General features: G+C 40.0%; 1 protein-coding gene across 3 annotated transcripts; it reads right to left on the bottom strand.

Moving 5' to 3' along the window:
- Nucleotides 1–50,633: 50,633 nt before the first annotated feature.
- LOC126356194 (pentatricopeptide repeat-containing protein 1, mitochondrial-like) lies at nucleotides 50,634–123,266 on the bottom strand. Of its 3 annotated transcripts, none has more exons than XM_050006977.1 (11): nucleotides 122,312–123,266; nucleotides 122,083–122,223; nucleotides 121,504–121,675; nucleotides 120,939–121,087; nucleotides 100,613–100,774; nucleotides 64,569–64,867; nucleotides 64,364–64,487; nucleotides 58,292–58,396; nucleotides 51,714–51,844; nucleotides 51,406–51,580; nucleotides 50,634–50,987 (listed from the first exon to the last, which is right to left on the bottom strand). In XM_050006977.1, exons 1-11 carry the CDS (start codon nucleotides 122,681–122,683, stop codon nucleotides 50,844–50,846), a joined length of 1,974 nt encoding a protein of 657 aa, XP_049862934.1. In that variant the 5' UTR covers nucleotides 122,684–123,266; the 3' UTR covers nucleotides 50,634–50,843. The 3 variants fall into 3 exon arrangements, with proteins under 3 accessions (XP_049862934.1, XP_049862937.1, XP_049862935.1); XM_050006980.1 differs by having other exon boundaries at nucleotides 122,604–122,667; XM_050006978.1 differs by lacking the exon at nucleotides 50,634–50,987 and having other exon boundaries at nucleotides 51,558–51,644; nucleotides 122,312–123,235.
- Nucleotides 123,267–144,179: the final 20,913 nt, after the last annotated feature.

Here is a 144,179-nt window from a genome sequence, read left to right as displayed (position 1 = left end):
AAGAAGTATTGCATAGAACTATCTGCATGGTATTCATCCTAATAATGCAACAGATGCAGACATGTTAAGCTTCTAAAATCTGGTCTTTTTAATAAATAAATGCTCTCCATTGTGTTTGGACCTTACAGAATAACAGTGGTGACATTCTCGACACAGTGTTTACTGTAATGAAAAACAGTGTAACAACAAATTGGTATACCTAAGTGAGAACATGCAAATTAATTTTACGATCCCAGGTATGGGGCTGACTTGATCATCTGCTCTGTCTCATTTAATGTAGACGACAAACCAGCATTAAAATGGAGTATGCAATAAACAAGGTGTATAAATAAGTTTCAGTTACTGGCACACTATAGGTACAGTCCGAAATCAAACACTTTGATTCTGTGGTATCAGCATTCGATACCACACTTGTCAGGGGTTGTAGATATCGACCACAGTCGTTAATAGATATCGCTGGACCCGCAAGTCACGACTAGCGATGCTCTGCGGCTTGTGACAAGTATCTAGCGAGCTCTTGTCCACTCTTGCTCGGGACGTCAACTAGGAATGTAGCATAGCCTTCAGCTGATAGGAAGCAACCTCTAACAAGGCGCTTAGTCAAGTATGGCATAAGTAATGCCTCTCTAGATATCTGTTTGTAATTATATGTATGCAGCAAGTGAAGAAGCATGTAACACAAGTTAAGTACAATATCTATTATTTTTTACCAACGGCTACTAATTATATCAGTCATTGCAGATACAGACTATGCACCAGCTCCTTACCGACTTCACTGCCAAACCTGCAATATATGTTTCTATTTAGCATTGGCCACCTGTCATCATAACAACTGATGACGAGAATCATAACAGATTCGCTGAAAACTTTATCATAATTGTACATTTTTGTCCCATGATAAGACCTCCTCCTGCTGCAGATGAATTTGCATTGGGCATATCAATAGCTCAAATTAAAAAGGAAACAAATAGACAAAGAATGACCAAATAGTGAATACGAAAAATGTATCTGACCCCATGGTCGAGGTTACCCTCCAACTAACGACTTACACCTGCTGCAGGACACGTGGACACTAAGGAGTGCAAGTTGAGAGGGGCAGCACTAATCCACTTGACAAGCAGGTAAGGACACACCCAAAATTGTCCTAGTTTGACCTGATGGAACCCGGTTGCCTGCATCCCTATAGTCATCCATGCGCTGACGGAGATGTTCATTATTGTTCACAAACAAAGTGCATAGTTCCACAGCTTCATGTGCTACTCTGCCTTTTATACTCTCACTCTATCCTCCTCTCGACTCAGTACTGAAACTGATACTATACTTACCAATGTACTATTTTTTATGTCCTACACTCTCTGAGGCCTCCCTCCATCATCATGAGTAGGGACCCTCTCAGATTAGAATTGGGTAGATCTGCTTCTCCTGAATGAGATTTTCACCCTGCAGCGGACTGTGCGCTGGAACGAAACTTCCAGGAAGATTAAAACTGTGTGGTGGACCGAGACTCGAACTTGGGACCTTTGCCTTTCGTGAGCAAGAGCTCTACTCTCCTGAGTTCGAGTCTCAATCTGGCACACAGTTTTAATCTGCCAGGAAGTTTCATTTACCTCTCCTTTCTAACCATCTATGTCTTCTTTCTGTCCAGAAGAAGGATCTAACAGTTGCAAAATCTGGGATATTTTTTTCTACTCTTGGCAGTACTTAAAATTTTGTGTGAGGCAGATGAGTAGTGGCCAGCCATTCTGTTTCCTTGAAATAGTGTGATGATCAATTTGTTAGGAATCTTCGGGGGTGATGAATTCTGATTTCTCACAAGAAACTTGGACTGTGTGCTGATATGAAACTTCCTGGCAGATTAAAACTGTGTGCTGGACTGAGACTCAAACTCGGGAGCTTTGCCTTTTGTGGGTGTCAGTGAAGTGAAATGGAAAAAAGATAAGGATTTCTGGTCAGACGAACATTGTGTAATATCAATAGCTGCAAAAAATGGTATAATGGGGATAGCATTTGGTATAAATAAGAAGTTATGGCAGAGAGAGAGCTACTGTGAATAGTTCAGTTATAGGGTTGTTGTAATTATATTTGACAGCAAACTACTGCTGACAACGATAGTTCGAGTATATAGCCAACATCGCCAGCAGCAGATGATGAGATAGAGAAAGTATGTGAGGATATCAAATGGGTAATTCAATGTGTAAAGCGAGATGAAAATCTAATAGTCATGAGGGATTGGAATACATTTGTACGGAAAGGATTACAGAAGAATATGGGCTTTGCAGTAGGAATGAGAGAGGGGAAAGACTAATTGAGTTCTGCAGTAAATGTCAGATGGTAATAACAAATACTCTAGAGTATTCAAGAATCACAAGAGAAGGCTGAAGTTCTAGCTGGATTACATCAAGGACAGACAGAGATTCCGAAACACACCCAGGTGTGGATATACACTCAGATTACAACTTAGTATTGCTGAAGAGAAGGCTGAAGCTTAAGAGAGTCATCCAAAAGAATCAATATGGAAGGAAGTCAGGTACTGAAGTACTGAGGAATGATCAGATATGTTTGAAGTTCACTAAGGATTTGAATAATCCAATAAGGAACACCAGAGCAGGAAGCTCAGTTAAACAGTGGATGTCTGTAAAAATGGCAGTCACAGGTGTTGAACAGAAAAACATAGGGACAAAAAAGGTAATTGCGAAGAAATCTTGGGTAACAAATGAAATATTTTGATTGATCGATGAAAGAAGGTAGTTTAAAAATGTTCAAGCAAAGATAGAAATACAGTAATATAAGTGCCATAGGTATGAAATAAATGTCAAATGCAGCCAAGGCGAAATGGCTCCACAAAATATGTGAAGAAATTGAAAAAGAAATGGTCATCAGGAGGACTGACTCAGCATGTAGAAAAGTGAAAACAACCTTCAGGAAAATTTAAAGCATAGGTGGTATCTCAGTTAGTGCAATGGAATTCCACTGTTAAATGTAGAAGAGTGAGCAGATACGTGGAATGAGTGCATTGAAGGTCTCTGTAAGGAGATGACTTGTCTGACAATATGTAAGAAGAAAAATTAGAGTCGATAGAGATGAGCTATGGGATCCATTAGAGCTCTGGGAGAATAAGGCAGAAGGGATAGATAACATTCCATTGGAATTTCAAAAACCATTGTTGGAAGTGGTAACCAAATGACTATTCATGTTGGTGCGTAGAATCTATGAGACCTGGCAATGTGCCATCACACTTTTGGAAAAATATCCACATAATTCCAAAGATAGCATGAGCAGATAAGTGTGAAAGCTATCACATAATCAGTTTAACAGCTCATGCATTCAATCTACTGACAAGAATGATACGCAGAAGAAAGGAAAAGAAAACTGAGGCTCTGTTAGGTGATGATCAGTTTGGCTCTGGAAACAGGAAGGGCACCAGAGAAACAGTTCTTACATTGTGCTTAATAATGGAAGCAAGGTTTAAGAGAAATAAAGACATGCTCATACCATTGGTTGACCTAGTAAAAGTAATTACAAGACGTGAAATTCTGAGAAAAATAGGCTTAAGCTTTGGAGAAAGACAAGTAATATCCAATACATATAAGAAACAAGAGGGAACAATAATACTGGAAGACAAAGTATGAAGTACTCAGATTAAAAAGGGTGTAAGACAGGAATTCAGTCTTTCACCCCAACTGTTCAATCTGTACATCAAAGAAGCAATGACAGAAATAAATGAGAGATTCAAGAGTATGATTAAAATTTAGGGTGATATGATGAACATGAAGATTAATTACAGGATTTGTTAGATGGAATGAGCATTATAATGAGTACAGACTATGTACTGAGAGTAAAATGGAAAAAGACGAAGGTAATGAGATGTGGCAGAAATGAGAATAATGAAAAAATTGGCATCAAAATTGCGGATAATCAAGTAGACGAAGCTAAAAATCTGCTGCCTTTGAAGGAAAATTACCCATGATGGACAAAGCAAGAATGACATGAAAAGCAGACAAGCACAAGCAAAGAGGGCATTCCTGGCCAAGAAAGGCTTCTTGTATCAAACATTGGCGTTAATTTGAGGAAGAAATGTACGTTTGGAGCACGGCATTCTTTGGTAGTGAATCATGGGCAGTGGGAAGAAGAGAACTGAAGTGTCTGAGATGTGATGCTACAGAATAATGTTGAAAATCTGAGGGACTGATAATGAATCAGGAGGTTCTCCACAATATTGGTGAGGGAAGGAAAACATATGACAATGTTGACGAGAAGTTGATAGGACAATTGTTAAGGCATCAGGAATTGATCGCCATGGTACTAGAGGGAAATGTAGAGAATAAAAACCACAGGGGAAAACAGATTTGAAAACATCCAACAAAAATTGAGGAAGTAGGGTGCAAGTGCCACTTAGAGATGAAGAAGTTAGCACAGGAGAGGATTTGTGGTAGGCAGTGTCAAACCAGTCAGAAGACTGACTCAAAAACAAGGATAGCACTATTGTCAGACACTCCTCTCCTTGGGAACAGACACTCAATTACATCTGCAGGTTACAACTTTTGAGAAGTTCATGGCGATTCTATTTGTTGTATTTTTTATACGTGGAAAGTAGTGATACTTGTCATAAAAGGGTATTTAATTATCCCTAGACAAGGTAAATAAAACAGAAAGAAACTTCCACATGGGAAAAATATATTAAAAACAAAGATTCCAAGACTTACCAAGCGGGAAAGCGCCGGCAGACAGGCACATGAACAAAACACACAAACACACACACAGAATTACGAGCTTTCGCAACTGGCAGTTGCTTCGTCAGGAAAGAGGGAAGGAGAGGGAAAAATGAAAGGATGTGGGTTTTAAGGGAGAGGGTAAGGAGTCATTCCAATCCCGGGAGCGGAAAGACTTCCCTTAGGGGAAAAAAAGGACAGGTGTACACTCGCACACACACACACATATCCATCCGCACATACACAGACACAAGCAGACATGTCTGCTTGTGTCTGTGTATGTGCGGATGGATATGTGTGTGTGTGTGCGAGTGTACACCTGTCCTTTTTTTCCCCTAAGGGAAGTCTTTCCGCTCCCGGGATTGGAATGACTCCTTACCCTCTCCCTTAAAACCCACATCCTTTCATTTTTCCCTCTCCTTCCCTCTTTCCTGACGAAGCAACTGCCAGTTGCGAAAGCTCGTAATTCTGTGTGTGTGTTTGTGTGTTTTGTTCATGTGCCTGTCTGCCGGCGCTTTCCCGCTTGGTAAGTCTTGGAATCTTTGTTTTTAATATATCCCTAGACAAGTGTATATAGGAATTTGCTGGTTGTGATGCAACTCACATGAAAAAAAAAAAAAAAATGAAATTTAAATCGCTTTTTGATGTAAAGTTACTCATTCAAGTTAGGGAGCATCTAATGCCTATCTTGTGGAGGTGACTTGAAAGTTGGCATGATGGAAACATAACCTTACAATGGACATTAAGTGCCACCTGTCATGTGCTCAACACAGTCCATAAACTATTTTGTTCTAGGTAAGAGAATAGGTTGAGGATATATTACTGGTGTCTTCTGCACAAAACATTAGTAAGTTCAGTCAGTATGTAAATTAGCTGCTACAGCTGGACAGGGTCCAGGTTCAATGACAAGTATACGCAAAGATTTCCCTTGCTCTACATACACTGATGAGCTAACATATGAGGATAATTTCAAAAGTTCTGCCACATTGTAAGACATGATGGAATAAAATAATTTATTTTACAAAATACCTTTTCAGGGATTCAGAATAATTTCCACAACAGCTCCCCCCCCCTACCCCCCCCCCCCCCCCACACACACACACACATACACACTCCCAAAAAATAGAGAGATTTTGTTCCCAATTAACAAAGCACCCCCCCTCCCCCTCCCCAAAAAGAAAGAAAGAAACAGAGAGAGAGAATGAGAAAATAATGAGTTGGCTCGCACATATGTGTGTGTGTGTTTAATTCCAATGAGGCCCTTTTTAGCCAGAAGCTTACTTGTTTGACAATCTGCAACTCAGTGTCTCCTCTATGAAGTAGCAGTTTATCCCTTTTATAATATTCTGACAATTACAAGGACTTAATACTTACATTCACAAAGCACACATACTTCATGACAAAAAAGAGAGATTTGATTTTAGATGATGTTTATTATTATCTGTTAAGGATTCCTACAAAATTACTTTGTCTTTTAGCCCTGTTTTGTCGTAAATGGTTACCATTCTGAATTTTACTCCCAATTAGGTATTTTCTGCAAAGGGACTGTGTTTTGTTTCTGTAGGCAGACCTAATAACTAATTTTTCGAAACTTCCTCTGTGACAAAATGTTCTGAGCATATCCCTGCATTGAACACTGACTTGAATCACTTTTTTGCACTGACATACTTACACATGCTGAAGAAAACATTTTTTGGGGAACAAAGATGCATAACAGTGCTAGTTTTACAGCCAATGCTGCTGCAATGAGCAATAGCACAATTATGCCTCATCATATTGTTTAATTGCCAGTTCGTTATTATCTCTCTCTCTCTCTCTTTCTTTTTTTGGGGGGGGGGGAGGTGGAGAGGGGAAGGGGAAGCTGTTATAAGCAAGAACAGAAATTATACTGAAGCCCTGAAAAGGTAACTCACACACACACACACACACACACACACACACACACACACACACACACACACACACACGCGATCACAATCTCAGGCTGCCAAGGCCAGACTGTGAGCAGCAGTGCATGATGGGAGAAGCAATCTGATACAGGGAGGGGGAGAGAGAGAATGGTAGGGTTGGGGACAGTAAAGTGCTGCTTGTGGCAGGATACAGGGACAAGATGGAAAGAGGGTAAGACAGCTAAGTGAGGGGCATGTTTAGTCAAGGAGGGTTCTGGGAATGTAGGATATACTTCAGGGAGAGTTCCCACTTGTGCAATTCAGAAAAGCTGGCTTTGCTAGAAAGGATTCAGATGGCACAGGCGGTCATGAATGTTGTGTTGGGTGACATGCTCACCAGCTGGGTACTCCAGTTGTTTCCTGGCCACAGTTTGTTGGAGGCCATTCTTTCCCATAGACAACTTGTTGGTTGTCATGGCCACATGTAGAATGCAGCACAGTGGTTGCAGCACAGCTTATGAATCACATGAATGGTTTCACTTGTAGCCCTGCCTCTGATGGGATAGAAGATGCTTGTGACCAGACAGGAGTAGGTAGTGGTGGTGGGAGGATGTAAGATGTAAGATACAACACAGGAACAGTATGTGGGACCATATTCTGGGTAGGGATAAGGAAACTTTTCTGTACTAACACAGATTCAGGGAGCGGAGACCCAGGGTTGGGGATAAAAATGCCTAGAACTACATAAGTAACTTCGAAATATATGTGAAAAATTCGTAAAAGTACACAAAAATACACGGAAAAAATCATAAAATGGTGAAATGAATCAAGTATGGGGAAACAAGATGAAACCTGAGGGAGTAGGTCAATAGTGAAAGGCAAAAACCAACTGAAATCGATGTGGAAACACAATGAGATCAAAGAAAAAATAAATAAAAATATTGTAATGTGTCTGCCTTACCATCAAATTACCTATCTCCAGCTGCAACCGTTCCTTCCACAGTGTGCCCCATTTGTTCAGATTCTGCCAGTCCTTAATTCTCGCCAACATAGTCCTGCCCAAACCTCCTTGGAATACCTACTCTTCATCCATAAAATTATTCTGCTATGCAATTCCAAATTCCTGGATGCTGTATCATGCACTGAAACTCTTGCCCTCCAATAACTAGAGCCGAATGCACTACACCACCCCGAAAAACTCTCCAACCTGTTTATGCCCTACTCCCACTTCCAACTTGTTCAGTTCCTACTCGCACAATGGTCTATTGCTATCCACCACCTCCACAACAACTTGCAAACATCCCCCACATCCCTCATAGCTGACAAACCCTGCCTTGCAGACCTACTACATTTACCCCACATTCAAAAACTCCCTCCCACCACCATGCAGAATTCAAAACCTAAACAGACCTGGGACACAGTCATAAAATGCCTTAGCCCCACAGAAGTTATCAGCCCTTTCCAAAGGTCTCACCTTTTGCCCCTCTCTGAAATCAATATTGCAGGACTTAAAGACATCCTCTCCTTCTCCCAGTCCCTACAGTGGAAACCCTTTTTTGTCACCAATCCTAGCAATCAGACTCAACAGGGACCAACGTTTGAACCCTTCCTGAGTCAGTTTACTCCCCCATCCAACTGTGATCTACCCCCACTGCACCGAAAGCACCCCCTTGTTAACTTTCCAGAATTTATTAACCTTGAACCTTGCCTCATTATCATTCCCCAAATCCCTCAACATACAAGGTAACCTCACATCTGCAGAAAAAACTGCAATCCACCACCTAAAAACTGATCCTGACGTGCTGACAAAGGCTCAACACTGTTGTTTTGAACAGCAAAGATTACCTGGCAAAATAACTCCACCAGCTGTCACATTCATCCACTTACAAATCCTGCCAGTCTCTCTTCTAGTCCCTAGGTCCATCCTAAAGTCCATAAATCCAACCACCCAGGACACCCCATTGCAGCCAGTTACTGAGCACCCACTAGGAGAATCCCTGCTCTCATAGACCACACCTACATCGAGAGACTGTGTGTGTGTGTGTGTGTGTGTGTGTGTGTGTGTGTGTGTGTGTGTGTGTTTGAGTAATTCCAATGAATGCCGCTTTGACTGAAATTTTACTGGTCTGACAGTCTATTTGTTGTGCCTATTTCCTACTCAGCGTCTCTGTTATATGGTGAGTAGCAATCTATCCTTTTCATAATATTGTAATTATTCCATCCTGAATTGTCCCTTTAATTGTAGTGTTTATGATTTACCTTCACCTGTAGGGCATCACAGAAATAGATTATTTCTTAGATAGGATATATGTCCAAAAATGCCTCAATGGCTTTACAGTCATTATCTAGAAAGAAGAAAAGCTTTTTCACAATTTAGTACTGAATTTATTCAGGTTTCGGCCATATTAGTAAGAGAAATAAGAGGATGTCCCCGGGAAACAATTGGTAACAGTAAAATTAAAACTATTGATATTGTCACATCTAACAAAAGTCTACAAAATAAAACCTAAAACCACTTGTAAAGACATACAGGCTATTTTTTTAGTGTGTTTACATAAGGGTAAATTCGATGTTTTTTATGAAAGGGAAATCCCATTACGTGGAACATAGTCTTTTGCCATAGTTAAAACTCAAAGCAAGTAAAGACAGTTCACTGACTTGTGTTCTCAGCAATTAAATTGCCATCAGACAAGTGCTTTGTGGAATTTACCAAGACCATTAACTCTGGAAAAATAAATCTTTATTCAGTCTTAGTTCACCGTAGCAATATTTAAGATGCTCCCACATTCCTTATATCACTAAAGCAACCAATGACTTGTACTTGGCATCATGGCATGCAAAGTTATCAGAGGCAGCAAAGAATGTTCTGTATGAACCACAGTGTCAAGGAATACCAAAGACCAGAAGATTATAGCAATAATGTAAATTCTGATGGAGTGATATGCTTGTGTTTTTTTGGAATCTTCGATTTCTTCAAAACAAGTTGTGTGTAGATGATTAATGCCTTATCACATTTTGTAATTAAAGGCACAATAAAAGCCTTCCTATAAATTAGTGTTGATGTGTCCTTGGTTTGGTAGGAATTGAGCTGTTCTACAGACAGAAGAAAAAATATCGATGAGTCAGGTTTCACAGACTTCTAGGAGCCGAAGACTAGTTATGAGATAAGTCACAAATTAACTGAGCCCTCACATTTGGTGACCCTGCCAACATATAGCGTTGAATGCATGAACTGTGAATAGAACAACAGAGCCAGAGAGGGATAGGCCCCCTTCAACAGAGGAACTGCTAGCAAAGGTTGAAGGTGTGACGTATATGAGCACAACAAACCTGACACAAGTTTACTGCCAGATTGCCTTACATGAAGATTTGTGGAAGTAAGAGCTTTGTATAAAGCAATAGACAACACATTATGATGTAAAGTGTTGTTATATGTCAATGACTTTGTAGTAAATAAAACAGAAATAAACTTTCACATGGGAAAAATATACCAAAAACAAAGATTCCAAGACTTACCAAGCGGAAAAGCGCCTGCAGACAGGCACAATAAATAAAACACACAAACACACACACAGAACTTCCAGCCCTCGCAACCGACGGCCGCCTCCCCAGGAAACAGGGAAGGAGAGGGAAAGACAAAAGGATGTGGGCCCTAAGGGAGAGGGCAAGGAGTCACTCCAATCCCGGGAGCGGAAAGACCCCCCTTAGGGGGAAAAAAGGACAGGTGCACACTCGCGTGCGCACACACACACACACACACACACACACACACACACACACACACACACACACACACACACACAGACACAAGCAGACAAATGTCTGTATATGTATGGATGGATATGTGTGTGTGTGTGTGCGAGTATATACCTATCCTTTTTTCCCCCTAAGGTAAGTCTTTCCGCACCCACAATTGGAATGACTCCTTACCCTCTCCCTTAAAACCCACATCCTTTCATCTTTTCTTTTCCTTCCCTCTTTCCTGACGAAGCAACCGCCAGTTGCGAAAGCTCGAAATTTTGTGTGTGTGTTTGTGTGTTGTTTTATTGTGCCTGTCTACCGGCGCTTTCCCGCTTGGTAAGTCTTGGAATCTTTGTTTTTAATATATTTTTCCCGTGTGGAAGTGTCTTTCTATTTTATTTACTTCATTGACTTTGTAGTAATATGCACAATATGGGAAAAAACCTGCAAACATTAGATAAATTCCTTACAAGATTAGGCTCCCAAGGAGTCATGATTAAATTATCAAAATCACAATTTGGGAGAAATGATATTAAGTTCTTGAGACATATTGTCAATACTTGGGGTATTCAGCCTGTTCCACACAGATGGTATGCAATCACAATGTGCCTATAACCTACTAATACAAAAAAGCCCTCAACTCATCTTTCGAGATGGTGGGATTCTACAGAAAACTCCTTTCCAATTCAGTGCTTAATGCACCAAGTTTGATAAGCTTATTAAATTGGAATGAAGAACTTTTCAAAAAGAAAAGAAATATTGGCAGCATGCCAACTGCTGTTTCACCTGAATTTTCCTATTCCTTTTCATATAGCAGTGGAGGCATCGGATTATGGGTTAGACTGTCACACATTCCAGGAGTGTATAATTGATCACACATTAGAGAGAGAAAACCAATAGCTTTCGCTAGTAGAATGCTCTTGCAACTCGAATAAAATTATAGCATTACAGAAAAGGAAACATTATCAGTAGTGTTGGTGTTCAGTAAATTTATATACCTACTAGCAGGACATAAGAAGGGAATACATACTGGCCATAGTGCATATAACATTTCAGTTAAAGAGCAAGCTTTAACACAGTAGGCTAATGTGAAGGGATCTCTTTCTACAAGAATTCTGTTTTAATATTAAGTATATATGAAGGGGGCAAGATAACATAATACCCCATGCACTGCCTCAAGTACCTGTAAGTGCAAAGGAAAGAGGCAAATTTGCTGTTTATCTTCTGAAGACATGAGATGAGAAAGACATAAAGACTTTTGTAGAAACTTACAAAGTGAACAGAACAAAGACAGCCACCTTTACAAGTTGATGCCTTGCACCAAAGTTGTATTGATCCTACCAACAATTGGAAATTATACAAATGAATGTGTTTCATACAAAACATAAGTCACAGATATGGTTACTATGCAGTCCACAAATTTGCGTCAATTTAATAACTTGGTATGTACTATCAGGACCTGATGTGTTTTGCCTGATTTCAGTGCAGCCCACATAACATAGCTGTCTTGCACATCCTCAAATCTCTTTGAGGTACAGTTGTTCAACTATACAGAATGGATACCACAAGAGATTACTAGAGAACATTGTTATTTAAGTTAATCAGTTCAGATACAAATCAACATCACAATATTACAAATACTAGGAAACACTTCATTAGAAATGAGGCAGTCGTTAACTCTTGTCAACTCAATTTTATTACAGTAAGTGACATTTCAAAACCATTATCACACTCATTAAAACTGGAGTTAACGAACTCTGTCAAATTAGTCATTCAGCAATCTCAGACAAAATTAAATATTTTTATGAACAAGAGATTCTGAGACAATATCTGGACTCCTACAGTTCTACAACAATTCAATACATTTTTGCTCTTAAAAATGTTTACCCTCATCTGTAAAATGTCATTCCTAAGATGAGTGGTTGGTCATAAACTGAATGTTGAACTAACCAGTTAAAGGCGACATATTTAACAGCAGCAAACACTCAATGGAAACCTTAAATTAACATCATACCACCAGCAGTTTCTCTCTTCTCACAAATGAACAATTATTTGTGCACAATTCTGTATTTTAGAGGAGATGATACATATTTTTTTAAATTTTTGTTCTGGATCTCAATTGAAACCAAATACCAATATCAATTGCAACTAACCAAAGCTTTCTTGTCTAACTGAGACTAGATCACAGCAATGTTCATAATTGGTGACCAGGCTCAAATAATTGTAAAATATTATAGTTTTCACCAGTATCGATTAGCAGATTTGAACTTGATAATTTTTGTACTCTGCCTGGTATCATGTCAACACCCTTACTACCCTGTTACCTTATCTTAAAAAATTCTTAGTACAATTTCAAATAACGAAGTATGTATGTCTTTCAAACGAAGTGCCATGATGTAAAGTTTAGTGACACGACATCAAATCAACCATGTAATCAGATTGTAAACTAAGTAAAATTGGATGTTAGATAACAAATTTGGTCACCAGCAGCGAGATGTAAAATCTAAAGAGTATCAATTTTTTTGCATGACTAAGAATCAAACCCGGCAACTATTGCCTTTGGTTTCCATCTACAAATTGTTTGCTCACCGGTAGTGAAACTTGTGCATGTTTGATCAGAAATAACGGCACTTCTCATTATTGTTGACAACACATGAGGAGACATTATTGCCAGGGCTTGAAATGAAACCATGAAAATTGTTTGCTAGACCACGATTCGAATCCACATATGCGCCTTTCATGGAGATGGAGAGGAGTTTGCAGTCTTGGGGAAAACAATGAATTAATCGAACTACATCATTCTCTGAGTGTCAGATACCAAAAAAGAGATGATTCAAATTCGAAACCTAGCCCAGCACCAAATTTTTCTATGTCTCAAGTTCAAATAAATTAAAGGAGCCCTTCGACTTAAAATGATGACTGGCTCTTAAAAGAAAATAAAGCTTCAAGTGGAAGGACATTCACAGTCGACAGAATTCCTGTTTGCTGTGACTTCTGCCTCTGCTATGACCCAATCTAAGCTGGCTCTGCCCCAGTTGGTGGCGAAGGGGTATATAATGTGGATTCTAAGCTATGGCACAACCTGACATTCTTCACTTTGCATTGCTAGAGGTGAAGGAGATCAGTTTGTTTGTGTTTAAAATACATGCTGAAAGTAGGAATCGAACCCATACTGTACAGCTAATAAATTAGCATAAAAAAGTGGGCCTCCCTTCTCCCCTTACAACCCAACCATTCTCTCACCTGTGTTGCTTTCATCAACCAGCTTCTAAGCTGTATTTGCAAGTAAGTCATTACTTTCTATTTGGAAGAAAAAGGATGGAAGTTCATGAGGAAGGAAAAACAAACATTTTCTTCATATTTGTGTTGCGAGTAGATTAACAAAAATCTGTATTATTCGCAGTTTTCCATTGTGAAGTATACGGAAGGAAATTTCTCCTTGATATTTCTTCTGTTCAAAGTAGTAAACAGCAAAACATGGGGTACACAAATAACTGTCACTTCACTGTTGAAGGAAAGTGGCTCTCCTGTTCTGTGGGAGAAAGATAATGTAAGAACACAAAATGGGAAATAAAACTTAGATGTTGGGCCTGCACTCCATCCTAGCAAAAGAAATCACACGCAAATCCTCCCAATTTAGCCTCAGAACGGAATGGCTCAAAACGAAGATGACAACAGGCATGAAAAGGGACAATGAGAATTGCAACATGGAATATACAAGGAATTTCTACAGAGAAATGTGAAGCCTTTAAAGAAATAAAGCACCTTTAAGTGATGTAGGGGCCCTAACAGAAACCAAAGTGAAAGAGCATGGTACAGAAGAGACAAATGATTACATATACATTTATAGTGGCGGAACAAAGGAACAACAAGCCCAAAGTGGAGTTGCCATTGCCATACAGAAACAACTCAAGAAACACATAACCAGCTGGGTACGTGTCAGTGACAGAATTCTGCAAGTACAGACAAAAATAAAGGGACATTCTGTGGTGATTATTGTGGTCAATTTACCAAATGACAATGCTGATGTAGTGAAGAAAGACTTATCCTACACTCAATTGACCAGATCTCTTGAAAATGTAGGGAATCACAAAGAGTCATTTTACTAGGAGACCTAAATGCCATAACAGGATGGAAAGGACAACATAGTGGAACAATATGGTGAAGAAACCATAATAGTAATGGTGAAAGATTGATAGAATTTTGCATGCAAAATGATATAAGAATTCTGAATGGATGGTTCAAGCATAAGGACATCCACAAACACACATGGAAGAAACCAAGCTTTAACCTCAAGTCCATTATAGACTGTGTAATAATAAAGCAAACAACAAAGTTAGAAGAACAAGACACGAGGGCTATGAGAGGTGCAGAGTGTGGATAAGACAATTTTCTGATAATGTCTAAGATATTATTCAAGTTTATCAAAGACATAGATATTCAAGTGGAAACTGAGCCAGAGATATCCAATAATATTCAATACAAAGCCTTGACCATAGTTCTCCCTGTTTCTTGTACCAGCAAAGGCTAGCAGAAAAACTTGCTACTGTTGCAGGAACCTCTGCAGATAAGATGTATGAGATGGTTAAAGAAGCCAGCCATAATGCAGCTCATGACGCACAGGGGTAAAAAAATAAATCCAAAAGAGTAATAGAATATGTGATGAGTGGTGGAACCACTGAGTACAAGAGAAGGTAGAAAATAAGAAGAAGAAAGCTTATAATAATTGGGTGAACTCAAGATCAGACAATGATTGGTGGGAATACAGAGAGCAGAGAAAAGATACACAGAAAACAATAATTAAGGCAAAAAAAGAAGACTGGCAGAAAACCAGTGAAGAGATAGAAAAAAGCATCAGGAATACATAAGCAAAGAAAGCCTGGAAGGTATTAAAAACAATGAGAACACAGAATAAAGATAAATCACATATAAACCTCATTAGCATGCAGGAATGGGTACAACACTACCAAGGATTACTAACTGAGAACAGAGCAGCATTCACTGAGAACCCAACAGACACTGAAATCAGTAATGATAATATACCACTGATAACTCCGAAGGAAGTCCAAAATGCAATTAATGCCATGAAAAACAGAAAGTCAAGCATTAGTTTATATAGAACTGGTTAAAGCAGCACTGTCAAAACTCTTAGAGACATTGGCAGTGGTTATTGACAAATGCCGTAGAGGTGACAAAGCCCCAAAGGAGTGGAAAAAGGCAACAATTACATCAATATTTAAGAAGGGCGTCAGGACAAATTGTGCAAACTATCATATTAGTGTGATGCCATCCATGGCGAGATTCTATGGCCATATCCTAAAAAAGAGGATAGAAGAAGAAATAACTCAATCTGAAGAACAAAATAGATTCAGATCTGGTCGCTCCTGTACTGATGGAGTATTTACACTCAAGAACCTAGTGGAGAAAAGGACAGCAAGGGGCCTTACGACTCACCTTGTCTTTGTAGACCTCCAGAAACAGACTAAAGGAGAAGAATCTAAATGAGTAACTTGTATATGTTAATGTTGTATTTTAAACAACAGACTAAAGGATTAGAATTTAAATATCTTAACTTTATATAAAACAAAACTTGCTTATCTTGTATTGTTGTATTTTAAGCAATAAAAATTCTTAGAAAGCTATTTTTCATTTGAAGTGCTTGCCCAAAGTAATCGATACACGATCGATAGATCGACTGCTTTTACGACAGTTTACGATAATATCGGACATATCAACTATCGATGTTTAAGTAACACTAAAGCCCGCGTCACCTACGACGGTGGTTCCGCGCATAGAAGCGTAGCGGAAAGGTAGCGGGGGGGGGGGGGGGGGGGGTGGATCAGAACTGCGCATGCGCGGCAGCAGAGTGCGGGCAACGTTGCCGAACTGCATTGATGCGGTTAAACAGGTAGGCTCATTTGCATTCGGTAGATTGTATCATACGTTGAAATCTATGAGGGCAATAATAAATATTAGAACCAATTTCGATCAGTCATCATGAGAGAAATATTAATTCACGTCCACTGTTCCATAGATCACTCTGCGTGACATCGGGAAGCGAATACAGCTGACACAGCTCTGTGAAGACATGAAGTACATCTTTCTCGAAACGACATAGAAACTGCTTACAGTAATAATCACTGCGTGTAAAAAAAGATTAATGTAAAAGACTATCGTAAAAATGGTCAGTAAGTTATATTTTTCGTTGTTAACGGTTATTATGAGTGTAAAACAACACGTTCGAAATTACAGTGAGACCACTTTTATACTCCACTGAACAAGCAAACAGTTAACCGCCATCTGCGAATAACTCCAGGGAATCTGATCGATAACATCGAAAACCACCGATATCTCGAGAAGTTACAGTTAGTGTCATTTTAGGGCTTTATCCAGTTCGTGCCTTGAAAATTACAGAGGTTTATGACATGGTGGGAGAAACTTAACTTCTCCGTAGGCAATATGTTGAACATAGTTGTTGTTGTGGTCTTCAGTCCTGAGACTGATTTGATGCAGCTCTCCATGCTACTCTATCCTGTGCTAGCTTCTTCATCTCCCAGTACTTACTACAACCTACATCCTGCTGAATCTGCTTAGTGTATTCATCTCTTGGTCTCCCTCTACGATTTTTACCCTCCACGCTAACCTCCAATACTAAATTGGTGATCCCTCGATGTGTCAGAACATGTCCTACCAACCGATCCCTTCTTCTAGTCAAGTTCTGCCACAAGCTCCTCTTCTCAACAATTTTATTCAATACCTCCTCATTAGTTATGTGATCTACCCATCTAATCTTCAGCATTCTTCTGTAGCACCACATTTTGAAAGATTATATTCTCTGCTTGTCCAAACTAGTTATCGTCCATGTTTCACTTCCAAACATGGCTACACACCATATATATACTTTCAGATATCACTTTCTGGCACTTAAATCTATACTCGATGTTAACAAATTTTTCTTCCTCAGAAACGCTTTCCTTGCCATTGCCAGTCTACATTTTATATCCTCTCTACTTCGACCATCATCAGTTATTTTGCTCCCCAAATAGCAAAACTCCTTTACTACTTGAAGTGTCTCACTTCCTAATCTAATTCCCTCAGCATCACCCGACTTAATTCGACTACATTCCATTATCCTCGTTTTGCTTTTGTTGATGTTCATCTTATACCCTCCTTTCAAGACTCTGTCCATTCCGTTCAACTGCTCTTCCAAGTCCTTTGCTGTCTCTGACAGAATTTCAATGACATCGGCGAACCTCAAAGTTTTTATTTCTTCTCCATGGATTTTAATACCTACACCGAACTTTTCTTTTGATTCCTTTATTGCTTGGTCAATATACAGAATGAATAACATCGGGGAGAGGCTACAACCCTGTCTCACTCCCTTCCCAACCACTGCTTCCCTTTCATGTCCCTCGACTCTTATAACTGAAATCAGGTTTCTGTATAAATTGTAAATAGCCTTTCGCTTCCTGTATTTTACTCCTGCCACCTCCAGAATATGAAAGAGAGTATTCCAATCAACATTGTCAAAAATTTTCTCTAAGTCTACAAATGCTAGAAACGTAGGTTTGACTTTTCTTAATCTTTCTTCTAAGATAAGTCGTACGGTTAGTATTGCCTCACGTGTTCCAACATTTCTGCGGAATCCAAACTGATGTTCCACAAGGTCCACTTCTACCAGTTTTTCCATTCGTCTGTAAAGAATTCGTGTTAGTATTTTGCAGCTGTGACTTATTAAACTGATAGTTCGGTAATTTTCACATCTGTCAACACCTGCTTTCTGTGGGATTGGAATTATTATATTCTTCTTGAAGTCTGAGGGTATTTCGCCTGTCTCATAAATCTTGCTCATCAGATGGTAGAGTTTTGTCATGACTGGCTCTCCCAAGGCCGTCAGTAGTTCTAATGGAATGTTGTCTACTCCCGGGGTATTGTTTCGACTCAGGTCTTTCAGTGCTCTGTCAAACTCTTCCCGCAGTATTGTATCTCCCATTTCATCTTCATCTACATCCTCTTCCATTTCCAGTACATTGCCCTTGTATAAACCTTCTATATACTCCTTCCACCTTTCCGCCTTCCCTTCTTTGCTTAGAACTGGGTTTCCATCTGAGCTCTTTATATTAATACAAGTGGTCCTCTTTTCTCCAAAGGTCTCTTTCTCTTTAATTTTCCTGTAGGCAGTATCTATCTTACCCCTGGTGAGATAGGCCTCTACATCCTTACATTTGTCCTCTAGCCATCCCTGCTGAGCCATTTTGCACTTCCTGTCGATCTCATTTTTTAGCCGTTTGTATTCCTTTTTACTTGCTTCATTTACTGCATTTTTATATTTTTCGTTTCATCAATTAAATTCAATATTTCTTCTGTTACCCAAGGATTTCTATTAGCCCTCGTCTTTTTACCTACTATATCTTCTGCTGCCTTCACTACTTCACCCCTCAGAGCTACCCACTCTTCTTCTACTGTATTTCTTTCCTCCATTCCTGTCAATTGTTCCCTTATGCTCTCCCTGAAACTCTCAACAACCTCTGGTTCGTTCAGTTTATCCAGGTCCCATCTCCTTACATTCCCACCTTTTTGCAGTTTCTTCAGTTTTAATCTACAGTTCATAACCAATAGATTGTGGTCAGAGTCCTCATCTGCCCCTGGAAATGTCTTACAATTTAAAACCTGATTCCTAAATCTCTGTCTTACCATTATATAATCTATCTGATACCTTTTAGTATCTCCAGGATTCTTCCATGTATACAACCTTCTTTTATGATTCTTAAACTAAGTATTAGCTATGATTAAGTTATGCTCTGTGCAAAATTCTACCAGACGGCTTCCTCTTTCATTTCCTCCCCCCAATCCATATTCACCTACTATGTTTCCTTCTCTCCCTTTTCCTACTGACGAATTCCAGTAACCCATGACTATTAAATTTTCGTCTCCCTCCACTACCTGAATAATTTCTTTTATCTCATCATAGATTTCCTCAATTTCTTCATCATCTGCAGAGCTAGTTGGCATATAAACTTGTACTACTGTAGTAGGTGTGGGTTTCGTGTCTACCTTGGCCACAATAATGCGTTCACTATGGTGTTTGTAGTAGCTTACCCGCACTCCTATTTTTTATTCATTATTAAACCTACTTCTGCATTACCCCTAATTGATTTTGTATTTATAACCCTGTATTCACCTGACCAAAAGTCTTGTTCTGCCTGCCACCGAACTTCACTAATTCCCACTATATCTAACTTTAACCTATCCATTTCCCTTTTTAAATTTTCTAACCTACCTGCCCGATTAAGGGATCTGACATTCCACACTCCGATCCGTAGAACGCCAGTTTTCTTTCTCCTGATAACGGCGTCCTCTTGGGTAGTCCCCACCCGGAGATCCGAATGGGGGACTATTTTACCTCCGGAATATTTTACCCAAGAAGACGACATCATCATTTAATCATACAGTAAAGCTGCATGCCCTCGGGAAAGATTACGGCTGTAGTTTCCCCTTGCTTTCAGCCGTTCGCAGTACCAGCACAGCAAGGCCGTTTTGGTTAATGTTACAAGGCCAGATCAGTCAATCATCCAGACTGTTGCCCCTGCAGCTACTGAAAAGGCTGCTGCCCCTCTTCAGGAACCACACGTTTGTCTGGCCTCTCAACAGATACCCCTCCGTTGTGGTTGCACCTACGGTACGGCCATCTGTATCGCTGAGGCACGCAAGCCTTCCCACCAACGGCAAGGTCCATGGTTCATGGGGGGAAGATGTTGAACATTATAGTCTGCAAAATTAAAAGGATACAAAGTCCTAATCAAAAAGGCTAGGAAATTCTCATTATTATGTTTGCAACTGATATGTCGACAGGCACATTTTTTAAGCCACGAGTGTTTAAAACAGAAATATTATTACTTTGTTCCAAAGTCCACATCGTAATACCATCGTAACTACTATTTGAGTCTGTTTCTGAAAAATCTGATTTTAAATTTACGATGATACGTTCAAGTCTTATATCCATCATCACTTCCCTCTCAAATTCTTCTTTCTGAATCTTTTCAGTATGCCACACAGTCTGTTCGAATGGCTCTGAGCACTATGGGGCTTAACATCTGAGGTCATCAGTCCCCTAGAACTTAGAACTATTTAAACAAAACTAAGGATACCACACACATCCATGCCCGAGGCAGAATTCAAACCTGCGACCGTAACAGCATTGCGGTTCCGGACTGAAGCGCCTAGAACCGCTCGGTCGCCGCGGCCGGCCACACAGTCTGTGCCGAAGCTACAGGTGGGGTGTTGTCTGTTGGCTCATTGTCTATTGCCTCATGCACAAGCAATTCACTGTATGTTATCTTGAATGTTTTTTCCCCCTACCATACAACCTTAAACCCTTTGCCCAAATTAATTCCATGGGGCTACAATCACAGTGACACATGGATAAACGCAAAACTGTGTGATCCCATTCACGTGGTCAAGTTTGTACGTGCTGTCACGTGACTTGTTCAGTATAAATTAACGAGCTGCGCGAGATCGGCACGAGTCTGGTTTATACGGTGCTTAATATTTTTATTTTTAAGCCGGGGAAAAATGCCCGCTTTTCTGGTGTTTAAACATGATTTTTTCTCTATAAGAGTTGAATTATAACTGGCAATGACCGACTTCGGAGCAAGGTATGGCATTTTGTTCTCAGAAAGAAAACCAGAAGAAGAGTCGGATGCAGAATAATTATCCGAGAAGCTATCACTGTGAGCACTTTAAAACCGCCAGTACCATCACTCATTTTCCAGCAGATCTACTAGGAATGATTCTAATTGACCCGTGTTTCGTCAAGGTAATACACTGTTGAACTACCTCCTTCTCCTGTATCGTGAATCTTTATGTGGGATATAGCTCATACTGCACCTATGTCACTTCTTTAAACTAAGACTCTCTTCTTAACACATCTGGAGCCAACGTCTTTCAAAAGTCTTTACCTTGGCGAAGTTCTTACCATTGAAGCCTGCATAACTGTAACACGTTCTTGTTATGTCGGCCATTCATCATTCACACGGAGCACTTTAAAACGTCGTCGTTAAAACTATCCATTTGTGTTACACGTTCCTTGTGATTTCGATGTTTTCCAGGCGACACGAAACCTACTGTTTCTACAGTTCCTACGACTCTGACACTTTCCTTTACAATTCTCTTTAAAAATGGGTCTGAGCACTATGGGACTTAACATCTATGGTCATCAGTCCCCGAGAACTTAGAACTACTTAAACCTAACTAACCTAAGGACATCACACAACACCCAGTCATCACGAGACAATTCTCTTTAGAGTTCTCTTGGCCGACACCACATGGTTCTGGAGTCCGTTCTTGTGTTTTCCAATGTCAACAGTAGGAGATGGTTCAAATGACTCTGAGCGCTTAACATCTGAGGTCATCAGTCCCCTAGAACTTAGAACTACTTAAACCTAACTAACCTAAGGACATCGCACACATCCATGCCCGAGGTAGGATTCGAACCTGCGACCGCAGCGGTCGCGCGGTTACAGACTGAAGCGCCTAAAACCGCTCCTCCACAGCGGCCGGCTCAACAGTAGGAGACCTGCCTTTAAATTCACGTTTGAAAAAGTTATAAATGCGGTAAATAGTCCGCCTCGCCTGCTTGTGAATTCTTTACGTTTATTGCCTTCACATGACTTTTTTTTTAATCGCACTTAAATATTTACAACTCCGCCTGGGGGCAGTTGTCTTGCAAACAGCCACTGCCAGTCCCAAACCCGGATAAAGGAGGAGAGTTTGGCATTGGGCTAACAACCCAATCCTGTAAAAAAAAAAAAAGCTCATGTTACAAAACACAAATTTGCCTCGGACGCGGATGGATACAATGGAATACGAAAACTGCAAAGGAAAAACGGTATACGATTTAGAAATTTTAATTTTAGGTCTTGGAATGTTCAGAGCCTGTAAAGACCAGGAACAATTCAGACTATGGTCTCAGAAATTAACTGATACAAACTGGAGCTGTTGGCCGTACAAGAGACAAGATGGCTAGGAGAAGGAACTCGCAAAGAAAATGGATACACACTATTCTACGGCGGATATGTAGATAAACACGAATTCGGCACTGGCTTTGTAATACACAACAAAGCAGTATTCGGCGAAGGTATTCAGAGCTGTTAACAAGAGAATATCCTACATAGCACTTCGAAACCAAGTGTCAGACATCAAATTCATCAATGTTCAAGCCCCAACTGAGGATAAAACAGATGAGGAAAAGGAAGAGTTCTACGACCAACTAGAACAAACAATTGAGAGCACACCTACTAGAAATATCAGGATAGTGCTGGGAGATTTTAATGGAAAAGCGGGAAAAGAAGAATTCTACATACCAACTATAGGAAGGCACAGTTTGCATGATGAGACCAATGAGAATGGCCAGAGGATGATCAACTTAGCTACCTCAAAGAACCCGAGAGTAAGTTCGACTAACTTCGAACACAAGACAATACATAAGGGAACATGGTGCTCGCCAGATGGAAGAACCACCAACCACATAGATCACATCTTGATGGACCAGCGCTATAACCATAAAGTCGTGACGTCAGGTCGTATAGAGAAGCCGACTGTGCATCACACCACTTCCTCATTGTGTGCAGGCTTAAACTGGAGTTCACCTACACGCATAAGAAGAAGGGGACACTAGAACCTGCTTTAAATGTTGAGAAACTACGAGCAAGTGCCATTAAAGAACAATATGCTATAGAAATGAAAAACCGTTTTGGGGTACTAGAGACCCTGGAAGCAAGAGAGAACGTGGAGGAAAGGTGGAAAGAAATAAAGTCCACGGTACTAAGTGTAGCGGAGGATATATTGGGAAGAAAGAAGATAATGAAGAAGAGGAAATGATTCGACGAGATATGCCAGAAGGCTGCAGAGAAGAGAAGGAAGATGAGGGAGAAGTGGCTGGCTGACAGGGAGAATGAGCAGAGAAGGGAACATTTTATCAACATCAGAAGGGAGACAAAGCGAATCCTAAAAGCAAAGAAGAGAATATATCTAACCAGTTTGCTAGAACAGGTTGAGGCAGAGAGCCAAAACAAGAACTCAACGCAATTCTTCCAATACATAAAAAATCGGAAACGTGGATTTCAGAGCCCAACTTCTTTCATTACAAATCTCTAATGAAAAAAGATGGGCTCTGAAATCCACGGCATCTTGATAAATGACAAGGGAAGAATTGTAGAAAGATGGAAAGAATACTTCTCCGAACTGTTGAATTGGCCAAACCCAGATGAAATATTACCTGCAAATACTACGGAGGACAGGAAAGAAGGAGAATGGGAAGTTAATGAAGAAGACCTGAAGACCGCAATCAAAGGACTCAGAAACAACAATGCCCCAGGGGAGGAGAGAATAACATCAGAATTAATCAAGGAGGGAGGCGAGAGCTTACACTTGGAGATAAATAAATTGATCCAGTTGGTATTGGAGAAGGAGACACTGACATAAGAATGGAAACTGGCTACAATATGCCCAATATACAAAAGGGAAGCAAAATGGAATGTGGTAACTACAGAGGAATCAGCTTGTTGACCGTAACATATAAGGTGTTGTCCATCATTATCCTCAGAAAATTGCAACCATTCGTAGAGAACAACATACAGCAGTACCAAGCTGATCGACAATAGATCACCTTTTCATACTAAGACAATTGTTTGAAAAAGACTTGGAATATGATAAAGATATAAACAGCCTGTTCGCCGATTTTCAACGTACATATGACAGCATCCACAGTAATAGCCTATACAAATGAAATGCGTGACTTCAGAATTCCTGTGAAACTAGTGAGAATGGTACAAGCTGGTATGAAAGGGTCAAAGGCAGCATTACGTTTTCGAGGAGCCACATCAGAAACATTCGAGATTGAGGCAGGCCTCAGACAAGGGGAGGCTGTCTCATGCGTCCCGTTCAATGTCATCTTAGATAAACTAATAAAATAGTGTAGGCAACAGGCGTGGGCTGGACTAGAGACGGACAGTAACTTCAGTTGTCTCACATATGCAGATGACATCGTACTACTAAGTGAATCAAAGCACGAGTTGAAAGGAATATACCAGAAAATGGACAATTATGCACAGAAGGTAGGGCTCAAAGTAAATCAAGACCAAACAGAGTTCATGCAATTATGAAGAAGATAAGAGCAGGAAGAGTTTCTTGTGATAGATGGCAAAAGACTCAAGAGAGCACACCAGTTCAAATACTTGGGATCTTGGTTTACCACGGACAACAACATAAAATTGGACATCAAGGAAAGAATAGCAGTGGGAATGAAATGCATGCATTCCCTCACAGAGACACTCGGCTCACAATCGATCACAGTGAATACTAATATGAAAATCTACAACACAGTGATACGCCCAGCAGTTATGTACGGTTCAGAAACATGGAACAACCACTAAGCCAGAAAAGGAAAAACTATTAATATTTGAAAGCAGAGTAATGAAGAAGATATGGGGACCAGTTTTAGATAACGGAGAAAGGAGGAGGAAGAAAAATGATGAAATCTACCTTCTGATACGACAACCATATCCTACAGAAGATAAAGAGCAAAAGAATACAATGGGTGGGCCATGTAGCGCGTATGCCAGATGGAATACAAGCGAAGATGGCAGTAAAGGGGAACCAAACACCAAACGCCCCATTGGACCACCAAGGAAGCGCTGGATGGACGACCTGGCGAAGGACCTAGACGCCCTGGGAATTGAAGACACCTGGAAGAACCGGACACAAAATAGGAAGGAATGCAGGCACTTTGTGGTAGTAGCACGTGGTCTGCAGGGCCTGTGATCGCTTGACATCTATCTAAACATTTACAAGAGACACATTCACAGCAATACTGCTGCAAGGGAAAAAAAAGGAAACAAAAAATTTGATAATTGCATGAATAATTAGGTTGTCGCGAAGTGCGGCAACAGTGAAGCATATAGGAGCGAGATTCTCGCTCTCTAGCTGTAAGTCTCTGTTAGCCGCTCGGAAAGAGAATGAATATCATTGGCCTCCGGTAGCTAATGAAAGGGGGATGCGCAGAATGGCTGAAAATTGGGTCACCTTCTTACATGACGTGAACAAAAAGACCCGGTAAACGTTGTACAGCGCTAAGAGTGCATTTATCAACGGTCATTTTCGTATTTGAATTTCTCGTATTTATCTCGCAGTTACGATTCGGATTTCGCATACCTGAGACATATGAACTTGTTAAAGTGAATTAAATACAGTCGCTACTGGAAAAAAGGTCTAACATTTGCGACATATTATTCGCTTTGGGTTTAGTACAGGGGTGAAAGCAACAAAGGCAGCTCTCAACCTTTGTGTTTTACGTGGAACGAGTGCTTTTGGGCAAAACATGTCACAAAAAGTTTTTTTGCGTCAAGAAATATTGTTCTGGCATGGATGATTCTGCGCATTCATGAAGCCTCGGTAACAGACATATGGGATGTAGTGCGACCATTTAAGCATTATGCAACATTTGCATTCAATAGCCAAGTTTCAGAAGTTGAGAGCAGTAGCACTGCATACTCTAATTTAAAACAAGAAATTCGAAGTATTCCTGTTTGGTTGTCATCAGTTGGTTCATGGAGAATTCCAATGCAATATTCCAACTGGTGACAAGTTGTGATGATGTCTTTATGCAGAATTAAGTTCTTAAGGAGAAACAATGGATGAACCTTAACAAAAGACATGTACTCGAGCAAAGGGCAGTGTGAACTGCTGGCTGAAAAATGGAGTTATGTATTGTGAAAACCTCTCCAGGCGAGAGAATACCGCAGCTGCTATTTTTTTTTCCGTCAACTAAGACACATATCAGCCGCAGTGTTAGAAAGACGACCTGTAGAACTACATCACACATTGATACAACATGATAACACACTCAGCTGTTTTCACTAACAAAACTACCAAGAATTTGAGAAGTCACCCCTCACACATTTATTCTGCTGATCTTATACGCCCTCAAATGTTTACCTTTATCGAAAAACAGTCGAGAAAATTCCTCTCTGGACGAAAATGCACTTCAAACATCACTTGAAGACATTTTTTAAACTGAGATCCAGTAGTTTTCTACAAGTGTGGTATCAGTAAACTACCCAAACGTTGTCAGAATGTTTTAGATGAGCGAAAAAATATATAGTTGATGATTAATTTCTCTTTGACGCTTACTTTTGTGTTCAAAAAGACACAAATAATTGTGACAGATAATAATTTGTGTTGTTTAGTCTGCAATCAGCGCTTCTGAGTATTATTAGTGTCGATGCTCTTGTCCCTGTACCCAGTTACAGTAACGAAAATAAGACTCACTGATATACACACTGAAGGGTCAACGAAACTGGTGCACCTGCCTAATATCGTGCAGGATGTCCCCAAGAATGCAGAAATGCTGCAATACGACGTGGCATGGACTCGAATAACGTCTGAAATAGTGCCGGAGGGAATTGACACCATAAATCCTGCAGCCCTATCCATAAATCTGTAAGAGTACGATGGGATGGATATCTCTACCAACAGTATGTTAGAAGGCATCCCAGAAATGCTCAATAATGTTCATGTCTGGGGAGTTTGGTGGCCAGCCGAGGCGTGTAAACTCAGAAGAGTGTTGCAAGAGCCATTATATAGCAATTCTGGGAGTGTTGGATGTCGCATTGTCCTGTTGGAATTGCCCAAGTCCGTCGGAATGCACAATGGAGATGACTGGATGCAGCTGGTCAGACAGGATGCTTACATACGTATCACCTATCAGTCTCGTATCTAGAATTATCAGAGATCCCATATCACTCCAACTGCACACGCCCCACACCATTACAGAGCCTCCACCAGCTTGAATAGTCCCTGCCGACATGAAGGGTCCATGGATTCACGAGATTGTCTTCATACCCGTACACGTTCATCTGCTCGATACAATTTGAAACGAGACTCGTCTGAGCAGACAACATGTTGCTAGTTATCAACAGTCCAATGTCGAGGTTGACGGGCCCAGGCGAGGTGTAAAGCTTTATGTCGTGCAGTCATCAAGGGTACAGGAGTGGGCCTTCGGCTCCGAAAGCCCATATCGATGATGTTTTGACGAATGGATCGCTCGCTGAGATTTGTTGTTGGCCCAGCACCGAAATCTGTAACAATTTGCAGAATGGTTGCACTTCTGTCACGTTGAGCGATTCTCTTCAGCCGTCGTTGGTCCCGATCTTGCAGGATCTTTTTACGGCTGCAGCGATATCGAAGATTTGATGTTTTCCGTATTCCTGATATTTACGGGACACTCGTGAAATGGTCGCACAGGAAAATCCCCACTTCATCGCTACATCTGAGATGCTGTGTCCCATCACTCGTGCGCCGTCTACAACACCACGTTTAAACTCACTTAAACCTTGATAACCTGTCATTGTTACAACAGTACCCGATGGAACAAATGCGCCAACACTTGTTGTCTTTATAGGCATTGCCGACCGCAGCGCCGTATTCTGCCTGTTTAGGTATCTCTGTATTTGAATACGCGTGATCGTAACAGTTCCTTTGACACTTCAGTCTACTGTGGGTATTTCAGCGCTCGACCGCCACGTCTTTGAGACACTAGCTGTAGTCACTTCCTAAACAACTCGAGGCTGGATTCTTTCTGCTAGAAATGTAAATGAATCTTGTCAACAATGTAAGACACACTTGGCAAACCTGTGACCGACGAGTTACTTCCTGAATGACACAGAATCAGCCTGCAAAATTCACTTGATACATTCGTATCATTTCCATAATATAATAGTTGGATTTTCACATACAGTGTAAAATAACCGCTTTGTGGTTTTAGGATCAAGAACGTCATTCGACATTAAAATTGCACTTAATCTCATCCTTTACTTTGCGAGCTCTGGAGCAAAAAGTGAGACCACAACCCTGCAATATTGTCAAAGATGTGAGGAAACCTGTTCACCACTAAAGCGGGAACTGCTTTAGTTCCCAAACCCAGTCTCGCTAAAAGAAGCATTTTTAGGAGCACTCAGATCGAAAATCAAGAACGAAACTTTATTTTATTTATTTATGAAATGCTACATTTACTTACTATTTCATTATGACACAGGACAGCAAGTAAACACAGACCGACTCGAAATACAGAATGAGTAACGTCTTACTAATTCGTTGTGATATAGGCTTGCTCCTAATACAAAGACTTTTTGCGTTATTAGAATTGATTTTCGTCGTAAAAATATCGTGGCAATTTGAATTTAATTCGAATTAGTACAGTGCATATTTTAACAGCATTGTCCATTGTTGTTGTTGTTGTTGCCTTCAGTCCTGAGACTGGTTTGATGCGGTTCTCCATGCTACTCTATCCTGTGCTAGCTTTTTCATCTCCCAGTACTTACTACAAGCTACATCCTGCTGAATCTGCTTAGTGTATTCATCTCTTGGTCTCCCTCTACGATTTTTACCCTCCACGCTGACCTCCAATACTAAATTGGTGATCCCTCGATGTCTCAGAATATGTCCTACCAACCGATCCCTTCTTCTAGTCAAGTTCTGCCACAAGCTCCTCTTCTCAACAATTTTATTCAATACCTCCTCATTAGTTATGTGATCTACCCACCTAATCTTCAGCATTCTTCTGTAGCACCACATTTTGAAAGATTCTATTCTCTTCTTGTCCAAACTAGTTATCGTCCATGTTTCACTTCCAAACATGGCTACACACCATATATATACTTTCAGAAATCACTTTCTGGCACTTAAATCTATACTCGATGTTAACAAATTTTTCTTCCTCAGAAACGCTTTCCTTGCCATTGCCAGTCTACATTTTATATCCTCTCTACTTCGACCATCATCAGTTATTTTGCTCCCCAAATAGCAAAACTCCTTTACTACTTGAAGTGTCTCACTTCCTAATCTAATTCCCTCAGTATCACCCGACTTAATTCGACTACATTCCATTATCCTCGTTTTGCTTTTGTTGATGTTCATCTTATACCCTCCTTTCAAGACACGGTCCATTCCGTTCAACTGCTCTTCCAAGTCCTTTGCTGTCTCTGACAGAATTTCAATGACATCGGCGAACCTCAAAGTTTTTATTTCTTCTCCATGGATTTTAATACCTACACCGAACTTTTCTTTTGTTTCCTTTATTGCTTGGTCAATATACAGAATGAATAACATCGGGGAGAGGCTACAACCCTGTCTCACTCCCTTCCCAACCACTGCTTCCCTTTCATGTCCCTCGACTCTTATAACTGCCATCAGGTTTCTGTATAAATTGTAAATAGCCTTTCGCTTCCTGTATTTTACTCCTGCCACCTCCAGAATATGAAAGAGAATATTCCAATCAACATTGTCAAAAGCTTTCTCTAAGTCTACAAATGCTAGAAACGTAGGTTTGCCTTTCCTTAATCTTTCTTCTAAGATAAGTCGTAAGGTCAGTATTGCTTCACGTGCTCCAACATTTCTACGGAATCCAAACTGATCTTCCCCGAGGTCGGCTTCTACTAGTTTTTCCATTCGTCTGTAAAGAATTCGCGTTGGTAATTTGCAGCTGTGACTTATTAAACTGATAGTTTGGTAATTTTCACATCTGCCAACACCTTCTTTCTTTGGGATTGGAATTATTATATTCTTCTTGAAGTCTGAGGGTATTTCGCTTATCTCATTCATCTTGCTCACCAGATGGTAGAATTTTGTCAGGACTGGCTCTCCCAAGGCTGTCAGTACTTCTAAGGGAATGTTGTCTACTACAGGGGCCTTGTTTCTACTCAGGTATTTCAGTGCTCTGTCAAACTCTTCCCGCAGTATCATATCTCCCATTTTATCTTCATCTCCATTCTCTTCCATTTCCATAATATTGTCCTCAAGTACATCGCCTTTGCATATACCCTCTACATACTCCTTCCACCTTTCTGCTTTCCCTTCTTTGCTTAGAACTGGGTTTCCATCAAAGCTCTTGGTATTCATGCAAGTGGTTCTCCTTTCTCCAAAGGTCTCTTTAATTTTCCTGTTGGCAGTATCTATCTCACCCCTAGTGAGATAAGCCTCTACATCCTTACATTTGTCCTCTAGCCATCCCTGCTTAGCCATTTTGCACTGCCTGTCGACATCATTTTTGAGACGTTTGTATTCCTTTTTGCCTGTTTCATTTACTGCATTCTTATATTTTCTCCTTTCATCAATTAAATTCAATATTTCTTCTGTTACCGAAGGATTTCTACTAGCCCTCGTCTTTTTACCTATTTGATCCCCTGCTGCCTTCACTATTTCATCCCTCAAAGCTACCCATTCTTCTTCTGCTATATTTCTTTCCCCCATTCCTGGCAATTGTTCCCTCGCGCTCTCCCTGAAACTCTGTACAACCTCTGGTTTAGTCAGTTTATCCAGGTCCCATCTCCTTACATTCCCACCTTTTTGCAGTTTCTTCAGTTTTAATCTACAGCTCATAACCAATAGATTGTGGTCAGAGTCCTCATCTGCCCCTGGAAATGTCTTACAATTTAAAACCTTGTTCCTAAATCTCTGTCTTACCATTATATAATCTATGTGATACCTTTTATTATCTCCAGGGTTCTTCCATGAGTACAACCTTTTTTCATGATACTTAAACCAAGCTTACCGGTACTCCTATTTTTTTCATCCAGTATTAATCCTATTTCTGCATTACCCCTATTTGATTTTGTATTTATAACGTTGTATTCACCTGACCAAAAGTCTTGTTCCTTCTGCCACTGAACTTCACTAATTCCCACTATATCTAACTTTAACCTATCCATTTCCCTTTTTAAATTTTCTAACCTACCTGCCCGATTAAGGGATCTGACAGTCCACGCTCCGATCCGTAGAACGCCAGTTTTCTTTCTCCTGATAACAACGTCCTCTTGAGTAGTCCCCGCCCGGAGATCCGAATGAGGGACTATTTTACCTCCGGAATATTTTACCCAAGAGGACGCCATCATCATTTAATCATACAGTAACGCTGCATGCACTGGGGAAAAATTACGGCTGTAGTCTCCCTTTGCTTTCAGCCGCTCGCAGTACGAGAAGAGCAAGGACATTTTGGTTAGTGTTAGAAGGCCAGATCAGTCAACCATCCAGACTGTTACCCCTACTACTGAAAAGGCTGCTGCCCCTCTTCAGGAACCACACGTTTGTCTGGCCTCTCAACAGATACCAGATACCCCTCCGTTGTGGTTGCACCTACGGTACGGCTATCTGTATCGTTGAGGCATGCAAGCCTCCCCACCAACGGCAAGGTCCATGGTTAATTATTTTTTTGAATACCACAGTAAACATCAGAGAGAAATTAATCATCAACAATATATTTTTCACTTATCCAAAACATTCTGACAACGCATGTGTGGTTTACTGATACCACACTTGTAGAAAACTACTGGATCTCAGTTTAAAAAATGTCTTCAAAGGACATTTGACTTGCAATTTCGTCCAGAGAGGAGTTTTCTTGGCTGTTTTGTGATAAAGAGCTTGACAGGTAAACATTTGAGGGCGTAAGATCAGCAGAATAAGTGTGTGTGGGGTGACTTTTGAAATTCCTGGCTAGGCTTGTTAGTGAAATCGGCTGAGTGTCTTATCGTGTTCTATCAATGTGTGATGAAGTTTTATAGGTCGTCTTTCTTACACTGCGGCTGATACGTGTCTTAGTTGATGGCAAAAAATAGCAGCTGCGATATTCTCTCGTCTGGCAATGCACAACACCCTTTTTGAGCCACCAGTTCTCACTGCCCTTTGTTCGAGTACATGTCTTTAGTCAGAGCTCATCTATTGTTTCTCCTTAAGTAGTTAATATTGCATAAGGACATCACAACTTGTCACCAGTTAGAATATTGCCTTGGAGCCAGCTGATGACAACCAAACAGAAATGCATTAATAGACGCCTCTTCGATTTTTCTTGTTTTAAATTAGAGTACACAGTACTACTGCTCTCAACTTCTGAACCTTGGCTATTTAATGCAAATGTTGCATAATGCTTAAATGGTTGCACTACATCCCATTGTCTAATATCAAGGCTTCATGAATGCGCAGAATCATTAATGCCAGAACAACCTTCATTGACGCAAATAAACTTTTTCTGACTGGGTTGCCCAAAAGAACTCGTTCCACATAAAATACAAAGGTTCATAGCTGCCTCTGTTGCCTTCACTCCTCTACTAAACCCAAAGCGAACAATATGTCGCAAATGTTAGACCTTTTTCCAGTAGCGACTATATTTTATCACACTTGAACAAGTTCATATGTCTCAGGTATGCGAAATCCAAATCTTAACTTCGAGATAAATACGAGAAATTCAAATACGAAAATGACCGTTGATAAATGCACTCATAGCACCGTACCACATTCACCGGGTCGGAGGCATCTGATGCCGCGGGTAGCGTATGGCTGGAAGCCAATAGCTACTGTGGGGCGAGCAAATCTCGAGCGTAAACTGGTCTTATCTTGACACAGCCACGAGCTCTTTGGTGGAAATATTTCTGTAACTTTTTGCTACAATAGGTCGACTGGGAAATGAAACGAATTGTGTATGAGGTTGCATCAGACTGGAAATTTCAGCTGATATCCGATTTAAAGAAAGTAGGGAATGGAGTAGACTCGCACGCATGACTGTTTTTAGTGAGCAGGAAGCTAACCACTTTATATATATATATATATATATATTGCTGTCAGATCACCTACCTTTCCTTCAACCCGACCTCATACTTGCCAATATTCTGCCTTCTCAGACTGGCTTCATTGTCTTTAACATAAAATAATACGTTAATTTTTTCAATATTGTAATTGAATACAAATACATAAATAAATAAATCAATCTTCTTTTCTTAATAAAGAATCAAATAGCCATACGGCAAAACAAATCAAACCCTTCTGGGTAAGGTTTTTTTTTATTGCTTTTATTCTTCCGCGTGGCGCTTCTGCCGAAATCAGTTCTCCCCATGACTTGTCAACGCCACGTATTTTTGTGCCAAATTTCGTAAAATGATGCACGCTTGTAGCAACCATCTTAACTAAAGTGCCCCAACCAGAAATTATCTCTCTTTTACAAAAGTGCTAAAAAAGAAATTCTGAACCAAAGCTTTGTATTTCAGACTCTTTTTCTTTATTTTTTTAAGGTATGGTGCTCTTTCATTATATAGAGTATATACATATGTATACTCGCATTTTCGGTCGTAATAGTAAATTTGCAAACTGGCTTTCTGGACGAGCAATTGCCACAGGAATAAGTTCTCGAAATTTTATGACACTTGTATTCACATTTATTAAGTCGCAGACTCTCCCACACAGTATCTACAAAACAAACAGATCTGATAAAACCTAGCATAGTACCTACTGTGTAACTTTCAATGAGCTTCTGTTCTTCATAACTCGATTCATGCAATTCAAAGGCTGGTGGACTACCTGGATTTCCATCGAAGATCCAATGCGCCACTTTTCCTCAGTATATAATTTCTTTTCGTCGAAAACACATCATATCACGCTATTTGCGAAATGTAACGCACACGATTCTTAGAATGGCATATTGGTTAAAGCGACCAATTTCTATTCTGCAGGTAGGAGGGTTCGAATCCTGTCGCTACTACGAATATTAAATCGGGCAAGAGTTATTAGTTTAGGAGGACACAAGAATTATGAAGTATTCATAATTTTAAAGTACAGAGAAGCATATAACTGAGGACGTAATGGACTCAAGCGCTCTTCTTTATGTCTACGCCGCCAGTCTTGCACCAATTTTCTCCGTATGTATTGTGATTTCTGCTTGGCATTAAAAGAAAATGGTATCTCCTTTGTGCTCTCGTCGGTATTGGCATCCTGTTTGCATGTAGATAAAGAGAGCGCAAATTAAATTTGAAATAAAAAGCCTAGTTTTTAAGTATAAACAAAAGAAAGAATCAGGGAGAGGGAGAGAGAGAGAGAGAGAGAGAGAGAGAGAGAGAGAGAGAGAGAGAGAGAGAGAGAGCGGGGGGGGGGGGGGGGATGAGACAAATGAATTCTACTCTTCTTCATGGGAATACAAAACACTAATTTGTCGTAAACAAAATTTTCTTCCTAACAACACATTAATTCAATCCTGTGTCCAGTTCACGTCCTCCTCTACGACCGCATTCAGCTACCAGGCAACAGGGCGACACGTTTCCGAATGAATCTGTTACTCTGTGACAACACTTGTATTGCGTCATGAACAGCTTTAGACAGCGCCGTGCCCTCTCTGGTACCGACGTCATGCACTACGAGACAAAAAGTTAGTTTCACGCTTGTCTTATTATTTTTGTTTTCGATTAGTGGTCGTAAAATAATTTAAAATCAATACTACTGACCGACTGAAAAAGGGAAATAGACAGCCTAGTTTTTGTATAATCTGCTCGTCTTTTTTTTCTATGAAAAGATATAGGACAAATGAATTTTGCTCTCGTTGGAGGGAAAACAAGTGTTCTCCCTAACAACAGAATAATTCATTACCGTGTCCAGATTCTGTCCTCCACAATGGTCATTTAGCCGACGGGGAATAGAGGCAACTCTTCCCCCATGCGTCATGAACTGCTTTGACTATGCGTGCTCTATGGGACTGAGGTTAGCGTCTTTTTAAAAAATGGTTCAAATGGCTCGGAGCACTATGGGACTTAACTTCTGAGGTCATCAGTCCCCTAGAGCTTAGAACTACTTAAATCTAACTAACCTATGGACATCACACACATCCATGCCAGAGGCAGGATTCGAACCTGCGAGCGTAGCGGTCGTGCGGTTCCAGACTGTAGCGTCTAGAACCACTCGGCCACCCGACCGGCCGTCTTTTTTAAAACCAGTCCAACAGCTCAGGGTCTCTGTTCATTTGAAACCAGTATTTTAACCTGTTCACTGTGTGGACAGGAGAACGATCATGTTGGAAGATTATTCTGCCTCCCAATAGTTTCTGACAGGCAGAAGGAAGCATAACGTTCTCCAGTATTTCACAGAAGTAATGACTAGAAACGGATAGTCCAGTTGCTATAGAACGCCGCAACCACTTACTGATGTCCATCCCCAAACTGTGACATCAGTTCGTCCACACTTTCGTCTTTGATAGGTATGTGTGCTATCGAATCTCCCTCCACTTGATCGATATACATGGGCTGAAGAATTTGGTGCAGCAGAAAACACCTCATTCGTACATATATCTTGCTCCCAGTATGAAAGCGGTTTCCTTTGTACGCCAGTGCGAATATTAATCTGGCAGTCTTACTACTTCAACATTTCCTTAACTGTCGATTTTCATCCATTCGTTACTTTCTCGTTGAGATGATGACGAATGGTCGACCAGCTCACGCATGGCTGGAGAATGTTCCTAATTTCTTTGACAGTTCCGAAAGCTTTTCTTATTTGGTAAATATGCGAACGTTGCTGCTTAAGATCTTTTAACACTACACTAAATTCCTTCGCCCACAGCAACATTAAGAGAAATCTTCTTAACAACACTAAATGGTGGTTTGTGAGGCGAGTACTGGTCGTATTTTGTCGCATTTCGCTGGTTAGAAGGGAAAAGTTTACTGATCAGAAGAGTGATCTCCCAGAACGGAAGGAGGAACGAAGAACCTCTCATGTAGGGAGTTCAAGCGACTTTTATTTCAGTGATTGCAAAATCAAGTGAAAAGAACAACGAACAATAGGAGTACACTGTTAGTGTCAATAGGACATAGCAGAACCTGGGGCCTTAAATGACGCAGAGAGAGTTTAGGAAAGGAATACAAGAGATGCCACGGCCCTATTAAATTCTGGAATTCGTAGGCATTGCTTGGTCATTACTGTTGCACTATAGTTATAGAGCCCAATACTGGTAAGTCATTGCATATCGGTATTTTCCTGTGGGAAAGAGCAGTAGTAAACAGTATTCGCTACATTAGTTTACTGAAACTGGTATTCAACAGAGTTGCCATTTCTGGTTGTTGACGAAGTGTAAGACTTCGGAGTGGGATGTGAGTTTTGCAACGTTGACATAATTTCTACATTGTTGTCGTGGATACAACACTTAGAGTAATTACGGGAAAATGGTAACTTGGACCACATAGAATGAGTTTATTGCAAAAAAAAAAAACAGTTGATCTTCTGCAATATCTTCTTCCTTCTTGTACTTGAAACGGTGTAATGTCTTCTTCTGTTACTATAGTTTTACTGTTCTACGAATAATTGCAATGTCCGATATTTACTTGAAAAATATTTCCTACACATGGAATGAACTCGTTAGGGTCGAGTTGGCACAGAAATATTTAGCGGTTTTGGGCAATTGTTTTTAAGAATGATCTACAAGCATTAAATGCTTCCTCAAGCATGCCTGAAGGAGCAGCAGAATGAAGAAGCTAATAGCGAGAATGGCAGTTCTAACAGAAGTATATGGTAGCTTCATACTCTGCAGTGGTATTTCTTCATCTAAGAAGTTTCTTGAAGTAGTGAATATTTCAAAATGGCTTCGAATGGAGGCTATGATCGCTAAAAAAAACCTCTTTACATCCTACTGACATGAGGGTAGAATCATTTCCGTGTCAGAAGCCTGCTGATAATTACCCAGTTAATAAAGAATTGAACTATTTTCATCATGTCAAATTCGTAAGCTAAGCACATCATACATTACGACACAGTTCTGAATGTAGCGAAGTGAGCTTCGCTGGTCCGGTCGATTTTAAATACTCACGAACTGATCTCCTTCACCTCTAGTAAAACCCACGTGAAGAACATCAGGTTGCAGTGTACACTCCTGGAAATGGAAAAAAGAACACATTGACACCGGTGTGTCAAACCCACCATACTTGCTCCGGACACTGCGAGAGGGCTGTACAAGCAATGGTCACACGCACGGCACCGCGGACACACCAGGAACCGCGGTGTTGGCCGCCGAATGGCGCTAGCTGCGCAGCATTTGTGCACCGCCGCTGTCAGTGTCGGCCAGTTTGCCGTGGCATACGGAGCTCCATCGCAGTGTTTAACACTGGTAGCATGCCGCGACAGCGTGGACGTGAACCGTATGTGCAGTTGACGGACTTTGAGCGAGGGCGTATAGTGGGCATGCGGGAGGCCGGGTGGACGTACCGCCGAATTGCTCAACACGTGGGGCGTGAGGTCTCCACAGTACATCGATGTTGTCGCCAGTGGTCGGCAGAAGGTGCACGTGCCCGTCGACCTGGGACCGGACCGCAGCGACGCACGGATGCACGCCAAGACCGTAGGATCCTACGCAGTGCCGTAGGGGACCGCACCGCCACTTCCCAGCAAATTAGGGACACTGTTGCTCCTGGGGTATCGGCGAGGACCATTCGCAACCGTCTCCATGAAGCTGGGCTACGGTCCCGCACACCGTTAGGCCGTCTTCCGCTCACGCCCCAACATCGTGCAGCCCGCCTCCAGTGGTGTCGCGACAGGCGTGAATGGAGGGACGAATGGAGACGTGTCGTCTTCAGCGATAAGAGTCGCTTCTGCCTTGGTGCCAATGATGGTCGTATGCGTGTTTGGCGCCGTGCAGGTGAGCGCCACAATCAGGACTGCATACCTCCGAGGCACACAGGACCAACACCCGGCATCGTGGTGTGGGGAGCGATCTCCTACACTGGCCGTACACCTCTGGTGATCGTCGAGGGGACACTGAATAGTGCACGGTACATCCAAACCGTCATCGAACCCATCGTTCTACCATTCCTAGACTGGCAAGGGAACTTGTTGTTCCAACAGGACAATGCACGTTCGCATGTATCCCGTGCCACCCAACGTGCTCTAGAAGGTGTAAGTCAACTACCCTGGCCAGCAAGATCTCCGGATCTGTCCCCCATTGAGCATGTTTGGGACTGGATGAAGCGTCGTCTCACGCGGTCTGCACGTCCAGCACGAACGCGGGTCCAACTGAGGCGCCAGGTGGAAATGGCATGGCAAGCCGTTCCACAGGACTACATCCAGCATCTCTACGATCGTCTCCATGGGAGAATAGCAGCCTGCATTGCTGCGAAAGGTGGATATACACTGTACTAGTGCCGAAATTGTGCATGCTCTGTTGCCTGTGTCTATGTGCCTGTGGTTCTGTCAGTGTGATCATGTGATGTATCTGACCCCAGGAATGTGTCAATAAAGTTTCCCCTTCCTGGGACAATGACTTCACGGTGTTCTTATTTCAATTTCCAGGAGTGTAGTTCATAATCCGCCTTATAAGCATCACATCCCTTTGCCACCAACTGGGACTAACCCTGTTGATGTTTGGCCACAGCAAAGAAGAAGTCGGCGCAAGCAAACTCTGTCGCCAGTGAGCTTCATTCCACTAGAAACTTTATTTCATTTACTGAGCCAATCATTTAAAGTCACAGGGCTCTTATTTTATTTGAACTTCAGAGGTTGAAAAATTTGATGCTGGGCTAGGTTTCGTATCGTATGTCGTCTTTCGTGGTACTTGACAACGATACAGTTAGATCATTTCGTTGTTTTCCCTGAAAATGAAAGCTCCTCTAGATCTCTATGAAAGGGATTCGAAGCCTGATCTAGCACAAAAGTATTCATGGGTTTATTTCAAATCCTGGCATATGCACGCTGAAGAATATCGATCGTCATATATGCACACATCTCCCTACTGGTGAACAAACAATCCGTGGATAGAAACCAACTGCAGCAGGTGCAGGGATGATTCCTGATCAGACAAAAAAAAAAAAAAAAAAAAAAAAAAAAAAAAAAAACTCATTTTAACTTCAAACATCTCGCTGCTGGTGAAATAATTCGCTATCTAACATCTGATTTTCGTTAGTTAACAATGTGACTACATGCTGGGTTCGAGTCTGCATCACAAAACTTGATATCATGGCACTTCGTTTTGTAGACATGCAAACATTATTATTTGAAATTATACTAAATATTTTTCGTGATTAGTTAACAGGGAGATAAGGATGTTGATAGGATCCCATGCAGAGAAAAAAATTCAAATTCAGGTTTGCTAACAGATACTTGTGAAAAATTCGACATTTCACGACTCTTTAATGTCACCAATGACTAATGTTGCTGTGATCGAGTCTCCGTCAGGAAAGAAACCTTCGGTAAGTTAAAATGGCTACAGGTGCTTGGTTTCAATCCAGATCTAGAACAAAAAAGTTCATCCTGTCGTTTAAAGTTCAAAAATGGGCACAGATAATTGCTCAGTCATGAGTACCGAGAAATTACTGGTGGTATGACGTTAATTTTGAAGTTTCCATTGAGTACTTGCCACTGTTAATCGCACTGCTTTTAAGTGGTTAGTTCAACATACAGTTTATGACCAACTGTCCATATCAGAAACGTTTCAAAGATGTGGGAAAGCCTTTTAAAGTACAAAAACACTTCGAATTGCCATTGAAGTCCAGGATTCCACATATTGTATCAAAATCTCCTGTTCATAAAAATACACACTTTATCTAAAGATTTATGGAATGACTTAAGAGATGGAGTTTTAGTTAACTCAAGTATTACTGAGTAGGGTAGTGACTTCGAAATATCACTTACTGTAACAAAATTGAGTTGATAATGGTTAAGAATTGTCTAATCTCTAATGATGCTTTCCTAGCATTTGCAATATTGAGGTGTTGATTTAAATCAGGACTGATTAACTTCAAGAACAGAGGTCTCTGGTGATCTCCTGTGGTGTCTATTTTGTATCGTCAAACAACTGTACTGCAAAGAAATTAGATGACCTGCAAGACAGCTATATTATGTGGGCTGCATGCAAATCAGGCGAAACACAATTCAGGTCATTCAGATGCTTTTGGGTATGATGGTACGTATAAAATATGCTCAATTTTGCTCAAAAAAGTATGTCATGCACATGAACAATATTTTACTTCTTTAAGAATATGAATTGTCCTCCTCCTCCTCATCATCATCATTTAAGACTGATTATGCCTTTCAGCGTTCAGTCTGGAGCACAGCCCCCTTATAAAATTCCTCCATGATCCCCCCTATTCAGTGCTAACATTGGTGCCTCTTCTGATGTTAAACCTATTACTTTAAAATCATTCTTAACCAAATCCAGGTACCGTCTCCTTGGTCTGCCCCGACTCCTCCTACCCTCTACTGCTGAACCCATGAGTCTCTTGGTTAACCTTGTTTCTCCCATGTGTGTAACATGACCCCACCATCTAAGCCTGTTCACCCTGACTGCTACATCTATAGAGCAATCCCAGTTTTTCTTTGATTTACTCATTGTGCACACCCTCCTGCCATTGTTACCATCTGCTAGTACCTGCAATCATCTTAGCTACTTTCATATCCGTAACCTCAACCTTGTTGATAAGGTAACCTGAATCCACCCAGCTTTCGTTCCCATACAACAAAGTTGGTCGAAAGATTGAACGGTGCACAGATAACTTAGTCTTGGTACTGACTTCCTTCTTGCAGAAGAGAGTAGATCGTAGCTGAGTGCTCACTACATTAGCTTTGCTACACCTCGCTTCCAGTTCTTTCACTATGTTGCCATCCTGTGAGAATATGCATCCTAAGTACTTGAAACTGTCCACCCGAAATATTACTTTGCAAACTTTCAATCGAAGCTGCCATCACAACTAAGTCATCCGCATATGCAAGACTGCTTATTTTGTGTTCACATATCTTAATCTCACCCAGCCAGTCTATTGTTTTAAACATATGATCCATAAATAATATGAACAACAGTGGAGACAGGTTGCAGCCTTGTCTTACTCCTGAAACTGCTCTGAACCATGAACTCAATTTACTGTCAACTCTAACTGCTGCCTGACTATCTATGTAAAGACCTTTAATTGCTTGCAAAAGTTTGCCTCCTATTCCATAATCTCGTACAACAGACAATAACTTCCTCCTAGGAACCCGGTCATATGCCTTTTCTAGATCTATAAAGCATAGATACAATTCCCTGTTCCACTCATAACACTTCTCCATTTGCTGTAAGCTAAAGATATGGTCCTGACAACATCTAAGAGGCCTAAACCCACACTGATTTTCATCCAATTGGTCCTCAACTAATACTCACACTTTCCTTTCAACAATACCTGAGAAGAGTTTACCCACAACACTGATTAAAGAGATACCTCTGTAGTTTTTACAATCTTTCCTGTTTCCATGTTTAAAGACTGGTGTGATTACTGCTTTTGTCCAGTCTGATGGAACCTGTCCCGACTCCCAGGCCATTTCAATTATCCTGTGTAGCCATTTAAGACCTGACATTCCACTGTATTTGATGAGTTCCGACTTAATTTCACCCACCCCAGCTGCTTTATTGCACTGCAATCTATTGACCATTTTCTCCACTTCCTCAAATGTGATCCTACTTCCATCATCATTCCTATCCCATTCTATCTAGAAATCTGAAACATTACTGATCATATTTTCTCCTACATTGAGCAACTCTTCAAAATATTCCCTCCATCTGCCCAAGGCATCCACAGGATTCACCAGCAGTTTTCCTGACCTGTCCAAAATACTTCTCATTTCCTTCTTACCTCCCTTTCGAAGACTGCTAATTACACTCCAGAATGGTTTTCCAGCAGCTTGACCCATAGTCTCCAACCTGTTTCCAAAGTCTTCCCAAGATTTCTTCTTGGATGCTGCAATTATCTGTTTGGCTTTGTTTATTTCTTCAACATAACTTCTCTGTCTACCTGAGTTCTAGTATGTAGCCATTTTTGATACGCCTTCTTTTTCCTTTTACAGGCTGCCTTGACTGTGTCATTCCACCAAGCTGTTTGCTTCATCCTACTTTTACACACTACTGTTCCACGACACTCTTTAGCCACCTCTAGTACTGTGTCTCTGTACCTTGTCCATTCCTTTTCCAATGACTGTAATTGACTACATTCAACTGGTACCTTTCTGAGATCGCTGTTATGTACTTGTGCCTGATTTCCTTATCCTGAAGTTTCTCCACTCTTATCCTCCTACATATGGACCTGACCTCCTGCACTTTCGGGGCCTCACAATCCCAATTTCACTGCAGATCTGCAGATTAAATAATGATCAGTGTCATCAAAGAATCCCATGAACACACGTGTGTCCCTCACAGCCTTCCTGAATTCCTGATCTGTTATTATATAGTCAATGACAGATCTGGTTCCCCTGCCTTCCCAAGTATACCAGTAAATGTTCTTATGTTTAAAAAAGGAGTTTGTGATTACTAAGCCCATACTGGCACAGAAATCCAAGAGTTGTTTCCCATTCCCTTTGGCCTCCATATCCTCTCCAAATTTACCCATAACCTTTTCATACCCTTCTGTTCGATTTCCAATCCTGGCATTAAAATCACCCATGAGCAGAACACTGTCCTTGTCCTTTACTCTAACAACTACATCACTGAGTGCCTCATAAAAACTATCCATCTTATCTTGATCTGTCCCTTCACAATGCGTATATACTGACACAATCCTAATTTTCTTGTTAGACACTGTCAAAGCTATCCACATCAGTAGTTTGTTTACATACCTTATTGCAACTAGGCTGGGGTCCATTTCTTTCCTGGTGTAGAGCCCTACACCCCATTGTGCTATTCCTGCTTTGACTCCTGACAGGTAGACCTTGTATTCTCCCACTTCCTCTTACCCGAATGTCACTAACAGCTAAAACGTCCATTTGTTTGCCAAGTCGTATCTTAGGAGTCTCTGGTTTGTCAGTTAGAGGTGGGACTCCGTCACCTCCAAAGGTCCGAGGCATTTTGCTCTGATTGTTGCCAGCATCATATTTAAAGTACCAGTAAAGCAGGTTGCCAGCCTTACTTGCCCCGAGTCCCATTGGGTTTTACCCCTAACAGTTGAGGGACTAACCGGTGGATTTGGTAGTCTTTGCCGTATGAGCACAAAGGTGACCACGACTCAGAATATGTCCGAGATGCCCAGCCTTATTCCAAAGTAACTGGTATCCCGACTGTCGGGACCACTTACTAGGCCACTCATACTGTAACATCATAACTCTGGTGCTTTACTGATTTAGTTTGCTTTTGTTTCATTTAAAGTTACATCATTGAGCTTCTGTAAGTGGGTTTGATAGAATAGATAACACAAAATTGTATACTCCTTTCTTTGTAAGAACTTTGATGTCTTGATTTGATTCTATGCAATGTAGTATATCTGGCATTTAAATTCTTTGTCCCATTTGGAGGGAACAAAACTTACTATATATAAAAGTAATTTCTGAATGAATAATTTTTTGTAGAAATGTGAATATGTGCAAATGTTCTGTTTTATTTAATGTATTTGGTTACTGTTATGTAAACTGCTGATCCTCACTTAGGGTTCTTAGTTATTCTGTATGTAAAAGTTGTTGTGGTTCTCCTCGGGAACGGAACTGTGTAGCGCTCGCAAATTGTGGTTGGCCTAGGTAGAAAAGGTGGAACAAGAGTCAGTCGGGGACGAGCTACGAGTCGGGGATTAGCTACGAGTCGGGGACGAGCTACGAGACGCTGCATTGCCATGTAAAAGATGCATATTGTGCTGGTTCCGAGAGAGGTTTTTTCTGCTATTGTCCAATGCCTCGGATGGATGGATAAACAGCTGGAACTATTCTGGAATTTGTATCTATCATCGCCACCAAGAAATGACAGAGTCCAGCAATTCTACCTGCAATTCCACCTACCAACATGCAATCGCCACCACATTGCGCGATCACTGTAATGGAGCACTATAGTAATGTACAGTGAAGGATCAGTTTAATGGATGTGTTAGTGTGCTCAAATATAAGGTAATTTATAACTGAATTTATGTACCTACCTTGATTTTCCTCCTTATCATAACACCTCTCATGTTCCTCTCCGTTTGAACTAAAGTGATTACCGAGTGTCCCTACTGAAAGAACATTAAAGACCAGTGTTTTGCTAATTAATGCCTCTTGAACATAGTAAAAAGTGAGTTAAAGTTAATGATGCTTGCTGAAAATAATTTTCCTAGTAAAACTGCTTATTAATGTGTTGTTGCCAACTTCAAATTAAGAGTTCTTAAGACTGAGGCTTATAAAGTTTTGCTTGGTAAATGATCACATTACTGCCTGTTGTAAATCACAGAAGGTGAGTCAGTATCTTACATATATGTTAATTTTGTCTCCCAATGTAGTAAAAATGGAAAAATGCAGTGTGTAATGTTATGTACTCATGTTTGCTAAGTGTTTGTCTCTCTTGTGTATTGGAAGTGCATATTAATAATATAACAGGATCCACAGTTTGCCGATTGTGTTAATGCTAGGTAACAAGTAATGGGAAGACCACTAATTATGAAAAACATTATTTCTTTATTCAAATGATAGCGAGAAGCAACAACCTGTTAGTGGATTCCAATTAACTTTCATTTTAAATAGTAAAGTGTTTAACTGAGAGAGACTTAACCTATATCCAATTAATGATTCTGCAGTGAATAGTAATAATAACGTTATAAAGACCATTCAGTTTGTGTAAGCCCTGAAAGTAATAGTGTGTTTCGATATCTGTTATAATTTTGCCAATAGGTTGTGCTGCTCTAACTGTTAGTTTCAATCATATCAGCATATGTACGTGTCAAGAGTTCACTGCACTCGCGTGTGACAAAGTATAGGTTTTGTTTATTCATTAAAGTTATTAATAACTATTTTCTTGAACGAGAATGTTGATCATTCTCTTGCCTTGTTAGGCTGGCGACCGTTTTCTTTATTCGTTGAACAGTGCAGATAGGCAACATTTTGTTTGTTACTGTTCAAATATTTACGTAATTCTGACTTTCATTTCCGATAAGCCACCTCCGCTAGGTACAACACGGTCAACATAACAAAATTCCTCTCAGAGGGTAACACTGCTCTGTTGCTTTATACCATAATTGCTTTGCTTTTATTTCACGACCTGCTTCCAACTTTAATGTTATGGTATAGCAGTAGCAGACGGTAGTGTTATAATACGTTGCCCGTCGTTCATGAACTAGGACATGACTACAGGAACCCACACCATGAACCAGATACAAAAATCTTGTGATCTTGTGAGATATGTCAGAAAGTTAAGGTACAAACTATTGGTGAATGTGTACCACATTGTACCCCATAATTCCACTTAATTTATGGGATGTGGACTTCTGTGGTCCTCCACCTAGAGCCCGGGGTGGAATAATGTGTATATATGTGGCATTGGGATACTAGGCTAAACTGGTAAAATTTTACCTGTTAAGAATGGCAGCATCTCATAAACTTCTAATGAAATTAAAAAAAACCATTTTAACCAAAAAACTGCTGTCAGACAATGGAATAGTTTCTAGCCAAACGGTTTAGAGCATGTTTGGCATGAGAAGGTGTGACCCATATCTTAATTTTGCACTCAACAGTAATGCAGCAGTATAGGTCATGGGTGAATTGGGCGGGCTTTGTCAGACTTATGTTGTGGACAGACATTCGAAATGGACAGACATGGTGATAGAATTTGAAAAGGTGTTAAAATGACTTCCAAATTCAGTTACAAAGGTTTCCGCAACAGAAATGGTAAGAGAACGAATAAAAGGAAAATCACTCCTGAAGTGGGTTGAATAGCAACAGGGAGATGTTGCTGCACTTAAGTTACTGAGCAATGATGTGAATAATTTGCTTATGAGAGAAGAAAAAGAGATGGCAGAAAGGTAAACTCATACAGTGCAAGGTAGGGGATTCAGTTTTAGTTAAGAGTCATAAAAAGAGTGAAAAAAGAAAGAAAAATATAAATAAATTTCACCCTTTAAGTTTGGTTTAAAAGGGTTGGTGTACCTGAAAAGTAATGATTGGGTAAATTGAAGTGTACACAGAGGCACCAACACTTGGAAAAGAGGCTGTCAGTGGTGCTGAAAATATCTGAATCTGTCATCTTTGTGTAAAGAATACTAAAGGTGTGGGTATGGTGTGGAATGTTGAGAGTAAAGGTCAGAGCAGTCATAAGAATCGTGAGCAGTGCAAATGGATTAAACTTAACCTTTCCATGGTCTCTCATCTATGGAGGTCCTACCCTAAATGGGCAGATGATCTAGAATATTAAGCATGACCCACTAATGGATAATCAGAAAAAATAATTTATATGTAAGTTTTAAGTTTCTAATTATACTATAAGTTTGTAATTATAATTTTTAAGGTGTTGTTTGACTCTCTCTCAAATGCTGGGGAAGGGTTTGTATCTTTCCTATTGGGAGGTAATTTTAATCTGAATATGCTTTGCAGGGGAATAGTATAAGTGAAACTTTCAACATAAAGTGTGGGAATGTGTTTCTGATTCAGTATGAAACTACTATAGTACATCGGACAAGAAGCACTACATGTTTCTAACTGCTGCACTGATGATTTACCTGGTTCATTTGGTGATGCTATACAATAATAAAACCACTTATGGTTATACATAATTTTGTGTACAGGATGGGCATATGGGCAGGCAGTGGGCGTTATGGAATGAATAGGGTAATTTTTAGATAAAAGCCATTTATTGGCGAAAGCATTTCAAAAGGGGTTACATAGGCCAAGGGAGGTGAGGGTGAGCCAGGGCGTAGAGTTTAGCGAGACATAGTTCGCGAAGCTAAAGAAAGTGGTTGTCTGCCAAAACTATGTCCACAGTGCTGCAGCACCGGGAGAAGTGGGAGATGTCCAATGCTACAGGGTGCGCATCTGACTCGCGAGTGAGCAAGAATACAAGAGAGCGGGCCCGGCGACAGGCAGCTGGGTATATTCAACGCACCACGCGACTTCCTCCACCCTGATTGGTCAGAACCGAGAAAACCGTGCGGGCGACATGGAACTTTCCAGAGCATTGCCTGCTAAGCAACGCCTGGGGCAGTACTAATTGTGTTGGCGGCGGATGTCGCTGACTCGACCAGTTTGCAATGGCAGCAGGCCCCTGGCACGAAGGTGACGGGTGGCATGGCGATGGATGACAGTGACCTGGCCAGTCACGCAGCGCAGGCCCCCTCAAACTCAGGTAACGGGCAGCATGGCGGCGTCTGGCACACGTGGCTGACTAGCGGGGGCTGCAGTGCGCACTCTGTGCGTGTTTACTGGAGCAGCCACGGCCCACGTGGAGCAAACATAGGGCGGCATCTTGCCGGTAAGAGTTTAGTGTAGAGACAAAGTCTTGCTACGGGAACGGATCCACACTTCTGACACCAAATGTACAAGATGGGTGTATGGGCAGCCAGTGGGCGTTATGGTGTGAACAGGGTAATTTTTAGATAAAGGCCATTTATTGGCGAAAGTATGTTAAAAAGGGGTTATAGCCTAGGGAAGTGAGGGTGAGCCAGAGCGTACAGTTTGGCGAGACATAGTTCGCAAAGCTACTGAAAATTGTTGTCTGCCGAAACTAAGTCCGCAGTGCTGCAGTACCTGGAGAAGCGGGAAGGTCTACACTGCTACAGGACGCGCATCTGACTCGCGGGTGAACAAGAATACAAGAGAGTGGGCCCGGCAACGGGCGGCTGGGTATATTCGACGCACCATGCGGCTTCCTCCGCCCTGATTGGTCAGGACCGAGAAAAACATGTGGGCGGCATGGAATTTTCCAGAGCGTTGCCTGCTAAGCAATGCCTGGGGCGGCATTACCTCGTAAGCACATGAGGGAGGCGCGTGGCCAAGGTGCCCTTCCTCAGTGCTGACTTCCTGTTGCTAAACTGTGGGACAAAAGAATTTACAGGCAGCTAACACAGCCGGCTGTGGCTTGGCCGCAATGGAAAAATGAAGTTACCGTTTGGAAGCCCATATAATAAAGTAAAATCCCATATTGTCTGGATCATCCTTTACATTTGTATATGTTGAATACAGACTTTTGATTAAACTAAAAAGGAAAAAGACAGAGATATTGGCTGGAACACAATTTATAGAGTATACTATAACTAATTAAAGTTATTTTCACATTGAATTATTGTAAGTGGAAACTGTTCATTAGTTAAACGCTTGTTCCTTTACAACAGATGTAGGGTACGAGGTTTTCCACAAATTTTCTACCCAGTGATTTTGTAAATAAATCATTTCATTGATACAAATTTTGAATATAAATGAGCAACCTTTATTAGCAGAAGATGTGTTCGTTTGTATATTCAGAAAAGTTGACCAGAACTTTAACGTTTAATTACTATGGATGAGGATCTATTAGGAAGCAAGTCTTGTTTGATATGTTCTATTATTTGTCTGAGATATTCTGTGTGGGCTTTGTGCCATGCCGTGCGCTTGTGGTGATATCCATTAATAACATATTCCCAGGCTTCACCCACATTAAGTGGTTAATTGCCCACGAGCTTTTGGCAGAGATATCCTCTGCCGCTGTCAAGCGATTGACTGTTGTATGGATACCACTGCTGTGCTTGTATAGCCTTGCCCATCGCCAGTGACGTCACTGATGCTCACTCCTACATCAAATATGGCAATATTTTGGTGGTGCAACAGCCGTGCCTGCTTCAACTCCCCAATCACAGGATCTCAGAACATACTCAACTGCAATCCATCACCTTTACTGAGGATGTTGTGTGATATTTTGATCTCTATTGCTTCATTTATTATACTATCTCAAAAGCTGTTGGTCCATTTAGTAACAGTGGTCCATTTAGTAACAGAAGTCTCATCAAATGCAATTTGGTATCCGTTTTCCAGTGCGTGTTCTGCTACAGCTGATTTTTCAGCATAGTGCATAATTAATTGCCGAATCTTTGCTGGGGGCCTGAAGACTGTGGTGATTTTTTTCTTTCTTCAGGAGCGAGCTAATCTTCCATGTTATTGAGCCACAAAACGGTAGAAACACATTACCATAGTGGTGTGGGACTGAGCACTAGTGACGTCACTGGTGAGAGCACAGCGATACAAGCGTGGCAGCGGCATCCACACGACAGTCAACCATTTGACAATGACAGAGAAGATCTCTGCTGAAAGGCCATGAACCTTGGTCTAAAACCCAAGGATATTTTATTAATAAGAAGAATTATCGAAGAGTCACAGTTTGAAGACTTCTTGAAGCTGAGTACCAGTAACAGGGTAATTCTTAATTAACTGAGCCCTCGCAACATCAGGTAATATTCAGTGAAATATTCTGTGAAATCTGAAATTCAACTGAAAGATTGCTCTTCTGTTGATACTGTACATCTTCTATTAACTTCTTGTTACAATTAAGTCATCTAGCGCAGTGAGTCCATATAATAAGTGGTTATTGTAGCAATTTTAACAGTGGGTACACTAAGGGAAATCCACACTGTGTTGTTATGATCAGCAGGGTTTGCGCAATACATTTCATTTGTGGATAGCTTAAGCTGCTTCCATACTTAACAAATTTTTGGCCCCCACATTGCAACCAACAGCTACATTGCATAGTCCAGCTCCTTCTGGTTCTTTTTTTTATTTTTTCTAAGAGTTTAGAAGTCACTGGCTGCTTCAATGTTGCAGATAAGCCGCATGCCATCATCACCTGAAGCATCACATCAACAGATGAAATTTATCAGTATCCACTTTATCAAAGGTAGAAGCAGATGCTTCTTTTGAGTATCTAAACAGTTATTCTCCAACCCTAATTAATTTTGTTAGGTCTTGGCCGCAACGTTCACCCGACATAACTCCTCTCGATTTTTTCTTGTGGGGTTATGTGGAAGACCGGGTATACGCTACACCAATAAAGGACGTGCAAGACTTGAAACAGCGCATGAGAATTGTCATCAACTCTGTCACAGAACAGATGCTCTGCTACACATGGCACGAAATCGATTATAGACTTGATGTTCTTCGCGCTACCCGTGGCGCCCATGTTCAAGTGTACTGTTCTGTCCACCTGTGTACGAAAACTTGATGAGCTGCTGCATGATTTCCCTGTATTTGTTCGTCAATAAATTGTGTTTCCTCTCAGATTTCACGAGTTCAAATGTTGGAGTCTCATTGTGGACACCCTGTATTTCAAGGAGCAACATCATGGACATTGATTAGCACAATAGAAAACTTTAGCCTGTAGCACTCCTGTCTCCCCCGCAACACTGGCCAATAGCAGTAGTGGCCTACTTTTAAGTTTCTACCTATTAAACACTCTTTGCTGAAGGGAAATTCAGCAAGGTTTTTGAATAATTTACACATATCTTCCCTTTTGATACAATAATGTGAACTTACACACATTTCAAATGAAGCTTTGTTGTCACATTGAAATGCCATAACCAGTAACTCTGATACACCTCATTGCTCTTCCTTTATCCCGTCTCCTGATCTACTTGGGGGCAAGGGGGACATTCATTTCTGAGTACTGGTATTTGTTTTTAAGAGTTCTTTTTATTGCTGAATCCCAGAAAAAGCCATGGATTGTCACCAAAGACTGTTACAAATGTCTAACTAGATGTCATCACATGAAGTTATCAAGGATTAGAGTATTGTTGATAAAAGCTCATGGTTGTGCCTTTGTGTCCTATAAAATTTCTGCTCTTTTGTATTTGATACTCTGATGGTTTTAAAAATAGTGGTTAACATTAGAGTACATATTCAGATGGTTACTTATTTCAACAGGACAGCAATACTTCTATGATTAAACTGAACTTATTTTATATGAAAATACAATTAACACTGATGATAGGTAATAGAATTATCATGTGGATGTTCTGTGTTACACAGTGTTATTCCTGTACTGCCTCCAAGGATGCTGTTCTGCTTCAGGTACTATATTTTTCTTCCAAGTATTGTAATACTTCATGAAATTTTTTAAGTTGTTTTCGAACTCAGCTCTATTTTCAACAAGTGCCAATTTTGTCTGCAAAAGACCACCATACACCAATATTTGTGATTTCCTACAACACAAAGTTTATTATTTATTGGTCCTATACTGTAAACATTTTTGTTACTGTTAGTTAACAAAAGAAGGCAGTATTTTACTGAAATGAGTCACTATTTTATTTGAAAAAAAAAAAAAACCACATGGGAATACAATCAGATCAGGATATGAAGCAAGTAGTTCTGGAATGTAAAAAATTTAGACGATGGACTGATGTTGCATCAGGTCCAAGCAACCGAAACAACATCCTATAAATGTAATCAATATAATGAAATTTACTCCCCACCTAACCAGAAGTAACAACTGGGCAAATGATTTTCATTTTATTAAATTACTGGCGAACACTGGCAAAGCACTTCAGATAAAGCAATAATTAAAAATGTAACTTTTCACATACCTTGTTTTTCAATAATTTTACACATCTGATGTTAAACAGCTCCAGTTTTTCAAGGAATTTGAGGTTTGGACTGATGTCTTTCTTTTTCATAATCTCCAACACAGTATTTATGTAACTGAAGTTGAGTCTAATACATGCATTGTGTAACATGGCACCCATTATCTCAGCATTCATCCTTAAAAAGTTTCCAAAGTACTTACACTGAAGTTGTCCATAAAACTGCAGAAGTATTAAGTACTCTAAAACAGGAATAATACACATTCTATTTGTAGAACTATTGTGAACACTAAGTTAAATGAAATGGCTACCTGTATCCTGCTGACTCCATGTCCTCCATAAGTACCTTGGCATCCACTTCATTTTCACATCCAATTGCTAAAACCCCAAAGGTCATAACATTTGGAATTAATTTTTCCTGTTGGATAATTGTAAGGACTTCCTGAAACATCAAACAGTTACATATGAACTAGTAGGAAAGGATGGTCTATGCTATTTTTTTTTTATGATTGCACTTCTGTGGTAGATCTTATAAGGTTACTGTTCTCACAGCTCATCAAAATATTGGTATGTGCAAACCAGCTTAACAGGCAATAGCATCGGTGAGTTGTGAGAATAAGTAGAATTACATCTCTGGGCACAGCAATGAATGTATTTTGTCCCATTTTTAGTGCCACAGGTAGTATGGGTTGGTTGGCAGTTGTTGGCAAGTGATTGTAGTGAGTGACTGTATGGGTTGGTCATGACAATTTTACTTCAAGATGATTCACATGTCAATCATAAGACAGTAGGCACATAAAATGGCTCAAGGTTTAATTAAATTGCTAATCGCACAGCTCAGTTAAGAACAGTAGCATATAGCGTTCAGTGAAGTTTTGTTATAATGGAATAAATTTACAACAAAAATATGGAAAAAAGAAATAAAACTTGCTAGTTTTTTTAATAAATTTTCACACACACACACACACACACACACACACACACACACACACACACACTTGTCACTTATGACCCTACATACTGCTGGCTGGACGCACACTTTTCCTTTTCGGTGAGAGTCTCCTTTACTCCTAAAGTAGCCACATTCTACCAGAACTTCCCTACTACAATTACAGTAGAAATAAATTGTAATTATCAATCAGAAATCTCATGTAAGACAAGTAAATAAGTATAATTCGTAGAAGGAGACCATGGCACCTCGGGATACAGGTCGCATCTCCCTAGACAATAGGTGAGATCTATGAGACCTCATCTAGAGCTTATTGTTCTCCATGCTTCAGCAATCTTGTACCATAGATGAGTCAGAGGGAAAAACAAAGACCCAAAAGAAAACAAAGCTTTGTACATATCAGAAAACATTGCTCAAGATTGTGCAGGGATCCTTTTAGAGATGAACATTCTTCACATGTGTGGTTTTTGTTTAGTGTGAAGAATGAGGGTGTTACACAACAGCAACAAAAGCTGCTAACAAATAATTTAACAGTGGAAAATCCAGGATGGAACAGTGACAATATTATGAAAGGCATAGTTGTTACTCACCATACAGTGAAGTTGCACATACACACCACAAAAAGACTATCAAACAAAGCTTTTGGCCAAACAGGCTTTCACCAGAAAGAATGTAGTTGAAAAGCAATATAGTGAGAACTATTGATCTTACTTTTTTTGGTATGGTGACGAAACACGCCCAATACCCGAGTGTGTTGTATGTGGTGGAAAACTCAGTAATGCTGTTATGGTTCTCAGAAAAAACTAAAGTGTCATTTGTCAACAAAACATTCCTCCCTGTTAAATGAAGATGTGAATTGTTTTCATTGGTTGCTGGATCAAAATAAATAAATAAATAAATAAAACAAGTGAAGCTCATGACTATATTGATACATTTTTCGCAAAAAAATACAGGAAGCTAGCTATAAGGTGGCCGAACTTATCACAAAGGCCAAAAAAACCATCCACAACAGCAGAAATGTTTTTAATGCCCATGATGTAAAAAAATGGTAAAAATAGACCTTGATTCAGAAGCTGCTACTGGAATTTAAAAATTCCTCTCTCTACTGACACAATCAGCCATCTGGTTAGTGACATGTCCAGTGACGACGATGACATTTTGTAGGAGAAAATAATCACTTCAACGCAAGTCCACTGATATTGGTGATAGCACAACTTCTTTCCCACATAAGGTATTTTGATGGGGTTGTAACTGTAAGTGACTTATTTTTTTGCACATAACTACTTGAACGAGCAACTCCTGAAGAAATATTTTGTGTGACTAATGAATATTTGGTCTATAAAGAATTAATGTGGGAGGATTGTGTTAGTGTTTGTACAGAATGAGCTGCATCTATGACAGGCCAAGTGAAAGGATTCGTGGGTAAAGTCTGCAAAATAAATCCTAACTTATAAACTGACCTTGTCTCATACACTGCAAAGCCATTGTCGCAAGGTTTTGCATTCTTCTCTGAAAATTCTGATAGAGGAAGTAGTAATTGAATTTCATCAAATCAGGGCCCTTTAAACATGCAGCTTTTTAACATTTTGTGTCAAGAAATGGGGTCACAGCACACTACACTCCTGCTACATACAGAAGTACAATGATTATGTCATGGTAAAGTTTTAACACGAAAATTTTAACTTGGAGATTAGGTACTTGCACTTTTACTACTGAGTGACATAAGTATGTGGATTTCTTTGCAGATGATGAATGGGTATCTTATTGGCATATCTTTCTGATGTTCTTACTCACTTGAATGAATAAAACAGAAAAATGCAAAACAGAAACAAAAATATTCTGATTAGTATGGATAATATTCAAGTATTTGTTAAATTTGTGGATACAGACAATTGAAAATGGATTGTGTGAGTTGTTTCCAACTGTATGGTTCTTACTGATGATGAAAGATGACGACAGACTTAATTAAAAAACATTCAGTATTCTTGCAGCAGAATTTCAAAGAGTACTTTGGAGGGAGTGTTGAAGATTTAGAATGAGATTGTGATTTATTTGTTGATTTCAAATATCTCCTAAATAATTTGGGTTTAGGCTTGCAAGGGGAACTAGCAGATCTGAAAGCAGACAGGATATTGAAATAAAGTTTTTCAAAGTGGCTTTGGATACATCTTGGTTATCAATAAGCTGTGAATACCCAGCTATCTCTGGTATGACAATTAATGTGCTATTACCATTTTGAACTACATATTTGAGTGAACTGGGCTTCTCAACATTAATTAAAATTAAAATGTCAAAGAGAATGAGACTCAAATCCACCAATGAAGAAATGAGGCTTGTTTTGTCAACAAATCAATCATCTGCAAGCAGCTTAGCTAAATGTACAAGTAGTATTATTTACTTTAAAAGTCATATCAGAAATTTCTATTTTCTACAGTGAATGAAAGTTAAAGATTTGTTAATAAATGAATGAGTATATTCCTGTTTTATAATAATAATAATAATAATAATAATAATAATACAACAATAATGCAATAATTCATAATTATATTAAGATTCACAGGATTTTGAGGGGACAGACATTTTGGTGTGCCGTGTTCAGCCTACGCCCGTCTGGTTATACCGTGAGTAATCGAGGGTTCTGAGACACTGCTTTAAGGTGTGAACCTTTTATAACACCACATTTCAAATGTTACCAGTTTCTGTCTACTGATCCAAGCTTTTGTTTTTTTTGGCACAAAATAATGAACATATTTATAACACTGATAAGAAATTCACTATCCTCCCCAGCCCTCCCACAGTTGTATTCCGCCACCAAACTGTGGTCAAGAGACAGCTGGACTATTCAGTTGCTTGGACATGTGGGAACTCGCCTTGCAACATATCTCACATTCTCATAATTCTCCTGGCCTCAACCTTCACAATTCCTGTCCTCCACCCACCTATCCCCTTCCCTACTTCCACTCATGCATTCTATCCTGTCAACTATCCTATGTACACCTTTCCTCTTCTTGCAGCCCTACTTTGTCTCTGCCACATCCCTGCAAGCTCCCACAGCCAGCATCCCTACCCCTACTCTGCTACTCTTCCCCCTCCCCACCTCATGTCCTCCTTGACCCATACCACCACCCTAACCATAATGCTGCTCATGTCAGATGCAATTGGAGTTGGGTCTTAGTGTCTGGAGACAGTGGCCATTTGTGTGTGAATTGTTGTTCTGTGAATGAGTGTGAGTTTTCTACTTTGGAAGGAGGACCTTGTCCGAAAGCTTAAAACATCTCTAGTCTTCTGTTCCATTGTGCCTGTCTTGTGACTCAGTGCCCTAGCAATCTGTCCCTTCCATATTGTTGACAATTAAAAAAGAAATTCTTGAAGTAATGCCAGGTTTGAGTTTTATAATAAGCCAACTGAATTATGATACAAGGGCACTTGGAGATGATGTTTCAATGGCAGTAATTAATGCTAGAGAATAGGTTAAACAAACAGTACTTGCAAAATGATTTATTGAATGTCTAGGTAACTGGAACTTGTCCTACTCGACATAAAAGGTGACAGGCAAGACATGAAAAACGTCTCTTTATAATGTATAAGATTTTTGCCAAAAATTATGACCAACTGCCTATGGGAAATAGGATTGCAATTTGGCACAGGAACTAGCTGGTCTCAGAAGTGGATATTACTATACAGACAACTCTCAAGCTGTAACAGAACTATGGAATGGATCAGTGAGTGTGAATTAGCACTTTGGCTAAGATCCATAAATACTGAGAAACTTCTTGACTAAAGTTTCAACGAAGTGTGCAGTTACAGTCCCGGGACAATAAGAAACAGACTGAACTTACGTAAATGTAGCTAAGAATATATACATCACAACTGGATCCTTTCGCACAGGACACGATTCAGCATCACACATTCAATTATTGTCATCACAGACATCAGTCTACAGTAGATCAGCTCCACGCAAGACTGCATGAGGCCAAACTTTTTGAAGGAAGCAAATCATTGCTGCAACTGGTTCTGAAGAGGAATAAATACAATGCTCTGATGTTAAGTGGCAGTGTAGCATAGTGGTTAAGATACAGTCTGGGTGTGCAAAAGTTCTTGAGTTCAAATTTTATCACGTGATATAATTTTTTTATTTTTAATCCTTTGTCACATGTTTTGATTATTGTATTCTTTTTTTTATTTGATCTTATTTTTTCATCCTTTCAGTCTTTTTTCAGAGAAACCTGCTGAGAAACACAATAGAGGGAATGAACATGCAAAGGCAGGAAATTGAAAAGACACTTAAATGTATCAAAAAAATTATGAGTAAAGAAATAAATCAGTTGGGGAAGCTGACAGGATTGACACAAGTCAAAAGAAAAAACATAAAAAGTACCAGTGGTTAGAGCACTGGAATCCTAGCTTAAATAAGGATCTAATGAAGTCATAGCACAGAAAAAGGAAGCTGGAAGGGAGAGGGGGGGGGGGGGGGGGGAGGGGTTGCAAGAGGAACCAAGGAAGGTCTCTGCTGGATTCTAAGAGATAGCAGAGGATTGCAATGATGTTTTAATGTAAGATGGGTACAGATGCTTACAGCTGAAGACTGTAATGGTGTGGAAATGTCTAGAGGAGACCTATATTCAGGAACAGACATTGGACAGCAGCAACAGTTGCTGACGATGATTGTGATGAAGTAATGCTGCTAAAATGGAGTTGCTTTTGAATTACAAAAAGCCATTATCTCCTATGTAGACATAAGTGTTCCAAAGTTGGGTAGTAATGTATATAAACTGAAATTTATCACCACTGAAGTGTTGTACTTTTCTGGGTTAGAATGCAGTGTGGCAAGTGACCTAATCATTACCATGAGCCTATTATTCATTAAATTAAAGAGGTGGTGTGGAGGACATCAAAATCCAACACACAACTGCTCTGTTTTAGATCTCCTGCAAGTCATTTCCTACTGTCAAGTAAAAAACTAATAAATTTTACCAAGAAACGACCCACAAAGATAAAATAGAATTGAAATTATGAAAAGAGGCAATCCCAACATAGTGCACTGACAATTCAAATGAGGGAGATGCAATACAAAGCAGCAACAATAAGAAATGGCTCCAAAACAATCTGAACTCTCATTCTGGAGTAAATCAGCTCTTATTTCTGTCCGCCCATCCATATATAAGTTACTCATGCTTTCCATAAATTGCTTAAGGTAACAGGATGGTTTCTTTGAAAGGGCAAATGTGTGATTTCTTCCCCATATTCCCCTAATACAGATGATGCACCATCTCTAATGACCCTGTTGTTGATGGGATTTTAAACTGTAATCTTCCTTTCATCCTTAATTTACATACTGTAATATTTATTCCAGCTGGAAACATTTAATTGTTGCTGTGTTTACCAATCTTAATGGTAGGCTATAAAACAAACATACAAATCTATACATAATAAATAAGCAGGTTGTTCTGCGTGTGTACGGCTGATTAGATATTTTATAATGAGACAATGAGAGGAAAGGTAGATCAAATTGTAGCATGTAACCATTATTGGCATGGTAGATTGGCAGAAAAATGGGTTTATTTTAATGGTTTATGATGAAGATCATCTAAACTGGAATTAGTGGAACTACAGCAGTTAACTATGACGCTGGAAGTTTTCCTTGAATCAAGTTACTTGTGATAATGCTGACACAGTGACATGTGAAAACCTGTACAACCTCAGTACTGGAGTGTCCCAGACATCGGACTCACTACTTGGCATTGATCAAGTGGGCAGATATTAAGTATATTGCTCATCCTGCATTTCACAGTCTTGTTGACAGCCAATATAAGATCTGACAACATCCCATTTTCAAACTGCGCCATTCACCATGTCAACAGCAGTGCTCTCTCTCCAGCACAGACGCCATCTCTAATACAATTTCTCATGAGGGTATCATCAAGCTACGGGGAAACTTACTTTTCCAGCTTTGTAGTCAGCTCTCACATTTCTTCTTCTTATTAACATATTGTAGAAATCAATATCCGGTTTAATACCACTTTTTTTCATGGCAGACATCAGCTCCTGCAAAGAAACTTTGATAAATAACAATGCCAATAGTTGCTAAAGCTGAGACAGCTTAAGAAGCTCCCTAACAGCTAGCAGCACTATTGTCAGTTTTCAACTGTGAAGCACAAATGGCTGCAGGTGTGAATAATAGCCATCTATACAGCTGTGAGAACAATGAGGAACTGCCATAGGCACAACAAAATCACATTATGCTATTGGAAGCGTGTGAAGCTGCTGTGCCCAGCCCACTGCAATTGTCAGGGATCACCTTACATCAACTCAACTATAGTAAGCAATGTGTTAACTCTTTACATCAACTTTATTTTCTTTTCTTGATTTAGTCATCTGTCTTTGACCACCATAAAGCTACTGAAATTGTCATAGTTTGGACAAAGTAAATAATACACAGCTAAGGTAATCAATGCAACCTAGATAACAATAAAACACTGTAGGAAAGGTAACAATAAAAACATAAATTTACAGATAATAAGAATGGTTAAGTGCAGATATGATGCCCGCGGATTTTACCTGACATGTACACGTTGATAACCATCACAATGAGTTCTGGGAAATAAAGACAGCCAGTGAGGAGCGAAATGGAGGTAGGCATTAAGATTCTAGTTTTTCATTTATTTCCCGCTGTAAACAAAGCTGAATTTTGACCATGCTTTCAGCAACAAAGATGCAATGGATACCAGAAGTGCTGTTTGGTATGAATAAGAAATTGCAATCTACTTATACTTACACAATTAGGTTGTGGGCTAATGATATTTTTGTAAATTACAATTGTTGTTGTTGTGGTCTTCAGTCCAAAGACTGGTTTGATGCAACTCTCCATTCTACTCTATCCTATGCGAGCCTCTTCATCTCTGAATAACTACTGCAACCTACATCCTTCTGAATTTGCTTACTGGATTCATCTCTTGGTCCCCATCTACAATTTTTACCCCCCCCCCCCCCCCCCCCTACTTCCCACCAAAAGTAAACTGGTGATCCCTTAATGTCTCAGAATGTATCCTATCAACTAATCCCTTCTTTTGGTCAAGTTGTGCCACAAATTCCTCTTCTCCCCAATTCTATTCAGTACCTCCTCATCTAATCTTCAACATTCTTCTGTAGCACCACAAATCGAAAGCTTCTAGCCTATTTTTGTTTCAATTGCTTATCATCCATGTTTCAGTTCCATACATGGTGACACTCCATACAAATACCTTCCGAAAAGACTTCTTAACATTAAATCTACATACAGTGTTAACAAACTTCTCTTCTTCAGAAATGCTTTTCTTGCCATTGCCAGTCTACATTTTACATCCTCTGTACTAGGGCCATCATTGGTTATTTTGCTGCTGCAACACCAAAATCCATCTACTACTTCAAGCATCTCGTTTCTTCCTCCGATTCCCTAGCATTCCCTTATTTAATTTGGCTAGATTCCATTATCATTATTTTGCTTTTGTTGATGCTCATCTTATATTCTGCTTTCAAGACACTGTCCATCCTGTTCAACTGCTCTTCCAAGTCATTTGCTGTCTCTGACAGAATTACAATCATCGACAAACCTTAATGTTTTTATTTCTTCTCCCTGAACTTTAATTCTTTTTCCATTTTTTTAAAATTGCTTTTTCAATGTACAGATTGAACAATATTGGGGATAGGCAGCAATCCTGTCTCAACCACTATTTCTCCTTCATGTCCTTTGACTCGTATAACTGCCATCTGGTTTCTGTACAAGTTGTAAACAGCCCTTCACTACCTTTATTTTATCCTTGCTACCTTCAGAATTTCAAAGAGAGTATTCCAGTCAACATTGTCAAAAGATTTCTCTAAGTCTACAAATGCTATAAATGTAGACTCTGCAAGAGAGGTGCTCTGCATTGAGGTGTAGCTTGCTCGCCAGGTTTCGAGAGGGTGCGTTTCTGGATGAGGTATCGAATATATTGCTTCCCTCTACTAATACCTCCCGAGGAGATCACGAATGTAAAATTAGAGAAATTCGAGCGCTCACGGAGGCTTTCAGACAGTCGTTCTTCCCGCGAACCATACGCGAGTGGAACAGAAAAGGGAGGTAATGACAGTGGCACGCAAAGTGCACCATTGGGTGCCTTGCGGAGTATAAATGTAGATGTAGATGTAGATGTAGGTTTGTCTTTCCTTAACCTATAAGTCGTATGATTAGTATTGCCTCACATATTCCTACATTTCTATGGAATCCAAACTGATCTTCCCCGAAGTCTGCTTCTACCAGTTTTCCCTTCTTCTGTAAAGGATTCATATTAATATTTTGCAGTCATGACTTATTAAACTGATAGTTTGGTAATTTTCACACCTGTCAGCAACTGCTTTCTTTGGAACAGGAATTATTAAATTCTTCAAGGGTAGTTCACCTGTCTCATACATCTTGGACACCAGATGGAAGAGTTTTGTCATGGCTTGCCCTCACAAGGCTATCATCTACCCCCGGGGCTGTTGGTGTGTGCACCTGTCCCTGGGTCTTTAAAGTGGAGGCTATGGTTCATGGACAGATTAACAAAACCTTCAAGACAGTTGTGTGAAGAAAAACAGAAACAATAGTGCTTGCTGGCAATACATCCTTCTTCTGAATCCTGAGAAGAAAATGTTTTGTTCTTTTGTGTTTCACCAAATGTAGCTCTGAGGCCATGAAAGTATTGGGACACTTGCTGACATCACCATCTGACAGGCAACTAGCAGAAAAACAACTGTGTCCGTGTATACAGAGAAGAGAGATGCGTGAACATTCTTTTCAACAATATCACCGAATACCACAGAAAAATCCTTTCTACTAATGAGGAAAATTTCAGAACAACTTTTTTTGGCATATTCTTTTTGCATCCGCACATCATTATATGACTTCAACTTGCAATTACACTGACTCAATATGAGTTATCAATCAAAAAATTCTTAAAGTAGGCCCACAATTAAACACCACACTGACATATACATGAATAACTTGTCAACCTTATGATCCATAATAACCAATTTTGTTTACATTATCTGGAAACCTTCCATGTTGACAGACATTAAACACAACTTTATTAAGCTACAATATTTTGCTTAGAAAAAAAGAAATTAATTCAGATACTGCAGACTATCACAACATCAGAATGAGCCACAGAATATATAAACATCTAAAATATGTGCTAACTGCAAATAATATAAATCCTAAATTTCTATAAGACAAGCGAAATTATTAGGTAACTTTATTTACAAAATGTATAACGGTAAAAAAATCTATGACATCACAACAAAAATTAAATATAACTTAGCTTCATACATGAATCAAAAGAAATGAAGAACAATATTCTCATTTGCTAACTGCATATGACTCACAATTGGCCATCTCATCACCGTAATCTTACCAACATCTAGGTGTGATGCAGAAACCCCCAACACCATAACTACACTTTAACCATAGGAGTCAAAAAGTACAGTCCTCCTTTGTAAAAATCATGATTTCCTCAGCTGTACAAAATATATATTCTTATTGCCAATTTAGTACGACATTCCTGAAAATCATTAATGCGACAGTGTTTGCTTGTAAATGTAGAGCACTTAAATGTTTAGTTTCCAACTCTACATATCTGTTTTGAGTTTTGCTTATTTCTGATAGTGGGATGAACATAATTTGTATGTGATGTGTAGATGTTCATGAGCAGGCTGCCTAGAGAGAGAGAGAGAGAGAGAGAGAGATTAACAGATAGAACCCAAAGTATGATACAACTCAAATTCCCTTTTGCGACAGAAGATTCAAGACAGTTCTGCTATGAAATCTAACGAACAACTTCTAAAATTGACATGAGGCATACTATGAAGGCCATTAAAAAAAAAACCTCCAATAGGCTATAAATAAAAAAACAAGTTCATAGAAAACAATTATTTTCTTACCAAAAGATTTGTACACTTATGGTTACTTTTCAACCTAATCAGCGAAATGACTAAGACATTTATCATACCTGTGGATAAGCTTTGTAATACCCTCTTCAAAAAATGTTGCCAATGAATTCAAATGAGCGCTGACGTTGTTTTGAAGATCTTCACTGGTTTTCAAGTGCTGCCCTCCTGCCTTCAGCACAGGGAAAAGGTGAAAGTCGCTGGGTGCCAGGTCAGGACTGTATGGTGGGTGATCAAAAATGTCTCACTGAAATTGTTCAAGGAGCTGTTCGGTTGTGCCAGCATTGTGTGGATGAGCGTTGTCATGGATCAACACAATTCCTGAAGTCAGCATTCCTCTTCGTTTGTTTTGAATGGCTCTCCACACACGTCGTAAAGCAGCAATGACAGTGGTTCCGGGCTGCATAAACTCTAACAAGCAACACACCTTTTTCGTCCCAAAACACGGTAGCCATAACCTTTCTGTTGTTGAATGTTTGTTTGAAGTTTTTTGGTTTGGTTGGTGAATTTGGATGCATCCATTGTTGTGACTGTCATTTTGTTTCCGGTGTGTCGTATTGGATCCGAATTTCATATCAAGTAACAACTGATTTCAAAAAGATCTCTCCTGTATCATGATAATCGTCGAAGAAATTCAAAGCTGATGCCATTTGGTGGCTTTTGTGGGCACAAAGTTTTATGTAGCTAGCCTAAATGTTTAATAATGATAGAGTGTATGACAGATCTTGAAACTTCCAGAATTTCCATACACAAAGCAGTTACGGTGAACCTATGATTTTTTCTAACCATTCTGTCAACTTGTTCAACAAGGTCGGCTGTAACGACAGACTTGCATCCTTGGCCCCCTTCATCATACATGTCATTTCGCCCATTAATGCACAACACCATCAGTCACGAAGTTATCACCATACACTCAGCTCATTCTCTGATGAATTTCTGCTGCACTATTCCTTCTGCTTGCAGAAGCCGAATTACACTTCGTAATTCACACTTGGCAGGAGCAACAATGACGGCAGCCATGTCTATGTGGCTGCAGTGCAATGCAGACTGATGCCTTGAGGTCAAAGTGGAGAGGAAGCAAATGACTTAACTGCAGGGCCACCACACTCTTTACAGCCTTTACACAGGTAGCGTATAATATAGACTCACGGAAAGTCTACTTTATGAAAACATTATGTTTTAATAATGTAATTCCAATGGACCTATATGAGAAGTCGTGTCATGTTAATTTTCTGTTAACTTGTATTTTATTGTGTATATATCTGGCAAACTGCTACTTTGTTTCAGAACATCTGTGAACAGATGAAGATGTCTTCTGAACTTTATGTTGAGTTATCTGAGTTAACTGTACGAAAAGATCACTGATCATAAATGCCAAAATCAACTGACTGTGTTCAACAAATACACTTTTGTCTAATAATTACAGCCAACAAAGAAAAAATGATGTTACATAAAAAATTAAAGTGTAAAAGTGCTAGTGGCAATCTCTTTGGAGGGCTTGAACCTTAATCCCATGATGAAAAACATTTGTTCACATTATCAATTGGAACTTTGTTCTGCAGCACATACCTGATTTCTATCAGTCGTTTGGCTTCAAGTAAGATAGCCAGTCTTTTTTTCCCCATAGCCAGTCTTTTTTTCCCCACACCTCTTTGTTTCTACTACCTTCTTCTGGCGAACCCTGCATTCCTTTTTCCATCCTCCAATAGCTAGCTTCCCTTGTTCACATTTCCCTTTATCTTTGACTTGTTAACTGCACTCTCTGCCACTGCTAATGCTTTGGATTTTGTAATTTTATCCATTTTTTGTATCTCATTAGTAATTTACCTCTCTTACTGTGCCCTCAATGAGCAGAAATATTCAGTTTCTTTCCAGTCATCCTAAAATTTAATTTTCTCCAACAAATTCCTCTCCCATTTTCTTCACCACAAAAATATTGACTATAAATGGTAGTGAATGAGTAAGCAACTGAACAGCTGTCAGTCTGCTGCCACCTCTCAGGTAAAAGTTTCCTGTATCCTTATTTTGCTGCAAACAATTCAGTCAGAAGGCCAGTTCCAGATTTTTACTTACATGTTCTGCTGAAAGTGTCTGTGGAGTACAGTCTAACAATAATGTGAATGTCTTTATATTGGGTGTCACATTCATATATTCCATGTGGTCAAGAACACCTATGTATCCTCCCAAGAGAAGCAGTCTGTAAAACAAAAATGCTCTTTCATCTATAATGTTGATAAACAATTTAGTGCAGATATTGTAGTATAAGGAAAAAACTCACCTGTCTTCAGGTTTTGTGATTTCATTGAGGGAAATAACATTTCCTAAATGAGGTTTTGCTGCCAAAAGATTTGGATTAACTTGTTTGGAACATATGTCCCCACTAAATTCTATGTTTCCTTTCCCTTCACTGGAAACAGCTATGGGGGCATGAACAACATGACTATGCTCAATGTTTTCTATCGTCCTTTCACCTCTTGTAGCAGACACTTCAGGCAACCTTACTGTGCTTATGGAGCCATTTTCATCTGTCAATGGAATACCAATCATTTTTACTTCTCCTGACTTTTCGATCAATTTCTGAAACAAAGACACAAAATATCTTTGCAAAAGAATACAAACAACCAGTCTATGTTAAACAATGTTTTTTTTAAGAAATAATTAAATATGTACAACTGTGAAAAATTCTTGAAAGGAGTCAATTATTAAGCAACGGAATACAATACACCATATTTCATGTGTTTCCAGTAGGACTACAGGGTAAAATTTTCCATCTGCATGACAAAGATTACTTTCTCCTTGAAACCAAAATATGTGACTCTGTCCCTCTTCATTCATGGTCAACTATCCTATTCAGTCTCTGTGAAGTTTCATTTTATACAAAATTTTCCATCTGTAAGCTATACAAGTTAACTTATTTTTCCAAAAGCTACTAATGATGTGAGATTTTGCATCTGCCAGTGTTTTCGGGCACCCAGTATGTAGTCTGAATAAGAAAATCTTGTCAACTACAGTTTCATGTTGCAGATTAGACACACTTAAGAACACTCATATGTTATTTGCTAACTATCTACAACACAATGATATAGAAATGCTGACGCCGTAAATACCTTCAAGAGGTGAGATTCCCAAATCTACCAACAGAAATGTTTAAAACAGAAGACAACACTCCTAGCTTTCTAAAAAAAAGTTCCCTCTTCTCAGAGGAAGAGAAGGGGTGTAACACCTTGTTGGTGATAATGTCATTAGAGATAGAAAACAGTCTCAAAAGGGTGGGGAAGGAAATCAGCTGTGTTCTTTTCAAAGGAATCATCCAGGCATTTGAATTATAACTTTACAAAAATCACAATCTGGATGTCCTATTTTCTTTTTTTACTATGTTTGCTATCAATCAGTGGTTTTATTTTTACAATGATCAGTTTCAGCTGTGATCTACACCCATCTTTAAATCTATAAATAAGAAAATAGAACTAAATCAAACAATGGAAAATCCAGAATGGAATGTAACAATATCATGAGAAGGAAAGTTGTGGGCCACATCAAACCAGTCAGAAGACTGATGATGGAAAAAAAAGTATGAGGAGGTGTTGCCATGAAGACATTAACAAAACCATGGTGTAGGCACATGAAGCAGCTGCACCCAGTATACAGAAAGTGTTTCATAATTTCAAAGATATTTTCATGAATGTCTGCAAATGAAATTGTTCAGTATGACACTACAAACATAGTTCATTTTTTTGTTTTCATTTCTACTAAGCAAATTGACAAAATGAATATCTGGGCAATGTCGGGTTTCTGAGCTAGTACAAAACAAATGACGCATTGTTCATAAGTATTACATATCCCATGAATTTCCCAGCACTGCAGATGAAAACAGCTGTTGAAAAATTTAAAGTGATATGATGGAAACCATTTATAAGTGAGGCTGACTTTAATCACTTGGCCAAATGGTCTTAAAGATGGCTAAAGCGGAAGTTAATAGTCGTAGACAGATGTAACTGTTCTCAGGTCCCAAGCATGCCCAGTTATAACATGGACAGTCCAAAGTATTTGCAATAAATGTCCCCCAAATGTCGTTAAATGCACCAACAGAATTATACATGGTACCACACATAGCGAGAGTCATCATTAATACTTCAGTCGGTCATGGAGCTGAATAGGTTTGCTTGCAGATAGAAATGAGACTGTGGCAGCAGCCACTTGGGCCATAATCGAGTAGTTGGCTGGCTTACATTACCTGTGAGCTGGAGATATTGTGTTGTTCCCCACTCATAATGACTGCACCAACACATCTGGTAACATTACAAGACCGTTACCGCTGTTTTCCACATATTCCTTTCCTCTCCGATTCTGCACACAACCTCCTCATTCCTTACCTTATCAGGTCACCTAATTTTCAACATTCATCTGCAGCACCACATCTCAAATGCTCTAATTCTCGTCTGTTCTGGTTTTCCCACAGTCCATATTTCACTACCATACAATGCTGTGCTCTTAATGTACATTCTCAGAAATTAAGGCCTATGTTTGATATTAGTGGACTTCTCTTGGCTAGGAATGCTCTTTTTGCCAGTGCTAGTCTGCTTTTGATGTCCTCCTTGCTCCGACATCATGGGTTATATTGGTGCCTGGGTAGCATCTACTTCATGACCGTCAATCCTGATGTTAAGTTTCTTGCTGTTCTCATTTCTGCTACTTCTCTATACTTTTGTCTCCCTTCCATTTACTCTGAATCCTTATTCTCTACTGATTAGACTGTTCGTTCCATTCAGTGGATCATGTAATTCTTCTTCACTTTCACTCAGGATAGCAATGTCATCAGTGACTGAGTTTTAATCCCACTCCTGAACCTTTCTTTTATTTCCATCATTGCTTCTCCGATGTACAGATTGATTAGTAGGAGTGAAAGACTACATCCCTATCTTACAACTTTTTTAATCCGAGCACTTCGTTCTTGGTCGTCCACTCTTATTATTTCCTCTTGGCTCCTGTACATATTGTATATTTCATGTCTCTCCTACAGCTTACTCCTATTTTTCTTATAATTTTGCATATCTTGCACCATTTTACATTGTCAAATGCTTTTCCCAAGTTGACAAATCCTAAGAATGTATGTTGATTTTCCATTGGTCTTGTTTTCATTATCAACTGAAATGTCAGAATTACCTCTCTTCTGGTGCCTTTACCTTAACTAAAGCCAAACTGATCATCATCTAACAAATCCTCAATTTTCTTTTCTATTCTTCTGTATATTATTCTTGTCAGCAACTTGAATGCATAATCTACTTAACTGAATGTGTGATAGACCTCTCATTTGTCAGATCTTGCAGTCTTTGGATTTGTGTGGATGATATTTTTCCAAACATAAGATGGAATGTCGCTGACTCATACATTCTATAGACCAACATCAATAGTCGTTTTGTTGCCACTTCCCCCAATGATTTTAGAAATTCTGATGAAATGTTATATATCCCTTCTACCTTATTTGATCTTAAGTCCTCCAAAGCTCTTTTAAGTTCTGATTCTAATACTGGATCTTCCATTTCTTCTAAACTGATTCCTGTTTCTTGTTCTATCATATCAGTTAAATCTTCCCCTCTCATGGAGCCCTTCAATGTACTCTTCTGCTTTTTAACTGTGGAATTCCCATTGCACTCTTAATGTTACCAACCTTGCTTTTAATTTCACCAAAGGGTGTTTTGATTTGCCTATAACCTCAGTCAGTCCTTGCGACTATCATTTCTCTTTCAATTTCTTCACATTTTTCATGCAGCCATTTCGTCTTAGTTTCCCTGCACTTCCTGTTTGTTTCATTCCTCAGCAACTTGTACTTCTGTATTCCTGATTTTCCTTGAATATTTTTGTATTTCCTCCTTTCATTGATCAACTGAAGCATTTCTTCTGTTAGCCATGGTTTCTTTGCACTTACCTTCCTTGTACCTATGTTTCTCATTCCAACTGCTGTTATCGCCTTTTTTAGAGATTTCCATTCCCCTTCAACTGTACTGCCTACTGAGCTATTCATTATTGCTGTGTCTTAGACAACTTCAAGCATATCTCGAAATTCCTTAGTACTTTCGTATCCCACTTCTTCACGTATTGCCTACTTTTCATCACTACTATATTGTGATTTGAGTCTATATCTTGCCTTACAATCCAGTATCTGATTTCAGAATCTCTGTCCATGATGTAATCTTTTCTAAGTATGCCTCCTTCTCTTGTGACTCTTGAACAGAGTATTCTCTATTACTAGCTGAAATTTATTACTGAACTCAATTAGACTTTCTTCTCTCTTATTCCTTATCTCGAGCCCATATTCTCCCATAACTGTTTCTTCTAATCCTTCTCTTGTAACTGCATTCCAGTCCCCCACGACTATTTGATTTTCATCTCCCTTTACGTATTGTATTACCCTTTCTCTATCTCTTAATCTTCACCTTTCGACTTCGGCATATATACCTGATTTATCGTTGTTGGTGTTGGTTTGCTGTCAATTCTGGTAAGAACAAACCTATCCTATCACTGAACTGTTCATAGTAACACACACTCGACCCTACCTTCCTATTCATAATCAATCCTACTCCCATTATATCATTTCTTGCTGCTGTTGATATTACCCTATATTCATCTGACCAGAAATCCTTGTCTTCTTTCTATTTCACTTCACTGACCCCTACTATATCTAGATTCAGATAGCTTCCCTACCACATTTTAGCTTCTGACATTCCACGCCCCAACTCACCGAATGTTATCCTTTTGTTGGTTTTTCAATTTTTTTTCTCATGGCCACCTCCCCCTTGGCAGTCCCCTGTCCCCTCCCAGAGATCTAAATTGGGGACTAATCCGAAATCTTTTGTTAATGGAAAAATCATCATGGCACCTTTTCAATAACAGGCCACATGTCCTGTGGATACAAGTTGTGTGTCTCTAATGCAGGTTTCCATTACCTTCTGCATGCTCATGCCATTGATCATTGGTGATTCTTCCACCTTTAGGGGCAGTTTCTCACCCTGAGGGCAAGATAGTGCCCTGAACATCTGTCCGCTCCTCTGCCCTCTTTGACAAGGCCATTGAGGGTGACTCCTTATGCCGGAAGTACTCGACCACCAATGCTGATTATTAATAAAAATTTAAGTGGTGGCACATTTTGAACCAGGGACCAAGAATATTTTGATTACTAATAAAAGATGCTAACCCAAGACCTCTATAGAGGGTTACTGTTTTCACCTGCAGCCATTCACACTTCACAGTTGCAAGTTGTCAAAAGCGTGACCAGGCATCAAGAATTTCCTTAAGCTGACACGACTGGAGGAGTGTCTTAGTCATAAAGACTAAATATATTAATACTTCATGCGTGATGAGGCATATTTTCACACATGTCAGTGTTTATGATGCCATGTCTCTTGAAGTGTGTGTTGTGCAATGATAGGTTTGTGCAGTTACATTTAGTGGCATATGTGGATATTGGTCAGCATATTGTGTTGTGAATAGTGTTTGTAGCAAAGGAGAAATAAATTTCAACATCATGCACAATGCAGCAGTTTTTTTGATGTCACATCTCCTGAGGAACTGCAAGGAAGGAACAACTACATGCACACATTTTATAGGTGCATTTAAAACGACATATGTGGATGCTGTCTGTGAAATTTATTGTGAATACATAATGAATTTAAACATCATGCATGATGCAGCAGTTTTGTTACGGATCTCACTGTTTGTAACATCATATCTCCTGAACTCACACTGGCAGGTGGTTCTCACCCCCACAGCAACTGTTGTCTGACAGTATGGGATAAGTGTACCAAGTTTGGTTGAAATCAGTCCAGTGGTTTAGGAGGAAATGTGGAGCATACATACATACACATGTACATGCAAACCTTTTATAATACGGATTTCAGTGTAATCAACATGTGGTACTGCAATAAATTACTTTTATCATCTACACTGAGTTGCAAAGATGGGTGTGCTAACAAATTGAAAGTTTAGAGGGGTAGAAGGATGTGAGTATATGTTGAAGAGTAAGTCTCCATCTGCAGTGTCAAGGAAAACTAGTGTTGGACGGGATGACCCAAATAGCCCAAGTAGTACAGTCAACACTTTCGTCATCTTAGTCATGCTGTACAGCATGCTTAGCACCTGGGAACTGGATGTGTTGATCCGCCATTTTGGTAGAAGCTGTCCTCACACAGTTATATACTGCTACAGTCATACACTGCAAATTATGGCGTGGTGCAGATCAAAATTAAACAGACAAGCCTTTCACTGGAATTATGACAGATGGAAATATATGCACCAAGATATGACCACACAAGGTTCATTATTAGGTGGAGCCCACTTATTAGTGAAAACTGATATATGTGAAAGTATTCCATTGAAACAAGAGGATATTTGGGAAATGGATGCCCTGCCCATTCCCCTGTCTTAAATCCCACTGAGCACGTGTGGGATGCATTGAGGAGATGTATTGCAGCACGTCCACATGTACCAACAATCATTCAGCAGTTGTCAATCAATCTGGAGGAGGCTTGGCACACCCCATCACAAGAACTACTTACCAACTTTGCGGCCAACCAGAGAGCATGTTGCAGAGCATGCATTACCATCACACATCCTATTAAGAACCATGTCCTACTGTTAGTAATGGCAGGGGACCATTATGAGTCTCGATGGCTTCAGTGTAATTATTGTGTTCGAGTAAAAATGTCATTTCTGTTCTTCTCATTGCGTACTTATTTCAATTTCCTTTTGTAGTATAGCAGTTCTCTCCATGTATGGTCCAAGTTTCATCGAACTATAATACTTCGCGGTAACACATCATGTGAAGGTTAATTCGTCCTTGAGTTTTGTATACCAGTATGTATACGAGATGTGACCAAAAAGTATCCAAGAATTTTTTAATTTCATGGGCCTTATATATATCCAATTTCTGTTGGTATGCATGTTCCTGATGTATGTCTGCATTTTCAGCTATTTTGAATACTTAGTTTACTGCTGACAGTCGAAAAGGTTATACGAGTTTTCAAGTACTCGGGCAGATTTTTACTTTAGAAAAAGATAGATCAAAGAATTTGCATTAAATTTTGATTGAAAAATGGAATAAAGTGCTGCACTGCATTTGAAATATTGACTATGGCTTTTCACGAGTCTACTATGAGTAAGACATGCATTTACAAGTGGTATACACATTTCAAAGAGGGTTGAGACGTCCACCATGGACACCCTAGCACATCAATTACTGATGACAATGTGGAAGAAGTAAAGTAAATGGTTCTGTAAAATCACTGAATCACCTTCAGAGAGGTTTATGATGATTTTAGCATATCCTTTGGCTCATGCCATGCAGTTTGTTTGGTTGTTTCAGGGATGAAACACATAGCAATGAAATTTGTTCTAAAACTATTGAATTTTGACAAAAAATGATGTTGCATAGACATTGCTCAGCAATGGCTGAATGAAGTCGACAATGTTCCAGAAATTCTAAAGAAGATTATAAAAGGTTACAAAACATGGATATATTGGAATGACAAAACCAAGACCCAATTGTCCCCAAGAAAACTGCCTGAAGAGCAAAGACCGTAAAAAGTTTGACAAATCTGATCATATGTGAAGTTTCTTCTCACTGTTTTCTTTGATTGCAATGAGACAGTGCATCACAAGTACCTGCTTTATGGTTGTACGCTCAGTAAGAAATACTACCTAGAAGTTTTGCACCATTTGCATGAAGCAATCTGGAGAAAGCAACCAGAACTGTGACAAAATAACTCCTGGAAGTTGCATCACAATAATGCTCCCACTCACACATAAATACTTCGTCTGTGATTTTTTGGCAAAAAACATAACCTTTATGTTGCCTCAGCTACCGTACTTGCTGGACAGCTCCCCCCCCCTCCCCCCTCATCCTGCAGCTTCTTTCTAGTCTCAAGGGTGAAGAGAACTGTGAAAGGACATCATTTTGCCACCACTGATGAGATAAAAACAGAATCGCTGAAGAACCTGAACACCAGAATGAAAAATGAGCTCAAAGAAGTGCTTCCAAGATTGGAAAAAGTGCTGGATCAAGTATATTACATTTGAGAGCGATTACTTTGAAGGGGACAAAGTTCATGTTCATGAATAAATAAACAAATATTCTAAAAACAAAGATTCCAAGACTTACCAAGCGGGAAAGCGCCGGCAGACAGGCACAATGAACAAAACACACAAACACACACACAGAATTACTAGCTTTCGCAACCGATGGTTGCTTCTTCAGGAAGGAGAGGGAAAGACGAAAGGATGTGGGTTTTAAGGGAGAGGGTAAGGAGTCATTCCAATCCCGGGAGCGGAAAGACTTCCCTTAGGGGAAAAAAAAAAGGACAGGTGTACACTCGCACACACTCGCACACACACACACACACACACACACACACACACACACACACACACACACACATATCCATCCGCACATACACAGACACAAGCAGACATATTTAAAGGCAAAGAGTAAGGGCACAGATGTCTGTCGAGGCGGAAGTACAGAGGCAAAGAAGTTGTTGAAAGACAGGTGAGGTATGAGCGGAGGCAACTTGAAATTAGGGGAGGTTGAGGCCTGGCGGATATCGAGAAGAGAGGATATACTGAAGGGCGAGTTCCCATCTCCGGAGTTCGGATAGGTTGGTGTTGATGGGAAGTATCCAGATAACTCGGACAGTGTAACACTGTGCCAAGATGTGCTGGCCGTGCATCAAGGCATGTTTAGCCACAGGGTGATCCTCATTACCAACAAACACTGTCTGCCTGTGTCCATTCATGCGAATGGACAGTTTGTTGCTGGTCATTCCCACATAGAAAGCGTCACAGTGCAGGCAGGTCAGTTGGTAAATCACGTGGGTGCTTTCACACGTGGCTCTCCCTTTGATCGTGTACACCTTCCGGGTTACAGGACTGGAGTAGGTGGTGGTGGGAGGGTGCATAGGACAGGTTTTACACCGGGGGCGGTTGCAAGGGTAGGAGCCAGAGGGTAGGGAAGGTGGTTTGGGGACTTCATAGGGATGAACCAAGAGGTTACGAAGGTTAGGTGGACGGCGGAAAGACACTCTTGGTGGAGTGGGGAGGATTTCATGAAGGATGGATCTCATTTCGGGGCAGGATTTTAGGAAGTCGTATCCCTGCTGGAGAGCCACATTCAAGGTCTGATCCAGTCCCGGGAAGTATTCTGTCACAAGTGGGGCACTTTTGGGGTTCTTCTGTGAGAGGTTCTGGGTTTGAGGGGATGAGGAAGTGGCTCTGGTTATCTGCTTCTGTACCAGGTTGGGAGGGTAGTTGTGGGATGCGAAAGCTGTTTTCAGGTTGTTGGTGTAATGGTCGAGGGATTCAGGACTGGAGCAGATTCGTTTGTCACGAAGGCCTAGGCTGTAGGGAAGGGACCATTTGATATGGAATGGGTGGCAGCTGTCATAATGGATGTACTGTTGCTTGTTGGTGGGTTTGATGTGGACGGATGTGTGAAGCTGGCCATTGGACAGATGGTGGTCAACGTCTAGGAAAGTGGCATGGGATTTGGAGTAGGACCAGGTGAATCTGATGGAACCAAAGGAGTTGAGGTTGGAGAGGAAATTCTGGAGTTGTTCTTCACTGTGAGTCCAGATCATGAAGATGTCATCAATAAATCTGTACCAAACTTTGGGTTGGCAGGCTTGGGTAACCAAGAAGGCTTCCTCTAAGTGACCCATAAATAGGTTGGCATACGAGGGGGCCATCCTGGTACCCATGGCTGTTCCCTTTAATTGTTGGTATGTCTGGCCTTCAAAAGTGAAGAAGTTGTGGGTCAGGATGAAGCTGGCTAAGGTGACGAGGAAAGAGGTTTTAGGTAGGGTGGCAGGTGATCGGCGTGAGAGGAAGTGCTCCATTGCAGTGAGTCCCTGGACGTGCGGGATATTTGTGTATAGGGAAGTGGCATCAATGGTTACAAGGATGGTTTCCGGGGGTAACAGACTGGGTACGGATTCCAGGCGTTCGAGAAAGTGGTTGGTGTCTTTGATGAAGGATGGGAGACTGCATGTAATGGGTTGAAGGTGTTGATCTACGTAGGCAGAGATACGTTCTGTGGGGGCTTGGTAACCAGCTACAATGGGGCGGCCAGGATGTTTGGGTTTGTGAATTTTAGGAAGTAGGTAGAAGGTCGGAGTGCGAGGTGTCGGTGGGGTCAGGAGTTTGATGGAGTCAGGTGAAAGGTTTTGTAGAGGGCCTAGGTTCTGAGGATTCCTTGAAGCTCCGCCTGGACATCAGGAATGGGATTACCTTGGCAAACTTTGTATGTAGAGTTGTCTGAAAGCTGACGCAGTCCCTCAATTCTTTAAGAAAAACAAAAATGCCCATTACTTTCGTATCACACCTCATACATATCATGTATGTGGATTTTGAGCCCAAAAACTGTACACTGAAGTTGCAAGAACACATGATTTTTAATAGTAATTACATAATATGAGTGATTCCTGTATCATGCGATACCTGATAAACCAGGACCATTAACAGCAATGGATATTGACACATACATTGGTAGTCTCATACCTTTTCTCAAAATTTGCCTAGTTTTACCCACTGTGAAAAGCACAGCAGGATAATGATCAAGAAATTAATGAATGATTATTTGGTGCACAATATTAATATAAACAGTATCTCTCAAGATAATGCCTCATAGTTGTGATCTCATGAATGAGAAATTTTTTCAGAATAAAGTAATGACACACAAATTCTAATCTCTAACAATGGAAATAACCATAATATGGAAAGGATAGATTGCTTGTCACCTCAAAGAGAAGGCACTGAGTCACAGAAAGGCTCAATGAAAAAGAATGCTCAAAATACTTCAGCTTTTGGACAAAGTCTTTCTTCCGAAATAGAAAACACAGTAACACACACGGCACTGTCTCCAGGTGCTATGGCCATTCTTTTTCATTGTGTCTGTCTGCAACCAAAACTTAGTGAACTGAAATATATTGTTTCAAGAACTTCCTACATGTCTGTAATGTCTTTTGTGTACATCTCCATCTGAACAGACTGGTTCTGGTAGCTTTAGGGAACTGAAATACAAAAAGTGTTGTACCCTATGGACTGTCCTCACAAGTGTTAAAGAGTAGTGACAGCCTTCCAGCAGGAGTGCAGTGAGCTCTGCCTACGCATAGCTTGTGAGTATTTTGTTTACATGTATCTAATGTTGTCAATACTTGTCTGTTTTGGTTGGCTTTGCTGGAGTGATGCAGTTGTTGACTCATAGCTGCCTCACGCATTGAACTTGCCCCACTTGTTTGTTGCCACAGCACATGCCCCGGGACTATTGCGTACCACTTTGAAAGAAGGCCATCCTCACCCCCTGCCCAGCAAGAGTACACATGCACTCGTACCTTCTCAGAAGCAGTTCACACCTGTTACACCAAGCCACTGCTGAAGCACAGTTTGTTCCCTCTAGCTTGGACACTCCTCACAGAGCAACACTGACCTCCTGCTGCTTCAGGCTCTCTTACCCTCAATGATCCTAGAGTTTCATTAGTGATATGTGTGTGACATCTCAGTGCAAAATATAGAACATAGTTGTCGTTCACTAAAAGTGGAGCTCAGTATGATTAATGTTTTCTTGGTGTTGCGAACAAGTGTTCTATATAAAAATTCCATATGTAAAATATTTAGAATGCTTTTATTATTTTTTTGTGTCTCTTATCTATTTCATGGGGACATAGTCTTTGAATATGTAATAACTTTAGGATTTATGTGTTAATATTTTTCAAAGATACACTTTTTAATATGTTCAGAAGAGTTTTCAAATCCTACATGATTATTTTTCATCTTTCATACACTTATTCTGGTTAAGGAAATGTGTCTGTTTCTATGATTATGACTATTTACATTTACACTATGATTAAGTTCTGTGACAGTCTCTTTGGGCATGTTTACTGTATTTCTTGTAAGTACGATTATGATGTATCTATTTTAAATAGCTTTAAGCAGTTCAGGTTTTGTAGGATGTATTCAAGTTCACCATTAAAACTTTCTTTATCACTGATAATGAGCTTTTCATTTTTGTGTATTACTGAAAAATGTTACACAATATTTTGGATGTGTTTTTCATCTAAATTTTACTGTACATAGCATCATAAGTTTACTACTCTTATCATACCAAAATATGTTAGTATTCTTCTCTAAGTTGTGACACATGATTTGATTGTGAGTGGGCCTTAGCTGGCATTCTGTGATGCATCAACGCTAATACTGGACACATTTACCATTACACAGTGGTAAGTCATGCGTAGGTAGATTTTGAACATTTTGTGGTGCTTACTGCTAATACTAGACACATTCATCCGTACACTAAAAGTGACTGATGCTGATGAAAATGACAGATACAGATGAGGAGGATTTCTCTAAAATCTGCCACAAAAGAAACATCTACATTCTGTAAGTGCCACAACTTCTACTATCCCTTCCACCATTACACTAGTTACATTAGGTTGGGCACACTATATATAAGTTATAGGCATGGCACAATGTTAATGTTAATTGAATTAGATTACCATTTTGTGATCTTCCTTGGACAACTTGGTTGTGGCTTTGTTTTGGCTTGCTTAGCTCACATTTTTCTTCAGCATAAGAATTTTTCATGAGTATGAAGAATCCAAGGATGAAAATTTAAGAGTTCTGAGGATTTGTGGTCACCATCGCTCAATCATGAGCTGCACCCATCTACGGTTAAACATCTCTGGACTCAATGGCAAGTTTTACAGTTGCTTGTTCATGGACACATGTGAGTGTGGCAGTCACTGAACTGCAGTCCATTGGGCAGAAACACTCAAACAGAGGAAGTATTTGATAGAAAGCCAAGCAGTGTATTGAATTTTAAGGTTGTGTATCACACAAATGTTGTTGTTGTTGTTGTTGTGGTCTTGAGTCCGAAGACTGGTCTGATGCAGTTCTTCATGTTACTCTATCCTGTGCAAGCCCTTTCATCTCTGAATAACTACTGAAACTCACATCCATTTGAACCTGCTTACTATATTCATCTCTTGGTCTCCTTCTACAGATTTTACCCAACACCCTGCCCACCCACACTTATCTCCAATACTAAACTGGTGATCCCTTGATGTCTCAGAAAGTGTCTATCGACTGATCCCTCCTTTTAGTCTAACAATGCCACAAATTTCTTTTCTCCCCCATTACCTCCTCTTTGGTTACATGATCTACCCATCTAACCTTCAGTATTTTTCTGAAACACAAGATTTTAAAAGCTTCTATTCTCTTCTTGTCTGGACTGTTTATCATCTACATTTAACTTCCACACAAGGCTACACTCCAGATAATACCTTCAGAAAAAAACTTCATAACACTTAAATCTATATTCAATGTTAACAAATTTCTCTTCATCAGAAATGCTTTTCTTGCTGTTGTCACACTACATTTTATACCCTCTCTACTCTGGCCATTACTGGTTATTTTACTGCTCAAATCACAAAACTCAGTTACTACATTTAGTGTCTCATTTCCTAATCTGATTGCCTGATTTAATTTGACTACATTCCACCACACTTGTTCTGCCTTTGTTAATGTTCATTTTATATCCTTCTTTCAAGACTGCTCTTCCAAGTCCTTTTCTTTCTCCAACAGAATTACAATGTCCGTGGCAAACCTCAAAGTTTTTATTTCTTCTCCATGTTTTCTGCACAAGTTCAGCTTTTCACTTCCTGTATTTTACCATTGCTAGCTTCAGAATTTCAGAGAGGTTATTCCAGTTGACACTGTCGAAAGCTTTTTCCAAATCTACAACAGTTATATGTAGGTTTGCTTTTTCTTAACCTATGTTGTCTAATGAGTTCCTACATTTCTCCAGAATACAAACTTATCTTTCCCAAGGTTGGTTCCTATTAGTTTTCCCATTCTTCTGTAAATAAAACATGTTAGCATTTTGCAGCCATGACTTATTACACTGACAGTTTGGTAAAATTGACACCAGTCAGCACCTGCTTTCTTCGGACTGGAAATTATTACATTCTTCTTGAAATCTGGGGGTATTTAACCTGTCTCATACATATTGCGTATGAGATAGACTAGTTTTGTTATGGCTGGCTTTCCCAAGGATATGGGTAGTTCTGAGGGAAAGTCATCTAGTCCAGAGGCCTTGTTTTGAGTTTGGTCTTTCAGTGCTCTATCAAATTCTTCTTGCAATTTCATACCTTCATCTCATTGTCATATCTTCTATTTCTATAATGTTGCCTTAAAGTAAATTGCCCTTGTTTAATGCAATGTTGCCTTAAAGTATGCTTCCCCTGTTTAGCCCTTCTATATACTCCTTCCACCTTTCAGCTTTCGCTTCTTTGCTTAGTGTCAGATTTCCACCTGAGCTCTTGATGTTCATACAGCTGCTTTTCTTTTCTCCAAATGTCTCTTTAATTTTCCTATAGGCAGTACCCATCTTTCCCCCAAAATTATATATGCTTCTAGACTAAGATTTGTCCTCTAGCCATTATTGCTTCACCAATCTGCACTTCCTGTCAGTCTCATTTTTAGACATTTGTATTCCCTTTTGCTGGCTTCATTTTTTGCATTTTTATAATTTCATCCTCCATCAATTAAATTCAGTATCAACAGGGATATCCAAGGATTTCTAGTAGACTTTGTGTTTCAACTTATTCAGTTCTCTGCTGCTTTAACTATTTCATATCTCAAAACTACCCATTTGTCTTCTACTGTATTTGTTTTCCCTGTTTTGGTCAATCATTGCCTAATGTTCCCCCTGAAACACTCAACAACCAATATATCTTTCTACTTATCCATGTCCCATCTCCTCAATGTCCTACATTTTTGCAATTTATTCAGTTTTAATTTGCAGTTCATAACCAATAAATAGTGGTCTGAGTCCACATCTACCCTGGAAGAATGCTGAACAGTAATTTGCAAAGTAGGAAATGTCATTCAAGATTGAGGCATTCACAGAAGTTGAAATTTTATTCAAATCTCACGGCATGATTTTGTTACTATAATTTCATAATACCTTTTAACAAAGGATATAACAAAATAATAGTGACATCTCAATCCACTGTTTAATGAATTCTATCCAAACAATTATCAAATATTACTAGTGATAAAACAATCCAACATCAACAAGGAAAGGAGTAATCGTCAGTGAAGAGAGTGATGAGCAGGAACCTCACAGGTTGAAGAACAGGAGGATAAATTATACAGTCATTTCACAATTTATGAGATGCTTTGGGGTTGTTACCTCACTGCAGAGGCGGGTGCAATATTGTCTCCAAATATGATGATGAGATATGGAACATCTCCTTTAATTGGTAGGAGTAAATAAGTGTAACATGGAATGGGATTTAGTGCTATTGTAATCCTCATTAAGGCAGACTTTAGGTAAAACTTGAGTCCAGTTAGACAGGCACTTAATCAAAAAGTTTACATTTCAAACAGATTTATACCAGCTAGGAAAATATAGAACATGGAAGTCAGTGGCAGTTTGTAACCACACATTCACAATTAGTTTACAAACGGACCACTGAGCATACAATAAAACCAGTATTTTTGGACACTTCTCCAGTCTCTTAAGTGTGAGCAGTAACTGACGAGATGTGGATGCAGGATTGGATGATGGATAGAAAAGAGAAATTGAGTGCACAGAATGACACCTCAATGGGATTCTTTACTGTGTAAAAAATACTCAACAAGCAACAGCTAAAGGATTAACAATTAAAATACCTGAAGGACTTATTCTACTCAATAAAATGCCCTGGTTAGGCACTACTGACTTAGCATCTAAAATAAAAGTAATTAAAAAAAGAATGTCAATTAAATGAGAAGGTGTCCTCAGAATCTCCAATTTTAGAGCTGACGCAAGACACTGAGCTTCCAAGCAGGCAACGTACCAATGAGGTATCACTTACAATGTTACAACTATTGTACAGCTGCCCCCAGTTAGGTAATGTTGTCCAGAGCAGAAGAATTTCTTCTGAACTAATGCCAGGACTGACTTTAAAGTTTCAGTTCTTTTCAGTACTCACAAAAGTTTACTGTTGATTAACCATTCCAGATAGTAAACCCACACAACTGGTTGGTAAAAGTAGTACTATGATAACTAGTTGGAGATGTGCGATATTCTCTTGGTTTCAAGCAAGGAATGAACATAGTTTCTCTCGAAGAGCTGGGTTATTCATCTGACTGGATCTTAATAACTTCCAAAAGAATTTCTGTTGGCCAGGGATTTAATTTATGAGACATGTGTTAGTCAGTTCTGTTGAGCCCAGGACCTGTTTTCTCTGCTGCAGAGTAGTAAGAGTCTAACTCAAACACAGGCAAAGAATAACTACACATCTCTGATTTGGTGGCCTTAAAATACAGCCTTCTCTTTTTCACATCCTTTTTATGGTGTAGGAATTAAGGGATCTCACTGCCCGCCAAAAGTTGTGGTATAGAACTAACTGAGTGCTGAGCATTGCCCAGATATATATGTATCCCAATTCTATTAGTTCTAGCTCCTCCTCCCACTCTCTATTCTGACCTCTCTCTGCTCACCTCCTCTGTACCCTATTCTCTATTTCCTCCTGCCCCTCTATGTGTCCATCTGCTCCTTCCCACTCTATCTGTTTTCCCCTCCCCCCAAATTCCCTTTGTCCATCTGCTCCCCACCCCCTTGGTTCTCTCTCTCTCTCTGTCCATCTTCTCCTCCTCCCTTACTCTGCCCATCCCCCCCCCCCCCCCCCACCAAGACATCTTTGCCTTCCTCATGCCTGCAGCCATGTCCTTATTTACCTTCTGTTTTTCCATCTCTCCCCCCCCCCCCCCCCCCCCCTACACCATTCCTCTCCCCCCGTTATCATCCCCACCCCAACAGGAGGTTGTCGGTTCTTACCCCACCCCTCCCCCACAACAGCTCTTTCCTCTTTCCAGACTGTAAGTAAAGGGGCGTCAAACGAAAATGAGACAGAGAGGAAAAAGTGAGTAAGCTGTTTACTATTTCAAAGATAATTGCTATAACTCTTAATAGATATATCTCACTGCGAGACAAGATGGTCAGTGCCTTCAAGGGTAAATATTTGTGGTTGCCTATGGAACCATGATTGTACCCAGGAATGCATCTCTTTGCCTGAAGGAAATCAACGGCCAGGAACATTTTTCTTCAGGACCCCAAAACTATGCAAACTGCAGGTGGAGACACTGGGACTGTACAGAGCATGTGGAAGGGCTTCCTTGTGGAATTTTGTGCAGCATAGTCAAAACAACTTTGGCGACATTAATTCTGTTGCTGGATAACACCCGGCCACATTTTGCCGAGATTGTTTCGATTATGATGCAGGAGTTTCGCTGGGAAGCCCTTCCGCATTCTCCATACAGTCCTGATCTCTCCCAATGCAATTTTTATATGTTTTGAGCCCTGAAGAAAAGCATTCGTGGCTGGTGGTTTGCTTTGGATGAAGAAGTGCACACTTAGGTACAATCATGTTTCTGTAGGCAACCACAGACATTTTTTCCATGAAGGCATTTACCCTCTTGCCTCACTTCAGGATAACTGTATTAACAGTTATGGCTATCACTTTTGAAATAATTAACAATTTACTTACTTTTTTCCATCTGTCCCTTATAATAGGTGTATCAAGTTTGGCTAAAATCACTTAATTTTTCCCATCTGTCTCTTATAATGTGTGTACCAAGTTTCGCTAAAATTAATTTATTTTTTTATCTGCCCCTTATAATATGAGTACCAAGTTTGAATAAAATCAATCCATGGGTTTACATGTAGTTTTTATACTGTAACTCTGCATGCACACTCACGCATCACATATATTTCACACACATCTGTAGACATATTTCACCCTTATCTCTCCCACATTTTGTCCTGCAGCTTTGTTTTTATGCTACTCAATGTTAACAACATCATATCTCCTGAACTCTGCCTCTGACAATGATATAATTTTGCAGGTACATTCAGAGGTACACGTGAATACTATCTGCAAAATGTATCGTGAATGCAGTTAGTAGTAATGAAATAATAAATTAACACATCATGCCTGATGCAACAGTTTTACTGCATGAACAGTGGAAATGCAGTAAGTGATAAACTTTCTTCTTTTCATCATTTTGTGGGGATTGCCAGTGAGAAAAATTTTCATAAAGGTTTGCGATAATGTGTAGAGTCTGTCAAAAGTCACTAATTGGTTCAAATGGCTATGAGTACTATGGGACTTAACTTCTGAGGTCATCAGTCCCCTAGAACTTAGAACGACTTAAATCTAACTAACCTAAGGACATCACACACATCTGCCCTAGGCAGGATTCGAACCTGCGACCATAGCGGTCGCACGGTTCCAGACTGTAGCGTCTAGAACCGCTCGGCCACCAAGGCCGGCTAAGTCACTAAGTGCTCACATCCTCAAATACTGGAAGAATAAAGAAAGGGTATTTCTGCATTGTTGGCACACAACTTTTTCACACCCACCATTTTGATAGATAGGCAGTTCTTACCCCCACAGCAGTTATTTCCAGACAGTAAGTGATATATGTACCAACTTTGGATGAAATCAGTCTAGTGGCAGTGGCAGCACCAAGGATGGGTCAGGGCCCACCTAAAATTTCCTTGGTCTACCCAAATAAGACTGACAAATTTCAGAATTAAAGTCCAAACTCAAACTTTATTTTATATAATTAAAGTAGCTCATATGCAGTTACATACATGTGGCTAATCACACTGTTAATTTGTTAAACAATTTTGTATTGTCCCATATTAAAGCCATAAAATGAAACAAGTATATTCAAAGTGGATTTTATGATGACAAAGTTAACATCAACCAATCTGTTGATCCTTAACTGTTGAACAACTTGTGAACAAGTACAGTTCTTTCCCATTGTCTGTTGTGTGTTTACATGCATGTTCTACAGTTTGCATTAATGGTAAAACTTGAAAGTATATTTGGTTCCATTGTGATCACTGTTTTGTTTTTGATAGTGAATTCTATGAGTTACAAGCAGTGAGTGCAGTAACATGGCAAAATGGCCTTATACATCAGATTTCTTTATTCGATGACAAAAAGTAACTAAACCAAATGAGGACATTACTTCTCTGTCTGTAACTGCAGAGGCTAGTTTCCATGATTCAGAAAGTGACCTAGTTTCCATGATTCAGAAAGTGACATAGAAAAATTGTGTTTGATGATGATGATGATGATGATGATGAAATGGAAGTAGGAAGATAATTAAAATGGTTGGAAAATGAAAAACTCTGTGAAAATAAAGATGTAGATTTCTTTGCTATTCCTGGCAGCAGTGCCAGCAGCACTAATCCATCTGCTTCAGTTTGTGATATATCTATGAAACCTACTGACAAACCAAAACAGCTTCTATTAAGTCATTTTTCTTTTGGCATGTTCGGATACAGAAGAAGGATCAGCTGCTGCTCTGATTAGATGAAACATGTGCTCTAGCAGTTCAAGAAAGCAGAAGATACACAGAAATGATTGCTGATGTACTCTGATAGACAGTCATCATTCAACGAACTGCTCAAAGAGGTCAGAATGAATCGAAAGATAGTGCAAATAAGGGAAATTTTTTAGACTTATAGCGAAAAATATCTGAGTGTTAAGACAAAAAACTTGAATATAAAGGGGGAAAATACACACATCATGGCATACAGAATGAAATTCTTTGCACCATGAGCAACAGTGTGCTACAACATATCTCAGATGAAGTGAAAAAGTCCAGTATTTTGCTCTAATTGTTGATCAGTCAAAAGATGGTTCAAAAACTGAGCAACTACCAATTGTCATTCAGTACTATTTAGATAGTAATATATAGGAAGGTTTTTAGGCTTTGAATCTGAAAAAATTGGATGGTAGCAAACTGTGGAATTAATTTAAATTACTGTATTCCACAAACATGATGGAGTTGCGGTTATGAGTGGTTCTTGTGCAGGTGTCCATGATATTTTAAGCAGGGAAGTCCCACAGTCCAACAACACACGCATTATGAACAACAAATTGAATCTCATCATAGTACCAACGTACAGAGGTATCAGATCGACTATGGATTTTTTTTATGACACTGCCAGGAACCTATGTTTTTATGAGTGAGTCAGCTGTGCATCAACTGTTTACTGATAAACAAATAAAAATGAAGACTGGAAAAGTGGAATAAAAACAGTTAAGTGACACTAGATGGGCCTGTCAATATGTTGCATGTCAGGTTGTGAAGAAGTCAAGTGACACAATCATTGTAAACTTAGTAAATATTCAGGCAGAAAATTCAGAACAAGCTGCAGAAGTATCAGGATTTAGTAAAAAGTTAAATTTTTCTTTTGCTTTTCATTTGTGCTTGTTCACATGTTTGCTGGAGAAGTGCAAGTCACAATCTGATATCCTTGAGGACAAAGACTGTGATTCTGTTGCTGCAATCAACTTAATAGAAGCGACAAGGGATCTGTTCAAGTGTCAAATGTGTGGACCAGACTCAGGTTTCACTTATGTATGGAAAGAAAGTGCAGATGTGTAACAAAAATAGGCACCAATATTCCAACAGATTCCTTTTCTCTTCGTAGAATTCAAAAGTTGCCAAAAGATCTTGGGGAATATGTTTGCAATTTGCCGAATAAAGACTGCCTGGAACCTGTACAACCAACTTGTTTCAAATCTTTAGTATTTGATAAAGCTTTGCATACAATAGACACCAAACTTGAGAGACATTTTATTTCAAACTCCAGAATAATTAAAGAAATCACTTGTCTAAAACCAAAAATGAATATTTTATGGATAAACAAATGTTATTGGCATTGGCACAAAATTGTTCATGCAATACTGAATCGTAGGAGGCAGAAATTAAGATATTAAAAAAAAAATCTTACCATTAAATATGAATCGCAAAAAGGAGTGAATACTGACAATTCACTTGCATTGCAGCAGTTATAGCAACAGGAACTTGCGTTACACGATTTGTACAAATTAAGCGAAATAGCGGTGACTATTCCACATTCCTCTGCATCATGCAAAAGAACATTTTAGTGGATGCGACATGTAAAAAATTATTTAAGAAATTCAATAGCTTGATGAATGCCTAAGTTATTTATCTATTCTTGCAATAGAAAGGACTGTGACAAAGACCATTGACTTCCAAAAAGTGGTTCATTATTTCACCATCAGTCACAACAACAGCAGGGTTTATCTGTTTTAAAAGTTGTTGCTTGTTATTTTGTATTTTGTGGTTTTTCACTTTTTTATCAGTGCTAACAATTTTTCAGTTTTCCAGGTGAATATAAATTGAATGTACTCTTTAAAATGCTTGTTTTGAGTCATAATTTGCTTTTGTTCTGTGGCATGTTGGAAAAGGGGTGTCGTTCGTATTGCAGAATGTTATATGCAGACACTATATTGTGGCAGTTTTAGTCTATGGTTCCTAATGATACCGGCAGAGGTCAGGCCTGAAATATACGTTTATGATACTGCCAATGTCGCACGCATTTTCTCTGTAGCCGCTGGCAAATTTACTGTGTACTTTTCTTTTATTTGTGTTGTGCATTGGTTGTTACTTTCTTTCCTTAGTTTTAAATGAGTGAAGAGACTAAATATGCTCCATGGTGGGGCTCGAGTATGGCCTTGACAACACCAGAAGGAATTGGGGATACCTTATGAGCATTACTTAACTTCTGCATCACAGGAGCACACAACACAGATGTAGACTGCCAGTCTTGCGAAAGGGAGGCAGGGTTTGTTCCCCTACTGCTCTCCTCTCCCATCAGGGCATCCAAGTTCTTGTTCATTTGTGCAGCAGCTGACTGCCATCATACAGTGTCTGAATTTACCTTTCAAGAGTTTTCTGTTTATAGTGTATATATGTACTGGAAAATATAGCTTATTTATACAGGTGTATTTTAGTTTCCAATACAAGAATTTAAATATATTTTCAGTATCTTGCTGTTAAAAGGGAATGCATGTAATGTAAAATATGTTTTATGTATATAGGTGTACTGAAATTTCTGAGTGAAGGAATGCAATGTTTGTCAGTATTTTACTGTTAGCACCAGGGAGTACATTTATCAGGAAATATAGTTACACATGTAGGTGCTAGAGCTTCCGAATTTGTTTACTGTTTGTTTTTTGTAATGTTTGGGTGTCCCCATTCAAAAGCCCCAAATTTTTGCTGCTCTCCAAATGATTTGTTAGGAGCAGAAATAAATGACAGGCTACCTAGATTTAGGAGAGGATGGCATAGAGAGTGATGACAGTGAGGAAGCAAAAGAGATCCTTTATTTACGACCACAGCAATAAACAGAAATTGGAGATGTTGTAGAAATGAGATATTAGTCACTATTGTTATTAAGTTACTTATGTAAATTGACTGTCACCTGTAATTTCTTAAAAATATTTTTGTCAAAAGTGGAATGGCTTTTGAGTGTTACTGAATGCTTAAAAATACCAACAAAAAGACAATCAGTCACTAGCTTTATTATGTAACTACAACCCATTTCAATGGTTACTCCTCAATCTTCAGGTGGTACATGCTCAAATTACATTGTTTTACATTCCGTTTGCCAGCAACCAGTAAAGTCACCATAAATTTTTGAATCTTTGTGCAGTTTTTTTCTGCACTGAAAAGGTTACCAGTGTCTATATTACTAAATGACTAACCCAGGGCACAGTACCAAACCTGTTTGCAGATTGCCTATCAAACAGCCTCCAGGGGCAAGATAAATTTGATTTTCAATTCATCAATTGACCAACTTTAAAATTCTGTCATCATCTTCTCATTAAGAGATTTAATCTCATATTAGAAATGCAACACAATAAGGCAACTACTACAGTTAGAAACTATGGGTATATCTCAAGGCAATATAACTGCAGGTGTGCAAATCCCCGGGACTTTATCCATCTGGTATTTGAGAATGAGAGCAGGTTAGGTTAGGTTAGTGTTTTTTAACATCCTGTCGATAACGAGGTCATTAGAGATGGAGCACAAGCTCGGGTTAGGGAAGGATGGGGAAGGAAATCGGCCATGCCCTTTTAAAGGAACCATCCCTGCATTTGTCTGAAACGATTTAGGGAAATCACAGAAAACCTAAATCAGGATGGCTGGAGACAGGATTGAACCGTTGTCCTCCCGAATGCGAGTCCCGTGTGCTAACCACTCTGCCACTTCGCTCGATGAGAATGAGAGCACAACTTCCGACAAACTTTACATGAATTTCAAACCTTTGTGAAACTACTACTTGCTGACAACCCCTACAGAATGATGAAAAGGACAAAGTTTATATTTACATTTCCACTGTCCATGCAGCATCTGGCATGATGTTTTAATTGATTACTTCTTTACTACTAACTCTACTGGTAACACACTTTGCATGCATTATCATGTATCACTGAATGTACCTGCAAACTTATATAATTGTATGATCCACAGTGCAGAAAACATGTCATATGCTTTTAGCTATGTGAAAAACTTGCATTTCCTTAAAAGTCACTCAGCAAAAATTCATCATGCATGATGTTTTAATTTATTAATTATTTACTACTAACTCTACTCACAAAACACTAAGCAGACAGTATCCACATAAACCACTAAATGTACCTGCAAAATTATATAATGGTATGACACATACAGTTCAGGAGATATGACATCATGAAAAACTAGCTTTCGCTTCAAATCGGACGCAAAATACCCAGATTATATTCATTCAGTATTTGACAATAAGAGCCCTTAAGGACTTGCAACAAATTTTAAGCAAATTCCAAACCTTCCATAAACTTCTTCTCTTTTACATTCTTTAAGTCAAATATTTTACACATTAACTTGGTTGGTGAGTAAACGGAGGTTTGAAGCTGTTTCAATGAGAGGTTGGTTCTTTCACAGGTTGTTACTAAAACCTTACTTGTACTACCACTGTAAACAGAAATCAATATAGTTTACTGTTTATCAAGGAAAATAATGCTGGCATGAGCTATTTAAAGATATTAAAAGGCAAAGAGATAGAATTTTCAGGGAGCTGCTCCAAACACATGGAGCGACTCAATGAACTTTTATCTCGTTGATCCAGATACACAAATGCCAACAATAAGTAGAAGTATACAGTAGTTACAAATACACAGTACACAGACCTAAATATGGCATTTTATGACGACTGTTGTAATGAATCTTTTGGCAGAATCATGTAAGTTCAATAAATTAATATTTTGGATGATATTTTGTAATCTACACTCCTGGAAATTGAAATAAGAACACCGTGAATTCATTGTCCCAGGAAGGGGAAACTTTATTGACACATTCCGGGGGTCAGATACATCACATGATCACACTGACATAACCACAGGCACATAGAGACAGGCAACAGAGCATGCACAATGTCGGCACTAGTACAGTGTATATCCACCTTTCACAGCAATGCAGGCTGCTATTCTCCCATGGAGACGATCGTAGAGATGCTGGATGTAGTCCTGTGGAACGGCTTGCCATGCCATTTCCACCTGGCGCCTCAGTTGGACCAGCGTTCGTGCTGGACATGCAGACCGCGTGAGACGACGCTTCATCCAGTCCCAAACATGCTCAATGGAGGACAGATCCGGAGATCTTGCTGGCCAGGGTAGTTGACTTACACCTTCTAGAGCACGTTGGGTGGCACGGGATACATGCGGACGTGCATTGTCCTGTTGGAACAGCAAGTTCCCTTGCCGGTCTAGGAATGGTAGAACGATGGGTTCGATGACGGTTTGGATGTACCGTGCACTATTCAGTGTCCCCTCAACGATCACCAGAGGTGTACGGCCAGTGTAGGAGATCGCTCCCCACACCATGATGCCGGGTGTTGGCCCTGTGTGCCTCGGTCATGTGCAGTCCTGATTGTGGCGCTCACCTGCACGGCGCCAAACACGCATACGACCATCATTGGCACCAAGGCAGAAGCGACTCTCATCGCTGAAGACGACACGTCTCCATTCGTCCCTCCATTCACGCCTGTCGCGACACCACTGGAGGCGGGCTGCACGATGTTGGGGCGTGAGCGGAAGACGGCCTAACGGTGTGCGGGACCGTAGCCCAGCTTCATGGAGACGATTGCGAATGGTCCTCGCCGATACCCCAGGAGCAACAGTGTCCCTAATTTGCTGGGAAGTGGCGGTGCGGTCCCCTACGGCACTGTGTAGGATCCTACGGTCTTGGCGTGCATCCGTGCGTCGCTGCGGTCCGGTCCCCGGTCGACGGGCACGTGCACCTTCCGCCGACCACTGGCGACAACATCAATGTACTGTGGAGACCTCACGCCCCACGTGTTGAGCAATTCGGCTGTACGTCCACCCGGCCTCCCGCATGCCCACTATACGCCCTCGTTCAAAGTCCGTCAACTGCACATACGGTTCACGTCCACGCTGTCGCGGCATGCTACCAGTGTTAAAGACTGCGATGGAGCTCCGTATGCCACGGCAAACTGGCTGACACTGACGGCGGCGGTGCACAAATGCTGCGCAGCTAGCGCCATTCGACGGCCAACACCGCTGTTCCTGGTGTGTACGCAGTGCCGTGCGTGTGATCATTGCTTGTACAGCCCTCTCGCAGTGTCCGGAGCAAGTATGGTGGGTCTGACACGCCGGTGTCAATGTGTTCTTTTTTCCATTTCCAGGAGTGTATATTTATCAATGTGGACTCAGTGCTAGGCCTACCCATTTTATGAACTGTCTCAACCTTGGCCCATTCATGTGGCACATGCTAGAGCTGCTACTGTCCAGTGGAATGAACCCATCCACCTGCCCCCCCCCCCCCCCCCCCCACTCAAACAATCCTACAGTTTAATAATTATTTTTCATTCTGTTATCTGAGGTATATATGTCCAAATTTTCCATATTTCCAAATCAAGAGCATGCTATGTACTGACTAGGAATCTTTGAGATTGACGCCACAATATTTTAAAGTTTGTCCTTGCACTTTGCTATTTGTAAAATTGTAGACTAATTTGATTGGAAATTGCTGTCTTTTAAATTGGAATGGCAGTCAGTAGAGTTCAGTGGTATTCTCGGGTTGATTATCATCCTTGTTCCATTACACAGTTTTACTGATTTGTGATTTCTGGGTAGTATGGTTGGATACCCATTTTTAATTCAAAGGCAATGTAATGGCATTCCTGGAATTTTCAAAGAGTTTTGAAATTCTATAGCGAAGTCCACACTTTTGATTGTCACTGAGGAATGGTTCATTATAAGCAATGTATTGAAGTAGTTCATTATGTTGTAGCTTTTCCCTTTGTAATTTCGAAGTTTAGCATACTGATACAATCTTTTTATGGTGGTTGCACCCCAAGTTGTACGAAAGTCTGCTCCCGTTTTTTTTTTTTTTTTTTTTTTTAAAAAAAAACTTCTAGGCAGCTGAGTGTTTCATTGAAAATGTCATCGTTGGATTTGGTGGTCCGTTGAGGATGAGCTTGTCAGATTTTGTACTGTACGTCACCACTCGTATTGCCTTTGAAGCTGTCTCATAGCTGTTTTGGATTTGATGGGTTACATGTTGTTAGAATTATGGACGATAAGGGTCTCATATGCTCAGCTGAGGCTGTGAGTGAGGCTTTTTGTAGTGTTAATTCCCAGTGGTTGTCGTTTTTCAGTAGTTCTAAGCACTAGCATGCTCCTCTGAACATCTGGCATAGGTAACCATCAACAGTCTTGAGATCCGTGAAACTTGTTGGTCCCTGTATTTCGGGTAGCAGCAATCAGCGATAGAAACATTCGGTTTTGTTTGGAGGTACTGTGTGTACTCAGCCTAGTGTGCCAGTTTTTGTGATTCCTGGATGATCTTCTATTGTAATTCCTTATTTCTGTCACTGAAAGATTTTTCTTGTTGTATTCTACATATAAGAGGTAGGGACATTGACATATAGTAATGTTTTCATGAAAGGATCCGCTTGCCACAGTTTGTATGAAACTGTTAATGTTGTTTCCTGAGGTGGTTTCCTTGCAGCTATTTGGCGGTGTCTTTTGCGAAGTAAACTCTCTAGGTGTTGCACAGTTAGTTTGCGTTAGTGTATGGGAAAACTGAAAATCCACCATGCTGCTTCGTTCTGTTGATGTATCTTCCCATTTGGTACATGAGGATCTTGTTGTTTCTGTTTTGTTGTTTGCTGGATTTGGCTTTTCGAAATAATGCCATTTCACTTCTTTTGTTCACATAATTACAGAAATATTTGATGGATTTCACATTTGTGTGTGCTCAGAACATTATTGGAAAGTAGTGTGTTTTATGGTACTATCCACTGATTATCTATTTCCAGTTCATAGCTGCCTCTTACTCACATTTTTGGTGTGAAACCACTGTTTTTGGGTGATCATCTTTTGTATTTGAGATAGCCATCAATTCCGATTTGTTTGTCGTCCAAGTATGGTTCTAGGTATTTTTCGTTCATTTTCCATCACTCATAAAAGACATGGTCCATGAATCAAGTTTTTCACTACTATGTCATACAGTTCCGGATATTTTTGTGGGTTGTGAAATTCAGCTTGGATGATTTTGTCAATATCCATGGGATCAGTTCTGTCATATAGCCATATAAGATTCTGTAAGTGAGGCAGTCCTCATTTTTACTATTTGATTGTATACATCCAGCATGTGATGGTTCCAAAGATGTGGAATTTTGTGATGACTTCAATAAAAGAGGTGAGGTCATCCACATTTTCTTATGTGGGTCATGGCATCTTGAGTGTTTTGTGCATGTGTTTCGGACTTCCTGTGTACGATGAGTATAAGATTAACGTTATTCCAATGCCATCTCTGTTTCCGTCATTTACGATTGCGTCTCGAAGGTGGATGTATTCTTCCATGCATATTTTCTTCTGATTCAGTCTTATGTAAAGCAAGCATTCCACTTCTATTTTTGCATACATATCTACCAAGAATGGTTGGAATAAACGGCGAGTGTTGAGAATGTGATTGCATCTTTCAAAGTCTCTGATAATTAAGCGGTAAGCATAGAACTCCCTGAAAGTGACTTTTTTGCTTGTTTCTACATCTGTTTCAGGCTTGATTCATTTCACATTAAAATGATATCCATCCTCTCCATGCAGAAATATTAATGGATACTGGAGGGCATCATGTGAACGATGTGTCTCTGCAAATGTGTTGAAGTCCTCTTCTTTGTTGTAAAATTATGTCACGGCTTGTGTTTTCATTGTCCACAAAATCTGATGGCGACTTTGTATACCTGAGGTGCATTAAATCAACGTTTGTGTTCTCCATGTGCTCTTTTGTCAGCTCATATTATAGCTCTATAGTCATCAGAAATCATTCCGTTTAGAGCTGTCTTGAATATGTTAATCAGTTGATTATATTCATGTAAGATCCTCTGTACATCTTTGACTGCTTCTCATCTCAATCCACTGATATCTGTGCACTGTGAATCAATTTTTGTTTCTTCATTTTGATGAAATATACTTACAGAAATTTATTATCTTCATTGGGTAGTGGTATTAATGATCCCATGTTGTGATAGATTTGTCATTGAATGGAAAAAAAAATATTATTTCCTCTCTGTTAGTTTTGATCTAAGTGACCCATTGAGAATTCATTTGAAAGCAGGTATGTACGCTTTTATATTCTGAAGGAAGTGTTTTGATTAAGGAGTTTCCCCAGTCACGTAATGTAAAAATTCTTGTGGAGGTGCTTCCAGTGGTGGTAATCGAATTTTTCCATTCGTGCAACAGAATCCTGGTGTTTCTCTACTGAACTTTCTTGCATTGAAAAATTGGCAGATGTTACCCATTTCCCCAATTACGACATGTTTTTGTTTGTTATATTCTTTCATCGAGAAATGCTACATTTGTTAAGTTGTACTGTTTACATGTCCTTGTCCGCGCTTCTTGTAGGGTGATATTTTCATGGCTGGCCTGAGTTCGCAGTCTTTTCCTATGACATTGTGTCACAATTCTCGATACTCCAATCCATTCATTTTGTTGTTCTTTGGTTTCTCTGCTTCTCATAATGCACATTCCAGTTTGTTGGGAACAAAAATGTGCTTTGCGCTCTTCATCTGTTATATTTTTTTGCTGTACGTTTTGTTTTCACTGTTTTGCTTCAGAACTGGCAAAATCTGCTCCTCTTTTACATTTGGGCAATGTCTAAAATATAAATCAAATTTACTTTTTATTAACAAATACACTAAGTACACTTTACACACTTTTCACACTTTATTTTCAATTTATATTCAGTCACTGTATCACTCTGGCTACTCACACTTCACTGTTTGTTTTTATTCACTCTCTGCACTACTTTTTCAGTGCCTTCCTTTGTCACTGATAAGAACCCGACGTTTGAACCCACAATGGGCCTTGCTTTATATGTCCCTACCAATGGGTAGACCCACCAGCAGTGAATTCCAGAACATACCAAAAAAGGCTTCAAATGGCCCACAATATTCCAGAACATTTCAGTGTGTTCTGGAATGTTCCACAATGATCTGCAATGTTCCTGAACATTCTTCCCAAATGTTTCAGACTATTCACAAACATTCCAGAACATCCCAGATCATTGTAGAACATTCTAGAATGTTGTGGAGTGCTCTCAAATGTTCTCAAATACTTTATAATGTTGTGGGATGTTCTAGAAATTTCTAGAGGATGAAACTTCCCTGCCCTTATATCTTCAAATAAAAATGGGCACCTTATTCATGGATGGGGAATAGAGAGGTATCACACCATGATCATACCAGGACTTGTTTCTGAGTTTTAGCAGCACACACATTGTACATTTACCTTTATAATATAAAAATATTGATTACTCTGTCATTGTTTGGTCAGTCAAGAGTGATAATGTATGAATAATGCTCCACAGTGTGGCAGATACTGAAATTGTATTCTACTTTCCAGATACCCTCCTGATTGTCTCCCACACAACTGGGACCAAAGCAGAACTCTTGGCACATGACGTTTTTCTATTTACCTTAATTGTTTGCTGAGCATTTGTCTTCACTAATGAAAAAGGTTTTTGGTAGTCTTGCAGAGGGCTGGGATTGATCCTATGCAGTGTCACCCTCCTGTCTTTGACTGTGTATTATGTTGCTGCAAGGACTTACGGTAAACATATTGACAGCATGGTGGATCATACTTATGGTCCATCCAATATTGGACACTGTCAACAGCAGATTGTACAGAGCTCAGACTGCTTTGCTACAGACCTCGTTTGGCCATTTCCTTTTTGAGTGTGCTCTAGCTGGAACTTGCAACTAGTTGAGGAAGTGGTCAGCCAAAATGAAGATTGGTAGCAACTTGAGCAGTATCTGTGGGAATGGCTAACTTAAAAGGAAGGTCTATGCCAAAAAAAACCTTTTTCTCTTCAAAGTAAAATCTGAAACCATTCATGTTCAGCTGTATGAAGAGAGCAATTTCTGGATGAAGTTTGTCTTTGCCCAATCCCTTAGTAGCCTTGTTCAGAAGCAACAGACATTTTAGGGGATAGTAGGAGGGCTCTTTCATTCATCTGTATAGGCACCAGCATCTCGAAAGTTTGGATCTGAAGTGTTTGGAGTGAGGAGGAAGGCATGCTAGGATGGTCTGTGCAGTTGTGCAAAGCCACTGCACCAGGATTGCGTAGTGGTTAGTACAATTATCTAGTGAGCAAGAGACCCAGGTTCATATCCCAGATATGGTACAAATTTTCATTCATTGCTTCATTCTGTATATTGTAATAAAACTGGTTATGATGAAGTAAATATACTAACCGATTTTGGATCAAATGAAATGACAGATTCCCAAGTTGAAGACTCAAAACCCAGAAATCCACTACCTTATGGCTATAAAAAACTGTATAAATATCAACATACACTCCTGGAAATGGAAAAAAGAACACATTGACACCGGTGTGTCAGACCCACCATACTTGCTCCGGACACTGCAAGAGGGCTGCATACGACCGAGGCACACAGGGCCAACACCCGGCATCATGGTGTGGGGAGCGATCTCCTACACTGGCCGTACACCTCTGGTGATCGTTGAGGGGACACTGAATAGTGCACGGTACATCCAAACTGTCATCGAACCCATCGTTCTACCATTCCTAGACCGGCAAGGGAACTTGCTGTTCCAACAGGACAATGCACGTCCGCATGTATCCCGTGCCACCCAACGTGCTCTAGAAGGTGTAAGTCAACTACCCTGGCCAGCAAGATCTCCGGATCTGTCCCCCATTGAGCATGTTTGGGACTGGATGAAGCGTCGTCTCACGCGGTCTGCACGTCCAGCACGAACGCTGGTCCAACTGAGGCGCCAGGTGGAAATGGCATGGCAAGCCGTTCCACAGGACTACATCCAGCATCTCTACGATCGTCTCCATGGGAGAATAGCAGCCTGCATTGCTGCGGAAGGTGGATATACACTGTACTAATGCCGACATTGTGCATGCTCTGTTGCCTGTGTCTATGTGCCTGTGGTTCTGTCAGTGTGATCATGTGATGTATCTGACCCCAGGAATGTGTCAAAGTTTCCCCTTCCTGGGACAATGAATTCACGGTGTTCTTATTTCAATTTCCAGGAGTGTATAAAAACACTTAATGTAATTACTACAATAGTTAAGGACTTCTTTAAAATATAAGCAATGATAAACAATTATTTGTACTCTATTTTTGTAATATACATTTCAAAGATGATTTTACATGAATAGATCGATATCTGATAATGTTTTCTTGCTAAATGTTGTTACAGGTAAATCTTTGTTCTAGTTCAGTACAGTCTGTAGTGTGAATATGGAGTACGAATTGTGTAGCATGGTGGTTGATGTTAGTTTGTACTATGAAGTGAAATGACTAAAAGTATATTTATTCAAGAACAGAAATTCCACCTGTGTTCATATTATCCATATTTAAGAAAATGAAGCCAAGCATCCTCTACATAAAAGTATAAAGTTGCATTTCAGAATCTAGTGTGGAGATGGGCTATGAGCCTACAACTTTCAACAACTATGAAAACAGTAACAGATGAGTACTATGAAAACTATTGATTTAAATTCTGCTGTTGCTATCTCTCTTCGCAGTGTGTCACTAACCCATAGTGCCAAGTGCTGTGAATTTGTGACCAGCCACCCAAATTTAAACTTACTTCAAAATTAATGAATCAACTCAGGGTTACAAGGGATAGTGAGTATCAGAATACCTACATCTGCAAAGTTGGATTCACTGTTGTGCAATGTACTCTGAAATCTTATGGTTTTATGGTGGCTACTTTCGCAATCCTCTTGTTCTTTGCAGTTGCTTTCTTCCTACTTGTACAAAGTACTGTCATTATAAAACAGGATGCCTTCGTGCTACATTATTGCAATGCCATAACTATATTTCACTGAAAATCGACAGGACCCGCCATCACTTTGGGGACTGGCAATGGCAACATTTACAGGTGCATTTATAGCCATAGGTATTTGTGTCAGCCTTGGGAGTCTCCACTTATGCAGCAACATTAGTTCCATATTCAAGGAAGAGCTACAATTTATGATGGAGTGATTTGTAAAAATAAGAAAAGCGTATGGAATGTGGATAAATGTAGAAAAGATCAAAACAATGAAATCAGCAAATGTGAATACTTCTTTTTTTTTTTAAAAAAAAAGTTAAGAAATGACCTTGAAACAAAATAACATATGTTAAGTATTTGGGCAGTTTGGTGACACAAAATGGAAGTTGTGTGGAGAAGGAGTAAAATACCTATGCAAAAAAGAACTCTGAAAATGTGACAGTTTTGTTGACAGCAGAAAGAGTTCTGACAAAACTACGAAAAAGATTTCCAAAATGATTTATCTGGTGTAAAGTATTCTTTGGCAGAAAATCATGAACGGTCATAAAGAAAGAGCAAAAATGCATGGGTAACTTCGAAAAATTATTTTTGACGTGAATGCTTAACATGAAACAGGCTGACAAAGTGACAAATGAAGAAATGCTTACAAGAACAGGAGAGCACAGAAAATTGGGAATGATAAGAATATGAAAAACATGTTGGTAGAGACATATACTGGGGCAAAATTACCTGCAATGAAGAGTTATCTAATGAAAGATTGCAGGGAAGAGAGGGAGAGGAAGAAGAAGGAGAGCTTGATTACTTTAAAAATGGATGAAGCTACCAATAGATTAACAAGAACGCACAGGACAGGTGAAAGAACTGACTGAACATTTGCCATAAGAAGGAGAATGGGGCTTCTTCAGGGTTGTGGGAAGGGAGATAGCAGAATTTGGAGGATGCAAAGCCTTGAACATTTCTTTTGCTTCACAAGACTGGATTTTCTTGATTCCTTTGAAATTTTTTAAGTTCTTGGCATCTCCCTTCTCCAGACAAAAGTGATAAAACCTTGCAAATAAATGTATTTTAGTACAGATATACATAGGAATTTAGTTTCAAGTGCTAATTATCCACTTCTGCTATAGAACTACATACATGCAAAAGTAGTATGAGCAAACCCTTCGAATTTGAAAAATTTATCTGGAATAGGTGTACATGGTTTAAGCTTACAAGACACATATCTTGCCTTTCTGCAGCTGGTCGTACAGATGTGTAATGTTAAAATGAATAATACTGTTTCCTCCAGTATACCATTTAGTTTTTGCAGATACGAGGGCTATCCACAAAGAACATTATGTTTTGGAATTAAAAATAAATAAAGTATTGGAATTTTTTAAAATTATATACAGATGAAAGCCACACTTAAATACTACTTTTCTACATAGTTGCCATTTAAATTAAGGCACTTATCGTAGCGATGGACGAGTTTGGAAATTCCTTCATCGTAAAATTCGTCCACATGCGCCTTCAACCACGTGGCAACTGTCTTTTGGGACAGAAAAGGTGTGATTTTTGTGGCTTTCCTGCAAAAAGGCACTACAATAAACTCTCAAAGGTATTGCCAAACTCTGCACAACCTCAGAAGAGCAATACGAAACAAGCGCAGGGGAAAGTTGGACTCAAATATCTTGCTGATTCATGACAACACCCGGGCCCACACGGCAAATGCCACTTGTGAAGTTCTCGAATCTTTTAAGTGGGAGTTGTTTCCTCATCTGCCGTACAGTCCCGACCTGGCACCGATCGACTTCCACTTATTCCCAGCAATGAAGAAGTGGTTGGTTATGCAGCGTTTTGATGATGACGCACAACTTCAAGAAGAGGTAACCACGTGGTTGAAGCTGCAGGTGGACGAATTTTACGATGAAGGAATTTCCAAGCTCGTCCATCGCTATGATAAGTGCCTTAATTTAAATGGAAACTATGTAGAAAAGTAGTATTTAAGTGTGGCTTTCATATGTATATAATAAAAAAATTCCAATACTTTATTTATTTTTAATTCCAAAACATAATGTACTTTGTGGATATCCCTCATATTTTGGAACTTCTATGACACCCACAACTGACCATTTTTTTCAGCATCTCATTCACATCTATATTAATGTTGTGAAAGTACACTGACGAGCTAAAACATCATGATCGCTGCCCACCATGAGGTTGACTGCGTGTTGCAGGCATGTGATGCCATTAGAAAAGAATGTAAGTGGAAGAGAGACGAATGGGTAATCATCGTAGTGAAGATATAGGCCACAAATGCGGAAACCACTGATATAATCGGTTTTGACAAAGGGCATATTATTGTGGTGCTGCAGCTGGAAACAAGAGTCTCTGAAATGGTGTAGATGGTAGCCTGTCAGCATACTACTGTTGAGAGGACATATGGAAAGTGGTTGAAGGATAGTGAAATAATGAGTAGGGCTTATGGTATTGGATGACGATGTTCCATCACAGAACATACAGACCGGAGGAGTCCCCACTGTGTAATCCAGTATAGGTAATGATCTGTAGCAGATCTGATGACAGATTACAGTACTGATGCAGGCACAAGTGTTTCAGAGCACTCTGTTCAAAGGCCACCGTTGAACATGGAGCTGCACGTCACACAAATTCTAGGTGTTCAAATGTTGATGCAACAACATCATTAGTTATGATTGTAGTGGGCACAGCATCATTGAGTTTTCACCGTGGACCAATATAAATGTGTCGCCTGTCGAACGAATCACATTTCTTGTTACATCACGTTGATGATTGGGACCTTACACGCTGTCATCCAGGATATGGCTGAACGAAACTTGCACTGTGGCACTTATGCAAGTCGGTGAGGGCAAATTATGCTGTGGGGTACATTGAGTTGGGCTTCCATGGAATCTGTGGTAGTGATCGAAGGCATCATGATAGCAGTAAACTACACTAACATTATTGCGGGTCACCTGTGTCACTTCATGCTTGAAGTCTCCCCCTATTGTGGTGACATCTTCCAGCAGGATAACTGTCCATGTTGGAAGGTCTGAATCTTGCTACAGAGGTTTGAGGTGCATTATAGTGAACTCTCATTGATGTCTTGGCCAGCAAATGTACCTGATCTGTACCCAATGGAACACATATCGGGTGCCAGCCGCGTGCCTGTAAACCACTATCCGGAAATTTGTGGGAATTGCTTGACCTGTGCCACATAGTTCTGAAATCCTGTCAAGGACTTGTGGGATCCATGCCAAGCAAAACTTCTGTTGTACTGTGTTTGGAAAGTGGAACAAGATGCTATTAAGCAGGTGGTTGTTTGGTTGATTGGCGAAGTGGCCCATACAGTGAGGTCATTAGACCCATCAGTTTAGGGAAGGATGGAGAAGGAAGTCAACTGTGATCTTTCCAAGGAACCATCCCGTCATTTGCCTTGCCTGAAGCAATTTAAGGAAATCATGGAAAACCTACATCAGGATGGCTGGATGCGGGTTTGAACCATTGTCCTCCTATATGTGAATCCAGTGTGCTAACTGCTGCACTGCCTCAGTCAGTAAATGGGTGGCCATAATGTTTTGGCTCATCGGTGTATCTAACAACATTCTTATGGAAGCTGACTATATGAAGCTCTTTGTTCTCAATAATTTTGTTGCTTGTTGGGCTTCATCAGTATTGATTGGAATAACACTCTTAGGTAGTATTTCCACAACAATGAATTTTTTAAATTTTTTTGGCTCTTTACATATTTTTAAAGGGTTTTTGAACTTATCCTTAGCTAATTATTTTGTTATTTGACTGCGAATGGCAACACATAAGTGTACCCTTAATCCAAGCATTGTTATTTGCACCCTCTGAGGGAATATCTAATAGGTTCATAACTACCAGAGTACATTACTTTTTTCTTAACACAATAACATGTATATTGTCCTTTTTCTACAATTGATTTGCATATATAAGATACAAAAGCCAACAGTACCACTAAAATGAGAGACTGACAATGGCAATACATCAAAAATTCATAAAGAGTACAGAGCAGTGTTCCGAAAATTATAGTACTGTAATAATAAAATGAAAATGTTACCTTTGGAGTAAATGAGTTTAATCTTTCCTCTTGTGTAATATCTTCTAGTAATTTTTGAACTGAATCTTTGTTCCCCAAGCTGCAATCTCGCGCTGCACGCAACATTAGATTGTAGCTTTCAACATTGGGCTTTACCTTCATATGCAAGAGTCTCCTCCAAACCTGAAGAATATTTTAACACACATAATTACCTACACTTATTTTTAGTGGCAAACATTGATTATTATGTACCATACATACACTGGCAGCTTTACATTAACAAGAAACAACTTTTTGGAAAAAAAGGTCATAACTGTTACTGAGGACTAAACTTAAATTCTTTTAAATGTGGATCAGATAAATATGGATCAAATAAGATTACTAAGCAACTGTAAGCTGCAAGTATATATACAGACATCTGTTTTTAAAAGGTATTCCACATGGCTCAGTCAGAAACCATGCCAGTGACAGTAACAACAAAGTGTCATGTAGGTACCAGGAATGTGAATGGAATATATAAACACAGTTTTCAAAAGAAGCCAACAGCTGATAATGAAAACAATTTTATTACACAGACATAACATAAGGCACAGCTGAAACTGAACTGCCTTCTCAACAAAGAATTTGACATTTGCATATGAGAAATTTTTTCGAATCAAGAAAAAATGTTGGTAATACCTTAGATCCTCCCAGAATACATGACTGTTAATTTATAAATGCTGGCTGGTCAGGATCAAACACAGGACTTGGCTGTCACCAGCGAGAAATTGATATGCTACTCTTGATGTACAGGCTGCAATGTTTTTCCCCGCCATGGAAAAACAGTACCTACTGTTTGAAAGGATTTGACAGAACTGGCTGCCATGTCTTGGCCCTGGATCCTGTTGAATGTTCTTGGACAGTTAGGCATCATTCCATTCTGACTGTGTTGACATATACTCACTGTCACTGTGACATTCAAAGCTTTTAGAGCTTGGAATTGTCTACTGAGAACGGATGAAAAGGAAATAATTATAAATTATCTGAGCACCCAGCAGCAAGTATTCAGTTTGAGGCAGGAGAAGTGTGCAGGATCTGTTGCAACAATAGGAACATATAATAATCCATGGATGTGCTATGAAAACAGTAAGGAACAGGAAGGACCCAACTTAGTTCAGTGACAATATTCGGAAGTTACTGCATCAATCCACACCTGAGATCTGGGTGCACAGTCATAAGGCACACCACAAAAGTTGGCAGGTGCAGCTAGAAAGTTCAACAAATATCTAAGGCTGGCACTTGTGTACACATGTGCAGTCTCTCATCCACACACTTTATCAGCTGGCTGATAGCTTTTAGAGATGGGCCCAGCCAGCTCTAACACAGTCATATTTTTCCCTCCGGATACGTGTTATCAGACTGTTAGTATGAGCCACTCCTTGGCTACTGTACCCATAATAATAAGTTGTTTTCTAGACTTAATAAACATCTAGTCTTCGTCACAAGTGCTATTTCGCCACAGACAAGTCAAAAGAGTCATATGTGGATGACATGGTTCAGAATGTTATCATCTACGCCACCCCGGATAAGGAAGTCCAGCTATAGGGACTCTCTTGATGAGATTTTGTCAAGTGCCCAGTCGTGTGAGTTCACATAAGCTGCTGCTCAGCAGCTGGAAGCTTGGTGCGCTGTTATGTCAGTACAAGGTGGCCCAGCTGTGTACCCTGTGTCCAGAAAGGATGACATCGGGTAGTTCAAGCTCGCCAGTCCAGCACTCCTGTGTAGCGCATATACGACATTCCAGCCACAACTCTCTGTTGCCACACAGTGCATCATCGTGTTACCCAAAACATGACAGATCAGAGTGTCCGCAGCGTTGGGCCACCTGTCTTAAGTGTTGGAAAAAAGGCCATAATATGGCTGGCTGCCACTCAATGGCACAGAATGCAGCATCAGAGACCACAGATATGGATACTAAGGAAGTGTTGTCATCAGGGCCAGTTCCCAATTATAATTCCAACAAGATTTTTGCCGAGGTTTCGGATCTATTGCAGCGGCTGTGCCTGCAAGTTTACACTGGCATGGCAGTTTCCCCACTTAATGCACAAACATGTTCACACCTTGGCTCTCCACAGTTGTTTCCGGTAAACAGGCACCTCACAGTATACACTAAATAGCAAATCCTCTTGCTTGGCCAATTTACAGTGGAAGTTGGCTATAAATCAGTGACTCGTCTATTACCATTACTGCCATCCATAATGACAGTTCAGTACACTTTTTCAGGTTTGATGCCTTTCAGACATTTGGCCTTTCAGTCACAGACTTCAGACAGTTGGTATTTGCTGAGGACCCCTGTCAGTGTTTGAAAACTCTGTGCTTAGAATTTCAGGATATTTCTGCAGAAGGCATAGGGTTCACCACAGACTTTCAAGCCCACACAAACTTGAAACAGTCTGCTCATCCTAGTTTTTTGTGTGCTAGACAGATTTCCCTGGCTCTCTGCTCCAAAGTCAAGGCAGTAATTGACTGGCTCGTCTCTCTCAGGGTTATGGTTCCCATTTCCTGTAGTGAATGGCTCACATTCCTTGTCATTGTTAAGAAATCCTCTGGGAAATTGTGTCTCACAATGATTTTAAAGGCTCTCACGAATTCACAGTCCATGTTTGATATGTACCCACTGCCACATCCTGACAAACTGTTCACATGCTTAAGCAGGGGGGTCAATTTTCCTCCAAACTTAATCTTTCTGAAGCATTTACGTGTTACCCTGAATGATGAGCCCAAGTGTATCATGGTCAGTAATGTGCCATTTGACCTTTATCAATACCAACAGATGAAGTTTGGGGTGGCAAGTGCCTTGCAATTTTTCAATGCTATCTGGAACAGGCCACAGCCAATATTCTGCACAGTTTCAACTTATTGGATGACACTGTTGTTACAGGATATACTAGGAGCAACCGACTGGGCTCTCTTTCAAACACTTTGGGCCATGGGTCTGCGTTGCAGTCTGCAGAAGTCCACATTTATCCAACCATCTCTTGAGTATCTGTGACCTGTCATCTCGAGGCAGGGCGTTGCACCCATGGAGATTCTTGTCAGGGCCAAATCGCTTTTCACTGCGTGAACTGCAAGCTTTTTTATGTAAAATTGCCTATTACCACTGGTTCATTCCTAGGGCGTACACCATCACACACTCACTGCATCTTCTTCTACACAAAGGTGTTCCCTTTGTTTGGTCTCCAGTGTGTGACCAGGCCTTCACTATGCTGAAGTAAGGAATGCCTCCAGTCACAGAACTGCGTCTTGCTATCTTTGATCCCCACAAACCATTGGTTTTGCCTACAGACGCCTTGCAGCACAGTGAGGGGGTGGTCCTTGCCCATAGGAATGCAGACAGCTCAGTGCAACCACTGGCATTTGCATCCAAAACTCTAAGTACAGTGCAGCTTCAGTATTCTCATGTCAAGAAGGAGGTGCTGGCAATAGTGTATGCGGTCAGCAAAATTAATGTTTTCTTGTATTGCACCAAATTCGAACTGATTACAAATCATAAGCCCCTAATTTCATTATTTATTCCATCTGTCTGCATCCCTGATAATGCAGACCATAGGTTGCAGTTGTGGGCTTTGTTCCTCTCCAAATATAACTGTGACATTCATTTCCGCCCCACAGGGCAGCATGGCAACACGGACACCTTAACCTGTCTGCCCTTTAGCTTGGATCCCGAATTTGGTCAGGAGGAGCTTCTGTGTTTTCAGTTGGATGTCTTCTCCCACCAAGCGGTACACAGTTTTATGATCACTACTCACTACTACCCGAGTTGCCAAGGCAACAGTAGCTGGCCCCATCGTCAGGTAGGTAGTCCGCTTTGTCCAACACGGATGTTCTTTTTGTCACCCACTCATATAGACCGTTTCACAGCTACTTTGTCTTGTGCCATTCTCTTCTGGACTTAGATGGGGTCTTTCACATCTTCACAGATGATGCAGCTGCCCGGGTGATCATTCCTTGGAGTCTGCAGTGGGAGGTTTTTACAAATGATACATGAAGGGGCACTGGGGTGTTTCCCACACCAAAGTCTTGGCTCACAGATGTATTTACTGGCCCAGCATTGACTGAGAACTGGAACACTTGGTTACTGTCTGTTACCAGTGTGTTAGTTAACAGGCAGCTCCAAGGTAATTATTCTCTCGATGGCCTCCAACAACACAGCCCTGGAACGCATCAGTGTTGAGTTTGTTGGCCTGTTTCTGAATGTGCTCTGGCTGATTGTCATTGAAGCATTTTCTCATGCCGCCCGCAGTGGCCGAGCAGTTCTAGGCACTACAGTCTGGAGCCGCGCGACCGCTATGGTCGCAGGTTCGAATCTTGCCTCGGGCATGGATGTGTGTGATGTCCTTAGGTTAGTTAGGTTTAAGTAGTTCTAAGTTCTAGGGGACTGATGACCTCAGCAGATAACACCCATAGTGCTCAGAGCCATTTGAACCATTTGCCATTTTCTCATTTTCCATATGCGGCCCAATGCCCCTCGACCATTACTCAAGTGAATATTCATGTTCTTTCCAGTTTTTTTTTTAATTTTTTTTAAATAGTCGAAGGTCCTCCTATTATACTCATTTCTGACAATGGACACCAGCTCCTTTATCAGGGGTCTTGTGACTTCTGTGTTGGTCAGGCATGCACCTTGTCCAGTCCCCTCCATTTCACTCACAATTTAACAGGGAGGTTGAGCAGATTGTTAATACCTTTAAGGCCCAAATGAAATAAATATATGAAAGACTTCCCCACTGAAGACGCATTAAATTTTTGTTTCTGACAGCCTTGTTGACAACTCCTACTGGTTCTTGCAGCCCAGCTGAGCTTCCCTATGGGTGCTGCTCCATCTTCTCCATCCTGGTTCTCACCTGTCATCGCATTATGGCATACTAGGTTTTATACAAGGGATGACAGTTTGGGCACATGTTTTTGATCAGCGCCCCTGCTGGATAATGGATGTCATTGTGCACCAGAAAGTTTGCTGCATCTACACCCTATGGACAGGGGACTGGGAAGTATGGCACTATTGAAATCAGCTCCGTGTCCGGGTGAGCACCCACCATCCTGTCTCGCCTGCAACACAACCTTTCCCAATACTCTGGTCACTGGGCAACCTGCCTACCTCCAAGGGTTCCAGCCTCCTCTTCCACCTGTGGCACTGCCTCTGCCCAAAGAGCCTACACCTTTGCAGCCTCCAGCAGCATCTCTGGTTATGCTGAAGCCAGATTGTATACCCCTTGCTGGTTCAATGTCACAGAAGCTGTGTCTGAGAGTGGTGCTGCCTCCACCTTCACACCGCTGCCGGACATTTCCATTGACTGCCTGTTGCTGGACCTGTCATCCATTGCTCCAACAGGGGTGGGGGATGACAGGACTGTCACAGCTCTCCTCATGCTGGCCACTTTTGCCTGCATCCCCAGGTCATCAGTGACCAGGGGTTGCTTGCTCCTCTCACCTCTGGAGCCTCCATGGTTATTGACACTGTCTCCCCATTGGGGCTGTCCACACTTGTCCCAGGGATCAGCAATGCTCCACCCATACCTATAGATCCAAAACCGAGATATGGATGCGCAATCGTAAGGCATGCCACAGAAGTTGGCTGATACAGCTAGAAGTTCACCAACCATCAGAGGCCGTCAGTTGTGGATGCACGAGCAGTCTCTAGTCTGCACACTCTAACAGCTGACCAACAGCTTTTAGAGATGGGCCCAGTCATCTCTAACTCAATTACGTGTTTACTTCTCGATATGCGTTATCAGACTGTTATTCTGAGCCACTATGTGGCTAGTGTGCCCATTATTGTAAGTTATTTTCTAGATTTAATGAAGTTTGTTGTGTCAGTCATCGTGGTGAGTTCTCTTGTGGGAACATAACAGTTACCACACAGCTAAAGAGGCTTGGTAGTGCGTTAAGACAAAGCCAAAATCTTGGTGACAAATAAAAGATTCACAACATCAAAATGATGTAAGGAACACTGTATGAAAAGTAAATAGTGGATTTGAAATGCAGATCTTACTTTTGTGGTGTCAAAAGATGCTATAACTTTTGTTTCTATTTAAAATCAAAGGTCTGAAGCCATTTGCGAAGATGGATGTTGATCAAACTGTGCTGAAATGGATAATGTTAAAAAGAAGGGTGAAGCACTAAATCTAATCTTCCTAAATCAATTCACTGAAGAGCATAAAACTGTTCCTATTCTGACTGCCCCACACAAACAAAAATGACAGATATATAAATAAATGATAATGATGGTAGTATCTGTTCCTGAACGGTTACTGTTGATATACATCATTGGGGACATGTTGAAAATGTGTGCCCCAACCGGGACTCGAACCTGGGATCTCCTGCTTACATGGCAGATGCTCTATCCATCTTTTTTTCCAATTTATTAGTCATATCATTCCACAGTAGTACATAATTTTCAACTGACATTTAAAAGTAATAAAACAAACTAAAATTAATTTCAGGTTCCTTGGCATTTTATAAAAAAAAATCCAAGTCTAAATCAGGTAGTGATGTTCGTCACTTGATCGTATTTGTATTTCAAAGATCAAATTGTCTCTCGTTTCTTCATATTCTGAATCGTATAATCGAAAATGGAGTTCACATGACTGTTCTTCTGAGGAAGTTGGCGTATGTATCATAATAACTATTCATGCGTAGTAGCTTGTGATGCTGATTGGAAATGTACGTCCAAAAATTTCCTTCGCTCCTTTCTTTACTGGAGAGCAGGTAAAATACCGCGTGTCCGTTCAACCAGTTGACGGCATTTTTCTTTCAGTTGGGGTATAGCTCTTCTTCCGGGTATAAAAGGCATGCTGGCATTATCAAATACGGCAGTTTTCTCTGCATAGTTGCTAGTTTTTTTCTGATTGACAACCATATACACTCCTGGAAATGGAAAAAAGAACACATTGACACCGGTGTGTCAGACCCACCATACTTGCCCCGGACACTGCGAGAGGGCTGTACGAGCAATGATCACACGCACGGCACAGTGGACACACCAGGAACTGCGGTGTTGGCCGTCGAATGGCGCTAGCTGCGCAGCATTTGTGCACCGCCGCCGTCACTGTCAGCCAGTTTGCCGTGGCATACGGAGCTCCATCGCAGTCTTTAACACTGGTAGCATGCCGCGACAGCGTGGACGTGAACCGTATGTGCAGTTGACGGACTTTGAGCGAGGGCATATAGTGGGTATGCGGAAGGCCGGGTGGACGCACCGCCGAATTGCTCAACACGTGGGGCGTGAGGTCTCCACAGTACATCGATGTTGTCGCCAGTGGTCGGCGGAAGGAGCACGTGCCCGTCGACCTGGGACCGGACCGCAGCGACGCACGGATGCACGCCAAGACCGTAGGATCCTACGCAGTGCCATAGGGAACCGCACCGCCACTTCCCAGCAAATTAGGGACACTGTTGCTCCTGGGGTATCGGCGAGGACCATTCGCAACCGTCTCCATGAAGCTGGGCTACGGTCCCACACACCGTTAGGCCGTCTTCCGCTCACACCCCAACATCGTGCAGCCCGCCTCCAGTGGTGTCGCGACAGGCGTGAATGGAGGGACGAATGGAGACGTGTCGTCTTCAGCTATGAGACTCGCTTCTGCCTTGGTGCCAATGATGGTCGTATGCGTGTTTGGCGCCGTGCAGGTGAGCGCCACAATCAGGACTTGATACGACCGAGGCACACAGGGCCAACACCCGGCATCATGGTGTGGGGAGCGATCTCCTACACTGGCCGTACACCTCTGGTGATCGTCGAGGGGACACTGAATAGTGCACGGTACATCCAAAGCGTCATCGAACCCATCGTTCTACCATTCCTAGACCGGCAAGGGAACTTGCTCTTCCAACAGGACAATGCACGTCAGCATGTATCCCGTGCCACCCAACGTGCTCTAGAAGGTGTAAGTCAACTACACTGGCCAGCAAGATCTCCGGATCTGTCCCCCATTGAGCATGTTTGGGACTGGATGAAGCGTCGTCTCACGCGGTCTGCACGTCCAGCACGAACGCTGGTCCAACTGAGGCGCCAGGTGGAAATGGCATGGCAAGCCGTTCCACAGGACTACATCCAGCATCTCTACGATCGTCTCCATGGGAGAATAGCAGCCTGCATTGCTGCGGAAGGTGGATATACACTGTACTAATGCCGACATTGTGCATGCTCTGTTGCCTGTGTCTATGTGCCTGTGGTTCTGTCAGTGTGATCATGTGATGTATCTGACCCCAGGAATGTGTCAATAAAGTTTCCCCTTCCTGGGACAATGAATTCACGGTGTTCTTATTTCAATTTCCAGGAGTGTATTATTCGCATTTCCACAGGCAAACTGATGTTCATCTGTATCAATCAGGTTGCAAGTGGAACACAAAGGGGAATCAGCCAGGTGACTTGAATATAGTCTGGAGTTAGTTGGAAATTTCCTATTCACAAAATAATACCACAATGACCGCACTTTAGTTGGTAAATACGGGTGGTGTATGTTCCTCCAGATATCATGCAAAGAGTGACCGACGTATTTTTGTTCTATAATGTTCTTGTTCTGAAAGTTCATTAAGTTTTGGTATACTTTCTTGACTTTGATGACATCTTTCTCAGGTGTTCCCAGTCTCATGTAGCTATATTCTACGAAGAAATGTTTAAGGTGGTAAAGTTCATTTGGGATGTGGTGAATGTCTATTGGGGGGTCCTGGCTGGCCGCCGCTATTTCATTTAACAAGAATGTGGTGACACTGTTGACTGACCGCTTCCACAGTTATATGTTTTACAGACGTACAATGCTAGCGCTTTATTGTACACGTCTGTGAGATTCAATCCACCGTTCCCAATCATTAGAGTCAATGTTTGGTACTTGACTTTAAAGATGTGGCCGCAGCTGATGAAGTGGCCAAAAGCAGCCAAAATCCTGTTCGCCACTTCCCTCGGCATTGACAGGGCTTGCACCACGTAATTTAATTTAGAGGACAAATAGATGTTGACGAGAGCCACTCTTTGTATCTCATCAAGAGTATGGAGATTGTGCTGACGTGTACAGGCATGGATGTTGTTGAGGATTGTTCTGTAATTAACTGTGATGGTCTGCCAAATATTCCTTGTATACTCCACCCCAAGACATGTCATGGTGACAATTTCCTTTATTGGCCCATGAATGGGAACTCCTAATCCGCTTCCAATATTCACGCCAGACTTATTTCTATTCAGTTTCGCACAAGATACTTGCTCATATTTGTTTATTATGTCGAGTGCTTTCTCTATCTCATAGTTGTCATGACAATAAATGCAACATCATCGGCATATGCCCTGCAGACAATCCTACGGCCGCATATAGAGAATCCTTGTAGGTTGTGGCTCAGGCGTAAAAGTAATGGTTCGATTGCTATTGTAAAGAGTGACATAGACATCGGGCACCCTTGTCGCACCGAACTTTTCATTACAATGGACCTACTGGACTCACCGTTTACCATAACTGTCGATGTTCACTTCTGCAGAAGATTTGTAATAATGTCGATAAAACCTTGTGGAAAGTTCATGGCACACATGGTGTGAAACAGGTGAGCATGATCAACTCTATCGAACGCTTTCTCAAAGTCCAATGATACGATGGCGCATTTTATTTTACAGGCTGCGGCAATGGAAATAATATCTCTATAGTCGCACATTGTTTGGTAAATTGATCTGCCTTTTCCTACGCTCGATTGATATGATCCAGTGACTGTGTTCAATACTGACTTTAATCTTTCTTTTAAGATGCGGGAAAATATTTTATAGTCCGAATTTAGGAGAGTGATAGGCCTTAAAATTTGTTACAGATTTTCCTGCAGGATGTTTCGGGATTAAAACAATGGTTCCTTCTAGGAAGTCGTGTGGGAAGCCATTGGCGGAATTCATTAATTCGTTACATATACATGCTAATTTGGGAATCAGCTGCCTTCTGAACATTTCATAAAACTCCGCCGGGATTTCGTCAGGCCCAGGAGACTTATTTTTCGGGCTTTGTTTTATAGCGTCTGCGACTTCTTCTTCTGTAATTTCAGTTAACAAGTTGTTTGCTTCTACCGGGTGCCTGCATGTGAATCCTATCATGAAGTCATTGTCCACCGGGATATCCATTGTCGTTTTCCCTAATAACTCTGTGAAGTACTTATGAATTCCGTTCCTGATGTCACTTTGCTGTGTCAATAATCTGCCGTCAGAAGATCTTAGTTCGGTTATTATTTTCCTGCGTCGCCCCTTCCTCTCATTAATCACATGATATATAGATGTTTGTTCTCCTTTTACAGCATCGTGAAGTCCTGCTCTTACTTGATGACCTTCCAGCTGTTTCCGCTTCAGTCTGAGAAGTTTAGCCTGAATCCGTTTTATTTCCACGTAGTTGGCGATTATGGATGCATTAGATTGGTATAGGTCACGAAGGACTAGGAATTAATATTCTATCGTCTGTTTTTGCCAAACACTTTTCTCGTGGGAGTAATTCATCAGCGTTTTTCTTATCGCGGGTTTCACACATTTCATCCACCATGCCAGTGCCGAGGTATATGAAGTGAATTTGTTCTCACACGCATTCCATATGTTATTGAATATTTCGTGGTACTCAGGGTCTTTTAGATGTTCCACGTTCAACTTCCACAAGCCTCGTCCCCTGTACGTTTCTTGCCGTTTTAAGTTCATGGTACATATGTATGCAGCGTGATCTGAAAAGATAGTGGGCCATAATTCTGTCTGGTGAACGTGCATTTCCAGGTCGACTGTTACATAGATCCTGTCGATGCGACTAGCGGAATGATTCGTAATATGAGTGAAACCCGGCAACGCACCGTTCTTGAGCTCCCAGGTGTCAATTAAGCGGAGTTCTGTAATTACGGCTCCGAGTTCTGCACAGTTATTAAAATGTGACATCTGGTCTTTTGGAGACAGCACACAATTATAGTCACCTCCAAAAATGATATGCTCGTAGTGGCCACCGAAAAGGGGAACTATGTCATCTTTATAAAAGTCAGCTCTTCGCCTCCTGTTCCCGGTGCCAGATGGTGCATAAATATTTATAAAACGCGTATTGTGAATGGTGACAGCTAGACCTCTGGCGTTTGCCAGTTTCTCGACATCTTTGATGATAATTCCTTCTTTGGCGAGTATCGCAGTTCCGAGGTCACTGTCGCTCCCTGGATTTACGACTGCATTGTAACCTGTGATGGCATCCAGTCTAATATCTGTTACGTCTTGTAACATAATAACATCAATATCAGCGGCATAGAGCATGTCTTGCAAGTTCTTAAGGTTTAATTCGCTACGGATCTTGTTTAGATTTAAAGTCCCGATTCTATAAGCTTGTAATGAATTCATGATTAATTAAGTAAGTATACAAGTCGTTATGGCCCTCTGTTGATAAAGCCTATGGTTTTCCATGTGATGGTCGAGACGATGTCTCGTCCCTCATTTGTTTGTCTTTCTGCACTGGAATCATTCCTCCTGGTAGGTGTGACACTTCCTTCATTTCCTCATCTGCGGGCAATTCTTCAATGTCATCTGCCCAATTTTTCGTATCACTGTGTGAGCCACCAAGGGCACAGAGGATAGTGCATCTTCAGGGACTTATCCCTTGCACACTCCCCGTGAGACCCACATCCCCAACATGTCCACACCACTACATTCGTAGTGCACCTAATAGATATTTGCCCATCATTCTCATTACTCGTGGCAGATTAATCTACCAAGGCCCGTACGAATTCGGGCACAGTGTGTGCATTTGCACAAGAAGGTCAATGGCCAGGAAGACATATTTTAACTATATATGATGGTAGTATCAGTTCCCGAAAGAACTGTTACCGTTGATGACCATGCAGGTTTGCTAGAATGAAATGATAATTAAATGGACACCCCAGCTGCAGGAGGCGTTGATATACTTCATTGGGGAAATGTTGAAAATGTGTGCCCCGACTGGGACTCGAACCCGGGATCTCCTGCTTACATGGCAGATGCTCTATCCATCTGAGCGACCGAGGGCACAGAGGATAGTGCGCCTGCAGGGACTTATCCCTTGCACACTCCCCGTGAGACCCACATTCCCAACATGTCCACACCCCTACATTCGTAGTGTGCCTAATAAATGTTTGCCCATCATACTCATTACTCGTGGCAGATTAATCTACCAAGTCCTGTACGAGTTCAGGCATGGCGTGTGCATTTTCACAAGAAGGTCAGTGGCCGGGAAGCCATATTTTAACTATATATGAGGGTAGTATGATAATGAATTCAAGAAGAACTGGTGGTATCCAGTACAGGAAAAGCCATGGAACCAGACAGGACACACAATGAGGTGACAAAAGACACGGGACAGTGATATGCACATAAGAGGTTAAATTAAAAGAAGAATGTCACAAAAGCTTAAGAATGCACAGAAAAGTAAAGTTAGACTATTTCATCACAATTTTGGAGGAATGAGTAATCCAGTAGAAGAGCTTCTTGTCTGTTTAGGAAATTTACAGCTATGAAACGGTAGAGATTCTGTGCCTATCTAATCACCACATAACCACAGGATTAGAGAAGTTAAACATAAAAGACTAGCAAACCTGCCAATGTTTGCAATTGCTAAATATGTATGGAAATTGGATGTATGCACTGATCTCCATCTCCCCTCCTCTCTCTGTCCATCTCCTTTTTACCCTTGTTAAAACTAACTGTGCAGAAAAGAAATAGGTGTCCATATTTGCACAACACAGCCCTTTTTCTTGGAGTTGGTTTTAGAAGAAAACCTGTCCATTGATGTTTAAAAAATTATTCCCTACATCTGTCTCAATGTTTATTAGAGTATTCTGGAGCAAACTGAAGTAAATTAACCAGGAACTTTTTGAGGTTTTTGCTAACAATGTTTGCCTATTATATCTTACAAATTTTTTAAAAAATATGGCCATCCAAACTTTATGAGTATTGTATCAAAATTTGAAGTAAATCGGAAAAGAAATTTTAGAGATTTTTGCTAACAATGTTTCCTCTTTATATATTACATATATATTTATACATAATATGTATTTATGCCTGACTGAACATTTAGTAATTGTGTAGAAATCTGAAATAAATTGGTCAGGAACTTTTTGATTTCTGCCAACAATTTTTCTCTTTTATATAGATTATAAATAATTATACACTATACATATTTAAAATATGTAGCACATCTCCATTTGAACATTTATTAGAGTAGTGTGTAAAAATATGAGGTAAATTGGTCAACACCTTTTCAAAATTTTTGGTTACAATATTAAACTACATGTTGTCTTTATATAGTAATATAGCTTACTACCTTACTTATGCTGAAGTAATATGGGAAAAGGAGGAGTTGTTACATATATTAAGACAGAACACAAGTTCAAACAGTGAGACATAGATTTTGACGTGATCAACACATAGAAATCTGTGCTTGTGAATTAGTACTAAAATATTTTGCTTTTAATTGTAACTGTATATTGATCTCCATTGGTAAATTTTAAACTGTTTATGAGGTATCCTTAATATAACATTCATCAGACATCAGCGTGTAGTTAATAGACTGTGGTGATTTCAATGTAGATTATCTGAAGGAGTCTGATACAAAAAATGATCTGGAAACCATATTTGTATCCTACAATTTAATCTCAGTGACCGACTTTCCAACATGGGGGGACAGAGACAACAGGACCCTAATTGATAATGTTTTCTTTGATGCTCAGAGCAAGAAAATAATTTTATACCCTGTAACAAAAGCTCTCTCTGATATTGATGCACAGTTGTTTAGGATAAATGAGGTAGTGGCTTACAGAGTAATACTTCTCAGTGGAAATCAGTTACAGTAATTAATGACTTCAGAACAAATGTTTTTAAGACTAGTTTCCAAGAGATGATCTGGGATGAAATTTATAAAGAACCAAATACTGACACAAAATGTAATCTGTTCCATGATAAATTCAAATCCCTATTTGAAAATAGCTTTGCACATGGACTAGTCAGATAAGATATTGAACAGCAATGTAAAAAGAAAAGGAGGCATGGATCACTAATGGTACTAAAGATTTTTGTGAAAGGAAATGGGAATAGATCTGTTGGCATGAAAAAGTAGGGATCCTTCAATATTTGTGCAACACAAAGACTACTCAAAATTACTAAGAAAAGTCATTAAAAATCAAAGAACATGCACATTATGTCACAAATCGGTAATTCCGACAACAGGCTTAAGGCTATATGCAATGTAAGGGAAAAAGAGACAGGATAACCGGCCAAAGAACAGAATATGTCATTATTGAATAAAATGGAAGGACTATAAAATTCAATCCTATGAATATATCACCAACTTCTCCCACTGAAATTAAGAAAATTATCTACCTATTCTCTTAAAAATTATATCTCATCTGGATTTGATTGTGTTTCAAACATAATACTAAAGATTTGCTCTCATGTGATAAGCCCTGTCTTATCTGAAATATGTAATGCATAACTAGCTCAAGGGATTGTTCCAGGGAGACTGAAATATGCCATTGTTAAGTCCACTCTATAAGAAGGGTGATAAAAGAGTAGTCAATAACTACCGACCTGTTTCACTACTTGACATAATTTTCCTAAATTTTTGGGGTGATATATTTTAGCATAATATTCCACCTGAACAACAGTAATATCCACAATAAATTATAGTTGGATTTCAGAAGATATTCTCTAGTTAGTTCTATTTACATGTTCACTCACAAAATTTTTCAAGTGGTAAATAATAAAACAGCATTGGTTTGTGTTTTCTTTTATTTATCTAAGGTGTCTAACTATGTGAATCACAATATTCTCCTAGATAAACTATTGTTTTATGGAATTGATGGTGTAGCTAGGCAACAGATAATATCATATCTAACCAGTAATTCAACCAATGTAATGCGGAAGAGAGTATAATGGCTGTGAAACGCAAGTAGGTGTGGGAAACATTAAAACAAAGGCTTTTTTTTGTTTGGTGAGACCTTTTCACAAAATTTTGGTCTCCAACTTCCTTCCCCAAATGCAAAAATATTCTCTTGATGCCCACCTACACAGGGAGAAATGATCATCATAATAAAACAAGAGCAATCAGAACTTGCATGGGAATATTTAAGTGTTTGTTTTTCCAGTGCGCTGTTCGACAATGGAATGTTAGGGAAATAGTGTGAAAGTGGTCTACACCAATGATGAGTGTAATACATAGTGAGGAAATAATCAATACAGTGGAAATTACAAAAACAAGCTGTAAGAATAAGATGTGGTGCTCACTAACTAATATATTGTTTAAGGGGTGGGGCACTCTGATCCTAATGCTTCACAGTATATTTACTCCCTCAAAAGTCTGTTGTAAATAATCCACTGCAATTCAAAACGAACAATGAGGTACATAATCACAATAAAAGAAGAAACAATTAAATTAATCATTCCACATTAAGATTGTCCTTGGCATGAAAAGGAGTGCACAATGCTGCAACTAATATTTTTGGTCACTTAATCAGTGATATAAAATGCTGACTTACAAATGAATAAAGTGACTCACCCCACATCATTATGATTTATCATTCAAATGATCCATGGAACATGAAACAAGCTAGATGACATGACGGAAAATGTTGCTATTCTTTCTTCCTGTACTTGGATGTCTGAAATATTATTATCCTATATGACAGAAAGCAATTAAGTATGCCAAGTACACAAGTATTGGCGTATCATTTGTGCTAAAAAGGTAAAACTGGTTTTAACACCACAACACTTTACTTATCATGGTTCTGTTGAAGATTTTATGCCCTTGCCTTCCACCAACTTCTGCACTAACTTATTCAGCCAGTTGTAGGGAACACAAAGGAATTACAGACATTGGCGACAAGTGGGCATTGATTTAAATCAATGGGGAAAGTTGAAAATTAGTGCCGGACTGCAATTTAACCTGGGTCTCCAGCTTACTAGGCAGATGCTCTGACCACTGAGCCATCTGGACACCATGGCAATCACAACTGCATGCCTTCTGTCAGAGCCAGATTCTCAGTTGATCCACATACTTGCCAATTATCCTCATTACTCACAGCATTATGCTGATTCCTGTAAGAGTTTGAGCCATGTGTGCATCTGCAATTTAGAGATCACTGGCTGTCTACGTGTTAGTTGTACATAAGTGATGTCTGTTCTTCTTAACACATCTGAAAGCACAGACATCACATGTATATTTACAGGGGGCCTAGTGTAATGTGGATTGTGAAACATTATGCAATTCAGTAATTCTCACTTAACAAACATTGTCCAAGGTTAAAAAGTGATAAAATAGAGTCAAAAATCCTATAACTGACCAGGTTAAAGTCCAGACCTTCGGATCCACAGTCAGGCACTTAACTGTAGAGCTACTGAGCTCCTATCATTCGTGCTACAATATATTTTTACAACTTTTACCCTGTTTATTCAGCTTCACATCCTTTCACATCTAAGGGAAATTGGAAATTTGTAGATGCAAAATGTTTTGGGTCCAATGCTGAGACTGTAGCTGGTGTACAAGGGATCAACCTTCCCATAATTGTACTCTATGTCTGGAATATACTCAACAGAAATACACTGTGCCAAGTGCGATGACCTGAGCAGGGGCTTTATTAAAAAAACTGGTGCATTATTGACCTCAATACATTCTTTCACTGGCAAGCCAAGAATGTCTCACCTTGTATTACAATTACACTTTGGTAGAATGTAGTCCCCCCCCCCCCCCCCCCCCCGGGAAAAAAGAAATTTACTGAGTGCAAGAACATATATTCATGAGTACCTACCCATTAAGAAAACATTATCAGCTAGCTATACAGTATTTTGAACTAAGATGCATAATGAAATAGTAGATGTGTGACAAAACCAGAATCACAATCTTTTGGTGGGTGAGTTGCTGTAACAAAAATTACCCATAGAAATTCAGGAAATAGAGCAGACCTCAGACAGACATTTAAAAATTGTACTACAGTCATCTCAAATTCACCTGAAATAGAGGGCAAGTCAAACACGAGCAAGTTCTCAGATTACAAACAGAAAATAATTTGTTGAAATTTTGTTAATAGAGATTGGAACACCAGAAACACTGGAGACTTGTGGATTATCTTGTCACATAACTTAACCCTATATCAAATAGTGATTCCATACCATTCTCCTTGTTATGAGTTACTCTTTTCCAAGTGATTGTTAGTAGTTGGGTTTCGGGCACCCAACATATACCTCATTATTAACATCTGCAAATACTGTTTGTAGAGGATTAACCATATAGCTAACAAAGTCTTTCTTATCCATTCATTAAAATAACACTAATAGAAATATGATACAGTAATATTCAAATGAAATCCTTGGAGAAATGTTTATTATTAAAAACAGCAATAATTTTCATCACGAGCAGTGGTGTAAGTCTGAATAGTGACTGGATTTCGATGCTAAGAAGATGTGTACTAGTTTTCCTTCGTGGGATGATAGCAATAACAGATGACAGCAAGCGAAATGGCCAATTGCACTCGAGTTTCGAAACATTTGACATCATACTTCTGCATGAGAGCTCCTAGAAATGAAATTTTGCTTCAGTCAATAGCAAGCTAGGACATGAAATGAACCTTCATGGATGCTACAACCTCCACTGAAAATGTCATCCACAAACAGAAATGTAGCACGTGTTTCTCCATGAAAGTACTAAAAACAAGGCCCTCTGTTATATTCATATATATTATTACGTGAGAAATGTCATACTACAAATGCAAACGATTCCCGGTTCAGCCATCTTTTTTCTTCTCCTTTTTCTGATAATTAATCAGTTTCCAACCTTTGGCAGTGGTTGTATATGTAGGAAAATAGAAAAATGTAACGTGAAAAAATTTGCACCTTGTTCCAGTTTGAAATGGGTCTCTGACCTAGTTTTCAGACTGGGTGAAGACAAGTGTACACATCCCTCAAGAACATAAGGCTTACATAAATCAAGAACTGTGGTGTCACTGCCAACTTCTGAGTTAACAACAGCATTACTTTCAATATATTACTCTGTAACTCCAGCCACTCTGGTTTCTACTGACACATGACTATTTCCTCAGGCACAATGTTGTCATACTGACAGGGTAAAACATTTTATCACACCTATTATCTTGCAAGCGTGACTACTTGCCCATTCCTTGATTCTTCTGAACCCCAGAAGCCCCTTCAATCCACAATGAAAAGGATTTTTTGTATGAAATGGACAATTTTCTCTGCCATGTATACACATCTGATAGTCGGGGCAATCAGAGATTCAGAGTACATTTCATCAACTGCATCAACTTTAATGTCTTCACTATCTCATTCAGCTATGTATTACAAGCAGTAGTTTAAAATGGAGGGTAATACCAGTGACAAAGCCAAGAGAAACATTTGTGCAGTGAATAGTACTCTGTTACTCGACTTCACCAAAATAAAATAAATGTCATTTAAAGATATGATGTGGAGTTACAACATTTCTTGTACTATTTCATATTTAAAACATCATGGGCATTTTTATTATACATCAGTTAAAATAGCTTTGTGATTGATGTATCAGGAGGCTGAGTGGTAGGGGACAGCCAAAAGCCAATCATAGCTCTTTCTCAAGAGCCAGTATTGTGTGTGCCGTGGGTATATGTAGAGCCTTGTCAAATGTGACTAGCAGCTCAATGGCAACAATGCTCCCTACTGTTGCAATCTGTCACTTACATTGTTATTGTAGCTTAAGTACAGACTGGATAGTGACCAACTGTTGTATCATTATTATTCACTACTCACAAGGGAACCTCCCCATCACACCTCCCTCAGATTTAGTTATAAGTTGGCACAGTGGATAGGCCTTGAAAAACTGGACACAGATCAATCAAGAAAACAGGAAGAAGTTGTGTGGAACTATGAAAAAAATAAGCAAAATATACAAACTGCGCACGCTAACCATGGGACCACGGTGCTCCTGAGCTCACACTATCCTTGATGTTGCGTATCTTGCACATGGACTACTCAGTTTGTATGTTTTGCTTATTTTTATCATAGTTCAGGTACATTTTTTGCTTGGAGCACAAACAAAATGCCTGTTGCCCTTTAAGTGAGGAATACATAATCAGAAAATGGCTACATAATACGTTTTAAAAAGGTCACTACCACTTCTGCCAGCTTAACTTCATATAGTGATTAAAACTAAGGATCTTGAAAATTTTCCACAACTGGAATAGTAGACTGATAAAAGCATCAATGACTCATTTATCATCTAATTTAACAAATTAGATACTATTATAACATACACTTTTATTGTCATTGCAATGATGAAAATGCTGGTTTGAGGAATGCACATAATTTGCAAAATGGCTATACCAGTATTATCTGATCCTCAATGTGTCTGTCATTTGACTATATCAATGAACACACTTAACTCATATGTTTGCATCACTGTTTCAATAACACAGAGAAAAGAGAAGCAGCTGTATTAACATCAAGAGCTCAGATAGAAAACTATTCCCAAGCAACGAAAGGAAAGCTGAAAGATTGAAGAAGTATGTAGAGTGTCTATACAAGGGAGGTGAACTTGCCAGCAATATTATGGAAACAGAAGAGGGCACAGATGAAGATGAGGAGGGAGACATGATACTCTGAGGACAATCAGACACACCACTGAAACACCTAAGTTGAAACAAGGCCCTGGGAGTAGACAACATTCCATCAGAGCTACTGACAACCTTGGGAGAACCATACTTCATAATTCTTCCAGCTGATGGACAAGATGTATGAGACTTGCGAAATACCCACAAACTTTAACATCAATAAAATTATTCCAATTCCACAAAAAGCAAAGTGTTGACAGAGGTGAATATTAGTGAACTATCAGTTTAATAAGTCATGGTTGCAAAATACTATTACAAATTCTTTACAGAAGAATGGAAAAGCTGGTAGAAGCTGAACTTAGAGAAGATCAGTCTGAATTCCGGAGAAATCTACGAACATGTGAGGTTTAACTGACCCTTGCATTTCTCTCAGAATATAGGTTAAGGAAAGGCAAACCTAGGTTTATACCATTTGTAGACTTAGGAAGTTTTTGATAATGTTGGCTGGAATACTCTCTTCAAAATTATGAAGGTAGCAGGGGTGAAAGACAGGGAGTGAAAGGCTATTTACAGCTTGTACAGTAACCTGTCCCCAATGTTATTCAATCTGTAAAATTAGCAAGTAGTAAAGGAAACCAAAGAAATTTGGAGACAAAATAAAAGCTTAAAGGTTTGCTGAGGGTGGGGGGGAGGGGGGGGGGGAGGGAGGGACTGATATGTCACCAGGTCTAGCAAATTACCACGACTGGCACTTAGTATTAACACTTACCAAAATGGCATGATGAAATCCAGCATTTTTATCAGAAATGCAAGCTTGGAGAAGATTGTTAAAAGTGTCTTCTTTTACTGCGTACTGCTTATCAGTCATTTCATCAAAAATACTGAGTGCTGTGATAAGATCACCGCAGCGTCCAAATGCTACATGGGCATGAATTTTAAATTATTGAAAATATGTTTGTTATGAAACAGTTTTTTAAAAGTGAATAGAACCTACAAATGGTAAAAGTTATTTATTGGACCCCCTCTTGCACTTTTCAATATGATGCGGATGTACCAATTTTTCTGTGCTCACATTCTTTAGCCTTGTTAACTCACAAATAACAATCACCTTCCAACCCAGCATAAACCTTGGACTGCACTAAAAATCAGTTTCCCCTTTGCAACAAAGATTTCTGGGATGGTCCAATATGTAACTGTAACCCTACGAATATCTGAAGTAATAATTTACAGAATATTTACATAATGCCTAACGATTACTGTAAATTATGTTACCTTCCTTGCTCCTTCTATTGACTATCATGAAGTCACTTTCTGTTGAGTGAAACTTAACAAACCTTTAATCATTGCATGATAATTCAGGATATTTGGCTGGACACCCTTCTCTAGCATCAACTGGCGCAAGTTAGTTGCACGTTTCAGACTGTCTTTGGGGAATGGGCTATTTGCACATGCATTGAAGAGAGAGGTATACACAGGGGCGGTCACCTTAAGTCCCCGCTTTTTCATCTGAAATCACAAAGAGATTTTAGAATTGAATCCACTCCTCAGAAATGATATACAAAGATGATATAAAAATAGACTTCATAAATATAAAACTATAATTATGTTTGTCAAAATCAAATGTAAGTCTTGTTATGAGATACATATCAGAAGCCTAAACAAATTATTTGTCCTAAAAGAAATATTTTTCTAGGCTAAATATTTCGTCACGGAGATTCTTTTTTGTAGGGTATGACAAGATATTTCCAATCGCATACGTAAAGCTCTGGAAGGAGTTGACACAATTTATTTTTCTGCTAGGTGTACTGGTCATTATAAATGTCATTACCACAATTACTGGAAATAGGCTACTCGTTCCTCTTAATATTTATGTGAATATAAAGAAATAGCTATGAAATTACACAAATACATACTTGGTTATACAGATGAAATGCTTTCTTCGAATAACCAGCATGTGCACAAGCTGCAATAAGTACAGTGTAAATGTAGTACTCAGGCTTGACGTTATCTTCTTTCAACATTTTTGTTTCCAAGACACTAATGGCTTCTTTTAGCTGCAAAATAAAAGAAAATGCATCAAACTACCATACCGTTTTAAAGTAGTATCAACATAGTTAAGGACAAGTGTCACAGTTTGCTAACATTTCGTTGCTCAACATATTGCTGTATAAGATTAAGGTAATACTTCTGACTTCTGCGCCGGGGAATAATTTTAATACTGTCAAATCTGCCACCCTCTTCAACATCTGTTGTGGTGTCTTGCTCTAGAACGTTCTCGAGGTCTGCAGATAATGTTCCAAATGTGTCCGGATCATCTACAACTCTTAGTGAACGTTTGTAAGGAGTCGTTTTACTTTCCATCCGTGCACTTGATTCAGTATCTTCAAAACGCAGTCCATTATTATTAATTGAATGTGTTGCTGGAATACACAACCTTTTCAAAACGCTGAATCTCCGTCCTTCGTTGATCAGCATTGTTTCTATCAAACGTTTACCCAATGAAACGCAAGCCATATTTACAACTGAATACAATGTAACACTCAGCACAGAGCAGAAATCTAAATTTCACTTATCACCTGATCACAACACATCCAAAACACTCAATCCAGATCAAAACAAAGCGCTTGTTATTGTTTACATCCTACGTCACTGCAGCCAACTTAAATTCTGTGACAAACGGGTTCTTGCGCTGGATTCAGCAAACAGTTCGATAATTTGTCTCCATTCTTACACACAGAATAGAGGAGACAAGAGCTAGTCCACATCAGTCTGTGTATATAGATGCAATAAATCATCGAACTTTACCGCAGTAAAGCCGGGTTCCCACACGTAATTAGCGTGTTGCCGTAATGGTATCTGCAGTGGCACTCCAGTAATACATCAACAGCTTCGTGCGCCAACGCACACGTTTCATCACGTCATCGATTGAACATGAGGCCACTTTCAGAGACGTGAAGGATCCCATACATATCTCCAGGACAGGCCTTGTCTTCCGCCCTATGTACAGGAAAACACCGCGGACGCCTTGAACGTCACAAGATGATCGAAACTGTCTTCTGACAATTCTCTCCCGTACAACAGCCTCCCAGTGCTTTTTTTTTTTATCGTTGGGTTTGGTCGTTGCGGACGTCACATCACATCCGGTCAAGTTCGTTTGTTTATCCTTCCACTTAGTTTTTTTTATTACAGAGACCAACCAGCTTTCTGACCGAACACGCTGAGCTACCATGCCGGCTGTACCTTGGATTACAGGAACACGCCACAACTCCCAGTTGCACATGTGAGCAAAGAGTTTCCAGTGGCGACACTCAAGTGTTGCAACTTTTTTCGTCCCTCACTAAGTTAATCTTGGTTGTACTTAGTGACGGCTCTAGCCTTCCCCCATAACTGAATAGGATCATTCTACTGAATCTTGCGGCTATATTACGAAAGACTAGCATTCTACCGCAGTTATCGTGGAGTAACTGCTGCTGTACTCCACTCGATTTCAGTGTGTTTTCAATTGATTAGTGAAAAAAGCGAAAACAGTAGTCGACAGGCACACTTTCGCTGCTTCTGGTTCTACAAGAATAACAATCTAGCACTACTGTTAAATTTTTTGTAGCAGTGTGTGTGTGTGTGTGTGTGTGTGTGTGTGTATACCCACAATATTTGCAAGGTTTTTGGATGAGTAAATAAACTTCATATATACTAGTACTCAAACAAGCGAGTCTATACAAATCTTATGGTTTGTGAGACCAAGTACTGTAAGAAATAGCCCCCGAGTGTTACGTGGCAATTGTTAAACTAAAAAATTGGAATTATTCGAAATGTCTACATTAACGATCATAATAAGGTTCTTAAATCTTGGAAGAGTGGTGCCTCTGCAGAAATTTACAAGCAAACTCTCGGTTGGTTTGCTATAGTAGACAACATTTCTTTTGTACATATTCTATGGCCCCTATTTTCGGATCCAACATTTGGGTTTCATCTGCCTTGTATTTAACTCTTGTCACAGCTCCAATGCCAAAACATGCAGTATAACATTAACACTCAACCAATTGATTTCCGTTGACACGATACTGAATGCTGTGCCACTACATACAATTTGCGGTGTTCTGCGTGAAGGTATCTCATTGTGCCACTGCAGAATGCAACAAACTCATCACACAGTGTGTGTGAACCTAGCCTTAAGACCAATTTCCACATGCAACTAAAATGATGGCACATCAAGTCATGTGACGACTGATAAGGCATTGGCGCCATATGTTGCGCTTTCCACTGGCTCCTGTCAAAACTATAGATGCACAGATTTCAATACTGTCTGTCGTCAACTGAGTTTATTTGAACAGACACTGATGTTGTCATTCAGGTTCTGGCATTAGAAATGAACCTAGAATCGAATAAGGAGAAAAGAGAACATATCTGTTGGATTTGGAAGTGGACTTTGTGCAGAAATAACGCAGGAGCATTAAAAACACTGATAAACGATGTAGTATTGATAAACAAAAATCCATTCTTAAGCCGTTTTCGGAAAACAAAAGTAAATTTCGAGCAACTGTTGATCTGCATATCGAGCTGAACTTAAAAAAATTCCAATACATTAGGGATGCAGTATTTGGTCGAGTGAAACTACAAGTGACGCTTTGACATTAGACATCTGGCGATTACCTGTCATCTCTCCAATATTTATATTGTATCCTCAAATCTGCAGTTGCAGTATTCTTGTGTGATGTGTTGAATGCTATTTACAACTCGCACCACACGCCAGTTAAATTCGGCAAAACATTAAAGTCATTCTATACCGAATTTTGGAGTTATACTTAGCGAAAATGCGCTAAAGGACACTGTAGTATACAGAGTGATCGGAAATTCCCGCTACAGACTTCGAGGGCTTGCAGAGGAGAGTGACTGCACAGTATTTTGAATAGGAAACCATGTCCAGAAACATACAATTTCCATTCTACGATTGTTTCAGTTTAGATGTTTAATTCATCCACTTCTGCTTGAGGAACTGAATTAACTGTGACCAATTACCACTATTAGGGAAAGGAAACATAATGAAACATCCATTTTTCACTTAAGCACATTTGTTTATATTAACACTTAAACATTACATGTTTCCATTATTTCAAAACAAAGAAGAACCCAACTCACAATATGTACAGAACATAATGTTTAAGTGTTAATAGAAACAAGTATGCTTAAGTGATAAATGTATGTTTTATTATGTTTCCTTTCGAATTGTTCGCCAATAATTTTACTGTGTCACACTTATTTCAATTCCTAATGTGGATGTGCATGAGATAAACATCTGCATTGTAACTGACATGGAACGAAAATGATATGTTGCTGGACATGGGTTTCTATTCAAAATATAATGTACTCATCCCACTCTACAAGTCCTGGAAGTTCGCAATGGAAATTTCTAAACACCCTGTAGTTGATTCCCTTTATTAAGAGCTGCACACAGTTTGAATTTTCACTGCTACCAGAAGCCTTCTTACTTCTTTTCTCAAATCCACTGGGCAAGTGTTTAAGAGCTCCAGACTCCAGACATATATGTGAAGATATAACAGGTACTTTATCTTCAGATAAAATTGATGATTTCCTTTGTCCACATGTTAATCCCAATATAATACGACATGGATCAGGAGAACCCGAATTTACTTGTATATCCTGCTGTGAAGTGGCTAACATTATAAAGTCCCTAGAAAATCTTAAATATGTAGGTTGGGATGAAACTTCAAGAAAAATAGTAAAACCAGGGTGTGATAATGTTGCACCCCGACTCTATCATATAGTAAATGAATCGTTTGATGTGGGCTCCTTTCCAGACAAGCTGAAATATGCAGAAATTCGACCTATCCATGAAAAGGGAAGACAAGAGAAAATAGGAAATTTTCGCTCAATATCAATACTAAAATTTTTTCTAAAGCATTTGAGCGAATAGTGTATAACTAATTAGAAAAATGTAAGAAAAATTAACATTATTCTTAATAATCAATGTGGAATTAGGAAGGACAAAGTGCTGTGCATGCTATTAATGAACTAAACACTAAAATAATCAAATGCCTCGATAACAAGGGGTGCATATCTGGTACTTCTGTACATTCACTAAAGCATTTGATTTGGTACACTATAAGTAGCTGCTCCTAAAAATAGCTTCTTATGGCTCCCATAAATATCTTTAACAAATAGAAAACAGAGGACGTTTATAGAACATAAGGATGAGAAAGCCTGCTCTAGTTGCAAGGAAATACAAGCAAGAGTAACCCAGGGCTCCATACTGGGCCCGTTTCTGTTTCTGTATTATATAAATGATATGTCAGGTTAGGAAATTTCAGATACGATTTTGTATGCAGATGACTCAACAGCAATAGTCGGCTGTAAAAACACTGAGGAATTAGCACAGAAAACGAAACAAATTATTCAAGAACTATAAAATTGGTTAAATAATAATGCTATGAAACGAAACTTAACAAAAACACAAACTGCATATTTCAGGATAAAAAAAAAACTGTTGAATATATAACTTAGTTAAGTTATGAAGGCAGAGAACTGATCACTGCAGGATCTGGTAAGTTTCTTGGAGTGATTATAAACGAAAACTTGTCACGGGATGATCATATGGACTGCTCACTGAAGTAGTTAAATGGTTCTGTTTATGCATTGAGGTTTCTAAATAAAGTAACTGAGTTAGCTGCTAAGAAAATTGCGTACCATTCATATTTTATACTAGTTGTAAGAAATGGCATAATTTTTTTGGGTGCTGAGGAATGAAACCTCCCAGATTACTCAAGCTATAGAAAAAAATTATCAGGGCTATTATGACTGGAAGAAACAATACACAATCATACAAACCTTTATTTGCAAGTTTTGACTTACTGACAATTCCTCATATGTTTATATATGAAAAGCTTCTCTCTGAGATAAAAGAGCTCACATTTTGTCGAAGTAAATTCGTTCTCACTTGCTTATGAAACAAGGGATAAACAGGACTACATGTTACTTTGCACAGACTTACATTATTTGAGAATACTCCATATTACATGGCTTTGAAGCTCACAACTAGCAATAAAATGAGGAAAAAGTTCAAGAACTGGAAGCTAAAACACACAGGAACAAACATGGAAAAACTTTTAAAAAGCAAATACTACTACAGAGTGGATGATTTTATAAATAAGGAAGACAAGTAAAAGATATTAAATTTGGTTTGTTTTTCTGTTTTATTATTTTTTCTGCGTCATGTTATATATGTATGTGTATGTCCTCTTTTAATGAAGAGACGAGTTCCCTTTTTGCGGAGGTATGTGTTCTTTTTATGTATGTCCATATTTATAAACAACAGAAACAAATGTGAAAAATATTTAAAAAGAAAAAATTAAACCATTGTGGAAAATTTTAAGAAACAGGAGAAATGTAACATGTATTTATCTTTTTATCTTGTAATGTGCTTCTGGGTGCGTTTAAAAGCTTTCTTTTAATGTATCTTGATATTTGTTGATATTTTATCATACCTACTTGAATACTTAGATTTTAAGGATTTTATGATGGATGCTACTTCTTTGGGAGACGTGAGTGTGATTTCCATTTTACTGAAGTTACGTTTAAAGACCGGTCTCAGATAAACCATTGCACTGTTCACCAAACCTGATAACCCCAAGCTGACAGTATCTGAAATGAAGAACTTGTTTAAGAGGTTTGCAACTACATGCATTTGTTACCAAAGTCTCATTTATTTTTCGAGCTATCTGTTCCTCTTTCTGTTTGGTTCCACCTGTCTTTGTCTTCATTATATCCCATACAGTTTTTATTTTGTTGCCTGATGTAATTATATTTTTCTCTTAATAAAGTTGCTTCGATTTCTGGATTACTTGCTTCAATATTTTGCAGTATTCTTTGGAATACATTAAAATTCTAATCTCAGAGCCGTTCCTAAATAGTAGATACTCAAGATACTTTTTGTCCTACACATTATATCTCTATTCCTTGTGTTATCGACGATTTACTTTTTGATTTCTGTGTAATTTGAGTTACCTTTAGGAAAAACAATTTTCAAAAGAGGAGGTAACTTTATTAACGAATGCTTTGTATTTTACATTCCAGTCAGAAGTATTTTAAACATCTAATCAGTTCATGTCCTTGAGCAATCTCCTGAAATTTTCAGTTTTTGACTTATTTATTACCCCCCTGTACTCAGATTTTATAGATTTTTTATCCTGACAAGTTTCAACATTTAACACAAGTTGCTTCATGTCATGATCAGGTATCACATTTACTATTTGTTTTGGTATACGACTTTTTGCCCTAGATTCATGGCTCTGAGCACTATGGGACTTAACTGCTGTGGTCATCAGTCCCCTAGAACTTAGAACTACTTCAACCTAACTAACCAAAGGACACCACACACATCCATGCCCAAGGCAGGATTCGAACCTGCGACCGTAGCAGTCACGCAGTTCCAGACCCTAGATTTGTCTTCAAAGATATTATCAATAACAGTCTCAGAGCATTTACATATCCTACTGGGTCGATATGTGTGCATGTTGTGGTTGACGCATCAGTGCTCCCTGTACTGAACTTGCCCCACTCCACTTACCTGTAGCTAGTGTAAATGTGCCGGGAGTGCTGCACTGCTTGGAGGAAGCAGCTAGAACACATCTGCTGTTATGTCTCGGCCTACAAGGTACATCTGGCGTGCAGTTCAAGGATGCTACCACAGCTCTCTGTATGTCTAGCATGGACGCTATTTGCAGCGCTAAACCAGTCCTTTGTTACTTCAACACAGTTACTCTCAGTGATCGTTGAGTTTTGTTAGTAACCTATTTCAAGTAAACATACTCACTGAATATGTCATTATTTTAGATGTCTATTAATATTGTTGAGATGGTACATAATTTTAATGTCCATATCTTACATGATTATTTTTCAGTTTTGATACATTTCTTCTGTTTAAGCAAACTTATGTGTTTCTATGGTTCAATTATTTGCATTTACACCTCTGATTAAGTTTTATGATAGTCTACTAGCCATTTTCTGCAGTTTCACCCAAAGACACAAACAGCACATATTGCACACAACTTCTTATCAGAACTCTGTCCATCTTCTTCTCCTCACTCTCCCCGTCCCCCCTTCCTCCTCTAACTGTATCTTCCTGCTGTGTCTATCTCTGTCCACCTCGTCCCTCCCCTCTCTATCTGTCAACTCCTCTATCCCCCTCTCTCTGTTTATCATCTCCTCCCCACTTTCTCTCTCCTGCTCGCCCTCTCTCTGCTAATTTCCTCCATTTCATCTCCTCTGTCCATCTTCTCCTTCCCAATCCATCTCCTCCTCCCCCTCTTCCTCTTCCACCTGTCTCCTATCCCTCTCCATTTTCCACTTGCCTCCACCACTTTCCCCTCCTCCTTCCTACATCTTCCCTCTGCACATTTCCTCCTCCTCTCTGAATCTCCTCCTCTCACATCTCTGTTCACCTCCTCCTCCCCCCTCTCTCCCTGACCATCTCCTCTTTCCTCTCTCTCTGTCCATCCCCTTCTCCACTCTCTTTCCATCTGCTCTTCTCTCCTCTGTATCTGCTTATCAGCTCTGCTCCCTCCCACTCTATTATTTGCCCATCTCATCCTGCCTCATCTGTCTAAAAATATCCTTGTCCCACCTCATTACCTGTCCACTTCCTCCCGCTCCTCTTCCCCTGGAAACATCTTATTCCCATCTCTACCTGTCCATTTAATCCCCCTCCCCCCAGCCACTATCCATCTACCACTCTTCTCTCTCTCTGCTCAGTCCTGCCCATCCACACGTAAACTCGCTGGTAATGCATCCTGATACTTCTAGCATAACACGTCTCTCATACAGGGGAATCTAGATGTCAGGGGTTACCAACATTTGTCATCCCCACCCTCACCTCTATGGGAGTTAGGGATAGACACAGCAGGAAGATACAGTTAGAGGAGGAAGGGGGATGGGGAGAGTGAGGAGGAGAAGATGGACAGAGTTCTGATAAGAAGTTGTGTGCAATATGTGCTGTTTGTGTCTTTGGGTGAAACTGCAGAAAATGGCTAGTAGACTATCACCCTTGCAACACTTCTATCCCAATAATAAGTAGTATGTATACCCAATATGGTTGAAATCGATGCAGTTGTTTAGGAAACGTGGAAAATACACACACACACACACACGCGCCCGCGCGAGCGCGCGCGCACGTGCTCGCACGCAAATATATGTGCACACAAACAAACACAGATTTTTTTAATGTATGCACATGATTAAGGGATGTTTACTGTCTTTTGTGTGAGTGTGATTATGGTATATCTATTGCAGACAGGTTCTAACAGCTGAATGTTCTTGGGATGTGTTCAATTTCACAGCTAACAGTGTCTTTCTCGCCGACAACAAGCTCACCATTTTTTGTGCACTACTGAAAAATGTTACACTACGTTTTGACAGTTATTTTCATCTTCTTTTTACTGTATGTAGTTTCATAAGTCTAATACTCCGTTATCATTTTGACTGACCTCAAGTAGTCTCAGGTTGTGCTCGCTTGAATTCCTACGCCTGCCACTCATTGCAGCATGGTGCTGGAAGAAGTGTGACTGTGGCACTGCCTAGCTGTGGCTTACCAGGCACATCAGTGGAAGTTCCTTCTGCGTTCAGCCATCGGCATGTAAGTGCCAAGAACTCACCTTGCTTTCTATGCAGGACGCTGCTCACTGTACCACTGCAAAGTGGTTGCTTGGTCTACATCGAAGGTGGTGGCGACTATCACCAAACATGTTATTTTGCATATTAGTTGGGGCCGTACTGGAGGTAGCTTGCACGCTGGACTTCCAATTTGGTGTGCGCTGCTGGCATAGGTAGGCTGATTTTTTCATGTGGCTGCTGTGGCAAGTTCTGCATGCGAATAGGGCCCGACAGTATCTTTGTGTTAAGCCACGTTGTCTAGGATGTAGTTTCTGAGGTTTATCGGAACTGACTTGTTTTGAAGAATAAGAGTGGTGTTGAGTCATATTACACAGACAAGTACTGATTTGTGTCGCTATTTGAACTATTTAATGGGCATGATGTTCATTGTTTGAGTATTTTGCGATATACCATTCAGTCAAAATATTTCATTGCAGAAGGGAGGTATTTAGTAAGACTGCTGCTGATTCTTCTAGCTTAATGATAGAGTCATTGAATTACACCTGACTGTTAACTGGTAATGTCTGTTCTATTATGACTATGTGGCAAGTCATTCGTAACATTTTATTAAAATCGAGTGGGAATTCATTTTACTTCTGCTTTAGTATTATTTTATGGGAAGCCATTTGTATCATTTTATTATAATTGTGCGTGCGTGTGTCTGTGTGTGAGTGTGTCTGTGTGTGTGTGTGTGTGTGTGTGTGTGTGTGTGTGAGAGAGAGAGAGAGAGAGAGAGAGAGAGAGAGAGAGAGAGAGAGAGAGAGATTGAAAGCGATAGCTTATCTCTAAGTGGCACTTACTGAGGATTTTTGCGATTCAAAACCGTGTAATGAAGAAAGTGTTAATGGGAGTTTTAGCCTTAGTTTTTAAAGAAATGTTTGTTGCATGTTGGAGTTGCAATAAATATAATATGTTTTCTAAAATGTGTGAGACTGGTTCTGCTCTATCTTCCTACCACAGCTGCACAGGGACATTCTATGAGTGTTTCAGAAATTTGTGTTGAACCTATGGCCTGCAAGATAGGAAGACACCAGCTCACCATGCAGGATTCAGAAGAGTGCAGCACTATGGACGTGATGTAATCAGACAATGATCTCAATGTCGGTACCACTACACTCCCTGTATGGAAATTAGTGTACGGGTTCAGGCGTAAATTTATGTTAGCAAAAATGAAAATCTTAGATTTTCGTTATTCATATTTATTTTTTACTCTAAGTATGACTTTATGACATATCAATCATAATTTTAATACGTACAGGATGGTAAAATATTGATATTGGGTGTTCACAACTGTGAAGCGAAATTCCTAACTATTGTAAGGTTCTTTAATAGTAAGATGGTTGATGACCATGCCTGGTGGTCGATAAAATACAAACAAATTGATTGCAATTGGGGCCAGAGATATCAAATAAGCTAAACTGCACAATTAAAATAACCAAATAATGGGTGGGGGTCGGTAAAGAGCAATCATAAAGAAGTACACAATTAAAACAATTCAACGACTTCAGAGTGTAAATCACTCTAGATTGGCTGATCAGTCCTTTCCGTTAGATCGGATATATCGCGTGTTTTGCTTCAATTAAGCCCAACAATCGTGAATATGTTTAACTACAGGTTATGATTGAATGTACGAAAAAACAGGAGAGACGGAGACGACCGCAATGGGAGTGTCAATTGAATATCACTTCCTGGTGTAGTGCGAGTGCCGCATGTTTCCCCTTCGTCGGCGGCAGCAGCGGCTGCTGTCGGCGCGAGCTGTGAACCTGAGAATCTATTCTAAATCTCTCTCGGCTGTTAAACACCATTCTGATACATTCCCTATGTCTTTGGTGGTGCCGAGACTTCTAGTTGTTCTGTAGCTAAGTTAACTGGCATGGTACATGCTATTTGGACGGAATAGCAGATACGTCGTCGGACCCAAACTACTTGCAAGCCTTAATCGTCAGTGCTCGGAGCAATTTTCCATACTAGGTGACTTTGCAGTTTAACTCCTTAGGAGTTAAGACGAGCATGTGAGCAAGTGTTCACATAATTACTCTCTCAACCGTCTCAGTGTGGCACGAATCGCCTTGCTAAAGGCTCGACGATTTGCTGCAAGAGAAGAGCCAATTTGTCTGTCTGTATTTTGCCTATTTCAATGCTGGTGGCCACTCCGTTTCTTTCTGGCCAACCAGAGCATTCGTTCTTGTTATAACTCCACCCACTAGAGTTTCTGTAGCCTATCACAAGCTTGATTTCTTTCATAGGGCAGAGTTTAACTGCTGGTACATAATACTGAGATAAACAGCTTCTTTCCACGTGGGTTTTTACACAGTTGGTCACAGTGAGTCACCAGCGTTTTGAGTTGGATTTCTCTGGACATTTATCTGCCATCTCCAGCCATGTTACCGTAGAAAGTCTTTCCGAGAATTCGACGTTAAAAGCAGGGACAAGGGCGGCTTTTGGCAGTGGCCTGCACGGTGGCTCCTGTGTCTTATTGTGTCCGCTATATGTCCCTCTGTGAAGGTTTCAGCGAATATGGGTTGGGGCTTTCCGTCGTAAAATTCTCCTTCCCTCATACCTGCGTCTCGTAGCTCAAGTCTGGAAAATTACTTGCATGCAATTACTAGTGTGTATGTGTTAGTGGTTTATGTTCATGAGATGTCGGTTTGTTTATTCGATTTGCACATGAATGGGAATTGTACAGTTTCACGTAACTATGTCGTGCGACTTTTCGATTTAGCCGAAATGTTTCAGGTATTCAGTGCAAGGTGTTTATTTGTTTTACACAGTTTCTCAAGTTTTTGTCACACCTACTTCAACCCAGCCTTCCCACTCGCTGGAACTGTTGCACATTGATCACATAAACAGCACAACATCAAAGCCGTACTCTCTGCTACGAATGGTACATTATGCTTGGGTACGTTATTAACATTCTGTGGTTCGATACAATCTTCTCAGGTTACAAGCCACGTCATTTCAAATAAAACATTCGAGCTTTTGACAGCTGTCTCTGCCATCGTCACCAGGGGTTGAAATCACTGACTGCTGGGGTGGTGCTGTGTTCAATTTATACAGATGTAAGGGCAGCGTCTGGAACCTTCCAGAGAGGGTCAGAGCACCGCATGTGCTGAAGGAAGTTAGGCAACTCCTAGCGGCTCCGTCCTGCCGCGGGACCGAGTGATGTCACATGGCGCGAGCGGCTGGTCCCACGTTTGAAACTGCCGCTCCTGCGTCCCATCAAGTGTCAAGTCTACGTCTTTGCTTTCGCTCAAGGTCCAAAGCCCGTCCCTATGCCCTTCTGAGTGTGTACTCCTGGTCTCTGTTAAAATTGTTGCTGTTTATTTCGGCCGCTTCTTTGGTAACATAATTCCACTATGCTGGTGTTTGAGCTAAAACTCTCGTTTTTTAAAAATTGTTTTTATGCCCGTTTTCTAGACAATGTTCAGATAGGCCGACTTCTCAAGTTACCTTTGTTTTATATGTCGTGAATGCTCCGCACAACACTCGGCAACAGCGCAAATAGTTTCACCTATGTAAATGCTACCACATTTACAGGGGGCACCACTCTGACCAGTAACTTGAGATCTACGTTGATTCTAATGGGACATAACATATCTCTCATCCTGGAGGCAGGCCGGAACACTGTTCTCAGTCCATGTCTCTTCAGCATGCATCCTATCTAGCTAGTAGGTATGGAAGTAATGCAGCTCCATTGGTGGCACTTGAAAGATTTAGCAGTTTCTCCATTGTTGTAACCATTTTCTCTGAACACGTACGTCAGTTGCTGAAATTTAGACTCTAGATGGTCGTCGTCAGAAATAATCTTTGCCCTGTGCACTAACGTGTTCAGTACCTCTTTCTTGTGTGCACGGTGGTGAAAACCGTTGGCATTTAATTACCTGTTCACTGAATACGAAGCTGGTCCTCTGCCTTCCGTTCAACTAAAACAAGACTGTAAGCTTGCCCTCCCTCTCCAACTCGACAGCAAATTTAGTGTTGGGGTGGACACCGTTCATGTGGTCGATGAACTGCTGCAGTGCATTTTCACTATGAGGCCATATCAAGAAGACATCGTCAATGTACCGTAGAAGGCAAGATGGACGCAACCTCACAGAGTTTAGAGCTTGCTCCTTAAAGGGCTCCATGAAAATGTTCGCTAAAGCTAGAAGCAGTGGGGATCCTATGGCTGTGCCATGTGTCATCTCATAATATTCGTTGTGATAAAAGAAGTATGTTGTCGTTTAGACAGTACAGCTTGAAGATCTCTGGTGAAAACTGTTGGGCCAAAAGATTCAGATTGTCTTGCACCGGAACTCGTGTAAAAAGTGGCACAACGTCCAGACAAACCATTATGTCTATTTGACCTATGTTTATTTTCCTCTGGGTATCAACGAATTACTGGGAGTTAGCAACGTGCTGTTCGTGATCTCCCAACTGAGTGCTACTAACCCTGCCAGGTGTTTTGCCAATCTGTAGATGGTTGAACTGATTCCGCTCACTGCAGGTCTCAGAGGAATATTTTCCTTTTAAATCTTCGGTCTGGCGTCACGTTGCTTTCTTCGCCACTTCTTCTGGCATACCGGAGTCCTTTATTAAATTCCTTGCCTTTTTGACGATGGGTCTGTGTTGGATTGGGACTAAGCTTCTAATACACTGAAGCGTCAGAGATACTGGTATAGGAATGCATATTCAAATACAGAGATATGTAAACAAGTAGAATACGGCGCTGCGGTTGGCAACGCCTATATAAGACAACAGTTGTCTCATGCAATTTTTAGATCGGTTACTGTTGCTACAATGGTAGGTTATCATGATTTAAGCGAGTTTGAAAGTGCTGTTATAGTCGGCGCACGAGCGATGGACACAGCATCTCCGAGGTAGTGATGAAGTACGGATTTTCCCGTACGATCATTTCACGAGTGTACCGTGAATATCAGCAATCCGGTAAAACATCAAATCGCCTTCATCGCTGCGGGTAGAAAAAGATCCTGCAAAAACGGGGCCAAAGACAATTGAAGAGAATCGTTCAACGTGACAGAAGTGCAAGACTTCCGCAAATTGCTGCTGATTTTAATGCTGGGCCATCAACAAGTGTCAGCGTGCGAACCATTCAACGAAACATAATCGATATGGGGTTTTGGAGCTGAAGGCCCACTCATGTAGCCTTGATTACGGCGCGACACAAAGCTTTACGCCTCGCCTAGGCCTGTCAACACTGACATTGGACTGTTGATGACAGTAAACATGTTGCCTGGTCGGACGAGTCTCATTTCTGATTGTATCGAGCCGATGGACATGACAGCCTCATGAATCTATGGACCCTTCATGTCAGCAGCGGACTCTTCAAGTTGGTGGAGGCACTGTAATGGTATGGGACGTGTGCAGTTGGAGTGATATGGAACGCCTGATACATCTCGATACGACTCTGACAGGTGAAACGTACATAAGCACCCTGTCGGATCATCTGCATCCATTCATATCCATTGTGCATTCTGACGTACTTGGGAGACTCCAGCAGGACAATGCGACACCCCACACGTCCAAAATTGCTTCGCAGTGGCTCCAGGAACACTCTTCTGAGTTTAAACACTTCCTCTGGCCACCAAACTCCCCAGGTATGAACAGTAATGAGCGTATGTGTGATGACTTGCAACGTGCTGTTTAAAAGAGATCTCCACCCATTCGTACTCTTACGGATTTATGGAAAGCACTGCAGGATTTGTGGTGTCAGTCCCCTCCAGCACTACTTCAGACATTAGTCGAGTCAATGCCACGTTATGTTGGGACACTTCTGCGTGCTCGCGGGGGCCCTACATGATATTAGTATCAGTTTCTTTGGCTCTTCAGCGTAAATATAGCACCTTGACGACCAACTTCTCGTTCACATGTAATGAACGTAAGCCATGTCGTTCCTCCCGGCTAATGTTGGATTTCGATGGCTTAGCTTTTGTCAGAATACGGCTAGTAGTTAGTCTGATGTCCTCAGCCGCGTCGTCTGAGAGATGCCTAATGCACTGCTTATTGCGCTAACAGTATCCAATATTGGCAGATATCGAGGTGCTGGAGAAAAATTAAGGCCTTTATTCAGCGCCGCAACAGAGGTGTCATCAAATTCTTGGTTGGAAAGATTAATAGTAGTTCTGTGGGTCTTACTGGTCTCCATGTCGGCACCTCTGCAAGTTAAGAGGCCAGACTTGGAACATTCCTTGGATGTTGTCTTACACAAACTCGCACGCCGCTGCCCTGCCATGGCTACATCCACCAGATCCCAGTCGATTGGTGACAAGATTGATACCAGAAGTAAATGACGATCAAGTAGGTTTCTGGCATTACCATCAGTTTCATACATTCGTGTGTCGTATTCGCTGTCTCACTATGGAGTGACTTGTCTATTTCAAAATTCTGTGCATTTTAACAGTTCGAATGCGGTGCTTGGTTAGAGCATAGCGAGAAATTACCTCCTTGGCCTGGCAGCTTTGTAAAAATGCTAATTTTAATTGGCGAAGCATGCCACCAGGAAAGACGCCGAGGAAACATTCTGTGGTGATAAGTGGTAACACTAGACACATTCACATACATGTTAAAATTGGCTGATGCTGGCGAAAGGGACATAAATCAGCAGATTTCTCTACTGATCACCACAGAAGAAATATTGACATTTTGTAAGAGCCACAGCTTTTACTATCACTTGCACCCTTCTGTGGTTAGACAGTGTATCTGTTGTAGATACGTAGCAATTTTAATATTAATAGAACTATATTAAAATTTTGCAAAAACAGACATAATGTCTTATGGGATAACAGCAATCAGTGATTTTATAATGTTACTTAAAAACCGCCTTGATTGCAAATTTTTTATTCATATGACCGGTTTCGGTTCATTCAGAAGCATCTTCAGATCTGTAAAAATAATGATACTAATTTACTGTTTCACGGAAGCAAATCTTTTTCATCCTATCTAATCAACATCAAATGTACCAGAGCGTACCTGATATTTCAGTTACAGGAGTAACCCGTCCAAATCCAGCAATTTTCACATGCTACGTCACATAAAATTGGTTGGCAGAGTGCACGTCATTTATATTAATTATAACACTATTACCGACACGTGGCGTCTGGTACATTTGTTACATTCAATTTGCACATACTATATTCAGTAGATGTTGTTTCTCATTAATTAAAAATACTTAATTAAAATATGTAGATGTCAAGGTTAAAATCTATACTTGTCACCATTAATAAAAAACCGTAAAATTATCATTTTTATACGATATAAAAAACATAGGGCGATTTATATATCTATGGTGATGGTGTGAACTTGTTTTCCTCTACGTTCTGCTTCCGTATTTCCCGCCATTTCGGTGTTAAGCCGCGGTCCGCTCAGTCGTCTGATGTCCATCGTCTCGAGCAAGGGGGCTGCACTGGAGGGCACCGTCAACGACTAATAAAGAAAGATGGCAAGCATGAATTTAGAAAATCTACGTGTACAGATCTCGTTATCAATGAGAGCTCTTGTCACCCACCGTAGTACAAATGGGCATATTTTACCTCGATGATATACAGGCTACTAAGATTGCCACTAAGCCAACAGGAAGTAGAAAAGGAGTTAAGTGTTTTAAAACAAGTGGCCGTAGCGAACGGATATACGTGTAAGCAGGTGATGAATATTTATAGGAAGATAAAGAAGAGGCAAATGGAACAAATAAAAGGAAGTCAAGTAGCAGTTAAGAGGAACAACAAGAAAAAATATGTAGCTCTCACTTACAACGGAAGAATTACAGATAAAATTGAAAGATGATTTCGTAAATCCGACGTTAAAATAGGGTTCCGAACAAATAACACGTTAAAATTGAAGCTCCGGCATAGAATATGTAATAGTTGGAATAAATTTCTGGATTCAGGTGTATATAAGATCAAATGTAATGACTGCTGTAAACAATATATAGTGCAGACTGGTAGGAACTTTGAAACCAGATTCAGGGAGCACACCTACTCCCAAAACAAAACAGCTTTTGGGGCGCATATGGCTGCGACAAAGCACTCAGTCACGAACAGTGAACACAATTTAGACATCCTGCATAGAGCCCATAAGGGACGGTTTCTTAACATTTTGGAAGAAATTGAAATATACACCCACAAAAATAAAGATCCGGATTTAATCCTCAACGAGCAAAGCGAATTCAATCATAACGCCTATTTTAGCATTTATGACGACCTACTAAGATGACAACTGTTGCGTGTGGAGATCCAGGCCGAGGGATGAGAGATGGTGCGCGGTGGAGAAGCCGGAAGACGCGTGCAGTGCCTGGCGTCGTTGACGGGGCCCTCCTGTGCGGCCCTCTTGCCCGCGGCGATGGACATCAGACGACTGAGCGGACCGCAGCACAACACCGAAATGGCGGGAAATACGGAAGCAGATCGTAGAGGAAAACAAGTTCACACCATCACCATAGACATATAAATCACCCTATGTTTTTTAGATCGTATAAAAATGATAATTTTACTGTTTTTTTATCATGTTGACAGGTACAGATTTTAACCTTGACATCTACATATTTTAATTAAGTATTTTTAATTAATGAGAAACAACATCTACTGAATATACTATGTGCAAATGGAATGTAACAAATGTACCAGACGCCACCTGTCGGTAATAGTGTTATAATTAATATAAATGACGTGCACTCTGTTAACCAATTTTATGTGACGTAGCATGTGAAAATTGCTCGATTTGGACGGGTTACTCCTGTAACTGAAATATCAGGTACGCTCTGGTACATTTGATGTTGATTAGATAGGATGAAAAAGATTTGCTTCCGTGAAATAGTAAATTAGTATCATTATTTTTACAGATCTGAAGATGGTTCTGAATGAACCGAAACCGGTTATATGAATAAAAAATTTGCAATCAAGACGGTTTTTAAGTAGCATTATATTAAAATTTTGTTATCTTTCTTGAATGATTCGGATGTTTTCGGTAGTGGCTTTGTGTGCATTATCTTACCATGTTTTTTCAAAAATGTTTCCAGTTCATTCCGTGTTTGGTATAGCAATCAGTATGTATTATATGCTTGTAAGAATCCAGGGTTGAAAATTTAACAGTTACCTGGATCTGAGGCCACAATTGCTGCATTTCGATCGAAACGAGAACAAATACAACCTCTGTGAGGTGCGACAGCATGTGGTTAAGCATGTGTTGGCTCAGATTAGAGATTTATATTAGATTAATACTTGTTCCATAGATCATGAATACGACACTTCGTAATGATGTGGAACGTGTCAGGGTAATGAAAGATGTCTGTTCAAGATATTACATTACACAAAATATTGCATGACACTAATGCTTACGTTAGTTTTTTTCCCTCCCTTAATTTATATCTAAAAATTCAGCCAATGAGTAGGAGTTGTCATCTAGAAATTCTTTTAATTTATTTTTAAATGTTGGTTGACTATATGTCAGGCTTTTGATGCTGTTTGGTAGGTGACCAAAGACTTTTGTGGCAGCATAATTTACCCCCTTCTGTGCCAAAGTCAGATTTAACCCTGCATAGTGAAGATCATCCTTTCTCCTGGTGTTATAGCTATGCACACTGCTATTACTTTTGAACTGGGCTGGATTATTAACAACAAATTTCATAAGTTAATATATATACTGTGAGGTTACTGTGAGGATCCCTAGATCCTTAAATAGATGTCTGCAAGATGACCGTGGATGGGCTCCAGCAATTATTCTGATTACACGTTTTTGAGCAATGAATACTTTTCTACTCAACAATGAATTACCCCAGAATATGATACCATACGAAAGCAATGAATGAAAGTAGGCATAGTAAGCTAATTTACTGAGATCTTATCACCAAAATTTGCAATAACCCTAATAGCATATGTAGCCGAACTCAGACGTTTCAGCAGACCATCGCCGGCCGGGGTGGTCTCGCGGTTCTAGGCGCGCAGTCCGGAACCGTGCAACTGCTACGGTCGCAGGTTCGAATCCTGCCTCGGGCATGGATGTGTGTGATGTCCTTAGGTTAGTTAGGTTTAAGTAGTTCTAAGTTCTAGGGGACTGATGACCACAGCAGTTGAGTCCCATAGTGCTCAGAGCCATTTTTTGAGCAGACCATCAATGTGTTGCTTCCAGTTTAACCTCTCATCAATGGACACACCTAAAAATTTTGAAAATTCTACCTTAGCTACAGACTTCTGTTCAAAGTCTATATTTATTACTGGAGTTGTGCCATTTACTGTACGGAACTGTATATACTGTGTTTTATCAAAATTTAAAGAGAGTCCGTTTGCTGAGAACCACATGGAGTTTTACGGTGGCAGCTTTTTTTAGGGGGAAGCTTACAGGGAAGTGACGTCAGAATGATGCGCCTTCCATAAACTAGATGTGACTACGAAACTCGACAGCAGTTAGCAAATGAAGAACTTTGGCGTTTGGATTTCGTCGTTTTTACTTCGTTGTTTTCGTGATATGACTTGCGTATTGAAGATTTATCACCAACACGTCATTCTCGGAATGAGTATTTATAATTTAATGTCATTTAATGACACTTATATAGCCTGTGGAAGTTAATCAAAGCGTACTAGACAGAGGTGTAGGTGGATTTACGGAGTTGAAAGGATTTGGTTTGCCTCCTGCTATACACAAAGTTCTTTTATCCGCCTATGTGTTTGTAAAAGATTCTGGGACATTTTTTATTAATTTAATAGAAGTAAAAAAATGGATCAAATGGCTCTGAGCACTATGGGACTGAGGTCATCAATCCCCTAGAACTTAGAACTACTTAAACCTAACTAATCTAAGGATATCACACACATCCGTGCCCGAGGCAAGATTCGAACCTGCGACCGTAGCGATCGCGCGGTTCCGGACTGTAGCGCCTAGAACTGCTCGTCCACCAGCCGCCGGCTTTGATAGAAGTATGTTCTCTAATATTCATTGCTATGACATATGAGAGAGCTCCCTCCCAGTTGTGAGTTTATTCGATTTTTTGAACATTTGAGGGAATAAGGACTAACAAATTGCAAGAATGATGGTTTGAGCCACAGCCACATTATCTCGGAAAATTGTGGAGATAACGTGACAATGGACGTTATAAATGACGTGCTGATATAAGTAATTTCACGTTTTCATTAGTGAATATAGAGAACCTACTAAAGTTGTGTGACAACTTTCGTTTTTCAATCTGACTTAAGTGTATACATTGCATCAGATTACCTTGTCTCTTTTTCTGTCAAAGCATTTACATGCGTTTTTGGATTCAACATGCGGCTTTTCTGGAGTATGTGCAGTAATAATGAATTTCATTATTCAGCTGTGGGGGCACTTAATTTTCTGTAAATATAACTGGTAGACGTGTGTAGAATGGATATTGTACCACGAATGAATAAAGAAACAATGCATAATTAATTGGAATATGGCAAGAGAAGATTTTGTGATTTAGCCACATATTAACTACATTTTTCTTTCTGAATTGATGCCAAAATGAATCACTTGTAATTGCTTAGTCAGAAAAAGAAACAAGACAATTTGCTGCAAAATATACACTTCATTCTGAGAAACGAAAGATGTGACTTAGTCACTTGCAGATAACCTATAGATACATTTCCATTTCTTCACTAGAATGTGAAATGTTGGTTGTGGTGACAGACTCATGCAAGGAGAGCCCACTACGTAACTTTTACCACAAGTATTAAAAACAGCAATCAGTCACATTACTTCTATTCATAGCAGATCGCAGCTAGTATACCAGACGCAACATGATTTTCGCACTATGGAGGGACTAAATAGGACTGCTATTACTGAAACGAGGCCTACTTGCTGGCGTTGTATCAACATGATGACGGTGCTGTATCGTTAAAGTGGAGACCTCAGGTCATCAATACCGAGTAAGCTAGGAATGAAACTCTCAAAAAATATGCTGGACAAGTACATGTCATTTTGAAGAAGGAAGGAAGAAAAATTGGGTTAAGGTCGCATCGACATCGAGGTCAATAGAGACGGAGCACAAGTTCGGATGGCGTCAAGGATGGGGAAGGAAACCGGCCGTGCCATTTCAAAGGAACCATCCTGGCATTTAACTGGAGTGACGTAAGCAAATCAGGAAAACATAAATCTGCATGGGCGGACGGGGTTTTGAAGCATCGTCCAGCCGAGTTCGAGTCCAGTGTGTTAACCACCACGCCGCCTTGCTCGGTTATCTTTTTGACATAATTTACAATTAAGCTTAGGGTTAAACTAACTTCTCCCTGTTTCTGAGAATGCACTGGCATGGCGGTAGTTAAAGTGAAGTCTACAGATGCAGTCAGTCTTGTGCTGGAAAACTACCGAATGGTAAGACACAAGTTGGGAATGTCGTTCAAGGTTGAAACATTCATAAAAGATGAAGTTTAATACAAAACTCGTGACATGATTTTGATGTCGTTGTTGTTGTTGTCGTTGTGGTCTTCAGTCCTGAGACTGGTTTGATGCAGCTCTCCATGTTACTCTATCCTGTGCAAGCTTCTTCATCTCCCAGTACCTACTGCAGCCTACATCCTTCTCAATCTGCTTAGTGTTTTCATCTCTTGGTCTCCCTCTACGGGTTTTACCCTCTACGCTGCACTCCAATACTAAATTGGTGATCCCTCGATGTCTCAGAACATGTCCTACCAACCGATCCCTTCTTCTAGTGAAGTTGTGCCACAAGCTCCTCTTCTCCCCAATTCTATTCAATACCTTCTCATTAGTTATGTGATCTACCCATCTAATTTTCAACATTCTTCTGTAGCACCACATTTCGAAAGCTTCTATTCTCTTCTCGTCTAAACTATTTATCGTCCACGTTTCACTTCCATACATGGCTACACTCCATGCAAATACTTTCAGAAACGACTTCCTGACACTTAAATCTGTACTCGATGTTATCAAATTTTTCTTCTTCAGAAACGCTTTCCGTGCCATTGCCAGTCTACATTTTATATCCTCTCTACTTCGACCATCATCAGTTATTTTGCTCCCCAAATAGCAAAATCCTTTACTACTTTAAGTGGGGCATTTCCTAATATAGTTCCTTCAGTATCATCCGACTTAATTCGACTACATTCCATTATCCTCGTTTTGCTTTTGTTGATGTTCATCTTATGCCCTCCTTTCAAGACACTGTCCATTCCGTTCAGCTGCTCTTCCAAGTCCTTTGCTGTCTCTGATAGAATTACTATGTCATCAGCGAACCTCAAAGTTTTTATTTCTTCTCCATGGATTTTAGTGCCTACTCCGAACTTTTCTTTTGTTTCCTTTATTGCTTGCTCAATATACAGATTGAATAACATCGGGGATACGCTACAACCCTGTCTCACTCCCTTCCCAACCACTGCTTCCCTTT

Source organism: Schistocerca gregaria, chromosome 3 (genome assembly GCF_023897955.1).
Source record: "Schistocerca gregaria isolate iqSchGreg1 chromosome 3, iqSchGreg1.2, whole genome shotgun sequence".
Taxonomy (NCBI): Eukaryota; Metazoa; Arthropoda; class Insecta; order Orthoptera; family Acrididae; genus Schistocerca; species Schistocerca gregaria.
This window is presented reverse-complemented; position numbering and strand designations above follow the sequence as displayed.

What these genes read in the sequence shown, in the direction of transcription:
- LOC126356194 (XM_050006977.1), bottom strand. Translation starts at nt 122,683, where the DNA reads ATGGCTTGCGTTTCATTGGGTAAACGTTTGATAGAAACAATGCTGATC. An exon ending in CATTTCATCTGTATAACCAA is followed by an intron (nt 121,676 to 122,082) that starts GTATGTATTTGT and finishes TTGTGATTTCAG; the next exon opens with ATGAAAAAGCGGGGACTTAA. An exon ending in GATTTCATCATGCCATTTTG is followed by an intron (nt 100,775 to 120,938) that starts GTAAGTGTTAAT and finishes AATATTCTTCAG; the next exon opens with GTTTGGAGGAGACTCTTGCA.